The sequence below is a fragment of the Meles meles genome, chromosome 8 (assembly GCF_922984935.1).
Source record: "Meles meles chromosome 8, mMelMel3.1 paternal haplotype, whole genome shotgun sequence".
NCBI lineage: Eukaryota > Metazoa > Chordata > Mammalia > Carnivora > Mustelidae > Meles > Meles meles.
Window position 1 is genome coordinate 94,092,993 of NC_060073.1, and position 102,619 is coordinate 94,195,611.

At 38.9% G+C, this 102,619-nt stretch overlaps 1 protein-coding gene across 7 annotated transcripts; it reads left to right on the forward strand.

Annotated features, from left to right (window-relative positions):
* The first annotated feature begins 16,949 nt into the window (after nucleotides 1–16,949).
* On the forward strand, nucleotides 16,950–85,252 carry ZBTB44 (zinc finger and BTB domain containing 44). 7 transcript variants are annotated; one of them, XR_006819967.1, is made up of 7 exons: nucleotides 16,950–17,501; nucleotides 54,397–55,470; nucleotides 72,224–72,308; nucleotides 73,653–73,816; nucleotides 75,677–75,977; nucleotides 76,559–76,667; nucleotides 77,958–78,093. XR_006819967.1 is itself a non-coding variant. In XM_046015340.1 (7 exons), the coding sequence occupies exons 3-7, from the start codon at nucleotides 54,453–54,455 to the stop codon at nucleotides 78,238–78,240; spliced, it is 1,851 nt and encodes a 616-aa protein (XP_045871296.1). In that variant the 5' UTR covers nucleotides 16,950–17,501; nucleotides 18,649–18,698; nucleotides 54,397–54,452; the 3' UTR covers nucleotides 78,241–85,252. The 7 variants fall into 7 exon arrangements, 5 of the variants coding, with proteins under 5 accessions (XP_045871296.1, XP_045871299.1, XP_045871295.1 ...); XR_006819968.1 differs by having other exon boundaries at nucleotides 75,677–75,760; XM_046015340.1 differs by lacking the exon at nucleotides 76,559–76,667 and adding an exon at nucleotides 18,649–18,698 and having other exon boundaries at nucleotides 77,958–85,252.
* Nucleotides 85,253–102,619: the final 17,367 nt, after the last annotated feature.

Genomic DNA, 102,619 nt, shown 5'->3' on the forward strand with positions numbered 1-102,619 from the left:
TTTTAAAAAATTGAAATTGTGCAATACATCTTCTTATAAAAACATAATGAAACTAGAAATCAAAAACAGGAGGAAATTTTAAAAAATCAAAAATATGTGAAATTAAAGAATATACTCTTCTTTTTTAAATTTTATTTATTTGGGGGAGAGAGAGAGAGCAAGTGAGCATAAGTGAGAGGGAGAGAGATTCTCAAGCAGACCCTTCACTGAGCATGGAGCCCTACATGGGGCTTTATCTCACGACCCCGAAATCATGACCTTCACTGAGCATGGAGCCCTACATGGGGCTTGATCTCATGACCCTGAGATCACGACCTGGACTGAAACCAAGAGTCAGACACCTAACCAGCTGCGCCATCCAGGCTCTCCTAAAGAACATACTTTTTTGTTTTTTTTTTTTAAGATTTTATTTATTTATTTATTTATTTATTTGTCAGACAGAGAGAGAGTGTGTGCACACAAGCAAGGGGAACAGCAGGCAGAGGGAGAAGCAGGCTCCTTGCTCAGCGGGAATCATGACCTGAGCTGAAAGCAGATGCTTAACCAACCGAGTCACCCAGGTGTCCCAAAGAGCATACTCTGAAACAACCAATAAGTTAGAGAAGAAATCACAAGTGAAATTAGAAAGTACCTTGATGAAAAAATGAAAACACAACATATCAAAATTAATGGGATGCAGCAAAAGCAGTTCTAACAGGGAAATTTACAACCATAAAAACATATCAAAAAAAGTATCAGAATCAATAACCTAACTTTACATGTTAGGAAACTACAAAAGAGAGAAGTCCGACATTTGCAGAAGGAAGGAAATAATAGAGATTGGAGTGGGATAAATAAAACAGAGAATACAAAAGAAAAGAAAATCAGCTAAACCAAAACTGGTTCTTTGAAAAGCTCAAAAAAATTGACAACTTTTTAGCTAAATTGGCTAATGAAAAAAAGAAAACTCAAATTACTAAATTTTTAAAAAATGAGTGGGGATATTACTACTGATTTTAAAGAAATAAAAATAATTATAAGAGAATACTATGAATAATTGTATGCCAACATGCTGGATAATCTAGATGAAGTGGACAAATTCCTAGAAACATACAACCTACCAAAACTGACTCATGAGGGAAGAAAAATCTGGATAGACCTAAAACTAGTAAGTTTATTGATTCAGAAGTCAAAAACTCTCCACATCCTTGCCAACTAATAGAATGAAGAAGGGAAAACATAACTGATGTGGAGAAAAAAAGTCAATATCCTTTTGTGATAAAAAAACAATTGAAAAACTAGGAATAGAAACAAAATTTCTTCAACATGATAAAGCCCATATATGGAAAATCCACAGCTATTATATGCAAGGCTGAAAGCCTTTCCTCTAAGATCAGACGCAAGACAAGGGTGCCTACTTCTTGCCACTTCTATTCAAAATAGTATTGGAAGCTCTAGCCAGAGTAACTAGACAAAGAAGTGGTGGCAGTTGCGGGGGGAGGGGGGAGATGAAGAAGAGAAAGGAGAGGGGGAGGAAAATGAAGAAGAGGAGGATGAGGAAGATGAAGATGAAGAGAAAGGAGAAGAGGAAGAAGAAATGAAGAAAGAAAGAAGGGAGGGAGAGAGGGAGGGAGGGAGAGAGGAAATGTATCCAAATTGGGGGAAAAAAGATAAAATTATCTGTGTTCACTGTCAATACAATCTTATAAGAAGAAACGTTAAAGATTCTACACACACACACACACACACACATATACACACAAACTGTTAGAACTAATAAACAAAATCAGAAAATTTACAGAATACAAAACCAACACTCACAAAGGGTGCATTTCTATACAATAGCAACAAACAACCTAAAAAGGAAATTCCATTTACAATAGGACCAAAAAGAATAAAATGTTTTAAACTTAACCAAGGAGGCAAAAGAAGTATGCACTTACAACTATAAAATGTTGCTGAGAGAAATAAATGGAAAGACATCCCACATTTATGGACTAGAGGACTTAATTTTATTAAGATACAAAGACGACCAAAAAGGAATTTACAGATTCAATGATATTCCCATCAAAATCCCAATGACATCTTTGCAGAAATAGGAAAATCCATTCTAAAATTCACATGGACTCTCGAGGGACCCTCAAATAGCCAAACCATGTTAAAAAGAAAAAATGAAGTTGGAAGACTCACACTCCTTGATTTAAAAACTTAGTATAAAGCCATAGTAATCAAAACCATGTGGTACTGGCCTAAATACAAACGTATAGAATAGAGACACAAGAATTAAAACCTCATAATATACAGTCAAATGATTTTCAACATGGGTACAAAGACTATTTAGTGGAGAAAAGGCAGTCTTCCCACAAATGGTGCTGAGAAAGCTGGATATCCAAACGCAAAAGAATGAAGGTGGACCCTTGTCTTACATCATATGTGAAAATTAACTCAGATTAGATCAAAGAACTAAACGTAAGAGTTGAAACAAAAAAACTTAGAAGATGATATAGCAAAAAGCTCACGACATTGGATTTGGCAATGATATCTTGGCTAAGACACTAAACAGACAACAATAAAAATTAGATAAATTGGACTTCATTAAAATTAAGAACTTTTGTGAATCAAAGGATACTACTAAAAGAATGAAAGGGTAACTCACCAAAAGAGAGAAAACATTTGTCAATCATATATCTTACATCCAGAATATATAAGGAACACCTACAACTCAACAACAAAAACAAATGAACAAACCAATCTAAAAAGGGCAAAAGACATCAAAAGACATTTATCCAAAGAAGATATACAAATGGCCAACAAGCATATGTAAAGATGCTGAACGTCACTAGCCATTTGGGAAATGCAAACTGAAACCACAAGGAGATACTACTTCATACTCAAAAGGGGGACGGTTAGAAAGGAAGGAAGGAAGGAAGGAAGGAAGGAAGGATGGGAGAGAGAGATGCAGGGAGGGAAGGAAAGAAAAGGAAAAAAAAGAAAGGATAGGAAAGGAGAGGAGAGGAAAGGAGAAGAGAAGAGAAAAAGAAAAAATAAGTGTTGGTGAGGATGTGAGAAATTGAAACCCTCATTCATTGCTGGTGGGAATGCGAAGTGCAGCCACTTTGTAAAACAGTTATGGTAGTCCCTCGCAAAGGTAAACGTAAACTATACTACCATATGATTCAGCAATTCCGCCCCTAGGTATATATTCAAAGGAATTTAAACCAGGGACTCAAACCAATATTCATTGCAGCATTATTCACAATAGCCAAAACATGGACACACTTCAAGTGTCTATCTACAGATGATGGATAAACAAAATGTAGCATATACATACAATGGAATATTTTTAAGCCTTAAAAATGAAGGAAGTTCTGGTACATGCTACAACATGAAGAAACCTTGAAAACATTATGCTAAGTGAAATAAGCCAGACACAGAAGGACAAATATTACATGATTCCACTTTTATGAGTTATCAAGAATAGGCAAATCATAGAAACAGAAAGTGGAATAAAGGTTTCCAAGGACTGTGGGCAGAGTGGAATGGGGAGTTATTGTTTGATGTATACAGTTTCTCTTTGGGCTTATAAAAGAGCTCTGGAAACGGTTAGTGGTAACAGTTGCAAAACAATTTAAATGTACTTAATGTCACTGAATTGTATGCTTAAAAATGGTTAAAATGGTAATTTTTCTGTCTCATGCATTTTAACACAATAAAATTTTTTTAAACACTATTGAAGATGAAACCTGTTTTCATAGCCCTCAAGCCACGCATTGTCATTTAATTTTCTTCCACTTATTTGACCAAAATTTATTGAATACTAACCAATGGTCAGCTCTCTGGTATGGTAGGTCCTCAGCTTTCAAAGATACACAAAAAATTGTCTCTGTCTTAAAGGACGTTATAATCTGTCTGGAAAACCATTGAAATAAAATTAACGAAGCCATGTGATAAGTACCACAATACTGGTAAGTATATGGAATTTATGAAGCACATAGGTAGGAGCATTTAGCTCAAGCAGGATATCTGGGAACACCCTTTCCGAAGGATATTAGTGACTAAGCTGAGTCTCAACATACATGAGTTGGCCAGGGAAAAGGGGAAAAGAGTTTCTCAGGCAAGAGAAACAGGACGTAAAAAGAACAGACAGTAAAGAGAATATGAGCAGATTTGGAAAATATGATAACATATGAAACTGGTGATGGTTGAGTAAAAAGAGGAAGAATAGGAGAGCTGGACAAGTTCCATAAAATGGATAACTTACATGATATGGGAGTTTATACTTTACCGTAAGGGCAATGAGTAGCCGTTGTATACGATTTTAGAAATCATGGGCTGTTTTAGTCAGCTAGGTCTTCAAATCGCCCTCCCCGGCTATACTGTGGAGAATGGATAGAAGAGGGAATCAACTTCCTGGGCATTTAAGTGAGAACTGGCAAAGCACCTAAACTAAGGTGCTGGGAATGGCCAACGAGACTAGCAGACAACTAAAAAACATTCACAATAACAGCTCAGGAGACTAGTTACTGGTTAGGGATGGGTGATGGGAAGACTCAGGTTTCTACCTTAGAAAATTTGGTGAGCCGTAATATAATGGTAGAAACTCAGAGGGAAAAATAGGTCTAGAGTAAGACAGATCATTTTACTTGGAAATGTTGCATTTGAAGTGATCGAAGGGCAGGAACAGATGGCTATTTATTTACAGAGTTCAGGAAAAATGCTTGATGTATAGATCTAGATTGGTGATCCCACTAAAAAGAAGGGAGGATTTGCCTTAAATGAAAAGAATTGATGTCTAAATGTAGAATCCTATTGTAGAAGTAAGTATACTCCGTCCAACACAGGGTAATGGAAGGAACGGGGCAGCTCCTCTACACATCAAAATCAAACCATAGGAGCAGTTGCCCTTTCAACCTTGCATGTAATAAGGCTTATGAGAACAAACCAATTATTGATAAACCTGGGAGCTTTCCAAACTGGTTTTCATTTTGAAGTAAGAGGGACTTCTAATATATATCTTGCCTAGGGCGAATCAAATCCTAAATCTTTTTATATTTGAGATCAATCCTTCGGGAATTTTGTCATCAACCAGAAAAGAGTAACAAAGAAAAATAAAATAAAATAAATGTTGGTGTGGTCGATTTTTTTATAGGTATTCATCAGTTTTTCTTATTCCTGTTCATTCCTTCTAATGCTGACAGAAATTCTTCTTCCTAGCAAGTGGATTTGATCTCTAGAAGAGTCATCAAAAGTGGAAAAGGGGAATGAAATAAATACTGACACGTGCTACAACATGAATGATCTGTAAAAACATGTTAAGTGTCAGGCACAGAAGAGTACATATTGTATTACTCCATTTATACTAAAAGGTATAAAGTTTCTTTTGGGGGTGATGAAACGAGTTTCAGTGTTTTGTAATTGGTTGTGGTGAAAAATGCACAATTCCATGATTATACTAAAACTATTGAATTGTACACTTTAAATGGGTGAATTCGATCTTCAATAAAACTGTTACTAAAAGAAGTAGAAGAGAGAAACAGAAGATTGGGTCTGGGAAACAATGGGTAACAATGGGAAAAGGGTCAGAGAGTTCTTAAGTTTGCATATAGCAGAAGGAGACCAATGGCCAAGGAATGCAGGTGGCCTCTGGAAGTTAGAAAAGGCAAGGAGATAATTCTCCCCTTGACCTTCCAGAAAGGGACAACCCCTACACCTTGATTTTAGCCCAGCATGACCTGTGTCAAGGCCCATAGAAATAAAAGACACTGTTGTTTTAAGCCACTAAATTTGTGTAATTACTGTAATGGTGGTTATCAATTGTGATTTAGAGAGTAGGAAAGAAGGTAATGGGGGTTTGACAGAGAGATGTTAGGAAAGCCATCTAAGAAAATAAAAGACGAACTGAGGAACAAAATACAGTATGATTATAGGCCTGCATTAAGAAAACACTTGAGGGAATTGGGAACACATTTTCCCCCCATCCAGATGGCTACTGTGGGAATTCTATTTTTGTATTACCCACCACTGGGCTATATTTCATTGATCTAAAGATGACCATCTGTTACAGGTTTGGTAAATCATTATCTTACGCTCCTCACCATAAATGACTTCTAGATGGGGTTATTAACAAACCCACTGTTCCCCCAAAATAAAAGCAACAAACAGTTAACTAAAGTCTTAAAGAAGTACTGACCTGGGACACCTGGGTGGCTCAGTCAGTTAAGTGGCTGCCTTCAGCTCAGGTCATGATCCCAGGGTCCTGGGATCAAGTCCTACATGGGGCTCGTTGCTCAGTTGGGAGAGGGCTTCTGCCTCTGCCTCCTCTGCCTCCGCCTGCTCTGCCTACAACTCCCTCTGCTTGTGCTGTCTCTCTCTCTGACAAATAAATAAAATCTTAAAAAACAAACAAACAACAAACAAAAAAAAAACTAAAAAAAAAAAGGACTGACCAGGGGCACCTGGGTGGTTCATTTTGTTCATTGTCTGCCTTCAGCTCAGGTCATGATCTCGGGGTCCTAGGATGAAGCTCTGAGTCAGACTCCCTCCTCAAAAGGGGGTCTGCTTCTCCCTCCCTCTCCCTCTGCCCTCCCCTCTGCTTCTGCTGGCTCGCTCACGCTCTCTCTCAAATGAATAAATAAACTCTTAAAAAAAAAAAGAAGTACTAACCAAAAAACCCTCAATCCTTGCACAGTAAGTTGTTGGTTATTGCTTAACCATGAAGACAAACAGCAGTCCAAATATATTCACCAACAGAGAATACACCACTAAAACAGTCAAATCCTCTTCAGAGGAATCTCCCCAAGCTCTTTCTCAGGGATGGCCCTGCGGGATATAAACATAGGAAATTCTCCCAGAGACAGAACCTGGGGCACCCATACTGAACTTATTCCACTATCAAAGAGGTGAGTTAACAAATGACTGCCTGTGAAATCGGCTGGTCCTATGACCTACCTTACCTTATCCAGCAAGATATTCAAGAAGATCTGTACCAGTGACCACTACACATGGCTTTCTCTCCTTTCTAAAGGTTTTTAAGTTAGGGAAATCCTGTTTGTCTGTCATCACTCTGTATTTCTTGTACTCTAGAACAACATACAAACATGTAATTATGTGAATTCAAGTGAGCTTGAGAGAAAGAAGCATCATATCATTTCACTCAGAAAGTGACTGCTCAGAGGAAGCAGGAGATGGAAGACATGAATGTGTCAATTCCTCAGCCGGTCTCCGTCTCAGGCGTCTCATGGTGTGGCCATCTAGCAGTCTGAGTGCAAAGCTAGAGTCCCTAAATAGAAACCAACAACTTCCTCTGGTGCTCAGTAGAAGAATGAGCAATCTGTTCCAAGATGGGAGGGAAAAAATCCACTGTGTTGGACTTTATTGAGAAACAGCATGTCTGCCTCCAATATGGCTCGAAAACACAACACATTTTGCTTTATGGAGAGTTAAGAGATCTTCAAAGGTAATGTTAATGCTACATGGTTTTTAAATTTGTAATATGCATTTGTTGTGTTATTAAGAACTTCTGTGGCACCTGACTGGCTCATTCAGAAGAGTATGGGAGTCGACCTCAGTCATGAGTTCAAGCCCCATGTTGGGTACAGAGGTTACTTAAATAAAAAAAAACTTTTAAAAAATAGTTTTCCATTCTGCTAAAGAAAATAAGAAAAACAAAAAATAAGGAGGCCAGAGGAAATTGAGTACAGAAGCAAATGGCATGTGGGGTATGTTAGAGAAATGTAAAAGTAAACATGTTCTGAACTAGAAAGTGAAGGAAAACCCAAGATGAACCAAATATTCACAATTCACCAAATATACACGAGGTGCATTAAGTATTCAACATTTAGGACATCTGAAATCAGTCATCTGTAGATGATACCATTCTGGCCCCCTTGCACTCTGCTCCAGAAATGTAAATCAAATCCATAGCTACTCATCAGGGTAGTTGATGAAACAGATATTGACTACATATACCTGACCCTGCAATCTTTCTAATAGACAATAGTGTATGTTGGCTCCATGCAGCTTCGGGCTATCGTACCCCTTGCTTAAACTCAATTCTGAACCTCATTACCTCACCAAAGGTGAGGAAAGCTGACACAGGAGGGGAAAGAAGGAATATGAACACTGTATGACCCATATTCAGGTAGTATGGTCTGTCCACCCCGCTTGAACCTTATCCAAAACATTTACCTCTTTCCCCTTACTTCTCGCTATCGGTGCCCCAGATAATTTCTCACATGGCAGGGGCAGACTTTAGAAACGTTGCAAAGGTTGTGACTCTACCGTCTTGAGGGTCATTAAGTGTGTCATTTAGCCCATATGTGGCAAAATTGTGTACAACCATATCTAGACTTGATTTTGTTGATTCTGGGAACCAGACACAAATGTAGCAGTTGGTCATGCCTTTTGCATAGTTTCTCATGGAGGAGGGCAAGCTATCTGTTGTTCCTTGTGATACAACTGCATTATGTTGGACAAGGGAAGTTACAAAATTGGATATATGGGAAGAAATACGTGTGTACTCTACTATGAGACTGTCTGCCTGGCATGCCCCATTCTCCCAGAAACTGTTCCTCAGCATCCACATATCTGGCATGAAAGCTATATGTTCTTATAGTGCCCATTGCCTTGATTTAGGTTGATTGGTTTAAGGATAAGTACCTGATCTGATGCTGGCGAGGATGCGGAGAAAGGGGAACCCTCCTACACTGTTGTGGGAATGCAAGCTGGTGCAACCACTCTGGAAAACAGCATGGAGGTTCCTCAAAATGTTGAAAATAGAACTACCCTATGGCCCAGCAATTGCACTACTGGGCATTTACCCTAAAGAGACAAACGTAGTGATCCGAAGGGGCACGTGCACCCGTATGTTTATAGCAGCAATGTCTACAATAGCCAAACTATGGAAAGAACCTAGATGTCCATCAACAGATGAATGGATAAAGAAGAAGTGGTATATATACACAATGGAATACTATGCAGCCATCAAAAGAAATGAAATCTTGCCATTTGCGACAACATGGATGGAACTAGAGGGTATCATGCTTAGTGAAATAAGTCAATCGGAGAAAGACAACTATCATATGATCTCCCTGATATGAGGACGTGGAGATGCAACATGGGGGGTTAGGGGGATAGGAGAAGAATAAATGAAACAAGATGGGATTGGGAGGGAGACAAACCATAAGTGACTCTTTTTTTTTTTTTTTAAAGATTTATTTATTTGACAGATAGAGATTACAAGTAGGCAAGTAGGCAGAAAGGCAGGCAGAGAGAGAGAGAGAGGAGGAAGCAGGCTCCCAGCCAAGCAGAGAGCCCGATGCGGGGCTCGATCCCAGGACCCTGGGATCATGACCTGAGCTGAAGGCAGAGGCTTTAACCCGCTGAGCCACCCAGGCGCCCCCCATAAGTGACTCTTAATCTCACAAAACAAACTGGGTGTTGCGGCGGGGAGGTGGGGTTGGGAGAGGGGGAGGGGGGGGTTATGGACACTGGGGAGGATATGTGCTATGGTGAGTGCTGTGAAGTGTGTAAACCTGGCGATTCACAGACCTGTATGCCTGGGGATAAAAATACATTATATGTTTATAAAAAATAAGAAATAAATTAAAAAAATTTTTTAAAAATTTAAAAAGCCCCTTCACTGGTTTTTCTGAAATTTGGATTCAAAAATTGAGGTCAATTCCTCTCCAGTGTACACAATTGTGTGGTGCTTCCCTGCAGATTATATAGTATATTAGGATTTTAAGCTCAATCTAGGGTTTTTTTTTTCTTTTTAAAGATTTTATTTATTTATTTGACAGATAGAGATCACAAGTAGGGAGAGAGGCAGGCAGAGAGAGAGAGAGGAGGAAGCAGGCTCCCTGCCAAGCAGAGAGCCCGATGTGGGGCTCGATCCCAGGACCCTGGGATCATGACCTGAGCGAAAGGCAGAGGCTTTAACCCACTGAGCCACCCAGGCGCCCCCTCAATCTAGGGTTCTAGGGCCGGATTGCTTAGATTTGAATCCTGACTCTGACATTTACTATCTACATGAGCTTGGGCAAATGGCTTAACCTCTCTTCCGCTTCTGCATCTGTCAAATAGAGATAATTATCATGCCCACTGCACATGGTTGTGGCGCATATTAGAGGAGAATTTAGAGCGGTACTTTGCACTCAGTGAATGTTACATATATTTAGTCCTTACAAATAGATACAAAGTATTTTATTTTTCCCAAGTCTGACTTCAATCAATGTTATTAAATTCAATCTTTATTGTTTGTGTGCATACTATATTCCAAGCACTAAGTTAGGCTTAGGAAAAAAATACGGTGTCCAAAGAGATATGGTCCTTGCCTGCATGGAACTTACAGTTCAGTGGGGGAGGCAAATATTAAAGAAATAGTCACATAAATACTAACCATGAAATGTGCCATGACAGAAAAATAGAAGGTGATATGAGAGGTTATAATGGGTATATCAGTCTAAACTTCCTTAAGAAAGCAATGTGGGAGTTAGTATGGAAAGAGGAAGTTGGAGAAAGTTTTCCAGGTAGAAGAGTCATGTGCAAAGGTCCTGAAATGGGAAAGACCTTGAAGATTTAGAAAATTAAAGCAAGTCAGTGTAGCTTGGAATAGTAAGAAAAGGAAAAGAGGCATAAAATGAGGTTGCAGAAATAGGCAAGGACTAGATTATTCAAGACCTTGTAAGAGGAGTAAGATAACAAAGATTCAAGATCTTAGAGGTTAAAGATTTTTGATCAGGCTGTTAGTAGTTGAAAATGAAAGAAGTAGGCAGGGTTAAGAGATACTTCGTTAAAGGGAAAAAAGCAAGTATTTATCCTGCTTTCTCATATAAATTAAATCACTAAGTAATCAAATAATTGAAGAGCAGTACCTTCCCTCTGCAGAAACATTGCTGCTAATACAGGAAGAATGATGGAATTATATCACCATTTAAAACTCCTAATGAATGAATTGCTCCAGACATTACTCAATAGCAATTACCAAAAGAGAGAGAGAGGGAGGGAGGGAGGGAGGGAGGGGGGGGGAGAGAGAGAGAGAGAGAGAGAGAGATAGATCACATTAAAAAAAGAGAAATAGGGGCACCTGGGTGGCTCAGTGGGTTAAAGCCTCTGCCTTCAGCTCAGGTCATGATCTCAGGGTCCCAGGATCGAGACCCACTTCGGTGCTCATCAGGGAGCCTGCTTCCTCCTCTCTCTCTCTCTCTCTGCCTGCCTCTCTGCCTACTTGTGATCTCTGTCCGTCAAATAAATAAATAAATAATCTTTTTTAAAAAAAGAGAGAGAGAAATAAGCACATACTGTGTCTCCTAATGGAAGAATGCTGCCACATATGAAGATACCTTGCCAAAAAAATTAAACTTGAATCTGAGAAAACATCTAGATCTTACTACCAATTTACAAAAAGTACAGAGGACTAGAGAACATGTTAAATACACAATGGGGATGCAACTGACAAAATTCGGGTTGTGGTCAAAACTACAGGACAACCAACCTAGTTCCTTAAATAAAAATAAAATATTACTGGGAAAACAGAAACAAAAATACAGAGGATTTAAAAGATAGACCAACCAAAATCAGTATAGTTCCACTCTGAAGCAAACTGTCAATCTACATATACAGTAGCATTTATGAGTCTATTAGAAATGTAAATATTTTATATAACAATATCATTGCTATTTTTTAATTATAATAATAGCATTGTGGCATTTTTAAAGACTATCTCTTTTAAATATCTTAAGACTAAAATATTTACATAGAAAATCATACGATAACTATGCTTTGCTTCAAAATAATATGGAGAGGGAAATACGACAGAGGATATGGATGAGGCAGTATTGGTCATTGGTTGGATGTGATGGCTTGGATAATCACATATTTTTATATTTTTCAACCCTTCTTTCTTTGTTTTATATGTGTGAAATTTTCCATGGTAAAATTTTTTTCTTTAATTTGGAAAGAAAATTGACATAAATTAATAATAAATTGTTATTTGGTAAGGATGAATATGATGGAAGAGTGAGGGATTATGCTGGATTTCTGATTTTTCAGTGTAGATCTGAAGTGTTACCTTTCAGTGCCTTAGAAAACAATGAGCAGGGGCGCCTGGGTGGCTCAGTTGGCTAATCCACTGCCTTGGGCTCAGGTCATGATCCCAGAGCCCTGGGATCGAGTCCCACATGGGGCTTCTTGCTCGGCCAGGAGCCTGCTTCTCCCTTTGCCTGCTCTGCCTTACTGTCCCCCTGCATGTGCTCTCTCGCTCTCTCTCTGACAAACAAATAAATAAAAAAATCTTAAAAAAAAAAAAACAAAAAACACGTATTTGGACATGTTGAGTCTGAGGTGTCTCTGAACCAACCAAGCAAAGTAGAACTAGTAAGCAGTTAGGCAGATCGGGAACTGGGTAGAAAAATCTGGGCTAGTGGTATACATTTAAGAATTAATAGTTGAGAGTTTATGTGAGTGGAGGGGATTGCCTGGGCCTTGGTTCCCAGACTTGAGCATAGATCTGAAATACCAGGAGAGTTCACTCAAACACAGATGGCTGGGCCCTAACCCCATAGCATCTGATTCATAGGTCTAGGTATGATTTAAGAATTTGCATTTCTAACAATTTGACAGGTGATGCCAATGCTGTATGTAGGCCTGAGTACCACATTTTGGGAAACACTGGCCTAGGAAGCTAGTTCTCAACCTGGACAGACATGAGAATATCAGTGAAGACAAGGAAGAGAGTGCTTGACAAGACCAAATACTGCTCCAGCCAGTAAAATGATGGTGAAAAATACCATTTGGATTAGCAACATCAAAATAATTGGTGACTTTAAGAAACTAGTAGTGGACGAAAGGGAAAATCAAATTAGAGGTGTTGAGAAGTAATGAAGAAGATTAAAAAATGAAGAACAGTTGAGTGTAGATAATAGTTTTGAGAAGTTTGGCTGTGAATTATGTGAGGAAGAAAAAAATAGTAGTGTATCTGGTGGAGATATGGGGCTGAGAGCAGACACAAGGATTAAGATTAAATCCCTGAGATTAAATCATTACCCACTTCCTTGAATTAAAAAGAAATTAAAACACCAATTCCTCTTCTGAAAATGAGTTGTATTTCAATCTTAAAGACTTGAAGAATCTTGAAAAATCAAAAGGATGAACTCTGATCTTGGATATTCTGGCATCCTGTGGAGGAATGGGGAGTTTTTCCCCTGACATCACAGGTCATGGGAAGCTGCTGTTTCTACCAGATGATAAAATTGGCCTTTGCATTGATTTCATTATTGATTCATTTGTCCGTTAAATGTGTATCAAATACCTATTATGTGCTAGACACTCTCCTAGGCTCTAGGATTAGTGCTGAATGACAAGAGTCATTAGAATTACAGTGGTAATTAGAAGAGTGTTAGACAACAGGGCACTCTGGGAATATATACATGGGGTCTGATGTAATCTAGGGAACCAGGGGAGGTGGCCTTGAATGAGTGGTGGTCAAGAAGAGATCTGAATTCCATTTATATGGAATGTCCAGAATTGGCAAATCTGTAGAGCCAGAAAATAGACTAGTGTTTGCCTAGGGTTAACGGAGTTGTGGGAGAAAGGGGAGTTACTGCTAATAAGTACGAATTTCTTTTTGGGGTAAGGAGAATGTTAAAAAAATGATTGTGGTGATAGTTCTACAACACTGTAAATTTACTAAAACCCACTGAACTATATACTTTAGTGGGTGAATTGTATGGCATGTGAATTACATCTCAGTAAAGTTCATATATAAGTGAGATCCAATTATTGAGGGGAATTGGCTAAGGAATAAACTATTTCTACAGAGGGAAGAATGTGTGCATTGGAGGAAAGACTATGGCATTTTAGGAGATGTGAAAAAAAATTCTGTGACCGGCATGTTTCTTGATAGAGTGTAATGACAGATGAAACTGACCATCTTGAAAGAACCGAGACTGTACAGTGTTATAAAAGCCACACTAAAAGTTTGGGACTTTATCCTAAGAACAATAGGAAGCCAGTTGTTGTGCAATATGATCACTACGCATTACCATTCTGGCTACCAGGTAGAGAATGAATGGAAGAAAAGAGTGTATTTGAGAAACCAGAAGAATGATATTATAATTCTCCAGGCATGAACTATTGCTATCTTAGATTAGGATGGTGGCAACAGGATTGGACAAATTCAAGACTTGCTGACAGATCAGAACTGAGATATAATAGAGTGACATAGATAAGATGACTTGCTCAACAGAGTGGCCAGTGAGATGGAAATAGAAGAGGTGAAAATTTTGGGATGGGGGCAAGATCAGTTATTTTTCATATAGTTGGGATGGTCTAATAAGAGAGCAAAGATGATTTGTGCAGTAATGAGCTCTCCTCCACTGAGATTATTCAAGTCAGACTAGAGAAGTCGAGGACTAAACAAAAGGTCTACTATAGGAAACTGCCATTTGTGCCAGAATCTGGTCCCCAAAACACCTCCTGGCAGAAGTGAGCCATTTGCTGGAGCCTGAATTCCTCAGAACCATCTATACCCAGTTAATAATTAAAGTTCCTCAGGAGGTCTCCATTTGTTTGTTTCACCTGTGTGAAGGATTCCGGTTTCATAAAATCCCACAGCAGTATTATTTAACTTAGAGTCAAAGAAAGGCCTACTGACTCCACCAACCCTAAGGCAAGTCTCTTCTCGCCCAGAAAGAAAAAGGTGGGAGGCTGCAGTAGCCACAGAAACTGACCCTGCCCAAAGCCAAAACACAGAGAGGGCTCCTACAAATTAATCTCTGTATTTTTTTTTCTCACACACTCTCCAAATATCCAGCACTGGGCCCTAAGGGCCCAACAGCCGGCCATTTGTTGGTTAACTGATCCTCCAGGCCTGGGGTGAAGGTGGGGTGAGAGGATAATGGAGTTTTTAAATGTAAAATTGAAAAGCCAAAAGGGAGGGAAAAGGAGAGGCGAGAGGAACAAATAAGACTTTTGTGTGTGTCTCACCTCCGAAACAGCTGCTACCAGGGTACCCTTAAGAAACAGTAAAGATTTATCTAATGTCTTTTATTAACTGCCTTACCAAATGCCCTAAGAGAGGTAGATGGGGTTTGTTTGACTACTTTTTTTTTTTTAAGATTTTATTTATTCATTTGACAGAGAGAGAGAGAGAGAGATCACAAGTAGGCAGGCAGAGAGAGAGAAGTCTCCCCGCTGAGCAGAAAGCCCAATGCTGGGGTTTGATCCCAGGACCCTGAGATCATGACCTGAGCTGAAGGCAGAGGCTTAACCCACTGAGTCACCCAGGTGCCCCTTGTTTGACTACTTTATTCCCACCCTGATTCTTCTCCAGTGGTAATGTCGTGCTCATAGTCCAACACACACCCAAACCAGGTGTTCAAAACCTGCTCCTTCCAGAGCCTCGCTCTGTCACCACCATCCCTCTCCTAAGGTAAGCCTTCCACCTTCTTCTTCTTCCCCTTCTGCAAATCTCACCACAAAAGTTTCTGGGCCTAATTCACATCGTTTTGATTCTCCCCATCTCGGAAATGGGAATAATAAAAATCATGGTGGGAATAACAGAAAAACCTATACAGTATAGTTGCCGTGAGGATTAAACATTCTATATACTTGGGAATTTGTTGGAACTGCAAAGGACTATAAAATTAGACGTCGTTTTTATTGCCTTTATTTCTAAAGTCGAGTTCAGTTGTTAGAATTAGGGTACCAGGATACTTGGCTGCTCATCAAAGGGATTAGGGAAGGGGTTAATGTTAGATGTTGCCAAGTGTTTCAGGGAAAAAATCCACTCCACTTGAAGCAGGACGTCAACTCACCTTGCACAAAAAGCCCTTGGGAGAGAAGACTTTCGGTTTAAAAGCTGAAGGCGTGGGAAAACAAAGTACTCAAAGCAGACAGCCTGAGACGCTCTGGGCCTCCAGGCCGGCACCCTGGTCGCCTCCACTGGTCGCCTCCACGCACCTGGGGCGTTCTTCCGCCTGCGGTGAGCGCCCCTCCCACTGCCCGGTCTCAGTCCCGCCAGGTGTGGGGAAAAGGCTTAGGGCTCTGGGAGTTTTAACATTTTAAGAGATTCGGCAGTTGACCAAGAACTCTAAAATCCCCCAGACAGTACCTGTCACTTCGGGGTGCTCCACACATTCCCCCCGCGGTAATGCCCAGGAAAGTGATGGTGTAATAAAATGAGATTCGAGGTTGTGGAAAGAATAGGCATATATAGGTGCCCCGGTGTTGAGGGGAATGAGATAGATTTGGGTGTTGATTTCTCCAGTCATTTCAGAACTGCACTTCCTGCCAGATCGCCCAGGGTAATGCTAGAACAATCTTAGGGCACTGAAAAAAATGCCAGTTCAAAAGGCGATTCAAAATCGGGGATACCGGCTGCGGGCCGGTTCTTTACAAAAAAGCGACCGCATCCCTCACGTGTTTGGCCACACATCTTCGCAGGCCTCAGTTTCCCAGTGTGGAAAATGGGCGGACTACTGACTCACCTCCCTCACTGAGAGAAAGGGGCTGGGTGTTCCGGTTTCGTCCCGGCTAACAGAAACCACTTGAGAAACGAGGAGTTTCTTTCGTTTTCAGTTGAAAGGGAAAAAATGCAGTAAGCGCGAACCATGCTCAGAAATGTTTCTGTCAGTATAGGTGGGGAGCTGGCTGAGAAGAGGCTAGAGGAAGGCCAAACTGGTCAGTACTTCTGCCGTATATGAATGTAAATCCGCACGTGTGTACATACACAAATGCACACAGACGGTATCAAAATCCACGGGTGTTTAAGGAGACCCAACCACCCACAGTTCAAGTCCCAAGGGCCAGGAGCTGCCTCTTCTGCGCTTGCGCAGAAACCGCGTTTTCGCCACCCCACCCCCTTAACCCTGCTGGCGCCCCGCCCCCGAGCTCGTTCTGCCCCGCCCACCTTCCCTCCCCTTCCCCAGCCCGGCCGCCCGCGCAGAGCACTGTGGGACACAAACAAAGTGCCCCCAAACAGGCTGGAGTGAGCGGAGCGGCAACGGCCGCGGCGCCGGCCCGCACGCGCGCGGCGGCGGCTCCCTCCCAACCTCCCCCTCCCCTCCCCTCACTCCCCTTCCCCTTCCCCACCCCGCCCCATCGAGAAAACGCTAGCCGTCGCCGCGCTCCCCAAACCGCCGCCTACCTTCGGCCAACCGCCCCCAACGGCCGCCAGCGCGCGGCTCTACGGGCCCCCTCGCTCCTCCCCTCAGGCCCTTCCGAGAGCCGCGGGTGCTTCCCTCCCGCTGCTTCGCCCTCTCCCACCTCCCAGGCACGCTGCTGGTTGTGCCGCCATGCCCCAGCCACAGGCTGTCCACGGGCCTAGGCGCGGCGGCCCGAGATAGGGTCCCCTCAGCCTCCCCGGGGAGGAGAGAGGCAGCGAGCCGCGCGCTCCGCCCCCTCCCCCCCGGGCTGTCGCCGCCGCCGCCGCCGCCGCCGCCGCCACCTCGCCGCCTCAGCCTGGAGGGGAGGAGGAGGAGGAGGAGCACCAGGCCTCCCGGCCCCGGCACCGCCGCCCTCAGGTAATGGGGAGAGGGGGGCGAGCGGGCCGCTTGGCCCCAGCGGGGGCAATAACCAGCCACTCCTCGCCGCCAGTGCCCTCGGGGTGCGTCCGCCCAGGGGCTGCCACCACGCGTCCCCCATCTGGCGCTGGACGGAAAGGAAAGCCTGATCTTGTCACCCAATCCGCTCCGGGAGACAACCCCGTAGGGTCCCCTCAGTGGCATTTAATCCTTCAAGGAGGAGACTAGCCATCGGCCCCCCAGTTAGAAATCACCCCGATCGTCCAGGGTGCTCCCCATCATTTGCATGCCCATTTGCCCAACACCCTAACCCAAAGAAGGCAGAGGTGTTACCTCCTCTCACCTGGTCGAACCGGAGACCTGTCCCCCCACGGCCCCCCCACCCCCGTCTCCCCTGCTGCTTTTTCTCTGGTACTGGAAAGAAAAGGATGGCACTCAAAAAATAATAACAAACACCTCTTTTTCTTCGCTTCCTGAGGATCACTCTGTATCTAGTCATTTTCTGCTGGCCTAGCCAGAAAAAAAGGGGTTACCTGCAAGTGAAATGACAAGTACATTAGAACTGATGAAAGGAAATCGCATCCTTGTGAGTTCTATGAATCTTAACCAGAATTTAGAATAAAGACTAGTAATTGTGTACTTTATTGGAACTTACAGAAATGAAGACAAAAACTTAAGTTTTTTTCAACATATAAATAAATTTGTTGAGGTCAGGAAAAAATTCTCTTCCACTTATTTTCTTACAGGTTTTTTCAGATACAGATTAACACCATAAGCATGATAGGATGGCAAATAGTTTGGCTTGGTAAAATTTTTGTGATTTCCTTTTGCCTAGGCTTTCAGTTAGAATTATTGGATTAGAAAAAGTATTATATAAATCCTCATTTTCCTCATTACTTCACATTCACATTAATCCACTGCCAGTGGATTAATAATATTTAATTGTACCTAATGTAGTTTCCTTATCACGCAATGTGAAAATAATGAAAGAAATGTTTTCCTGTAGTCTTGTATTTTAGGAAGATAACATTAATTATGGAAACCAGATTTACTTATTTTGTGCACTACAGGCATTTTACGTATGTGATCTTATTTAATCCCCAGAACAACCTAATGATTTAGATATTATTACTTGAATTTTATATAGCTCAGACAACACAGCTAGAAGGGAAAATTGCACCCAGATAAAATCGCAATGTAAGTATATTTCTGCTTTGCCTCTCAGTACAGGAACACTTTTTCAACTTTATTATGAAAAATTTGTTTTAATGAAATTGAGAAAGAAATAGTGAATACTCCACTGTGTAGATTCAGTGAGTAACATTTATTGTTCCGTCCTCTCTTCTCCCTTTCAGTGTCTCTGTGTGTGTGACCATTTGAAAGTAAGTTGCATACATCAGGACCCTCAATTATTTGAGCATGCATTTCCTAAAAATAAAGGACATTCTCCTACTTATCCGTTATCAACACCTTTCTAAATTAACAATCCGTATGCAGATTTCCTCTTTATTCTAAAATCTCCTTGAGAAATTTGTCCTTTTCTGTATTTAGTCAAGATTAATGTATTGCATTTGATGATTATGCCTTTAGTCCCCTTTTAAAAAGAATAATAACCATCTCCTTTTTTTCTAACACTTAATTGACCAAACCAGTTGTCTTACAGAATGCTCCTGCATTCTAGACTTGTCTGTTTCTTCTTAGTGGCATTTAACTTATTCCCCAACCCCTTGAATTTTCTGTTACTGGAAGTTAGATCTAAAGAAAAACTCAATTAGCTAGAGGTAAAACTTCCTTTGGCAAGAATAGGGGATACTATGTACTTCATACTGCTTCATAAACTGGTATATAATGTCAGATTGCTATACTATTAGTGATGCCAAATGACCACTAAAGTGGTGACTGCCAAATCTGTTAAAAGGGTGTGGTTTGCTCTTTGTGATTTATACGTCATCTTGGGGTAATACTTGACACCAAGCAAATATCCTGTTTCTGGCCACCTTTTGCTTAGTGATTTTAACACTCCTTGGTGGCTCTTGATTAAATCAGTTTTATGGAGATTAAAATGTAAAAAAGATTTCCTTCATTAGCTAGGGGTAAACTAAAGTTCCTCCTACAAATGTGCAGTAAATGCTTAATTCCTTCCCCTTGATTATCAGTATTCAGAGAAAGGATTGGAGAAATAGTTACCCCAGTGGTTGCAAATGAGATTTCTTTCTTTCTTTCTTTCTTTTTACGGGATACGCTTTGGACTCATGGTTTTTAATGTATTTATTCATTTTTTTAATAACTGTTACAGCCATTTTTCTTTTTGATCAGATTGTCCCAGATTTGGATAGTAGGAACCTTTTCAACCTGGCTCCTGTGTCCTTTTTTTTTAAACACTCCTGATTGCCATTGGAGCATTCTTGGAGTGCTTTTGGGCACAAGATACCCAAGGCTTACCTTGTTACTTTCTTTGTTCTAGATCTGGAATGGGCTGTTTATCTAAGGAGTCTTGGTTCTGTTTGATGAGAAAGGGTATATAAAAACCAAGATCAGAATGTGGATATATTCATTGCTGCTGGAGTGTCATTGCTTCAAGACCCTTTCAGAGGAAAGAACTAAAAATGTTTTTTGTTTTTTTATTGCTTATTTGTTGAATTCTAAGTTTGTAGTGATATTTCCAGTTCAAATTTAACATAGCAGACTTTTCCTTCTTTGATTTTATATTTGTCTCTTAAATGAAAATCTTGGTGCATAATATAAAGGGTGTATAATCAGAGTATTTATGGTGTTCAGAAGTCACTTGAAATACTTTTCTGTTTATTTAAGGTACCAATTTGATACAGTTCATTTGTTTTATTTATTATTTTGGGGTTTTCTTTATTTTTTAATATATCAAATATATGGTTCAATACATAGTTCAAAAGACAACTATTTTTAAAAGTATGGTTAAAGAAGCCCCACCCAAATTAATTTTTAAGATGAAGTAGACCCTTTAGTATCTAATATATTCTCATATGTTGCAGAAGGCTTAGCAGTATGTTACTTCCTTAAAGTGAGGTAGGAATGATTTTAAATTTCGCAATTAGATTCTGATTCCTCTGGCAAAGAGAAAGAATTAAGACTAATCCTTGAAGGTGAACAGAAAAATATATTTCAAGCTTCTGCACACTACACTTGAAAATCAAGTCTTTAAAGAGGTATGGAGATGGTGGAAGTTTTATGAATCCTTCTACTTGTATGCCACAAAAAAACCTGACATGCAGTCTGTGGATATAAAAGGCTTTCGGACGTGGGATCAGTGACAACAGCATGTTTTGTTTGGATTGGACAAAAGTTGATAGAAATTATAATTATGTGTTCAGATGAGAGTTTAGGAGGGAGCAGTGGTTGTCTAAAGTGGGCAGAGGACAATTAGTCAGTTTATTTCAATCACCTACCACCCAGGTACTATGAAAAGCAAAAGATGCGCCCCGGTGTGTTTTCCTCATTGTATGCTATCACTGTTTTGGATAACAGAGTGAACATCAGTTTCCTTCAGGGAGTGGAGTGGGAAAATGGAGAATGCCTGTACTTTGGACCCATTCATTTATTCTGTCTTCAATTTCAGTAAAAAGAGGTTTCCTAATATTAGAACACATAAAGTAAGGGGGGAAATGTCACAAACAATTGCATGGGTATGTATAACCACATAACAGGTAGAACCAATTATGATAGAATGAAGGGGGAAATGCACTAACAATAATTGCTAACATTCGTTGAACCCTTTCAGAAAGTCAGCATTGTACTAAACATTTTATTTCATTTAAATTTCATTTAGCATTTCATTTAAATTTCACATTAACTCTTTGATATGGCTGCTAAGACCTGATTTTGCGAGTAAGGAAACTGTAATCCAGCTTTCACATTCAAGTCTGTCTTCAGAATTAGCATTATACTACTTTGGTATACCTCATAGCTAAATATAATCGGTAGTAAAATATATTTCATTGACCATGAATTAAAGGAAGTACGTGACTGATGTTTGTCCTGTAGCAATACTGAAGATTGTATGCCAAGAGCCCCAAGTGCCCCAAATGCCTGTCATATCTATTACACATCCTTAGTATATCAGACTTTGCTTCAGAAACTGCATTTAGATACCATTTAATAGGCATTTAAATAGCAGAGCATCAGGGCGCCTGGGTGGCTCTTGATTTCACCTCAGGTCATGATCTCGGGAGCATGCGATTGAGCCCCTCTTCTAACTTTGCGCGTGGCAGAGTCTGCGTGGGATTCTCTGTCTCCCTCTCCCCACCCCCATTCCTGCCCCCTACATGTTTCTCAATAAATGGATAAACCTTTGCATAAGTGAATAAATAAGCATCAAAAATCAAGATGAATTGGTGGATGGATAGATACGTGATAAAACAAGTATAATACCATTAATGGTAGAATCTAGGTATAGTTATGCATATATTCACCTGTAAAATTCTTTAAATTTTGATCCATCTGAGATTTTTCGTAATAAAATATCAGGAGTAATTAACAATATATTGTTATTATAAAACATTATTGATAGTTCTGTAAAAGCCAGTAACATGCTATATCCTCTATACCTACAGTGATTCTCTTAAATTTTAGTAAGTCTTCCTAGCCCTATAAAGGATAAAAATTATCACCGAAAATGATCAAGAGTCAAAGACTGTTTGTTATAAAGGGGTTTACTTCATCAGTTCAGAGGCTCTTAATTAATTAGGCTCCTTCCAGCTATAGTTTTTAGTATCTTTATAAATATTATATATATTAAATTTGTGTATATACTTTTTCCCACCTATGATGTTCTGATACTTGGTAGACTGCTGTTGAGCATACTTTTAATGTAAGCTTTTTGGGCTGTTTTTACTTTAAATGCCTTACATTGACAAAAGAAACAGTTCTCAGTGTACCTAAGAATGATTGGGAGAAACTTAGCCCCTGGTGGACTGAAAGCCACATTAGTTTTCTTTGTTCTTTATATTGGAAATGCATTGCCCCATTTTAGACAGTGAGCTGGAAATCTCTAGATTCTTAGTCACAGAATCTAAAATAATGATTGTATACGTTAGATTTATATTATACTCTGCTTGAAGGACATATTGACTTATTACATTAATTTCTTCGCTAACATTATTAGTGCCAAGGGTGACCTTAGCTAGCACATTTTTACGTAACTGATTTTGGAGTAAATCACTTGACTTGTATCATCATGGTATTTCATATTGATAACTCTGTCTAAGCATAGTGAAAACTGATGGATGAAACTTATTAATGTCTCACTCTTGGAGAACAGAATCATCCTTGTTTCCACATTGAGTGTTCCTCTATTTTAGTAATTTTTTGGTATAGCTTTAAAAACTTGAAAATGTTTTATTTTCAGTAATAAATACTGATCAATATTTATTCAGTTTGTAATGTCAGTTCTGTATTGCTATCCTACAGCAGTTAAAATGTATGTATTTCTGTATGTTGAGGGAATTTGGTATTTATTTGGTTTCAATTGTTTTTGGTGCATTCAACATAACTACAGATATCTTGGGGGTAGCATATAACCCAAGACTATGAATCTCTGGAATCAGGTTGAACTTCTACCCTTCTGACTTCTGAAACAACTTTAGATAATTATTTTTAAATTATTTCCTTTTAATTCAGATCTTAACCTAAGTGTCTGATCCTCACCTACTTTTAGCAAACAAAAGCAAGCATATTTAGTACCAGTCTCTATTAAATATTGTATTTGTGCTCTCTGATAAAATTGAGAAATCTTTGATCTAAACAAAAATAAAATAAAATGTTAGAGTTTCCAGGACTCAGGCATACTTGTTTTGCTTCCTTTGTTTTTCTCTTACTGCTGTTGTTTACTGGGGAGGGAGGGTATTGTATAGTTTCTTTCTTCTACTTTTATTTTTTTCTCCTTTTTACGTTTTGACTACCTCTTTTTCCCTCTTTTTTTTTTTGTCTCTTTGCTTCTCTTTTCTGCTTTGGATCTTCCAACACTGCTCATTTCCTTTTTTGTAGCTTTCTTTTACTTGACGAGGACAATTGCTTTATTTTTGATGCCTTTTCCATGCCTTATAAAACTATACAAACCATACCTGTATGAGAATTATTTCTATTTACAGGAATTACTGCCTCTCTTTGTTTTTTATTGTTTCTTCCTCGTTTCTTCTACTTCCTTCAGTTAGGTTTACTTAGCTTTCCTTTGAGAGCTAGCACAGCATAGTGTTAAAAGCACACACTAGGTTCAGATCTTGACTCTTAAACTTACTGTATGTGGTTTTGGGCCAGTTCCTTTAACTTCTTTGTGCTTCGTTTTCCTTACCGGTAAAATGAAGATAACCAAAGTGATACCTATCCCAAGATTGTGTGAAAATTAAATTATTTAATATGTAAAAATACTTAGAACAATGTTTGGTGTACCTTGAGTACTATATAATTATTAAGTAATGATTATTGTTCTTAAAAAAAAAAAAGACTAGTTCAAAGCCATAGATTATTTTTTGGCAGTTTATTGAGACAAAACTAAAAAGCCGTAGGTTATTGCCACTTACAAATTTGTAATCTCCCAATTTCATTTGGGTCTTCAGTACCTCCTAGCCATCATTATGGGGTTTTTTCTCTACATTTTTCTCATGTTTCATTTTCCTCAAAATTGTACTTTTATCTCCTCTTCTCAGCAGTCTTCCTCTACCTGTAGTTTCAAAGAGAAATAACATAAAAGCCAAAGCTATCAGACAAGAACTCTCACTACTTGTCACCACCCACCTATAAACTTAACTGTAACTGCACCTTTCCTTTTCTCTTTTTTCCTATCACTGGGTCTCCTTCTGTTTAAGGCTATTTTTTTTTACTCATGCACTGAATCTAGTTTCTCCCTATCCAGGGACCTTGTGCTGTCTATTATCGCTGTTTCCTCTGTCTTTAACTTTTCCTTCGTTGAGTCTTTCCAACCTCTGTCAAAACATTCTATATTTTACTATAATAAAAACAATATATTTTTCTCCCATTCTATAAAAATACCAGTATCCTCCCTTGAGCCCTTATTTCCCTCCAACTAACTCCCTTGCCCTATCTTTAGAAACAGACTTCTTCAGATTGAATTGTCTGTACTTACAGTTTTCACTTCCTCATTTCTGTATACTCTTTTTCTTTGTTGCAGTCTGACTCTACTATGTGCTATTATAAGGTCATCAGTATTCCTTGTGGCTAAATTGAGTAGACTAGTTTATATCTTATTTGACCTATCAGCATTTGACACTGACAATCACTCCTTGAAATACTCTGCACTCTTAGTTTCTGGAACATTCTACCTTCCTGGTCCTTCAGAATAACTTTTTTCCAGATTTTCTTTTTGCTGCCTCCTACTGTCTTTTTCCTCCTCTTGCTTTCTTTGATCATTTTAGCTAAAAGTTTATCAATTTTGGATCCTAGCTAATGATTCTCTTTAAAGGACCATTTGGGCTTTAATTTGTTCTGGGTCTGTTTCCTACTCACTTTATGTCTGTGCTTCATTTCCTTCTGTTTATTTTGAGCTTGCTTTGCACTCTTTCTAGCTTCTTAAAGTAGAACACTAGGCCATTGATTTTTTTTTTTATAGTGAAACACGGCTTTAAAGACTTGTTACCTTAACTATTTTAAGTGTACAGTTCAATGGCATAAAATACATTCACGCTCTTAATGCAACCATCACTGCCATTCATCTCTAGAACTCATCATCTTGCAAAACTATAACTCTGTACCCATTTAACAGTCTCCTCCCTTCCCAAGCCCCTGGCACCCACCCTTCTACTTTTTTTTCTGTGAATTTGACTGCTCTCTAAACCTCATATTGGTATTAGACAATGTCCTTTTGTGACTGGTTTATTTCATTTAGCATAGTTGTCCTTAGGATTTATTCATATTGTAGTGTGTATCAGATTTCTTTCATTTTTAAGACTAAATAATATTCCATTGTATGTGTATGCCATATTTCCTTTATCTTCCATTGATGGACACCTGGAGTACCTCTACCTTTTGGCTATTGTGAATAATGGTCCCATGGATATTTGTGCACAAATATATGTTCATGTGCCTGCTTTCATTTCTTTAGGGTATATACTCAGAAGTAGAATTGCTGGATAATGCGATATTCTATTAAGTTTTTGGGTTTTTTTTAAGATTTTATTTATTTGACAGAGAGAGACACAACCAAGGAGGGAACACATAAGCAGGGGTAGTACTTCCGGCCAAGCCAGGGAGCCTGATGCGGGCCTCCATCCCAGTACCCTGAGATCATGACCTGAGCCGAAGGCAGATGCTTAACAACTGAGCCACCCAAACGCCCCTCTATTTTTTAGTGTTTTAGGAACCCCCATACTGTGTTCCACAGTGGCTATACTTAATATTTCCACCAACAGTGCACAAGGATTTTTTTCTTCCACATCCCCACCAACACTTGCTACTTTTTGTGTGTTCTGTTGTGTTGTGTTTTATTTTATTTAATAAGAGCCATTCTGATGGGTAGGAGGTGGTAGGTGTGTGATTATAGGCCACTGATTTTTAGACATTCTTTTCTAATATATGTATTGAAAACTATAAATATTACCCCAAGCAAGGCTTTAGCAACATCCCACAAATGTTAATAATGTATTTTAATTATTACTCAGTTAAAAATACTTTCCAGTTTCCTTTGTTGATTCCTTCAGTCAACATGTGAATTATTTCAATATTTTCTTTCCAAATAATTGGGGTTTTCTTGATAACTCATTGATTTCTAATTGTATGTGTTTATGTATGGTGAAAGAACATTTTCTTTTTTTTTTTCCCTTTAAGAGAACATTGTGTGCATTCATTCATTTAAAATTTGTTAAGATTTGTCTTAATGGCCCAGCATATCTGTCTTGATGAGCATACTGTGTTGCACTTGAAAAGTGTATGTATTCTGCACTATAAATATCAGGTCAAGGTGGTTGATGGTATGATGGTATCATTCAGATCTTTTATGTCTTTAGTGACTTCGGAGTGGGAGCTAGTTTGTCAGTTATTGAGAGGGATATTAAAAGTTCCAAGTATTATTGTGTATTGTTTTTCTCAACTCTGTCAATGTTTTCTGCTTATATTTTAAAGCATTGTTATTAGGTACACACACATTTCTTACTGTTCTACACTTCTATCTCTGATAATATTTTTGTCTTGAAGTCTGATAATAGAAATAGGGAACTCAGCCTACCTATCTTCATTGTTTGCATGGTAAATCTTCTAACATACCTGTGTCCTCTTATTTATGTCTTAAAAAGAACATACAGTTGGGCTTGCTTTTTTATTCCTATTCTGCCTTTTATTTGAAATGTTGAGTCCATTAAAATTTAGTGTAGTTAAATCAAGTCCAGAATCAAATTGTTGGCAGGGTTGGTCCCTTCTGAGGGAAGGAACCTATGAGGAATATCCTATGCGGTTCTCTTTGTTTCTGTTAGTGCCATGGCTTCTGGCAGTAGGTCTCCAGGCTTTACTTGGTGTTCTCCCTGTGTGTGTCTTCATTCAAATATCCCCTTTATGTAAGGACATCATAATTATCTCATTTTTTAAAAAGATTTTATTTTATTTATTTATTTATTTAGCAGGGGAGAGGGGCAGAGGGAGAAGGAGAAGTTGAGTCCACTGTGTGGCTTGATCCCAGGATCTGGGATCAGGACAAGAGCCGAAGGCTGACGCTTAACCAACTGAGCCACCCAGGTGCCCCCCGCAATTACCTCATTTTAACTTGATTACCTTTGTAAAGAGCCTGTTTCCAAATCAGGTAATATTTTCAGGTACTGGGGATTATATTAATCATATTGGGGTGGGGGGGAAATACAGTACAATCCATAATAAGACACATTTAAAGTTGGCAGCAATGTGAAGGCCTGTTGGGTAAAGTCATTGTAGTTGTCTTTCTAAAGGAAACACATTGAAACTCTTGAGTACTTGATGTGAGTGCTTAAAAACTCTTCAGGGAAGAAAAGAAATCTCTTTAAATGCTAATTAGCTAAAACGGACTTGAATTTAACTTTCTCATGTAAGGATCCCAAAGAGCGAATAAGATCTGTCCTTTCTTTAAGCTTGCTTTCTAATAATAATGAATTGATATTAACAGCTGATATTTCTTACATACTGTGATTGAATCCTTACGAATGGCAACATGATGGGATAGTTGGAATGGACTAGGAATTTGAATTTTATAGTCAAATAGACTTCTGTTCAAATCCTGGTTTTATTATTTATTTATAGGACAAAGGGCAAGTTAATTGTACCTTTGATTTCCTCATTTATAACTGGATTTTTAAATCCCTTTCTCAGAATCATGAACCCAGAGTGAGATAAAGACACCTGGTGAATTACTCAATATATATTAACTAATCTTCCCTTAATGTAGAAATTAACAATCAGCATGACTCTGGCTATAAGCAAGGAGAGGAAATTCTAATAATTCAGTTACTGGTTTAACTGATTTATTAAATCCTGGTAAATCTCATTCTCTTTCTTAAACTCTGAAGTGATTAAAATCTTTGATTAAAAAATGGCTAGTTATAAAAGTTAAATAATTTTTTTTTATAGCTCAGATACAGTGATCCATCTGAAATTCTTCCTGAAAACGTAATAAACACTTAAGGAAGACCCGTGGGAAATAAACCATTGTCAAGTTAAAGATCACATACACTTTTATTACTGTTCAGAGAAAGTAAAAGTGTGTTCTCAAATATGAGTACTCAGTATGAATCTATTCTAAAAAGTATACGTCCTTTCATAGAAGAATACAGGTATTTGTTTTTGTTTTAGAACAAAATTTTAAATTGTGGTACTGTAATATGTGTAAAAATTTATTCTTAATGATAGTGAAAAACATGTTATTTTAACTTAATAACTTTCTAGAGAGAGAAGTAATTGAGTTGCAATTTTCACTAGTTCACTTACATACATTTTCTGTGTAGTTTTAGCATGAAATTTTTTTTTATAAACATATAATGTATTATTAGCCCCAGGGGTACAAATCTGTGAATCACCAGGTTTATACACTTCACAGCACTCACCATAGCATATACCCTCCCCCAATGTCCATAACCCCAGGACCCTCTGCCGACCCCCCTGGCGCCCCCATCCCCACCCCCGGCCACCCTCAGTTTGTTTTTATGACATTAAGAGTCTCTTACGGTTTGTCTCCCTCCCGATCCCATCTTGTTTCATTTATTCTTTTATTCTTTTATAGAATAAAATAATAGAATTTTATTATTCATTTATTCTTTTCCTACCCCCCAAACCCATCACGTTGTAGCTCCACTTCTCATATCATATCTCTCATATCAGGGAGATCATATGATAGTTGTCTTTCTCCGATTGACTTATTTTGCTAAGCATAATACCCCCTAGTTCCATCCACGTTGTTGCAAATGGCAAGATTTCATTTCTTTTGATGGCTAGCATGAAATTTTTATCTTGAGTTATGGCTCTTCTGGGTTTTTTTGTTTTATGGCTCATCTGTTCTTAAACTTTGCATGTTGTATATGTTAAACTCTAATTTATTCAGCATTTTTTAAGTGCCCTCTCTGTGTTAGGGAGAATACACACAGTTAGAATACATAGCCTCAGCCTCTTACGTATAGCATGTGGATCCATAAGACCACAAGATCTACAAACAATTGATCGCCTATTATACATAAACTACTGAGGTAGAGCAGTGGTTCTTTTGTGGCCATAAAGGGGTGCCCAGTGAGAATCACTGCACTATAATAACCAGTGTTTCTAGTAAGAATATAATAGGTAAATGGTATAGAAGCAGAAATGATTAAGAACCTCCAGGTGTATCCAAGTGAAGACTTTGCATAAATGTTCATAGCAGCTTTACTTGTAATAGCCTCAAACTGGAAATAACTCAGAGTCTGTCAACAGTTAAATGAAAAACAGATTCTGATATATCTATACAATAGAATAGTACTCAGCCATAAGAGGAATAAAAATTCTTGAGCCCACCAATGTGGATGAATCTCAAAATAATTTTATCCAATGAAAGAACCCAGATAAGTAATAAAGTCTGTATTGTATAATTCTATTATATAAAGTTCTGGAAAATGCAGCTAATTTAAAATGAAAAGCAAATAATTAGTTTCTACAGAATAGGAGGGAAAAATTGCAAAAAGACACAAAGAAACTTCCAGGGGTCACAGAAGTTTTCCTTATCTTGATTGTGGTGATGATGTATATGTCAAAACTAGTCAAACTGTACACTTTATATGCAATTATTGTACATCGGTATATCTCAAGTACTTATGTGTTTTAAAGAACACAGGTACGATCAATTTCATTAATATATTAGAATTGTCCCTGGAGAAATGGGGAATAAGCCCTGGTAAAACCTAAGTTGGTACTCTATCAAATGCCAAATTAGGGGTCAAGACAGAAAGTACTGTAGGAGTTAGGTGAAGATAGGGACAGCATTGATTAATTTAAAGTTAGGATTGGATTTAATTAAAGTCAGAGTTCCTGATTTGGAGCCCCTGTTAGGCTACTTACTTTCTCTGATACTATTTTTCTTCATCTTTAAAGGGGTTTCCTCATATATTTCACAAGGTTTTTAAAATCCAAAGAATACATATTTGAAAACACATTATAATCTGAAAAGTACCATACAAATGAGAGGTATTGCTGGCATCTAGGGTAGAAGGAAGAACAAGTATAGTATTTGACCTGTTGAGATTGATAAGGAGGGGATTCTGAGAAGGGACCAGAGGAAGGGGAAGTGGAAATGTGCGTGATATATTTGGAGAAAAATCAAAATCGGTTTGGAGCAAAGAGTTGATGTTGGAGAGTAGAGAGGGAAAGACAGCAGCCTAAAAAATGTAATAGAATGGATGGAGCACTTGGATGGCTCAGTCGTTAAGCATTTGCCGTCAGCAAAGGTCATGATCCCCCAGAGTCCTGGGATCCAGCCCCACATCTGGCTCCTTGCTCTCCAGGAAGCCTGCTTCTCCCTCTCCCACTCCCTCTGCTTGTGTTCCCTCTCTCACTGTGTCTCTCTCTGTCAAATAAATAAGATCTTAAAAGAAAAAAAGAGTGGAGAGAATATGAGACAGAAAGATTAGCATCAGGATATAAATTGTTATTTACCAGCCCTATGACTTTGGGTAAGTCACATATTCTCTCTACTTCAATTTCCTTACCAGCGTAAAGGGAGGAGGATAATCCACCTTATCTCAAGGATTTTATATATTGAAATCAATATCATATGTATATAAAAATGCTGAAAAGAACAAGGTGTACTGTATAGGGTTTGTTTCCTGAGATAAGGTGTGAAGTAGTAAGTACTGGACTCATATGATTATATTTTAGGGAATATTTGAACAATGGAGAATATCTAAATAATGGTGAAGGATTAATTCAGGATTGGTGAGACTAAAGAGAGGGAGACCAGTCAGGATATTTAAGTAGTCCAAAGCAGTGGTTAATGGAGAAAGGAAAAGATGGATATGAGATAGATCTTAGAGACCAAGGCTGTGTTAGGAGGAAAAGAGAAAGATAGAAGTTGTATTTGTTTACTGTAGCTGATATGTTATAAATGTCATGAGCTGGATGGCTTAAAACAAACGTATTCTCTCAGGGTTTTGGAGGCCAGAGGTTCAAAGTCCGTATTACTGCTTTGAAATGAAGATGTTCTGAGTGGCTTCCATGTGGCTCTGGGGGAGAATCCATTTCTTGTCTCTTCTTGCTTCTGGTGGCTGCAGGCAGTGTATGGTTTGTAGCCACATCACTTTGATTGCTGCTCCATCTTCACATCACCTTCTCTGATACGGGTGTCAGATTTCCTTTTACTTCTTAAGGGTGCTAACGTTTGTATTTAGGACCCACCTGGATATTCCAGGCAATCTCCCTATTCCAAGATACTTAATCTACCTGTAAAGTCTTCATCATAAAAGTAACATTTGCAAACTCCAGGCATTAGGACATAGACATATAGCGGAGGGTTGACCTTTTTAAGTCTGTTCCAGAAGTCATAGATGACTTATGCTTTTTTGGATTGGTGGTATCATTGGCCACAGAACTTCAAGAGGAAGAGTACATAGGTGAGGAATGATGATGAATTCATTGACCTGTTGAAGTACCTATGGGGCATCTGTATGTGAATATTCATTTTGTTTTTCAGAAAACCTTGAGTCATGTGACTTAAACATTAAAGACATTTATTATTTCACACAAAAACAACAAGAAATCCTGGAGTAAGGTAGCTTCAGAGTTGGTTATTCATAGCAATTCAGTGACATCATCTAGAATCCAAGTTCTCAACTTTTTGCTTTGCCATCTGTAGGCTGTCTCCTTATGGTTCCAAGATGGCCCACATAATTCTAGGCTTGTGTGCTTGTTTTTTGTGGTTTCTTTGCTCATTCTAATCAGCTAACCCCTGAGGCTCTCAACAAGTTCTGTTCCTTTTAGGTAAGCCTTTTTCTTGACTGTGTTTTACCTACATGGAACTATTACATCTAAATTGCACATTTGTTGAAGCAGGTCCTCCTGATCCTCCCCTCCACACACACGGCATATGACACTCCTTTATGATTATCGTAAGTGACCGTGAATTTTGCTACTTTTGATATGCAGATTTCAAGATAAGGAAGCATCTTTTTCTGGTCTGGGTCAGAAGTTTAAGCCTCCAATTCACCTCGCTTAGCCTTTAAGTTATGGTCTGCACATTCTAACCATCTCTTGATTTAACATTAAACATTAAATTCGTGGTTAATGTGGTGTGGGGACTCTTCTGGCAATCCCCAGAACCTTTCAGAGGGTTTACAAGGTCGAAACAATTTTATAACAGTATTAAGATATTGTTTGTTATTTTCATTCTTATTCTCACAGTATTCCGTGGAGTTTTCAACAGACCGAATGCAGATGCAGAAATAAGAATTCAGTTTATATTATAAGCCAGACTTTAAGCTATTTACAAAATCATTGCCACTCTTGCTTTTTCTTTTTTTGGTCTGAGAATGTAGCTTTTAGAAAAATATGTTGTGTCAACACTTAATGGGCTTATTATTTTTAAAGGAATCAGTAATTATTTTTTACATATCTGACTTCCGATTTATAATATGATAACCATGATCAAAAGCTATTTGGGATTCTCAGTGGATTTTAAGAGTATATGGGGGATCCTGAGACTAAAGAGTTTGAAACCTTGCCCTCTAGTGCTGATGGTACTTTAACCACATACTCAAAAGTTCTTCCATTTCTCCAATCACATTTTCTTGTCACTTGCTGAGTATTATCAGTTAATCACATGGATATAGCATCTTCATATGTTACAGGATTTGTTGTGGGTATTTCAGAATCATTCATACTATTCAGTGATGTATCCCATTCATGGGGGCAGCATGCTTTCTCATTCTTTATTAATATGTTTATCTCAGCATTTTATTTCCACCATAATCATATACCCCTGTTTATAATTTTTTAAAAGATTTTATTTTTTTAAGTAACCTCTACACCCAGTATAGTGGGGCTCAAACTTAAAACCCCAAGATCAAGAGTCACATGCTCTACCAACTGAGCCAGCCAGGTGCCCCACATACCTCTCTTTATTAATATACTTTCAGCATTCTTCTGCTTTTTATGCTTATTGGCCATGCCGAATTTAATAGTATCCATAATGACAAAATTAAGCACAGAGAGAGCAAACTAAAGGAAATAAGAGAGCAAAGACTTAAATGGCCATGCAGGATCTTTTTTAACATTCTGGAGTATGACTTTGATTTATCAATAAATGTTCATCAGTAGAAAGTATATGTAATTTTTCCAAATTTATCTATGAAGGGACAGTAGCTGAGAGAAGATTTCCAGGTTTTGACAGGAGGTGAGGAGGTGAATCAAAAATGAGTACTAGATTAAGCTCTGGGTGACTAGGCAATTGAAGTATCCATCATTTAAAAATTAGAAATTTTGCAGTGGGGTGTCAGTTGAGAATTTAAGTTCAGTTCTAAATGGTAAATTTGAAACAAGACAGACACATTCAGAGGGAATTGTCTAGCACTCTAGCTGGTCATTAGAAGCCCAGAATTGAAGTTTAGGAAGGATGATAGCATTAAGAGATTAAGATTAATTCAGACAGAGTTGATAGAGTCCAAGATCTATCAATAAGGATAGCTCATCGAATACTCAGTTCTGTACATGTTGTAATAATACTGTGTGCTAGGCTTTGGTTGCTTTCCATATTCTTATTTAATCTCATTTAACCGTGATTAAGATCTAGATCTGTCTGAACTACAAAGCTTCCTAGCATACATGCTGTCTCCAGGCAACATCTAATGTATTAATTGGTAACAATTAAATATAGTGAAGTAAATAAAACTTAATTATATATGAGGTGGAGAAATTTGTTTAATTATATATGAGGTGGAGAAATTTATTATTGGATTTGGGCAATGTGAAAAACTATAATTTTTTTTTTAAAGATTTATTTATTTGACAGATAGAGATTACAAGTAGGCAGAGAGGCAGGCAGAGAGAGAGAGAGGAGGAAGCAGGCTCCCAGCCAAGCAGAGAGCCTGATGCGGGGCTCGATCCCAGGATCCTGGGATCATGACCTGAGCCGAAGGCAGAGGCTTTGACCCGCTGAGCCACCCAGGCGCCCCTATAATTCTTTTAATTAACCTGTAGTACTATGTCAAAAGACATCATATATCCTTAGAGCAGTCTCTGTAATTTAATTCAAAGAGACAGAGGTACTAAGAGTATTTATTGACATATCTGTAACTAAAAACCTCAATAGCAATTGAGTTAGCAGGACTCCTGGGTGGCTTAGTTGGTTAGGCATCTGCCTTCAGCTCAGGTCATGATCCCAGAATCCTCGGATCACGTCGCACATCAGGTTCTCTGCTTAGTGGGGAGTCTTCTCCCTCCTACTCTCCCTCTGTGCTCCTCCCTACTCTCAAATAAATAAATATTTAAAAATATTTTTAAAAAATGAATTAGGATGTGAGATATATATATGGTGCTAGTAAGGTGTTTTTTTGTTTGTTTGTTTTTTAATTTGACAGACAGACATCACAAGTAGCAGAGAGGCAGGCAGAGAAGGAAGCAGGCTCCCTGCAGAGCAGAGAGCCCGATGTGGGGCTCAATCCAAGGACCCTGGGACCATGACCCGAGCCGAAGGCAGAGGCTCAACCCACAGAGCCACCTAGGCACAAGGGTGTGCTAGTAAGTTATTAAAAATTCAAATTAGTGTTTTTAAAAGGCTTTATTGTAGATTTTTATATTTATAGATTGAAAGTTGCAGCTATAGACATATTTTCCTGAGACATTCGGATCATCAGAATAGGCTAAGTTAGGTATTTTCACAGTTACTTTTTCTCTATAGGTTGTTTTATAGCAAATACTACACCTAAGACTTGGCTTTCAAAATTCTCGCTCAGTAGCAGTTTTTTTTCGGACATCATTTTGTTACAGAATTTGTCTGAGTTTGTATCAGTTGACAATTTAGAAAGGTGTTTGCTATAAGGAATCTTAACTTTTTCCCATTCTACTCTGGTTCTTTTAGTTGTATGAAAGCAGTTTGTCACTTTCAGGATAGTTGATTACTAATTTGAACAGATCGAATATGAGTTCTAGAAGTAGTAAGATAACAATTTTATTAACTGTGTTTACACTACTATTCTTACATTATTAATCAAATCAATGGAAAGAGTATTTGTCATAATTTAGTAGTTCTAGCTCCTGGTCCTGCTTTTAAATGTGATTTTTGTACAAAGCAGTGGATTCCCAAGAATCAGGTAGTCTGAGTCCTATCCCCATCTTCCATTAAGTTACTGATTTTGTTAGTCTTTCTGGACTATTTTTAAAAGAATGGTATCTGGCACCTGACAAGTATTTTGAACTTTTTTAAAAAACTTCTTAAAACTGCAAATAATCTAATATCCTTTTCATCTTCAAAATTCAAATCCCTTCATTATATTTCTGAGGGTTTTTTCTCAGCTGAGGGGGAAAAAAATGCCTCACTTCAATCTATTCCTCCATCTTTTATCTCTTTAACTTCTGCGATAACATTTGGGCCACAAATAATATTTGTTATTATAAATATTTTATATTATCATGTATGTTATAGATATTATTGTATGAAAAAAATACATGTGCAGTATCAGTCCCAGAGTCAAACCTCTGTCCGGCATATGGTTCCTCTGTAGACAGTAGTCACTATATCACAATGCAGTATTTCTCCATAGTCTATCTACAAAGACTAGTAATCTCCAGAGTTGTTATAGGAAGTCCAGTTCTTGACCAACTATAGTCAGGGTCCTCAAAGGAGCAGATCTTACCAGAGGTTTTGTGATTGTTACCTCTTTTTGTCGGTTGTGAGTTACAGCTAGAGCTTAAGGAATGGGGCTTCCATGGCTTAATTGCCCCATCTTACATAAAGAACTTTTACTAAGGTGTAGTACCACTAATAATTGTGACAATGATGAATTATCGGTTTGTGATTATTATGGTTACTTCAATTTTATTTTATCCGTGAATGTCTGCTTCAGGGGTACAGGTCTGTGAATCATCAGTCTTTTGTTTTTTTTAAAGATTTTATTTTATTTATTTGACAGAGAGAGACCACAAGTAGATAGAGAGGCAGGCAGAGAGAGAGAGAGAGAGAGGGAATCAGGCTCCCTGCTGAGCAGAGAGCCCGATGCGGGACTCGATCCCAGGACCCCGAGATCATGACCTGAGCCGAAGGCAGTGGCATAACCCACTGAGCCACCCAGGCGCCCCTGTGAATCATCAGTCTTAAACAATTCACAGCACTCACTATAGCACATACCCTCCCCAATGTCCATAACCCAGCCACCCTATCCCTCTCCTCCAACCCCCCAGCAACCCTGTTTGTTTCCTGAGATTAAGAGTCTCTTAAGGTTTGTCTCCCTCCCGATCCCATCTTGTTTCATTTTTTCCCTCCCTACCCTGCCTCTCAAATTACTAATATCAGAGAGCTCATATGATAATTGTCTCTCTCTGATTGACTTATTTCACTTAGCATAATACCCACTAGTTCTGTCCATGTCATTGCAAATGGCAAGATTTCAGTTTTTTGATGGCTGCATAGTATTCCATTACACACACACACACACACACACACACACACACACACACACCCTCATTCCCCATCTTTATCCATTCATCTGTTGATGGACATCTAGGTTCTTTCCATAGTTTGGCTACTGTGGACATTAACATTGCTGCTATAAATGTTTGGGTGTGCGTGCCCCTTCGGATCACTACATTTGTATTTTTAGGGTAAATACCCAGTAGTGTGATTGCTGGGTTATAGGGTAGCTCTATTTTCAACTTTTTAATGAACCTTCATACTGTTTTCCAGAGTGACTGTACCAGCTTGCATTCCCACCAACAGTGTAGGAGGGTTTCCCTTCCTTCACATCCTCGCCAACACCTATTGTTTCCTGACTTCTTTTTTTTTTTTTTTTTTTAACATTTATTTGACAGAGACAGATCACAAGTAGATAGAGAGGCAGGCAGAGAGAGAGAGAGAGAGAGAGGGAAACAGGCTCCCCGCTGAGCAGAGAGCCCTATGCAGGACCTGATCCCAGGACCCCGCGATCATGACCCGAGCCGAAGGCAGCGGCTTAACCCACTGAGCCACCCAGGCGCCCTGTTTCCTGACTTCTTAATTTTAGCCATTCTGACTGGTGTGAGGTGGTATCTCATTCTGGTTTTGATTTGTATTTCCCTGATGGTGAGTGATGTTGAACCCTTTGTCATGTTTCTGTTGGCCATTTGTATGTCCTCTTTGAGGAAATGTCTGTTCATGTCTTCTGCCTATTTCTTGATTGGATTATTTGTTCTTTGGGTGTTGAGTTTGATAAGTCCTTTATAGATTTTGGATATTAGTCTTTTATCTGATATGTCATTTGCGAATATCTTCTCCCATTCTGTCAGTTGTCTTTTGGTTTTGTTGACTTTCCTTTGCTGTGCAAAAGCTTTTGGCCTTGATTGAAGTCCCAGGAGTTCATTTTTGCCCTTGCTTCCCTTGCCTTGGCAGTGTTTCTAGGAAGAAGTTGCTGCGGCTGAGGTTGAAGAGATGGCTTCCTGTGTTATCCTCAAGGATTTTGATGGATTCTTGTCTCACATTGAGGTCTTTCGTGCATTTTGAATCTGTTTTTGTGTGTGGTGCAAGGAAATCTTCCAGTTTCATTCTTCTGCATGTGGCTGTCCAATTTTCCCAACACCATTTGTTGAAGAGACTTTTTTCCATTGGACATTCTTTCCTGTTTTGTCGAAGATTAGTTGACCATAGAGTTGAGGGTCCATTTCTGGACTCCGTGTTCTGTTCCATTGATCTACGTGTCTGTTTTTGTGCCAGTACTATACTGTCTTGATGATTATAGCTTTGTGATAGAGCTTGAAGTCTGGAATTGTGATGCTGCCAACTTTGGTTTTCTTTTTCAACATTTCTCTGGCTATTCGGGGTCTTTTCTGGTTCCATTTTAGGATTATTTGTTCCATTTCTTTGAAAAAAATTGAAGGTATTTTGATAGGGATTGCATTAAATTTATAGATTGCTTTAGGTAGCATAGACATTTTCACAATATTTGTTCTTCCAATCCATCAGCATTGAACGTTTTTCTGTTTCTTTGTGTCTTCAGTTTCTTTCGTGAGTATTTTATAGTTTTCTGAGTACAGATTCTTTAACTTTTTGTTAAGTTTATTGCTAGGTATCTTATGGTTTGGGGTGAATTGTAAATGGGATCGACTCCTTAATTTCTCTTTCTTTTGTCTTGCTGTTGGTGTATAGAAATGCAGCTGATTTCTGTGCATTGATTTATATCCTGACACTTTACTGAATTCCTGTTTGAGTTGTAGCAGTTTTGGAGTGGAGTCTTTTGGGTCTTCCACATAAAGTATCCATGAACAAATTAATGAGGATAAGTAAGCAAAGTATGAACTATACATCCATATTGCCTATAAGCAAGAATGATAAAATTTAAAAAATTGCAGTAACATAACATACAGTGTAATTCTATAAATTTTATCTACATATGTGCTTGCCTTTTAAGTATCTGTGGAAAGGGTCAGAAAAAAATCAAGATTTCTTAATGTCAGAGCTTAGTTTTTACAGGTGAGATTGAACGCACTCATTTTCTTTATATAAAATTTTTTAAAATATATTTAAATAGATGGACTTATTTCTTACACACTTTATAAAATCCGTTTGAGAATATCCTCCCCAAATTAAATCTGTGCTGCTATTTGCCTTTTGCCTTTGTTCCCTGCAGCTCTTTTGAGTGTCATCAAAGTCTGGCCTTGCCACAGAAGAAGTTTTGGAAATACTTATGTGGTTGCACAGTAGCACATATGTGAGGATTCCATTTGTATGTGGATTTATTTAATGCCACTGAATTGTACACTTAAAAATGATTAGAAGGGCAAATTTTCTACATTGTACACAATATTTTTTAAAAATCTGGCCTTGCCCCTGGAGGTATATCACACATGTGAACATTTGTTACATTTGTCACAGTTACATAAATTAATTAAAATACTGATGATAGGGGTGCCTGGGTGGCTCAGTCGTTAAGCATCTGCCTTCAGCTCAGGTCATGTTTCCAGAGTCTTGGGACCAAGCCCTACATCAGGCTCCTTGCTCAGTGGAAGCCTGCTTCTCCCTCTCCCACTCCCCCTGCTTGTGTTCCCTCTCTCATGGTCTCTGTCTGTCAAATGAATAAATAAAATCTTTAAAATAAATTAAATACTGATGATAATTGCCAACTTTGAAAAAGAAATATGAACAGTTTAAAGCAGTAGCCACCCTCACTCAGGATAATACAGGAGAAATACCAGAACTTCATGGTTGTGATAACTTCCATCAAATGATTTAAGTATTAGAAGGCTATGGAACTAGGTGACCTCCAGGATTCCTCTCTACCTGGAGATGTTTTGAATTTGAGAGTAAACATTAGTTTCTTTAGTTAAGTAGAGATTTAAAACCCCTGGCAACAAACCAAATGTCCATCAGTAGGTGAATAAAATGTATATACATACAATGGAATAGAACCTTTAAAAAGAAAGTAAATTGATACCTGCTACAACATGGATGAACCTTAAAGACATAATGCTAAACAAAATAAGCCAGTCACATAAGGAGAGATAGTGGATAATTCCATTTTTATGAGGTACCGAAAATAGTCAGATTCATGGAGACAGAAGGTAGAAGAGTGGCTACCAGGAGCTGGATAGAGAATGAGGAGTTATTGTTTAATGAATACTGACTTACAGTATGGGATGATATAAAAGTTCTAGAGAGGGTAGTGATGATAGTTGCACAATAGCATTAGTGTACTTAATGCCACTGAGCTATACACTTAAAAATGGCTAAAATAGTAAATTTTATGTCTATTTTGCCACAATAAAAAGAAACTTTAATTTACTGCTGTTAATTAAGTAACTTAGATGATGTAGACATTTTAGGTTATAACAGAGTTCTAGAAAACTTTCTAAATAAAGTAATATTGGGCACATTACCAGTTCAGTAAAACTGCTTTTTTATATACAGATACTACTTGAAATGTGGCAGGCAAATAAGTTTGTATTTAATTTTATTTGATTAATTTTATTTAATTCGAATCAAGATAACTGCATGTGGCTAATGACTACTTCTTAGAAGTATTTTCTCATCCTTTTTTTTTTTTTTTTAAAGATTTTATTTATTTATTTGACAGAGAGAGATCACAAGTAGGCAGAGAGGCAGGCAGAGAGAGAGGAGGAAGCAGGCTCCCCACGGAGCAGAGAGCCTGATGCGGGGCTCGATCCCAGGACCCTGAGATCATGACCTGAGCCGAAGGCAGCGGCTTAATCCACTGAGCCACCCAGGCGCCCCTTTTCTCATCCTTTTACTTTCAGCCTACCTATATCATTGTATTTGAAGTGAGTTTCTATGGATAGCATGTAGTTGACTCATTTTTTTTTTTTAATATCCACTCTGCCAAATCTTTCTCTTTTAATTGGTTTTATTTGGACTGTTTATAGTCAGTGGTTAAGTTCTGACTTAACTTTGCCATCTTATCTTTTGTTTTTGTTTGTTCCCTCTATTTTTTGTTTCCGTTTTCTTTTTTCTCCCTTCCTGTATATTACTTTTACCTTTTTTGAGAATTCCACTTTGATTTATCCAGTGTTTTGAGTATTTCTTTTTGTATAGATTATTTTGAGTTTTCCCTGGGAATTACATTAAACATGAATAAACATCTTACCGTGTACTGATGTCAACATTTTACCAGTCAGAATGAAGTACAGAAAGCTTACCTCTTTTTAAAGTCTCTTTACCCTCCCTGTTTATAGCTCTTAAATATTTTCTCTACATACTTGGAGCACCACATCAAACAGTGTTATAATTTTTGATTCAGTTATTTCAGACATATGTAGAAAAATCAGAGGAGAGGAAAGATTAGTGCCTATATTTTTTTCTGTCATTCTTCCTTCCATTTCAAGAACTATATATGCCCATTCTTTTTTAGTAGATCAGCTAGCAGAAGATTCTCCAGTTTTCATTCATGGGCAAGTGTCTTGATTTCCCCTTTATTCCTGAAGGATCTTTTCACTGGATATAAAATTCTTGATTGGCAGTTTCTTTGAATACTTACAAAGTGTTGTGCCACTTCCATCTGGGATCATGGGTTTCTATGAGAAATCCTCTGTTATTTTGTTTTCCCTTTACAAGTAAAAAGTCATTTCTCTCTTGCTGTTTTTAAGATTTTCCTTTTGTCTTTAACGTACAACAGTTTGATTGTGATGTATCTAGGCATGAATCTTTGGATATATCTTATTTGCGTTTGTTGAGCTTCTCAAATACTTAAGGTTTAGGTTTTTTCGCCAAATTTGAGAACTTTTCAGCCTGTTATTGGGGAGAGGAATAGTTTTTCAGCCCTGTCCTCTCTCTCCTCTCCTCTCAGGACTCTGAAGATATGAATATTAGATCTTTTCTATAGTTCCTAGGCCCCTGAGTTTCTCTTCATATTTTTAGTCTATTTTCTCTATTATCCAAATTGAGTAATTTTTATTTTTTCCTCAAGTTTACTGATTCTTTCCCCTGTCTTCTCCATTCTCCTGTTCAACTCTTCAACTCATCTTTTTAGTTTTTCATTTTAGTTCTATTTTGTAATGGCTTTTTTTTTTAAGATTTTATTTATTTGACAGAGATGACAGTAGGCAGAGAGAGGCAGAGCAGGCTCCCTGCTGAGCAGAGAGCCGGATGCGGGGCTTGATCCCAGGACCCTGGGATCATGACCCGAGCCAAAGGCAGAGGCTTTAACCCACCGAGCCACCCCTATTTTGAGCACCCCTATTTTGTAATGGCTTTAAAATTAGCATTTTATACAGGCTAGTCACCATAAAATAAATAAAATGTATAAATAAGTAAAATGTACATAAATAAAATGTACAGTTCAGTGACTTTTCAGTGTATTCACTAATTTATCGCCATAGTTTTAGAATATTTTCATTACTCTCAGAAAACTTGCGCCCTTAGCTGTCACCCCAAATTTCCCCCAGCCCTCAGCAGCCACTAATCTACTTTCTGTCTATAGATTTGCCTACTAGAGTTCCTGTTCCTTGTTGCTACTATATCAAAATACAGTTGACTTATTTATGATGTTGACCTTATCTCCAGTCACTTATTAGTTCTGGAAGGCTTTTTTTTTTCTCCTTAATTCCTTGGGTGTAGATAATCATGTCTGGTAGGAACAGTTTTATTTTTTGCTTATACACAACACACACACACACACACACACACACATGCCCCTTTTGGTTCTTTTTCTTGCCTTTTCTCTGATCTTAGAGGGAAAGTATCTAATCTTTATCTGATAAGTATGTTACTTACTACCTATAGGCTTTTTTTGGTAATGCTCTCTAACTGGTTAAAGAAGTTCCTTTTTATTCCTAGTTTGTTAAGAGTATCATGAAGGGATGCTGAGTTTTTTCCAAAACTTTTTCAGCATCAATCAAAATTATGTGGCATTTCTTCTTCAGACTCTGAATATGGTGGATTAAATTGACTGATTTTTTTTTTTAATGCTGAACCAGCCTTGTAATCCTAAAATAAACCCCACTTGATTATGATATTCTTTTCTTTTTATTTTTGCATTGCTAGAATTGATTTGCTAATATTTTGTTAGGGTTTACATCTGTGTTCACAAAGATGTTCTGGGTTTGTTTGTTTGTTTTTACAGACTTTGGCTTTGGTATCAGAGTAATGCTGTCCTTAAAAAATAAGAAATGTTCTCTCTCTGATTCTCTGGAAGAGAGTATACGATTGGCATTACCCCTTTAAATGTTTCATAGAATTCTCTAGTGAAACCATCTGGGACTGAAGATTTCTTTAGAATGATTTTAATTGTCAGTTCAATGTCTGTAACAGTTATAAGATTGTTCGGGTTATCTATTTCATCTCGGTTGAATTTTGTATGTAGTTTATCTCAGGAATCATTCCATTTTGTTTTTGGTATCAAATTCTGTGTATAGTTTTCCATAGTATTTATATATATATATATCTGCAGTGTGTTAAAGGAAAAATCCAACCATAAATTTTGAAAAGATCTGGTTGGCTTTATTTAACAATTCATGAAATAGGCAGCATCTATTATATAGGTAGAGTAGAACTCCAAAGAATTGTACCAAGTGAGAGGGTTTTATGGACTAAAATGTGTAGGATACATTCTCAAATAGCATCTGGAACTTTCTCCAGTGTAGACCGTATGGTAGGTCATAAACCAATTAAAAAAATTCTTTTTAACATTTATTTGAGAGAGAAAGCACAAGTGGGAGGGGCAGAGGGGGAGAGAATCTCAAGCACACTGTGCTGAGCTAAGCAACTAACACAGGGCCCCATCTCACAACCCTGAGATCATGACCTGAGCTGAAATCAAGAGTTGGACACTTAACCGACTGTGCCACCCAGAGTTCCTACCAGTAAATTTTAAAAGGTTGAAATAATACAAAGTGTGCTCTGAGAACATACAGGCATGATATTAGACATCAGTAATAGCAGGAAAAAGTTCAGGAAATTAAAAAATATGTGAAAATAAAAGAGATAAACATTGAGATAAGTGAAAATGAAGATACAATATACCAAAACTTATATGCAGCAATAGCAGTGCTTAGAAACGTGTAACTATAAATACAGTTGGTTAAGCATTGGACTCTTGGTTTCAGCTCAAGTTGTGATTTCCGGGTCATGGTATCAAGACCCGCATTAGGCTCTGCACTCAGTGTGGAATCTGTTTAAGACTCTCTCTCCCTTTGCCTCTCTCCCCATCTCTCTCTAAAATAAATCTTTAAAAAAAGAAAGAAGAGCTCTAATTAATAACCAACGTTCTACCTGAAGACACTGGAAAAAGAGCAAACTCAACCTAAAACCAAGAGAAGAAAGGAAATAATAGAAATTGTAAATACTATGGGGATGCCTAGGTGGCTTGGTCAGTTAAGCATCTGCCTTTGGTTTAAGGTCATGATCCCGGACTCCTGGGATCAAGCCCCTCACTGGGCTTCTTGCTCAGTGGGAAGTCTGTTTCTCTTTCTGTCCCTCATACTGCTCATGCTCTCTCTTTCTCTTTCTTGCTCTCTCTGAAATAAACAAAATCTTTTTAAAAGAATAAATAAAAAATACTATAAACAATGAACCATCAAAATTAAAATTGAGAATACAGTTCCATGCACAGTAGCATCAAAAAGAATAAATACTTGGAAATTTAACAAAGAAAGTGTAAGACTTAGCACTACAAAAGAAACTGAAGATGGTCTAAATAAACAGAAAAATACCCCATGTTCATGTATTGGAAGACTCAGTGTTGTAAAGATGACAGTACTCCCCAAACTGATCTACAGATGGAGCACAATCCCTCTCAGAATCCCAGCTGACTTTTTGTAGAGATTGACAGTCTCATTCTAAAATTCCTATTTTAGGGGCGCCTGGGTGGCTCAGTGGGTTAAGCCGCTGCCTTCAGCTCAGGTCATGATCTCAGGGTCCTGGGATCGAGTTCCGCATCTGGCTCTCTGCTCAGCATGGAGCCTGCTTCCCTCTCTCTCTCTCTGCCTGCCTCTCTGTCTACTTGTGATCTCTCTCTTTGTCAAATAAATAAAAAAAATAAAAAATCTTTAAAATTCAAATTTAATGTTATACAGAACCCAGAATAAGCAAAACAATACTGAAAAAGAACAAACTCAGAGAACTCATCCTTCTTGATTTCAAACTGAGTACAAAGCAGCAGTGACCAAGGTATTGTACTGTCATAAGGTAGACATATAGAACAATGGAATAGAATTGAGAATCCAGATGTAAACCCATACAAATGTGCTTACAGGTTTTTCATAAAACCCATAACTTTTCAATGAAGATGCCAAGATCATTCATTGGGGAAGAAGAATATTTTCAATAGATTGTGCTGTGACAGCTAGAGAGCCACATACAAAAGAATGAGGTTAAACTTTTACATCATACCATATATAAAAGAAAAACTAAAAATCAAAGACCTAATTGTAAGCACTAAAACTATAAAACCTGTGGAAGAGGGGTACCTGGGTGGCTCAGTCAGGTAAGCATCCAACTCTTGATTTCAGCTGGGGTCATGATCTAAGGGTCATGAAATCTAGCCCCACTCCAGGCTCACACTCAAGTGTGGAGACTCCTCCAGATTCTCCCTCTCTCTCACCCTCATCCTCTACCCCTCCCACTGCTTGCATGAACTCTCTATTTCTCTAAGAATAAATAAAAAATTTTTTAAAAACCCTGTAGAAGAAAACATAGGGGTAAATACGATGTTGAATTTGGCAAAGGATTCTCAAATATGGCAACAAAAGGGAAAAATAGGTTATACTTCATCAAAATTAAAAACTGTGCTTCAAAGGACACTATCAAGAAAGTGAAATGACAACCCACAGAATAGAAGAAAATGTTTATAAACCATATGTTTGATAAGCGACTTGTATGTAGAATATATAAGAACTTCTACAGTTTAGTAAGAAGACAACATACAAGCTAGGTAAAAAAATGGACAGAGCATCTCAATAGACATTTCTCCAAGGCTTATACAAATAGCCAGTAAGCACATGAAAAGATGTCTGACATCATTAGTTATCCAGGAAATGCAAATCAAAACCACAATGAAATACCACTTCACACCCACTAGTATGACTAGAATCAAAATGCCAGAACACTAAAAAAAAATCTTCCAATTATACACTTTTAAAGGGGTTATGTATACGGGATGTGAATTATATCTAAAACTTTTACAAAATATATAGTCATTACATATAAATTATTGATATCATATAGTAAAATTTCCAATTATCTCATAAACTTATTTTTGTGGGGGTGCCTGAGCGGCTCAGTTGTTAAGCGTCTGCCTTCGGCTTAGGTCATGGTATCAAAGGCCTGAATTGGGCTCCCTGCTCAGCAGGGAGCCTGCTTTGCCTGCTTCTCCCTCTCCCACTTCCTGTGCTTGTGTTCCTTCTCTCCCTGTGTTTCTGTCAAATAAAATCTTTTTTTAAAAAATTTATTTTTGTGTTAATTTGTTTCAAGTAAGATAACTCCTCTGCAGTGTGATTGATTCATAAATTCTTTTAATCTATAAGTTCCCTATTTTAGTTCCTCCTTCTCTTTTTTCCCCTTGCTCTTTATTTAAAAAAAAAAAAAAAAGCCTCTTGTCCCTGTAGAGTTTCTCATAGTATAGATTTTGCTGTTTGCATTGCAGTGATGTAACTTAACATGCTCCTGTCACCTTTGTATTTTCTATGAATTGATAGTGTGTTGATAGGATCTAGAATTTCGTTCAGTCTTTTTTGCAATGTCTTAATTGCCCTTTTTTCGGTCAAGTAATAAACCATTGGCGATCTGTACATCTTCATTTAGGGATGGGGACTGCAAAATGGTTATCTTCTACTTTGATACTCCTTCATTTATTTGCCAGAACATTTCTATAAAGACAAAACTTCCTTCAAGTATGTTTGATTACCAAAAAATACCATTTATATTGGAAAGCCAGGATAAATGCCTTATTCTTTCCTGTTTTTAAAACCAGCTTTCAAGATAATTATTTGTTTCAATAGCATCTCTCAAAGGTGACAAATTAGTTTTGTTTTTGCTTACAGGGTCAGATGAGCCCATGAATTTAAACATATTTCAAGTATTTCCATTTATTTTTCCCATTGGGAACCTCCTCAAATTGACTTGAGTTTTGAAGTTTTGACACATTCCTAATAATCTTTGATTAACTTCTTTGCTATCTGGTAAGATGTTCCAGGTGGACATCTTCTACAACAGAAATGCAATCAGCCATTTTTGTAAGGAGTCGTGATTCCTTTTAGTGGGAAATGGAATTTAGAAGCCAGTCTGGGTGTTAGGGATATTCATTGCTGTAGATTAATTACATTATGAGTTCCTGCTAATACTTCTAATTCAAATTTAAGAGTATAAATTCAAATTATAACTTTTTCTTTACCTTTAATCCCCGATAACGTATATATATAGGCACTTTACATATATATGTGTGTACCAGATAGAAATTTTATGAAATGTATCTATCTGTTCACATATTTCACAGCCTTTGTATATATCATGCTAGATACTGGATAGGATCAAAAGATAAATTAGGGGCACCTGGGTGGTTCAGTCAGTTGGCATCTGCCTTCAGCTCAGGTCATGATCCTGGGGCCCTGGGATCGAGCCCCACGTTGGACTTCTCTGCTCAGCAGGAGCCTGCTTCTCCCTCTCCTCCCCTCTCGCTGTCTCTGTCTCTCTCAAATAAATAAATCTTTTAAAAAAAAAATCTTTTTGCTCTGCCTGCCCTGAGCTTCTCACAACTTGCCTTCACATTTTTCCCTGTACATTCTTTGGATGTCTTTAGTTCTAACAAAATCAACAGAATGAGACTTATCAGTAACTTATGTAAGATGCAGTATTTAAATCCATGCAGACCTCTTCCTGAACTCCACATTAAATGGGCAATTTCATATATAAATTGATGCAAATATTCCTCTTTAAAGTTTTTCTAATTTAGTATGCCTGAAACCAAAATATTCTTTCTCTTCATCAGCCCCTTCCAAAACCCTTCTTTTTCATTCTCTTATTTGGTGAAAACACCATGCACTCAGTCACCCAGATTAGAAATTTAAGAGTCATGTTCTTCTCTCCTAGCTACTCCTTGACCCCATCCCTGGTAGATCATACCTACGTGGTTTTACTTCCTAAATATTTCTTAGATGTATTTCCTCTATCCTCAGTGCCACTTAGTTTGCTTTTATCAAATACTCATACTGTTGTAATAGTCACCCTCAAATCTGCCCTCTCTATTGCCTTCGGAATAACCTTTTTAAAATATAGATATGACTACTGCTCCCCAATGGCTACTCATCCCTATTGAATAAGATTTCATTAGGTCCCAGTAAAAAAAAAAAAAACAAAAAAACTCATTAGGTCCTTAGCATGGCATAAACAAACATAAGTGACCTTGAGTGAAGTAATATCCCAAGTATCAATTTCCTCTGTAAAGTCAGATTATTATCATCTTACCTCATGCGTGATAACATATCTAAAGCTCCTACTATTAGCATCTGCTACATGGTAGACAGTTAGCTAATACAGGCAACTTCATATATTTCTACCTAGATATTCCTCTTAGAGGCATCTTAAAAGCAGTATGTCCCTTTCCTTAGCCGCCTTTTCTGTCTTTGATTGGTTTAAATTAGGATATAGAGTAGAAATGAAATGATCTCAGTTCATTCTTCCCATAATTAAAACCTTATTAGATCACTGGGAAAGTTAGCATCCAGTTATAAATGTGGCTGGTTGTTTAAACATGCAAATTATTTTTAAATATCAAGTTTACCTTCAAATTAGCAGTCTTCATCACTATTTAATCATGTGAGGCAGCCATCTTTCCATGCAAAGAGCTCTACTCCATTTTAACCTCAAATCCTCTGATAATTATTATCAGCTAATCTCTATACCAAAATATATATATTCAAGATGTATTCTGTGTCATATAAGAAATAGAGTAGACATGAAATTTTATTTTCATTTCACTTTTTACTCTCACTTTTTCTAGGGTAATAGTAGCTAACATTTATTGAATGCTTACTTAATGCCTGGAACTGTGCTAATTTAATTTTCCTCACTATCTTGAAAGTGTGATTTCCATTATTCCTGTTTTACATATGAGCAAACAAGCATATAGAGGTGAAGTAACTTGACTGAGATTTGATGCCTCACTTATAAGTGGAAGAGTCAGTTTTCAAAACCCAAGATTATCTAACTTAAACCATTTTTTTAAATAACTAGGCTATATACCTTATTTGCCAAAATTTTTCAGCCCAACTGCAAAACAACAGGGGATTTAGCAATTACTGTTTTCATAACCATGTATGCTATTTCATCAGTGATTTAGAATAAAAGGGAGAGGGGTGGGCGGGAAGGAGACGATTTCTGAATTACTAGTTCAAATTGCAAACTATTACACAAATATATTTTATTACTTTTAAACACTGCATGAATTCTACATTAGTAATTGGAATGCAGTAATATTTATCTTTATTCAAGAATTTTGAATGAGCTCCAAATTAAATGTGTACATAGGTCGGGAAAATGAAATGTTTAATAGAATTATGTAATTGATAAAAATTTCAGGTTATACTTTCTGAGTATAACCTGACTTCTAAACTATATCCATATTATGTGTGACTTTTTCAAATAGAGTAATTTCATCCTGTTTTGCCACAATGTGTGATATTGCAATATCTCCAAAATATATTAGTCCATGTAATTTTTTATCATGGAGTATATCATGAGACTAAATTTCCACAGACATGTATTAGGAAATGCATATAATACATGGTATACAAGACCTTTCTCAGTCTAATCTTCAACTTCCTCTCATCCCATACCTTCAGCTATATCAGGCTTTGAAGCTTAGATTTGTAACCATTACATTAAAGAAGCAGAATTTATGGAAGGTTCTTATAATCATTTTATTTTTGTCTTCCATTATCCATTTAAATGTATACTGTGGTGTTCTTCCTCCAACTCCTTGAAAGTCAAGTCTTAGCTACTTTTCAGGTTACTTTCAGAAAATGAAAGCATTATTTTCAAGAACTAATAAACTTGGGGTGCCTAGGTGGCTCAGTCATTAAGCGTCTGCCTTCGGCTCAGGTCATGATCCCAGAGTCCTGGAATCGAGCCCTGCATGGGGCTTCCTGCTTTGTGGGAAGCCTGCTTCTCTGCCTCTCCCTCCCCTCCCCCTTGTGTTACCTCTCTTTCTCTCTCTGTCAAATAAATAAAATAAAATACTTTTTAAAAAAACTAATAAGCTTAATTCAGAGTTAAAGTTTTCCCTCCTTTCCTCCGTCAGTCATACTGCAGAGGAAATGTGAAAATGAGGTTTATATGGCTTCCCTCTTTTTTTTTTTTCTGTTTTTCTACCCTTTGGCCTTTTATTCCTCTTCATTTGCTAACTATGGCTTCTGGCCCCTCCAGGATTGAAAGAGGCAAAAGTTGAGTAAGAGGAAAAGGTCTTTGATACCAGTTAAAGCAATATCAGCTTTATATAGCATTTATTTTGTACTAAGTACAGTCTTTACGTATATTATTAGGCCAGTTAATCCTCACAAGTCTCTGAGTTAGGTTCTGTTATCCCTCTTTACTGCACAGTTTAATGACTTGCCTAAGGTCATACAGCTTAATAAGCTTAGAAGGCAGTACCACGATGCAGACCCAGCACTCTAGCTCCAGAGCCCCATCTCAACCACTCTACTCTATTGCTTTTATATTCTGTTGGGAAGTGGTAAGCATACTTCATAGTCTTTGCCAGAGTTTAAATCAGACTTGAACCCTTTCAATTTTTTCCAAGTGTGACATACATTTTCCATAGACCTAAGACAAAAAGCAAACATGTATCAACTCTTTCCCTTGCAGAAGAGTAGGAGGGAGTGGGATGGGGTTTGGAACTCAAAGCACACTGATTGCTATTGCAAAAATCCTTTTGTAATATTTAACTCTTTGAACATTGAAGGTGGGTATAACTCAAGGTTGAAAAACAGTTTTCTGGGGCACCTGGGCAGCTCAGTCGGTTAAGCTTCTGCCCTCAGCTCTGGTCATGATACTAGGGTCCTGGGATGGAGCCCTGTGTCAGGCTCCCTGCTCAGCAGGGCACCTGCTTCTCGCTCTCCCCCCTGCTTGCACTCTCTGTGTCAAATAAATATATAAAATCTTAAAAATAATAATAATAATAATTTTCTACTACCTTATTGCATAGGTGGCCTTGCATCTCACTTTTGGCCAGCAGTATCTGTTTGAGTCCTCTACCCAAGCCAAGATTGAAATGGTTTCATTTTAAGACCCTGTTGCACATGTTCTCTAAATGCTCTTTAATTCCTTGCCTTCACACCTTTGTTCCTGCAGATGGTCCCCAGATTAAGATTGTATCACTTGCTCTGAAGGCATGTGGTTTCCTCCCTGAACTACATGATCCCAATCAAACCAAGCACTCTTGATGGCCAGGCTTTTAAAGAAGCCAGTTTACTGTGGTGTAGCAAAACTTAATAACTTAAAACTTAAAGTCCTTCCATTTTCTTCCTTTTCATCTCATTCTTATGAGAAAAATCAGCAATGTTAAAACAGTGGTTTGCTTAGACCAATTTTAGCTGTCTAGTGTATTGTGGTTACTTGTCTTTGAAGAGTATATGAAGTATATTTATATTTTAACTCATCTCTGCTAACAATCAAGATAATGATTTCAGTGGCCTTACCTGGCTGTCTTGGCACAGGGCTTTATGCCTTTTATCCTTTCTGTTGTGTTATCCCAGGTTGATAATTTTGTCCTCCCATTTTAGAATATTCAGTGACCTTATATTTATTCAGCTAGAAATCTTTCGTTTTTTTTTTCCTTTTTTCCCCTTTTACATACACATTTATCTGCATAGTACATTCAAAGGGATATTTATCAAATGGATTGTTTGATGTTTAAACTGACTGCCTTCTGCATGCTCACTTTTTTTTTTTTTTTTAGAGATTTTATTTAATTATTGGGGCGGCAGGGAAGGGCAGAGGGAGAGGGAGAAGCAGATTCCCCACTGAGCATGGAGCCTGACACAGGTCTTGATCCCATGCCCCCATGATCATGACCTGAGCCGAAGGCAGGCTCCCCTTTACTTTAAAAAAAAAAAAAAAATTTAATTTCAGTATAGTTCGCATACAATGTTATATTAGTTTCAGGTGCATGCTCACATTTAGAATGTCATACAGTGCACATTAACAACTTGTTAAACAGGGAAGGTCCATCAGGATGGTGAACACTCACTGAGATGATGTGTGAACCCATGATAACCTGGAACTCCTTTCTGCCTTATCACCTGGCAGAATTCTACTTTCTTTAGGCCCCATCCTCTGTGATGCGTCCTCTCCCTTGTACATTCAAAATTAAGTATTTCATTCATTGCTTTCACATAGCACTGCTGCACACCTTTTGTAGTCTTGGTTAGGAACATGCCTTTTTATAAGGACTGTAAGCTCAGGGAGGTCGAGGACGGTGTTTTATTTGTACTTAATGTTCCTCCCTTCACATAATAGAGTACCTCACATTTGGCAAATCTGCTCTTGAGCACAATCAGTTATAATTTGACTGTTAGAATACCTGACTCAGTCTTATTAATATTTCTGCCCAAAACAAGGGAGGTAAAAATAGTAAAGTTATGCTCAGTTATAATCCTACCATACCTAACCATATTTGCATGCAGTTTAATACTGGGGACCAGTATTAAAGGAACATTGAAAAGTGGAGATGGTTCAGAACAAGGATGTTAATCAGATTTTAAGGAGCTCTTAAAGGGATTAGGGATATTTAGTTTAAAGAAGAGAAACCATAGGAAAGAGTGGAATGTGATTGCCATCTTCATTTTTTAAAGGCTTTTTTGAGGGAAAAGAAAAAGTAGACTTAGTCCATATGACTTTAGAGTTTGAACCAAGAGGACCTGAAACCCTAGTTGTGTAGCAGTATGCTAGGGTTTTTTTAAAGAAAAAAATTTGCTTAATGTGCAAAAAAAGAGAATAAATACCCATATTCCTACTAGTGATTCCCTTGAATATGATGAAAGCTGTTGTACATAGATGCAGACATTCTGTTCAGTTTCAGGATTATGGCTCCCTTAGGAAATTCATGAATCTCAGGTTAAGACATCATGTTTTCTTGCTCCATGTGTGTGATGTGGATACAAACACTCTCACCACATTTTTCACCAAATATATAGTAATATCTACTACTGTTGAGTGTCCACTGTATGTCAGTAATTAGCATTCATTTAAGAACCAAATATTTTTCCAAGTCTATTAAAGATTCATCATCTTTAGCATCTTTTAAAATTGATAGCTGCATTTTTGAAGTATTTGAAATCTTTTTTATCTAGAGATAATTTTCAGAGTGACTTTGTTTTACGCTTATTTCAGTACTAACAATAAAAAAAGTTATTTATAACAGATAAAATAATTAATGTACATAGTTGTATTTTTTTTTTTTTACACTGGAGAAGTCTGTGATCTAAGAGTCAAAAGACCCAGATTATAGCTTTGGTTGTCATTTGTTAGTCATGTAACTTTTCTGAGCATTAACTTTCTTAAATCTTTATTAAAAGGTTTCCCTGACTTCACATAAGCCTCCCTGACTTCACATAGTGTAAAGAGAAGTTAGGGGAAAGTACTAAAAAACTGAAGCATTATTAGATGTGCTATATTAAAGCTATTTGAGAATGTCAGTTTTTTATATTTTTAGTAAATGTGAAATCTGATAAAGGTGAAATCTGTCTGATAAGGGTAAACTAACTTCTTTCTTTTTTTTTTTTTTTTTAAAGATTTTATTTATTTATTTGACAGACAGAGATCACAAGTAGGTGGAGAGGCAGGCAGAGAGAGGAAGGGAAGCAGGCTCCCTGCTGAGCAGAGAGCCCGATGTGGGGCTCGATCCCAGGACCCTGGGATCATGACCTGAGCCGAAGGCAGCGGCTTAATCCACTGAGCCACCCAGGCGCCCAACTAACTTCTTTCTTAAGGGAAAAATCCAATCAACTGATGGATTACTAACCATTTTTTTATATTATTTCCAGAAAGCTTGTTTCATTGTGTTAAGAACATAAACAATATCTCTGTCAAATAAATAAATAAAATCTTTAAAAAAAAAAAAAGAACATAAACAAAAATAACTGGTTTCATTTGTTGAGCATTCACAAAGTGCCAAGTACTGTGTTAAGCATTACTTAAGCATTGTTTCATTTACAGGTAACGGGTTGTTACAGGTAACAATCATGGAGGAATTGTTGAGGAAAGAATCCAGGCCCATCACATTCTAAATCTTGAAGTCTTAACCCCTTATATTTAACCACTTTATGTCCTAAAAGAGACAATATATAGCATTAAAGTTAAGAGGGGAGCTGTGGAGCAGCCTGTCTGGATTTGAACCTTGGGTCTGCCACTCAGTAACTTTCTGACTTTAGCAAAATAGTTAACCCTTTTCTGTTAATCAGGAATAATAATGTCCTCATTGGTAGGACAGTCAACTAAGTTATCAAATGTGAAGTTAGAACAGTGTTTGGCACATAGAGAGCACTCTAAATTATAAATATATAATTGTCTTATATACAAACTATTATTATTTAAAGCTATCCTGCTCATTAAAACATTAGCTCACAGGCTCCACTGGTAAGAGTTTGAGGGAATGGTAAGGAGAGTGTATTTTAATATATTCCCTTCCTTGAACTTTCTCACTACCATCCTTCAGCTTTGTTTATTTAGCACAGTGGCCACATGAAAAATAATGTAAATCACCTTCTATTTCGACCACTATACCACCAATTAATGCTTATTTTATGTATTTTTTAGGACATTTCTGATTCATTTGCATCCTTGAAGAGCATCTGTAGAAGAGGAAGGAAAAGATGGGTGTGAAAACATTTACTCATAGCTCCTCTTCCCACAGCCAGGAAATGCTTGGAAAGCTAAATATGCTGCGAAATGATGGACATTTTTGTGATATCACTATTCGTGTCCAGGACAAAATCTTCCGGGCACATAAGGTGGTACTAGCAGCTTGCAGTGATTTCTTTCGCACCAAACTTGTAGGCCAAGCAGAGGATGAGAACAAGAATGTGTTGGATTTGCATCATGTTACAGTGACTGGCTTTATACCCCTTTTAGAATATGCTTACACAGCCACTCTGTCAATTAACACAGAAAATATCATTGATGTTCTAGCTGCAGCCAGCTATATGCAAATGTTTAGTGTTGCTAGCACCTGCTCAGAGTTCATGAAATCAAGCATTTTATGGAATACACCCAATAGCCAACCAGAAAAGGGTCTAGATGCTGGACAAGAAAATAACTCTAACTGCAATTTTACTTCTCGAGATGGAAGTATCTCGCCGGTGTCTTCAGAGTGCAGTGTGGTAGAAAGAACCATTCCTGTCTGCCGAGAGTCCCGGAGAAAGCGCAAAAGCTACATTGTTATGTCTCCTGAAAGTCCTGTAAAGTGTAGCACACAAACAAGTTCTCCCCAGGTATTGAATTCTTCAGCTTCCTATTCAGAAAATAGAAATCAACCAGTTGACTCTTCTTTAGCTTTTCCCTGGACTTTTCCTTTTGGAATTGATCGAAGGATTCAGCCTGATAAGGTTAAGCAGGCAGAAAATACCAGGACTTTAGAATTACCTGGCCCATCTGAGACGGGGAGAAGAATGACTGATTATGTGACTTGTGAGAGCACAAAAACTACCTTGCCTTTGGGTACTGAAGAAGACGTCCGGGTCAAAGTAGAAAGGTTAAGTGATGAGGAGGTCCATGAGGAAGTGTCTCAGCCTGTCAGTGCATCTCAGAGTTCACTGAGTGATCAGCAGACAGTGCCAGGAAGTGAACAAGTCCAAGAAGACCTTCTGATTAGTCCACAGTCTTCCTCTATAGGTATAATGTCTTCTGTGTTTTTCATGGTATTATAAAGTCAACTTGAGCATTTTTTTTTTCAATTTGAGCATTTTTAAGTACCTTTTTTTAAGATAGAAGTTTTGTGCCGGATCCTGTAGGAATCATGAAAAAGAATAAAACATGGTAACTGGATTTTTTTAGATACTTATTAGTACTATTTTTTACAAGTTATGCCCTGAGAAAGAAAATAGCTGAACAGTTTCTGACAGGTCAAAGACAGATTGTGTTATATATGAATTGTGAATTATCTTCAATGCAGAATATACCGGTTTTTAAAAATCCAGTTAGTGTTTTATTCTTTGTCAAAATATTTGCTGAAACCTTACCCTGTGCCAAACATTGGGGATATATGATGAAAAAGACATCGTCCCTGCATCTGAGGGTTTAACAGTCTAATTGAGGAAGCAGAGGTGTAAATCAGGGATTAGTCCTAGGCTAGAGATATGAACAAAGTGTTAAGGGTCACAAAGGACAGAGCAAGTTAGCACTATATATTTGAACTGGATTTTCGTCAGTAAATATGAGTTTGCGCACGAGAGGAAATGACTTTTCTTTGAAAATGAAGGAGAGCCCAGAGATGTGGAAAACCATTGCAAGTTTGGGAAGCAGCAAATTCAGTTTAAAATGATGTGAATAAACCCTGGAAGCCTGCAAGTATTGGAAATAATGAGAGATAAGACAAAATGAGCAGTTGAGAGCATATCATAAACAATCTTAAACACTGGTTTCAGTTAGTATTACATTTAACTACATCTAACAGATCCCATCAAAGTGGCTTAGACAAAACGGGGCTTTATTTTTATCACATAAAATGTTCAGAAGTATAAAGTCCAGGACTGGTATGGTGGCTTTACAGTGTAATCAGTGTGGCCTATGTGCCTTCTATATTTATAATCCACCATCCTTAGTTTTTCAGCTTCATTGATAGGCTTATTACTTCATAGTTAAGAAATGGCTTGCTTCATCTTCAGCTTCATATTCTAGGAAGGGGCAGTGCTTATATCAAGAAAGCACAAACATTCCCAGATAGCCTTTAAAAAACTGCCAGATTATGTCATGTGATCTTTCCTAGCTGTAAGGGAATCTAAGAAGTTATGTCTATTGGTAGGATATAGAACTACCTCAAAATTGGAGGAGGATGGATACAATGTGCAACTAGCAGTGTTTGCCACAGCTAGGCCACATAAGCTTGAAAGTTATCCTTATGGTAATAAGGAGTCTACCTTAAAGGGAATAAAAATAAGACACTTACAGATATTTAAGAAAATTAATTTGGTAATAGTTTGCAGGGGAGTTCGTCTGGGCAGAGATAGTCTCAGAAACTAGTTACAGTGGAGTTGCTTTTGTATGAATGCAGATGCTTAGAGTAAAACTATAAAGGCATAAGAGACTTTATAAAGGAAGAATCATTACTACCTGATGATATTGAATATGTGGATGGAGGGAATGGAAGGGGTTAGAGAACTTTAGATGACTAGAAAAATAGTGATCACATGTTATTATATTCACTGGTTCAAAGTCATAATTTTTCATAAGAGCTATATATATCTTACTGTTAATCTTTTACAGTTACTTTTTCTTAATGGTAAAAAAATTGGTAAGGAGTCTATGAAATTCAGTTACTGTAATATGAAAATCAGTGGAAGAAGATGGGAACCTAGTTTTAAGAGTACTAGTCAGCAAGGTCAATTCTGTGTGAATTATGCTTGGGTGGTAACCAAGTAATGTCATGCTACAAAGCAGTTGAAAAAGCAAGATTGGTGAAATCAAGACTGAAGATTACCAGTTCAGGGCTTTTCTTTAGTATGGTAACTTTTTTTCTGTATTCTGACAGATTGAACCTCAATAGGAAAAAATATATATACGCTGAAACCAAAGGACTGATCCTTGAGAAATACCTATATTCAGGGAGAGAAGAACAACCAGTAAAGAATAAGAAGGAGGATTTCTCTATAAGATTGGAGAACCAGGAATGCCATATTAACTTTGTTGATTTCTTGAATTTTGACCCACTTTGTGTTGTCTCTACAAAGTGTACTTTCAGACTGGATGATACAAAACAATAGTTTATTCTTTCATTTTTCAGAAGGCCAGAAGTCTGAAATCAAGGTGTTGGCAGGGCCATGCTCCCTTAGGTTTTAGAAAACGGTTCTTTTCTTGCCTCTTCCTAGCTTCTGGCTGTTCCTCAACTTGTAGTTGATTTCTACCTTCATCTTCATGTGGCCTTCCTGTGTTTCTGCCTACTAAATCTCCCTTATCTTATAAGGACACTGGTCTTTAGATCAGGGCCTGCCCTCTGGATAACCTCATCTAACTTGATTACATCTGCAAAGACCATATTTCCAAATAGGGTCACATTCCTACATATCAGGGGTTAGGACTTGAATATAGCTTTTTGGGAGACATAGTTCTACCCACAGCACCAACTAAAGATCATAGTCCCGAATTTGGGTCAAGGTGGGTTTTTTTTCTTTTGTCTTTTTTTTTTTTTTAATTTTAATTCCAATGATGCAACATTCTGCACATTACTCAGTGCTCATCATGATAAGTGTACTCTTATCCTCCTCACCCATTTCAGTCACCTCCCCCACAGGGGAGGTTCTCAATATTTGAGTTCTCAGTTCTCTGTATTTGAGTCTGTTTTTTGGTTTTGCCTTGTTTTTCTTTATTTGTTTTGTTTTTTAAATCCCACGTATGGGTGAAATCATATAGTATTTGTCTTTCTCTGACTGATTTCACTTAGCATTATACCTTCTGGATCCATCCATGTTATTGCAAAGGCGGGATTTCATTTTTTATGGCTTAGCGGTATTCCTGTATGTATATGTGTGTGTGTGTACACACTGCATCTTTAAACACTCATCTATTGATGGACATGGGTCAGGATACTTTTGAAGAATTCCAGTGACCACACATTCAATAAAGTATTTAACGTTAGCTATTTGTTCATATGACCAAGTTTTTTTGTTAAATTACTAGTCTTTACTCCTCAAACACCTTCTAAATAATGAACTATTTAATGGATATTATTATTTTAATCATTTTATCTGAGAACTTAGAAACCAAATATTAATCTAACTCAATATCTTGCTAACTAGGCATGAGAAATAGTCTGATTTTAACCACTCTCAGGTGTATCTAATCAGTTGAGATTTGCCTTTCTCTCTTACTAACATGACTAAATAGAGAAGTTAGACTTAAATAGAATAAACCTACCAGTTATATAACTATGATTTACTTCCAATATATACTATCAGATGTAGATTCTGTTATAAAGCTGACATGTGAATAACTATGATAGGAATATCACAGAATCAGATAATCCAAAGGAGTTGTTTTCCTTGCCTTCATAGTAAATGTACTAATCACTCTCAATTAATCTATCTTTTTTTTTTTTTAATTTTTTTTTTCTTTTTTACAGATAGAGAGAGAGATTACAAGTAGGCAGAGCAGCAGCCAGAGAGGGGAGGAAGCAGGCTCCCTGCCAAGCAGAGAGCCCGATACGGGGCTCGATCCCAGGACCCTGAGATCATGACCTGAGCTGAAGGCAGAGGCTTAACCCACTGAGCCACCCAGGCGCCCCTCAATTAATCTATCTTAACTTCAACTCTGTACAACAAAACAAAGCTTTACAGTGCAAAATTCCTAGAGTATAGTAGGCACTCAAAAAATGTGGGCAGGAAAAAGGAAAAATATGTATGGTAACTTTTTTCTGTATTCTATAAGAATACTCATAAGAGTACTTAATTTTACTACTGATTTATTAAAGAAGATATCTAAAAGGTAGTTTGTCTTTCCTAGGGACTGAGAATATGATATTTAACACATTAAATTTTTTTTAAAGGGGCACCTGAGTGGCTCAGTGGGTTAAGCCTCTGCCTTCGGCTTAGGTCATGATCTCAGGGTCTTGGGATCCAGCCCCACATCGGCCTCTCTGCTCGGCAGGGAGTCTGCTTTCCTCTCTCTCTGCCTGCCTCTCTGCCTACTTGTGATCGCTGTCTGTCAAATAAAATCTTTAAAAAAAATTTTTTTTTTAAGATTTTTATTCATTTAAGTTGAGAGAAAGAGAGCTTGAGCAGGAAGGAGGGGCAGAGGCAGAGGGAGAAGCAGACTCCCCACTGAGCTGAGAGCCTGATGTGGGGCTCCATCCCAGGACCCTGAGATCATGACCTCAGCTGAAGGGAGACACTTAACTGACTGAGCTACCCAGGCGCCCATTATTACAAAATTCTAAAATAATAATTTGATAATCCATGAAGTTAACTCAGATAGGATTTTGCCTGTTCTTTTAAGTTCCTTTTATTGCCATTTGGCCCAACACGGGTGTTGTATAATCTGACAACCCCAGTTTAGGGCAAATAGAAGCAATAAATACAGCAAATTTAAAAGAAAAAAAGTATATTGGTTTTTGGTTGGGTCTTCATACTCAAAAAGATGGTCATCAATATCTGATATAGTTTTTTAAAAATATAAGTGAGATGGCTTTATTATTTGTCTTGAAGTATTCAGTTATCTTTAGGCACTTCACAAAGACTAAATAGCTCTAGATAATCAAGTTTCCTATGTTAAAGGAATTCAGTTTTTTCTAAACTTTAAAATCTGTCATCAAAAGTAAAGTGATTGTTACAGGAGTCAATTATATTAAGAGATAACTTGACAGTCTTCTCAGTAGCAGTAGTGAATAGATAATTGGCAACTAGAATAATGGTAGGATTACAACATTGATCATATGGAGAAGTAGTATAATGATTAAAAGTTCAGGGGTTGGAGTCAGATGTAGAATCAGCTTCCAGTTTTTGCCACATAATAGGTGTATGACTTTGAGGAAATCATTTAACCTCAATGAGTTCCTATAACTATTAGGTAAGGATACTAATACCTATCTATAAAGTATGTCAGTGCCCTCCAGCAAAAGACCACCAGGAACATAGCTGTACAGTTTGGGGTAGTAGTTTTAATGTCTGAAAATCCCTAACAGGTTACTGCAACACAGGGTAAGTTAATGTGCAGCAGGCACCTGTAAACCCTGTGATCACATTTAGAAGTAGTATCCTCATGGTTGGTGTTTGGCGAATATAAGTATCATTCAAAAACCGACAGGAGTGTCGGTTTTATGTCCCTTAAAATGGACAGATTCCTTGAGGAAACTATTAATCAGTTAAAACAGTTTCTGCAGAGGCTGAAGTGTCTCTGAAGAGAATAAGCTCAGACTGTCATTTTCAGGATGGCCTGTATTAATGTCTTTCTGATTGAATAGGCCTTGATGATAGGATTGTAATGACTTCAGCAGAAGCATTTTCATGATGTCAGATCAGGGAACATTTTTTTCTCAAGGCTCAGAGCTGAAATATAATATGATACAAGGGGCCATTAAAAGGGAAGCTACCTTCTGACATGTTTAAAGGAACAGTTATTAATTTTTTGTCAGCCAGATCAGATAGAGGATAATAGATTCATTGATCTGTTACATTCAAAATAGTCTTTATAGTCTGGAGAAAACCTACAAGAGTATTATTTTTCCTTAAGTGACAAAAGGAGATCTTAGGGAGTTGAAAACATGGGATATAGATGAGAGATCACATTATTTGTTTAACAAGATTAGTAGTGATAGTAGATAAGTAGTAAAGGGATAGAAAAGATTACTGAAGAATCAAAATTAATATGATTTTGTTATCTTGGGAGGGAGTTGTCTACTTTTAAAGTCAGTATCTTCTGAAGAATCCCTCAAAAAATGTGTTGTATATATTTTGAGTTGGGAAATGTGAATCTACTGAATAGCACCTTGAGATTTTACTGCTAAATCAGTTTTAATAATACCTGATCAGGGGTGCCTGGGTGGCTCAGTGGGTTAAGCCTCTGCCTTCGGCTCAGGTCATGGTCTCAGGGTCCTGGGCTCAAGCCCAACATTGGGCTCTCTGCTCAGCGGGGAGCCTGCTCCCCCCTCTTTGCCTGCCTCTCTGCCTGCTTGTGATCTGTCTCAAATAAGTAAAATCTTAAAAAAAAAAACAAAAACAAAAAAAACTGATCAATTCCTTTCTGGATGACAGTCAATGACAAATTTTCTCTGGTGGCATCTTTTCCAGAAGAACAAAAGTCCAGATTTTAAATCATTCAGAAGCTTTGGTGAATGTTTCCAAAATGCAGCTCATATCTGTTTGTGATAAGGCTGCAAATCTCTTGTATTCAGTTATATCATCTGGTAAAAAGTTAGAACCTAAGATTTAAACTAAAATTCCCACTTGTAAAAGGTGGCTTATTATCATCTCATAAGGAGTTAACTTGTGAGTCCTAAAGAGCATTTATCTCATTGCCATCAAGACTCTTGGCAGTACTTGGGGCTATGGAAGTATGAGGGGTTTTATATGTTTTGATGACTATTGTTTTAGAATTCCATATGTTGGGGTGTCTGGATCACTCAGTCAGTTAAGCATCAGCCTTCCGCTTGGGTCATGATCCCAGGATCCTATGATCGGGCCCTGCGTCAAGCTCCTTGCTTAGGGGGTAGCCTGCTTCTCCCTCTCTGCCTGCCTGAGGCTCCCCCTGCGTGTGCACTCTCTCTGTCAAATAAATAAATTAAATCTTTTTAAAAAGGTGGGAGGGATTCTATTTGTTCTCCTCTTTGGTTTGTTTTTTCAAATATAAAAATCATAATAAATGTGGTATTCTATTTTCTATTTTTTAACATTCCATTTGTAGTTTTGGTCCCTTTTTTTGATCTCTTGAGTCTCTCCTAATTTAGACAAGTGATTTTTTTAATTATTATTATTCAGGTATAATTGACATACAGTATTATATAATGATTTGATAGCTGCATGTATTACAAAGTGATGACAGCAGTAGGTTTAGTTAACATCTGTTACCACACATAGATTTTTTTCTCTCGTGATGAGACCTTTGAAGATATACTCGCTTAGCAATGTTCCGATATGCAGCACGATATTAACTATAGTCACCATACTATATTACATCCCCATAACTTAATTGTTTCATACTGGAACTTTGTACCTTTTGACTGCCTTTACCTGTTTTTCCCATCCTCCCAACCCCCTACTTCTGGCAGCCATCCTTCTGCTGTCCTGCTCTCTGTTATCTTTGAGCGTGGTTTGTTTAGATTCCAGGTAAAAGTGAGATCATACAGTATTTGTCTTTCTCTGATTTCACATAGCATAATGCCCTTAAAGTGCATCCATGTTGTTGGCAAATGGCAAGATTTCTTTTTTCTTTTCTTTTCTTAATGGCTACATAATTTATTCCCTTTATTTTTCTTGATGTTTGTGGATGATAAGGACAGTCTAAAGTCTCAGTGAAATAGAACATTTATGGAGTTCTTAGCAATAATATCAGTGAATGTGTGGTCCTATTACTGGAGAAATAAGTTGGGATTTCCCAAGTCAGTAATACAAATCTAGTAATTTTTCCCCATCATTATAGCATAGGTCTTTAGCATGAAAAAGCTTCAAACCACCCTAAAAATAACCAATAAACCAGATAAAATAACCAATAACCAATAAAAATAACCAATAACCAGAACAAACATTGCTCTTTTGGAGGTATTTAAGTATACTTCAGTGTTTGGTCCATATCCATGTCTTACCAAGGTTTGTTTGTTTGTTTTTTAGATTTTATTTATTTATTTGACAGAGATCACAAGTAGGCAGAGAGGCAGGCAGAGAGAGAGAGGAAGGGAAGCAGGCTCCCTGCTGAGCAGAGAGCCTGATGCGGGGCTCGATCCCAGGACCCTGAGATCATGACCTGAGCGGAGGGCAGAGGCTTTAACCCACTGAGCCACCCAGGCACCCCATGTCTTACCAAGGTTTTATCAGTGACAGCAAGGCCACACATCGGAAATACCCATGGCAGTGCCTTTTAAAATCCCCACTCTAGTGTTGCACAGTGTTGATGCATCTCAAGTGAACAATCTTGTTTATGTCAGGAGCTCTCCCCCAAAATGGTCATTTGCAGTTCCAAATTTTCATTGGTGAAATCAGTTTAGAGATAAGTGTATTAGCTAGTGTTACAGAGAGGAAACATGAAGGAAGCAGGTGTTTGGCCTGAAGAGGCGGCAGTTTTAGGTTGAGACAACTCGTGAGAAATGCAGTGGTCCAAAAGAATAATGTTTGTGTAACTTTTTATTTCAGGGCTCGGCTAAAGGCCAGTTGTCACTGATCAGGGACCAGACAATACCTGATTCTGAGCATGTGAAAGTAAGCAAAGCAGTTCTTGGGGATGCAGACTATATTGAGAAAGTCCTTAAACCTATTTTTTTTTTAAGATTTTTTATTTATTTATTTGACAGAGAGAGAGAGATCACAAGTAGGCAGAGAGGCAGGCAGAGAGAGGGGGAAGCAGGCTCCCTGCAAGCAGAGAGCCTGATATACGGCTTGATCCCAGGACCCTAAGACCATGACCTGAGCCAAAGGCAGAGGCTTAACTCACTGAGCCACCCAGGTGCCCCACCTTTTTCTTTTTTTAAACATCCTCATTGAAAAAAAAAATCTTCATTGAAATATAACTCAAATATATTGAGGTGCCTGGATGGCTCAGTGGGTTAAAGCCTCTGCGTTTGGCTCAGGTCATGGTCCCAGAGTCCAGGGATCGAGCCCCACATCGGGCTCTCTGCTTAGCAGGGAGCCTGCTTCCTCCTCTCTCTCTGCCTGCCTCTCTGCCTACTTGTGATCTTTGTGTGTCAAATAAATAAATAAAATCTTTAAAAAAAAAAAAAAAAAGAAAAGAAATATAACTCACATATAAAATATGGACTTTGGGAAGGGTATGTGAAATGGTGAGTGCTGGGAAGTGTGTAAGCCTGACTATTCACAGACCTGTACCCCTGGGGCAAATAATACATTATATGTTAATAAAAATAATTAATAAAAAAAGAAGAAATTAAAAAAAAAAATTCACCCATTTAAAGTGTATACTTTAGTGGTTGTTAGTATATTCACAAAGTTGTGCAACCATCCCCACAAAAGTTTATAACATTTTCAGCACCCTAAAAAGAAACCCTATACCTTTAGCTGTGAATCCCTCCTTGTCCCACCCAAACCCTAGGCAAACACAAATATACTCTCTATAGATTTGCCTGTTCTAAATATTTCAGGTAAGTAGGATTGTGCAATATGTGGTCTTTCCTGACTGGCTGCTGTCACTTTCTGTAGTATCTTCAAGGTTCATCTGTGGCATACCTTGTAGAGTTTTGAAAAGTTTTTGCCAATCAGAGATCTTCTGAACTCAGCCTCCAGGCCCAGTTCAGATAGATCAATTGGGCCTATCTCCATCCTCATTGTAATCTATTCCTCTTTAGACAGGAGTCAACACCCTAGACATACCTATCATAGGAGCGGGTCTTAGAAGGCTAGAAAACAGTCTGACCAAGAAACAGTGACAAATCTGAGTAGATAACCAAAATATTCCCAAAAGATTTTCTAGGAAAACAAAACAAACCCACCACTGAAGACCTTTACTATGAAATATTTTAGCTCAGTTCATAATGAACTTAACCTCCCAGCCAAGGGCAGGTTGCACCTCAAATGGGATTTTAGATGTACACTCTGTTAACAAGGTGCCCAGTGCAAGAGAACAAGAATTGGCGATTGAATCTTGATGGATGCTCCATTCTTGCCAGTGTCTGGTTGCCAGAGACTACAAGGAGCACAAATAAATTGAGCAAGCTGGGGTTTTATTGCTCATTTGCAGTATAGAAAATCACACACCCTGGGGTCTTTAGGGCTTCTCAGTAAGAGGGTGTTAGAAAGAGGATTTGGCTGGGGGTAAGTGATTTTAGGGAGGATTCACGGAAGTGATGGGGTCTGCTCAGGACTAGCGATATCAGTAAGCAGGGAAAACTATGATTGTGTATCCTTTTTTTTTTTTTTAAGTAATCTCTTCACCCAGTGTGAGGCTCAGACTCACAACCCCCAAGATCAAGAATCACATGCTCTTCCATCTGAGTCGACCAGCCACCCCTGTGATTGTGTATCTAGGAAATATATCAACAAATATATAGGATTGCAGAACCTATAGCAGCAGTAACTTTTATTAGCTAGAGAGGGGGATGTTTGGTATTTTTGAAATTGCACGATGACCTTGTTTTTGGCTGTCCTTAAACAAAATTATGTGTTTTGTCTCAGACCATTGTGACCTGGCCTGATGTTGTTATTCTGTGAGATTGTCTGTGTCCAACATAAAGCACCAGGGCCTAGCTGTGAACACCAAACACCAGGCCCACTCCTTAGTGTCTGTGTTCAGGCCAGTTCCTGGATGTTAGGGGCTGCTTTTCTTTCTCAAGTGTGAAATGACGTAATGTTTTAAAAACACATGGAAGAGTGGCTGGCACATGGTAAATGTTCAGTAGTGGATGGCCACTGAAGTTATTTTTCACCACCCAGAAGAGTTTTTGTGCCTTGGGTACTTAAATAATGGTTAGTGGCAGAAAACAGGAATCCCTTTGATGCTACAGAAGCTTTTATATACTACTAATTGATGGAAGAGAGTAGACTCTCTCTTGATAAGATACCCTTACCATATGAAGCTGATTGTCTCTATAAATCTGTTTACTGTTTCATAAGGTGAGAAGGTTCTGTTCAGAATTCTTGGGTTTCATTACCACTGCAAGCAGAATCCCTATAGTATAGAAAAGAAACTCCGTTTTCATAATTCAAGAAGCATCACTGTAACTCAAGGAAAGTAATGTTGTTTGTGTATCCTGCTCTTAAACTGGTTTAATTAAATTCCAATTCATATGATTACTTGTGTTATCGTTGCCAAAACCATCACCCCAGTAAAAAGTTTAAAAGATTTTCATCTATAGTTGCATAAGTGATGTAACACTATTTGTGTGGTATAATGTCCACCATACAGATAGAATTCTTAAAGTGTGCTTTTTAACTCTTAATTTAACTTGGAGTAGTTTTTATATTTAGCTTTTGGTGCATTAATAACCATGGGCGAGAGGAGAATGTTCTTTAAGAGGGGCCATCTGCTAGATGTATCTTAGACTCCATTTTAGTTCTTTTTTGACCAGCTTTTTAAGCAGACTCTTGACAGTGCTAGAATCCGTCCAAAGCAGAGTGGTTTTTACTTCCATCTCTCCAAGACTCGACCCCTGCCCCACCTAGAAGTAGTGTGGTCTGATTGTGAGAAGCAAATGTCAGATCAGTCTTCCTGACTTGCTATAGTCACACCTCTAGTCCTTTTTTGCAAGTCTTTGCCTATAAGCTTTAATATTGTCTGCACTCTGAATAGCTGCTGCTATAAAGAAGATTTTTGTGTGTCCATGGTGACCAGGTCCAAATACTGGGATTTTTCCAGTTTTTATCCTAGGACAGATTGAAATGTTAGTGTTTAGTTCCCTTTTCTTTAAGGAAAAAAGTGAGAATGGGGAAGGAAATGTTGACAAGTGAACAGTTCTTTCTTAAATTAGCAGTATCTGGTCCCCAATCTGTATTAAAAACAAATCAGAAGGATTGGGAATAAGTTGGGTAAGTAGATATGAGGAAAAGCACACACAGATTTTGACAGTAAGGGAAAGAAAAAATGAAAAGGCACACGGAAATGCTAAACACACACCAGTGAGAGTGAGGTTGGGTGTGGGAGAGAGGTGTGCAAGAAGAATATAGATGCAGTTGGGGATGAATGTAAATGCACATAGTCCTGTGTCCTTTCAAAAATCTCTATCAGTGTATTAGAACATAATATAGTAATTGGTGTCCTTGTGATGTTTGCCATGAGTCATCAAGAAACAATTATATTTAGTGTTCTTAAGAAGTCAAGGCAGAATGTCACAAATTTTCTAGCACAAATGACTTAATAAATTAAGTTTGGATGCCTATACAGCAATTAGGTTATTTTTTTTGGAAAGTTTTACTTAAGTGGAAAATGTATTCGTTTCTTAATAATGTCAGCTAATTCAAGTGTTCCAAAGGGAAAAACTGAAGTACTGGATTCTAAGTTTTCATCAGAAGGAAATTTCACACTAACTGTCCATTAACTGTCCAGATGATATTTATTAAATATCCACATGTATATGGTATTATTCAAACTGTTAGTTAGTTCATTTTAACTTTCATTAAAATATTGCAACCAAAAGCATGCTTGCTGTTACAGTGGACTACACAACTTGAGTTCAGATTTGTTCATTTGGTAAAGCACAGCTTATTTGCATACAATAAATACATTGGCAAATTTCAGTCTTTGATGAGAACAGGATAGGTTGTGCGGATCTTCCTCCCACTAAAAACAACATGGGGCTTTTTTTAGTATTTGAAAAATAGGGAACTGCCAAGTTAAACTTGGGGTAAGGAGAGCCCAACCCAGAGAGGTAAATAGTATATCAGAGCACTAAAACCAGTTGTTTCCTAAGACATTTGCCAGAACACAAAGGGGCTTTGGTTCACTAACTCAAGAGCAAGGCAAACAGAAGTTAAGGCTCAGAGCATGTGAAAGTTATGAAATCTTAGAGACCTTGCTCTACACTGAGTAGGGACCCCAAAGGACTTCCCCACTACAACCAAATCGGCTTCCCTTCCTCCAGACTCCACAGGACTGTAGAAATAGCTGCCTTGGTAGTGGTTAAAGTAGAAAATGGGAAGGAAAAGGAGTAAAAAAAAAAAACACATCTCTGAGAAGTTGTGGCCACTGACCAGCCCTCTTGCAGATTTAGATCCTGATCTAATATTACTTGCACAAGTGGGCCAGGGAATTTCAGTGAATTTGGTATAGGTAGTGGCCTCTGAGAACCTAGCAGAAGCAAACATAAAGCTTCTGTGGAAGAGGGCATATCCATCCTAAGCTAAGCAAATCATGTCTGTACATACCATTTTTAAGGGCAGTAACCGCTATGAAAAACAACAGGCCCACAAGGAAACAGCAGGGAGAGAACCAACAGGAAAACAAAAACAGGTAGCAGAAATAAATTGGTGCATAGTTTTCACACACAGATACAAAATGCATATGCTTACCAAGTTTAATGAAATAAACCTGAACAATAATTACAGACAACAGTATACTGTGAAAAGTTGTAGCAGATTTGGCGGGGGGTCGGGGAGATAGGTAGGTCTTCTAGAAAAGAAAAAGTAACCAAAAATAAAGAACCTATTAGCATTTTGACAGCAGATTAGATTTTGCATGAGAGAATTGGTGAATCAGAAGATAAAAGAAGTCACCTGTGGGATGCCTGGGTGACTCAGTTGGTTAAGTGTCTCCCTTTGGCTCAGGTAATGATCCCAGTGATCAAGTCCTACGTCAGGCTCCTTGCTCAACAGAAAGCCTGCTTCTGCCTCTGTCTGCTGCTCCCCCTGCTTGTGTGTATGCATGTTCTTTCTCTCTCTGACAAATAAATCTTTAAAAGAAAGGAAGAAGTCACCTGAATGCTGCCTAGAAAGAGACTGTATTGTATTAGGGTATCTCCAGAACATGGGATACATATATAGGTATGTATATAGCAGATTTCTTAGAATGGATTCACTCACGTGATTATGGAGGATAAGTCCCACAGTCTACCATCTACCAGCTGGAGGCCCTGGAAAGCCCATGATGTCATTCCAGTACAAATCTGAAGGTCTAAGAACTGGAGGGTTGATGGTATAAGTCTCAAGTCCAGAGGCCCAAGAACTCGTAGTTCTGGTGTCCAAGAACAGAAGATGGATATCCCAGCTCAAGCAAAGACAGAGCAAATTTGCCCTTCTACCTTTTCTATTCTGGCCTCAACAGATTGGATGAAACACCCACACACACTCGCCATCAACCCCATTGGTGAGGACAGTCTTCTTTACTCAGTCTGCTGATTCAAATGCTCGTATTTTCCAGAAATGTTCTTACAGACACACCAGTAATAATGTTTTACCAGGTGTCCTAGCATCCTTAGCCCAGTCAAGTTGATGCACAAAATTAACTGTCATAGGGACAGTGGTGGAAACTATTACGAAGAAGAGAATAAAGGTTATGGACAATACAAATGTAGGTTTCATGAAGCCCTAAGAAGAGAAGAGAAAATGGCTGAGAATTTTCTAGAATTGATGAAAAACACCAATCCATAGATTAGAGCCCAGCAAATCCCAAATAGAAATAATAAAAATACAAATGTAGGCACATTATAGAGAAAATTCAGAAAATAAGACATTACTTTCAGAAGAATGACTTCTGAAACCAGTGGAATAATATCCTCAGTGTGCTAAAAGAAAATTATAACTGTCAATTTTCATACACAGTGAAAATACCTCTCAAGAATGAAGGTGAAATAAAGATATTTTCAAAGAAAGAAAAAATAAGTTTATCATCACAAATCCTCACTAAAGAAAATTCTTAAGAATGGACTTCAGGCAAAGGCAAAGTGAGCACTGATGGAAAGTCTAATATACAAGAAGGAATGAAGAGCAAAGGAAAAGGTAAAATAAATGGGCAAATATTGGTAAACATTGCTGGCATAAAAGTAATGATATTTTGTGGGACTTTGTCAAAACGAAGTAAAATATCACAATAATTCATAAATTGCAGAATGAAAGTGTGTAGAAAAATGGAGTTAAACTGTTCTAAGATCCTTAATGTTCAAAAGTTTTAATTTCAGAATTTGGTAATTATGTGTCTGATTTCCAAAGTAACCAGTAAAAATAGGAAAGATTATATAATTTCCAAACTAAAAGAAGAGGGGAAATAGAATGATAATTATCGTTTATGTTTAACACACTCATTTTAAAATGTATAAAGAAATGCAGAGGGCCAAGAATAGCCAAGGAGTTCAGGAAGTAAATGAACAAGGTGAGAAGACTTACTCCCCTAGCTGATCAAAAAGCTCTGGTAACTGAAGATTGGCATGGATGTAAGTTCAGACAAGCAGATGGGACTAATGGAACCTGGAAACAGACCCATACACTTAGAAGCCTGCAGAACAGAGAAGAAAAGACAGACATTTCAGGCAACGTGTTTGATTATGAAATCATCTCCAGGTGGATTAAAGAAAAGACCTAAATGTCAAGGGCAAATGTTTCATAAGATTACCTGAGATGGGGAAGGATTTTTATTTTTTTAAGATTTTATTTTTAAGTAATCTCAGCACTCAACATGGGGTTCACAACCCTGAGATCAAGAGTCATATGTTCCACCGAATGAGCCAGCCAGGCACCCAAGGATTTTTAAAAACAAGAACAAAAAGATACAGCCATGAAGGAAAATACTTAAAAATTCAGTTAAATTAAAATTTAAATTTTTGGTCATCTAAAGATAAGCCATGGAAGAGAGAAAAATATTTGTAACATGTATCACTGAAATATGAAAAAACTCACAATAAAAAGCAGACAACTCGATAACAGGACTCGAACAGGCATTTCACAAAACGGGGGGTTCAGTAAATTAATGTGCTCAACCTCATTGGCAATAAGGAAATAAAACTCAAGCCATAGTGAAATATTGCTACATACCCACCAGATTGACAGAATTTTAAAAATTCAACATTACCAAGTTTTGCTAAGGAGGTAGAATGACAGAATTCTCATACATTGCAAGTAGTGATATAAATTTAGTACCATCACTTTGGAAGAGTTTGGCATTTTCTAATAAAGATACACACATCCAATGACCTAGCAATTTTTTTTTTAAGATTTTTAAATTTATTTATTTGAGAGAAACAGCACAAGTAGGAGGAGAAGGAGAAGCAGGCTGCCTGCTGAGCCAGGAGACCAATATGAGGCTTGATCCCAGGACCCCTGAGATCATGACCTGAGCTGAAGGCAGATGTTTAACCAACTGAGCCACCCAGGTGCCCCAATCCAGCAATTTCATTCCTAAGTATAGGTACCCTAAAAAAAATGCATATGTGCATTAAGTTAACACGTACAAGAATATTCACAGCAGCATTGTTCATGGTAGCCTGAAACTGTACATTAAGAGTGAAATGGCTAGATTATGACTATAAACAGTGTAAACTTTCACCTGTAATAGCATGGATTGGTCCACAGTATTGAAGGAAAGAAGACTTAAGTGTGCATTCAGTGTAATTCAATTTATATCAAGTTTGTAAGCAGTAATACTAAACTGTACTGTTGTTGGTGAGGGCGGCCAATTTTCTGTAAAGGGCATGGTAGTATTTTAGACTTAGCTGCCATGTGGTCTCTGTCGCAACTGCAATGATTCTGCTGTGCCACTGGTGTAAAAGCAGCCCTAGATGGTTCATGGCTGTGTTCCAGCAAGAGCCAACCCATAGTTTATAAGTACACATGTTGGAAATAAATTACTTTTAAAAGGAAGAGGGACAAGGAAAAAGGGAAGGAAATGATGACCATGAAAGATAGAAAAGTGGTTACTTCTTGGAAGGAGGGGTTTGTGATCAAGGCAGGGTAAATGGGGACTTACAGGATGCTGGCAGTATTTTAGTGAGACTCATATGAAGGTTGCACAGAAACATACTCACTTTATAGCTGTCTCTTGAATTCTATGTAAAAGCTCTATGTGTATGTCACAATAAAGTCTTCAAAAGTAAAAATAGTGCTTCCTTACATGATTTAGTTTTATGCAAATATTTTTTAGTTTACATTTGAATTTGCTTATTTCTGAAATTTATTATTTATTGCTAAAAGAATTTAAGTAGTAATATAAGGCTGTTATCTTACATATGATTTCTGTTAAAGATTTCTTTATGTTCTGTGTTTTAGGGACTTGGTGATATGGATTGCAGTTAATATCTTGGCTCATTTATACTACAGTATTGACAGCTGTCCTCTTTTTGTCCTTCTGTTCACAGGCTCAGTAGATGAAGGTGTCACTGAAGGGTTACCTACACTTCAAAGCACTTCTAGCACTAATGCTCATGCAGACGATGATGATCGGTTAGTACTGACATAGTATGTTGTTTTCTTATAAAGGGGTGTGTTTGCAACTGTAAATCCAAACATTTTAACTATATAATTTAATTACGTTAGAAGTTTATTGGTACCTCATTTTGTTTTTTCAGAGTAAAGAGGTCATTACATCATGAATTAGACCACCTATACACGGTTTTTTGGCGTTTAAAACAGTCCAGGCCCATTACTTTTAAATAGTATCTGTATCAGGGATTGGTGAACTGTGAACCACAGGCCATTTCCAGTTCACCACCTTAATTTGTAAATCAAGTGTTCCAATAAAGCCACGCTCATTTGTTTATTGTCTGTGAATGCTCAGGTTGAGTGGCTGAAACAGAGATCATGTGATGTGCAAAGCCAAAAATATTTATTGTTTAACTTACTACAGAGAACGATTGCCAAATGCTCCTCTACATACCCATAATCCACAAGTCATTATCTTCAAACTGTCCCTCCCTTCGTATTTCCACATAGATGTATAAGGGGCTTTCAGACTTAACATGCCCAAGACCTCTAACTCCCCACCTAAATCCCGGTCATCATCTACCTATCTTCTTTTTTTTTTTTTTTTTTTTAAAGATTTTATTTATTTATTTGACAGAGAGAGATCACAAGTAGGCAGAGAGGCAGGCAGAGAGAGTGAGAGGGAAGCAGGCTCCCTGCCGAGCAGAGAGCCCGATGTGGGACTCGATCCCAGGACCCTGAGATCATGACCTGAGCCGAAGGCAGCGGCTCAAACCACTGAGCCACCCAGGCGCCCCATCATCTACCTATCTTCTAAACAGCATTGTCATTAGTTAAATGTACAAAAGCACAGCACTGAGAAATATTAGGAACTATTTGGCATATGGTGTATTTGGGGAATATGAGAAAAAATGAGGCTGGAAGAGTACACAGAATCCAGATCGTAAGGAGTCTCCTATGCCTCACAAAGGGTTTAGACTTTGAAGGTAGCAGTGAGCCATTGCAGGATTTTAAAGAGGGGGCTGATTTAATCAGATCACTGTGAAGCGGAAGGATAGATGGGAGGGGGTTTGGGGGCCTAAAGAGAGGGAGTGTATTGATGAAGACCTAAATTAAAGCAATATTAGGAAGGAAAGGATTAGAGAGATTAAGGGTACCTGAGGTAAAATCATTTATATGTTACTTAAGATGCTGGACATTCTGGACAATAACATTGTTTTTCATATTGCTGTAAATGAAACTTTTAATGTAACAGTTAAACTCTCAAAAAGTCATTTTTTCTTCTGTTCATTTTAAAGTTGTACAAAAATGTTTATTCAACTTAAAAATCAGAATCTGGTTGCCTTCTTTGGTCTGTTTTTTTAGATTGGAAAATGTTCAGTATCCCTACCAACTCTACATTGCTCCTTCTACCAGCAGTACAGAACGACCAAGTCCAAATGGTCCAGATAGACCTTTTCAGTGTCCAACTTGTGGGGTACGATTCACCCGTATTCAGAACTTAAAACAGCACATGCTCATCCACTCAGGTAATGTCACCTTCCCTATTGTTGCATAAATGAGTACTTGAAACATATTTAGAAATCCCAGTTAAAAATAGAAAACAGGTGTTTTTGAGTTTAAAAAATATGTGTCTAAGACATTGGGGAGGTATGTGCTATGGTGAGTGCTCTGAATTATGTAAGACTGATGAATCATAGACCTGTATCCCTGAAACAAATACTACATTCTATGTTAATAAAAAATATATATATATGTCTCCGAGAAGTCAGATAAGCCTTACTTATTCTTTTGCTTAAATGGTACAGTATCAGAAAGCTGTTTGCTTAGCACATTTGCCATAGGCATAAGTATTTAGATTAAAACTTGAAGTGCTATGTGTGTATAATACATAAATAAAAGGTATTGAATATATTAGTTGTGTGTATATGTACAATAGAGAATCACAAATACAGATGGTAGAGCAAATGAAATTAAAAGGGTATTTATTGGGGCACCTGGGTGGCTCAGTGGTAACGTTAAGCCTCTGCCTTCAGCTCAGGTCATAATCTCAGAGTTTTGGGAATCTTTGCTCAGCAGGGAACCTGCTTCCTCTCTCTCTCTCTCTCTGCCTGTCTCTCTGCATACTTGTGATCTCTTTCTCTGTGTCAAATAAATAAATAAAATCTTTTTTTTTTAAAGGGTATTTATTGATGTTCTTTGTACTTCTCTTTAAGGTTGGAATTATTTCCAAATAAGTACTTTTTTTAATCTAATAACAGTAATTTCAGTTCTGCAATCCTAAATTTCTCTGTACCCTGATTAATCAGCTTTGTATTATTTATTAGTATAAAAGAGATTTTTAATAAATGACGTGTAAAACAGATTTGAAATTTAGTTTAGTGATCACATAAAGGCAACAAAATTCTTGTGGGTAAAACACTGACCTCTGATAGAGTAAGAAATCTTTGCTACTCTTTTCACCTGTGTTTTTATCTTACTTTCCTGTGCCCTGGCTAGGTCTAATAGTCCTTGAGCTAACATCAATTTCCTATGACTATTAAATCAACAGATTGTATTTTGAAGGTCTTTAAAATTTTTGCCAAAACTGTGTTAATTGGAAGAGACAATTAATATACTTTATAATTCACATATTAGTTTCTATATATTTTTCTGTCACTTTACATTAAAGGCCCAGAAACCCAATTTGCCAAGTGATAGTTCTACCATCATTATTAATTATGTTCAGAGATGTTAGAATTTTCCTTTTTTCTTCTCATTTCTCTCCCAGGTAGGGAATGAAAAGTAGGTCCTTTTTCCGTCTTTTCAGTATAAACTATACTACTTTAATGAAATTGAAATAACAATGTTTTATGGAGATTTTAATTCTGTTTAAATACTGTGATTAAATTATGTTTTGAAGTCTATAAAATAGATGATTTAGAAGAATATTCAGGGGCACCTGGGTGGCTCAGTGGGTTAAGCTTCTGCCTTCTGCTCGGGTCATGGTCTCAGGGTCCTGGGATCGAGCCCCACATCCGGCTTTCTGCTCATGGGGAGCCTGCTTCTCCCTATCTGTCTCTGCCTGCCTTTCTGCGTACTGGTGATCTCTGTCTGTCAAATAAATAAATAAAATCTTTAAAAAAAAAAAAAAATCAAGTTCAGTGTAAACAAGTTTACCTCTCCCTCTAATGCCTATCTCTCTTTCTTTCTTTCTTTCCTTCTAAGTACTGTGACTTCAAATGTTCTTCACCTTTTCTGAGATGTTGAATTGGAATCCATTTTTGCTGGTGATTTTGTCTTTTTAAATTACCTGTTGCTACAAAATTATAATTCAGAAATTTGTGAGGTTTGTGACCTTTCATTTTATTTTGTTTTTAGATAATATTTTGTTTTGCTTGATTTTGTAGGAATTAAACCATTTCAGTGTGACCGCTGTGGGAAAAAGTTCACCAGGGCTTACTCGCTAAAGATGCATCGCCTAAAGCATGAAGGTAAACGCTGTTTCCGGTGCCAGATATGTAGTGCCACTTTCACTTCCTTCGGGGAATATAAACACCACATGAGGGTTTCCCGGCACATTATCCGCAAGCCTCGGATTTACGAGTGCAAAACATGTGGCGCCATGTTCACCAACTCTGGAAATTTAATCGTGCACCTGAGGAGTCTGAACCATGAAGCGTCAGAGCTAGCAAACTACTTCCAGAGCAGGTGAGGTGCACAACAAAAACGAACCAGGAAAACTGCTGACTAAACTCTCTTTTCCTGCTTTTAGGGCAGCCTGCTGTGTTTTTTTATCAGGTTGCCAGCTAATCAGTCACATTCCTTTAAATTCCCACTGTCCATACTCTGATCTCATGATCTGATAAAATTTTGCTGAATCTTCTAAGTTTATACAATTACAAATATTTTTCTAGTTGGTATTGGAAATTTTTCCCTACAGAAGTAGATTGCTTACCTCTTGTTTTGTCTTTTTGTTTTGTTTTTTGTGTTTTTGTTTTTTCAATAACATAAGGTTAAAGTAATATGGACCTTACTGGAAAATTTACCATGTCGGATGATCTTAGTGATACTGGATTACTTCAGACTCTTTGGATGTCAGTAAAATTTTTAACCACTTCTCATTTTTAAAAATTCTATATAAAGGAACATATATTTACCAATAAAGAAAGAAACTACAATAGCAACTATGATGGATATGATTCTTTAGATCAAATTTTCTTTTTCAATTTAGAGCTCCGTGCTTTTAATATTAATAATTTATTATAATAGAATTCCTTTCTGATTTATAGAGTATCCAAGGAAATCAGGTTCTAGTTCTGGCTCTACCACTAACTGCTGTTATGATTGAACGTGTCACTTTACAAATGAAGAAGCTTGAAACATAGAGAAAGATAAAATGTAAGCTTTAAAGATGATTTCTAAGGTCTCTAGATATAAAATTCTGTCATTTTTAAAAATATTTTATCATAAATACACATCTGTAGGAATCCTTTGTTTTTTATCAAATGAAATCTTCCTAAACCTTTACATTTTAAATCATCTTTATTTTTTAAATCTTGCTTTTCAGTAAATTCTAAATTATTGCTACATAAATTCTGTTTTTTTCACCAAACCCGACATTCATGTTGTTTAATCATGTCTGAATGTCTGGTTGTCCTATCACTAAACCTAAATTCTACATGTCATTTCAAACATTGTTTGTTCAGAACTAAAATAGTGTCTCAGTTAACCACTCCTATTGCCTATATCTTCCCTATACAGAGCCCTCTACTGTCCATTCCTCTATTTAACACCTGAAGACTTTAGAAAATAGAACATAGGACATTTTAAATTGTTTTGCAGATGAACAGATTTTAATTTTTTATTAACACTGGACAATCAAATTCTAAAATAACCTTAAATGTATTAGTTATTGACATTCCTAGTAGAATGAACTTTTTTTAGCTTAACAAAGATTTAATTAAAGCATTTAAGATTTATAATGTTTATTCTTTTACAAAAAATGCATATGGTAGAAAATTTAGTAAATGTAGGAAAGTATAAAATATAAGAAATTATAATATTTTCTGATCTCACCACTTAGGGATAATACCCACTGTTGTTAAAATTTTGGTATATTTTACTGTCCATATTCAAAAATTAAATAATTATTCTACTAATAGAATATTAAATATTTTCAATATTAACACTTCCTGAGGACTAATAAATAACCAGTCTCATGACATTTTCAAATATAATGCCATTTATGCTTAAGGACTTAGTTTCTTAACTAACTTATATCCAGGAAGTAATAAAAAGCTAAGTTTATATACCTCTTAATTAGTATATAATCCAAGAAAGGTTAAGCAGAAGTTATTCAAATGATCTTTGCTTAAGTGAGCATGCTCATTGCATTTGTTTGTATACAGAAACTCTTCTACATAGAACAAGAAAGGCTGTTTAGGTGTCTAAAATGACAGTGGAGGTGATAATCTTATCTATTGGTGGTAAAGAAAATTGATATACTTTGGTTCTTATGGATACTTTTGGTTCATATTTAGTTTAGAAATTGAATATCCTGAATTATAATCAAGAATTAGAGAAGTGAAAAATCCCAATCTTGTTTTACAAATCAGGTCTTTTTATTGTGGCTAATTTATTACTGGTTTGAAAATTAACTCCCTCTTTCATCCTTTGCCTCTTATCTAGTGATTTCCTAGTACCGGACTACTTAAACCAGGAGCAAGAAGAGACCCTTGTTCAGTATGATCTTGGAGAACACAGTTTTGAAAGCAACTCCTCTGTTCAAATGCCTGTAATTTCGCAGGTCTCCTCGACCCAGAATTGTGAAAGCACTTTCCCCTTGGGGTCTCTTGGTGGGCTGGCAGAAAAAGAGGAAGAAATGCCAGAGCAGCCAAAGACCAGTGCTTGTACTGAGGCAACCAGAGATGACCCCCCAAAATCAGAGCTGTCTTCTATAACCATTGAATAATTTCATGGTTTGGCTTCATTTTTGGTTTTTGGAAAGTGCCTGTGCTTGGTCTTGTACTTTTAATTTAATTTTTTAAACAAAAAAGAGTTTGGGAAAGAATTTCCCTTTTTACTTTGTAAGCCCCGCAACTGATGTTTTATTTTTCATGACTAAGAGATTGCTTCTGTAAGTGCACAATAACACAATGTTGAAACATAATTGAAACTGTGAGACTTAAGGAGAACTAGTAGACTTAAGGCCTCTATCAGTTTCTTCTTCCGTTATTAAAAGTAGGCTAATGAGATCACGAGGTAAAGAAGAATTCAGATGATTGTTGACCTTCCTGAGATGAAAGGGTACACCAGAAACAAATTACTGAACATAATTTGACAGGTAGCCTGAGTAGATATTTACTCTTATACACAAGATGTTGTACCATATTTTGTAAAGCCTGTTGGTTTTGGAAATATTTACGGTAAGCTTTCTTAAAAAATTATTAGGGTAAATGCTTCTGAAATCCAATGTACTCTTTTTTTAAGCTTTGTCGTTTCTATTATTTTTCACGGTAAAAATTTGGTGTTGGGAGAGGCAGTCCCTGAACTTTTTTTTAGTACCACTCCAAATAATCTTTCTTCTATGAAGTCAGAGAACCATGATTGAGAATAGTCAGGCTGTGCATGAAATGACCAGGAGTGGGAAATGAAGTACATAAATCTCAGCTTTATAGGAACTCTTCTAATACTGCTTTTCTGACTCAAATTGTTGTTTACCTGGTCTCAATGTTAGTGCCTGGCTAATTAGGTCATTGCCTAAATCATTTTCCTCTTGCCCCATGAACAGTACTTCCTCTTGCATATACTGGCATGATATCATATAAAGGAAAAATATTGGAGATACTCTATATTTTATATATAGGCTTATGTAATCTTGGGGATGTTTCTGTTGTGCTGATTTGGACAAAATAAAAGAATTCTCTGTTAAGGCTACGTTCTTAACCCAATTAAGATTGTTTACAAAATTCCTTATGTCAGTGATACTTTGTTTTTTGTTCCAAAATATTTTTAGACATTGCCAAGTTTATTAAAAGGGTTAGTGTAGGTTTTACACAATGTAAGCAATAATGTAAAAGATAAGAAGAGGCTTTAAGTTAATGATCTATGACTCATTAATCTAGGGGGGGAAAGAATCGTTAAGACTAAAAAAACTAAAAACCTTAAATTAATATTACTTCTTTTGCTGCTAAAAAAATGAAACTTCCTGTTTATAGTTGAAATTTATGTGATATTCTAGACTGGAGTATACTTTTCATCTAGTGCCATTAAAGCATCGCTGACCTTGATCCTAAATATTCATGAGTCCATGGACAATGAACTTCTGAGTAACTTTTTTCTATGTATATTACCAAACTTTAATAATTATAAGAACACCTGATTAAATTAGAAAAAGAAACTAAATTCAGTTTCTTTTTTTTAAATTCAGTTTCTTATTCAAAACACAAGATCTGAATTTTGCCCAGGTGCTAGTCCTTAATAATAAAATTAATTTTTAAGTTATAGTGATTTTACTTGTTTCATTTTTTTAATTGGCTAATTCTGTGATTGATTTTCCTCCCACAAATGTAAAGAAAGGGAAAGTAAGTTGAAGATTTTTTTTTTCAGGTAACATTCTTTTTCTTGATTCTGCTGTCTTTAACTTGTTTTTGACTCCTTAGCTCCATCTTGAACGTTTTTCCCCCTTTGCTCCCAAACACAGGTATATTACCTTCAGGAAGAACAACATATACAAATTATGATGGGCTTCCACCGTTTATGCTTCTTTACTAGTAGGGTTGAATTACTTTTTTTGCAACAGACTGAGATACTTAATTTGTAACAGTACTGCTGTGTCTCAGCTAGAAAGGTCAGGAATTTTTATTTTTAATGTCCTACATATTCTTGAAAATTGTTACGCCTACCAATGGATAAGCCTTGGAGTTAATTTTAAAATCTTATATTGGCAAAATAAAAACTAGGTAAAATTATGACCAGGAATCATTATTGCCTTCAGTTCTAAGAGTTTTTTTTAAGGGTGTGAAAAGAAGGAAGGAAGAAAAAAACAGAAAGAAATAGGGTTAAAGAAAATTGGGGATTTGTGTGGTTGAAAGTGTTAAAACACATCCCCTTTTCTGAGAACTCTACGTTAAAAGAGCCCACAATTTTGGCAGCTCAAAAGTGGTCTGTGTTCTCAGAAATGTAGGATTCCCACTACTGGTTCTTCTTTCCCAAATGGATTTTCATTGGTAATTACAGATTGCACAGCTTTTCAAGTTTAATGAAAAATTTGAATATACTATGAAAATGTGTACTTGGTTTGTTTATTCCCCAGATCTTATCAATACAGGTAGCTAACAAGTATTTAACATAAAGTGATATAAACAAAGGCCTTTTTTTTTCTTTCATTGAGGCTCTACATTTTTCTTGATAGCTTAAGGATTTTTAGCTTATGGATCTGTTTCAGGAAACTAAGCCGCAAGGTATAATTGTATATAGTGTTATTTAGGTTTATTTAAAATTTATCAAAGAGAGGGATACCCGAATATATAAGTTTTACCAGAATATATGGAAAACATTGAAAAGAGATGAAAGCCAGTTATATTATCCCATCCATTAGGAATTGCCAATGAAACTAAACAAAAAATTCCAGTTTAGAATACTTAAGCATAGCTATCTTTGTTAAGGCCCAAGAGGGTAACTTTGTGATATGTAAAGGGCTTAAATTTTAGGATGCAGGATAAATTGCCTTTTAAAAACTGAGTATTTTATACAAGAAAAGCATTTATTTTACATTTTTATGCTACCAAATAGATGAGATACACTTTAGAAGTGAGTAAAGATGCTTGCTGTGATGCTGGATGTTACAGCTCCTACAGTCGTTCTTTCCATTTTTAAGAGTCTGTTCTAACAATGGAGGCGCCTAGCATGACAGTGATTGTAATAATTCAGAAACAAAAGGATTAATACTGGGGGGGTTTATTTAAAGTTTTTATAAATGGATTACAGATGGAGATTATCATCCACAAATACATTTAAATGAATTTCTCTTACTTGGAATTTCAAATAATCATCTTAATTTGTGTTTCACATAATTAGTTGCACATTAAGTTACATTGCCAGTTTTTGAAGTTCTCAATTTCAGTGAGACAAAGTGTACTAAAATGTTTAAATAGCCTCATTCAGTCTTACATTTTAACCTTTCATTAACCATTCTGGGTTAAGTAATTTGGTTCCATGATATGACACATGCCCTTTGATTTTAAAAACAAACAGAAAAACGTGTTTTGTTAAAATATTTTATCAAATGGAATGGACTAGTCAGCATATCTAATGCAGTATAATTGGTAGCTCTGTTACTTTCTGACTACTGAGCCAGACTCTCCCCATTGTATAAATGATTCTCTGGGAACCTTTGGAAGCTGTATTAACTCTTTCAGTCTTTTATTTGATCTTTGATTTCATTTTTGTATTCAATCTAGATAGAGGCCAATTATCTTGTTTAGTAGCTTTTATTTGGAAGATTCTCAGATCAGTTTTAGTCTCTTAGTTTTGTAGTCCCTAAAAAAAAATTATAAGGTAATGACAACTCTGTACTGTACCACATGGAGAAAATCATTGTTATTACTTGATGAATCAACAGTCCTGAAATTGTAATATCTTAACGGAAAGGAGTTTGAGGTTTGTTGAATTGACGAAGAGAATTAGAAGCTTTCATGTGGCACTTATCCTATTTTCACTCATCTGTAAAATGTGAAGCTATAACTCTGAAATATACATCCAAGTGAGGGAGAACAGTTTTCTAGATATTAATATTAATGGCAAGGGGGGTGACTGGTAAAGTTTGCATTTGGAAGCAACCCAAAGTTGTTAAAAGGTAATATGATTTTCACTATAAGTTATTGACATAAGATACTTTATTTATAATATATTCAGATTTTAAAAGTAACTGGAAGAAGAATGTATAGAAACTAGATTTTTCTTAAGCAGTGGAACAAAATTGGGGAGAGTTCTATTATAGTAAACACATCTATGAGGAATATTTATAGCTAAGCATACTCCTTTAGCTTTAAGCTAAAATGTCAGAATTTAAATTTATTTTTTATTTTGCTTCTACCCACTTTTTTTTAGTGTCATTTTGCTTGACTGAATGTGGTGATATAGGCTGTTTTTATTTGGAAAGTCCTCAGCAAGCTGAATTTGCCAAAAGCAATAATGGTTAAGATTAAACAATGAAGTGGAATTGAACGAATTTCCGGGTTCAACTAAGGAACAGACATTTTGTGGATATTTTATTCTTAGATTATAAATGTTGAAATTACTGGGAGAGTTAAGCTTATATCAGATTATGGAATATAGACTCTTAGTGACATCCTAGTTGTACTTTTTTTTTTAACCTCATACTAAACTAATACAGTTAGATATATCCACTACATTGTAGTGATTATATTTTTATGATAGAAAAAAACAGTTCCAGGTCTTTACAAGTCATCTCTGCAGAGATGTCAGGCAGTGTTATGGACTCTCAGTTTGGCGGTATCCAAAATACGAAACTGCCTTGAAGTGCTCATGCTACTTTAAGCAAACTTCCTCTGTGCAGGCCCCATGCCAGTTACAACTAATAACAAGGTTCCTGTGTACATAATAGTTTACAGAGAATTTAAAAGTTGAGACCATTGACTGAAAACAAACTTTTTTTAAAAAATTTTTTTAACTTTAAAAATTTTAATTTCAGTTTGAAGTGCCTGGTTTATAAAATCTCAATTCTTTGATTATTGCCTTTCTATTTTAAATTGACTAATTTTGCTAAGTAAGCTTAAAGCCCTGGATTCAATTGTGATAATTTATTGACAAAATCGCTGCTTGATTGTTTGAGGGGCTAGTGTCATGACTTTTATTATATTATCCTTGTTTTTCCAAATGCTGGTCTAACTATATCCAGATTTCGTAATCCAGTTAAACAGGCTAAAAAATTATCCTGTAATTGAATGTTCAGGTTACCAAAGTACATCACCTTCTAAGGAAGGTTAAATCTTCCCTACTTTAAGAGGAGCCAGTCATCTCCCTTTAACACATGTTTCCAATGGCATTAGTGGAAGCTGTGTTCATTTAGAGGTGGGAAGCCTTTCATGCAGTTCCTAGAAACATCTGTTTTCTAGAGAGAACCTTTTCTATGATTAGATTATAAATGTGTTTTTCTCTAAAAGCTTTGCTTTATTTCAGTTACCAATTTAATTTTCAAGTTGATAGATGCTATGTAAGGTCTCTCATACTGAGAGTAGTCCATTAAATTACTGAAAGTTGCACTGCTTTTCATCTTTCAGGTGCCTGAAATGAATGCCACCAGGTATTTGGAAGGAGTAAGATCATAACCTGTATTCATTTTCTTCCTTATACAAAGTGATGGCTTCTAATGCATGTATTTCAAGATAAAAAGAAAAAAAAAAGCCCTTAATAGAGCAGAATTTGGTTTTGATCCAAGTCCCAGTAATATATTTGATTTTTCTGTTGTTACTGGTGCCTCCTGTTGCATCAGATAGAGATTGCCTGCCTCTTTATAGGGCACCCTTGTGGCACCTTATGTCCAATTGGAAGATAGTGTATGGCTTCTTTGTGCCTCTACTATCTTTTCAAAAGCCATTTTATAAAAATCCTAGGTAACCTATTTTAATATTTAAATATATATATTTGTGAAATACTTTTAGAACAGACTTTTTTTTTTTTACTTTGAAATTCCTGTATTCTCATTTTTAAGAGTAAATTAAAATTTTCCAGGATTAGGACTTGTCTTTTTCCACAGCAGCATAATGAGAAAGTCAGATTGAAATTGAAATTGACCATACTTCAGTGATAGAAGAAATTGATGTCTGGTTACAGGAGACAGATACGAAGGAAAAAATTGTTTTGATGTCACAGAAATGAATTTTTAAATAAAATTGTGGTTTTGTTTCTGTAATTTCATATTTGCTGCTACAGTAGCTCAATATTTTACAGAGCTAACATACAAATCTGGCTCCATTTAAAAACTGGAGTACTTTCTAGTACAACCAGCCTGGGAGGAAACTGCGCATCACAGTTTTCCAGATGGGTGACTGACTGCTTTGTTTAGCCGATGCATGCTTAATATTTTCCAATAGACCAACATCAAGAAGTCTGGGGGAAACTTTTTTTTACCTTGTAGCATTATGATTCTTTTTGGTCACTGGCGTTTTATGAAACTGTTGGGGGAGGGTAATGCTGGGGCAGAAATGTGAAAAGTATATGGATGGGTGTTTTTATGTCTTCTACCCTCTCCTAGAACCAGTACAACTCCCTTAACTGTGCCAGTCCCCAGCTCACCAGCTTTGTATCCAGTTCTCATCTCATTTAAATATGACTTTACTTGGTGTCAGTGGCCATAGCTAAGTTACTTGGCATGTTTGACTTTCAACAATAAAGAAAATGGTTTTGGATTTTGTTTTATTTCCTAAAAATGTATACAATGTCAGAACTTCACATTTTATATACTAGTATCTGGCTATTAGTATTTTACAGGAACCATAGTTCTTGGTGACTTCATATATATATATACATACATATATATATATTTTTGTGACTTTTTTGTAAACTAAGTGCCGTTTCAACGTTAACAATCATTTTTAGAGTTATTGTAATCAATGTGAATAATTGTTTTTTCAAATCTGTTCTGAGCCTATAGTGTTTGCTTTGTGAACATACGTGTATTGTATATATTCTGTATAGTTACATTGTACTGAAATATTAGCTTGTTTGATATAAGGAAAGTATGTATTGAGTACCTTTTTGCTAGCCTGGTTGTTTAATCTTTTTAAAAAAGGTTTAAACTTTTTAAAAAAAAAAATCTTTAAACTGGCCTTTATTACATGGTCACAAAGTTGCAGTTAGAAGGGATGGGCAGGGAAAAACTAGTTTTGAGTGTCTTTGAATAGAAACATAATACTAAGATTTTTTTTTCTCATTAAAATATCTTATTAATGCTTTACGGAGTAAAACTTCCTGCTGTTGTTTTTTATTGTTGGCTGGAAGGAAGAAACTGGTGGTGCTGGTTGAGAAGTGGATGAGAAAGTCATCAGAATGACACATTACTTAAATAAGCATCCACTGAGTGCACACAGACCAGAGAGTCTTACATTAGATGGCACATGCGAGGAAGAAAAGAGCTGAAAGTGCACCGATTCCACAAGCACTGTCCCTAAGATCGAAAGAGATAAAAAGGAAGCTAGTTAGAGAAGCTCCTCAGATCTTAGAGCTGTTGAAGCAGGTTCTTGTGCAAGGCTACTTCTTAAAGGGTGGGTTGCACCTTTAGAAGTGTCTCTGAATCTTTCCGAAGTTGTACTTTATTGTTGAGAGACCTGTTAGTAACATTTCAGTAATACCTTACAACCAGAAAGTAGAAAACCAGTACTTGGGTTGGGTGTGGGGGAAGACAGCTCATTGCATAGGTAGTAAACCTATGAGAGCCTAAAGGAAGGGCTTTCTAGCTTTAGATTCATCTCGATGTGGCTTTTAATGATAATTGGTCTATATAGAGTGAGTAACCAGCAAAGAAAATTGTTTCATTGATCCCAAGCTTACTAGACACTTCAGAATTAAGTTCAGAGAGGAAGAGGGTAGATTTTAAGAAGCATTGTCTTCTCCTTTGGTGAGTGGTAAATTTTAAGACGTATTGTCTTTTCATTACACCCTGGTTTTTTTGCTTTTTTTTTTTTTTAAGAGAGGGATAGAGAATTTTTTTTTAAACAAATTGTCTTCTCTCAGGTTGTTTTTTTTAAGATTTTATTTTATTTATTTGACAGAGAGATCACAAGTAGGCAGGGAAGCAGGCAGAGAGCCTGATTTAGGGCTCGATCCCAGGATCCTGGGATCATGACCTGAGCCGAAGGCAGAGGCTTTAACCCACTGAGCCACCCAGGCGCCCCAAGGATAGAGAATTTTAAGCAGACTCCATACCCACCCACCATGGAGCCCTGCACAGGGCTCCATCTCACAACCCTGAGATCATGACCTGAGGTGAAGTCCAGACTCAGGCTCTTCAACCAACTGAGCCACCCAGGAGCCCCTGGATTGGGTTCTCAGTAGTCTCAGCCACAGGTGATATATATTAGTGTAGAATGTAGAAATTAAAATAATTACAGTTGACCCTTGAACAATGTGGGGGGTTAGGGGTGCCGACCCCCACACAGTTGAAAATCCATTTATAAATTTTGAATCCCCAAAAACTTTACTAACAGTCTACGGTTGACTGAAGTCTTACTGATAACATAGTCAATTAACAAATTTTTTTTTAAGAGTTTATTTATTTGACAGATCACGACTAGGTAGAGCAGCAGGCAGAAAGAGAGGGGGAAGCAGGCTCCCTACTGAGCAGAGAGCCCAATGCAGGGCTCAATTCCAGGACCCTGAGATCATGACCTGAGCTGAAGGCACAGGCTCAACCCACTGAGCCACCCAGGCACCCCCACATTTTTTAATGTTATATGCATTATGTACTGTATTCCTACAGTAAAGTAAGCTAGAGAAAAGATGTTACTGAGAATCAAAAAGTACATTTACATTACTGTACTTTATCCAAGAAAAATCATGAGTGGACTAACGCAGTTCAACTCCATATTGTTTAAGGGTTATCCATATCCTACAGTTTGATTTGCATATGAGTTATGTACCAGAACAGTTCCTTTCAGAGAATGATACTAAATGTAATAACCAAAGATGGGTATCTCCTTACCTGACAGTTTAAGTTTAAATTAATAGTTTGGGCATTCCCGGGGCGCCTGGGTGGCTCAGTGGGTTAAGCCGCTGCCTTCGGCTCAGGTCATGATCTCAGGGTACTGGGATCGAGTCCCACATCGGGCTCTCTGCTCAGCGGGGAGCCTGCTTCCCTCTCTCTCTCTCTGCCTGCCTCTCTGCCTGCCTCTCTGCCTAGTTGTGATTTCTCTCTGTCAAATAAATAAAATATTAAAAAAAAAAAATCTTTAAAAAAAATAGTTTGGGCATTCTCTTTTGAACAAGAATGTTTGTTCTAAGTACTAAACTAACAAACAATGAGTTTAAGTGGGAAAAACTCATAAACATCAAATCCCAAAGTTTAGTGTAATTCATTTTTTTTAATATGGGTAAACTTTTTTTTTAAGATTTTTTACTTGTTGATCACAAGTAGGCAGAGAGGCAGGCAGAGAGAGAGGGGGAAGTAGGCTCCCTGCTGAGCAGAGAGCCAGATGCGGGGCTCAAACCCAGGACCCTGGGACCATGACAGCCAAAGGCAGAGGCTTAACCCACTGAGCCACCCAGGTGCCCCTATATGGGTAAACTTTTATACAGATGGAAAACTGACTAAGACAGGCATATTCAATCTAGAAAGAAATTCCTCATCAACAAACGGATTTGAACTCAGGTTTGAACACCCTTGGGGACAAAGGGAAAGCTGGTTGTTTTCTTAACCTTTGATTGGTAAGTGGATATTGCAGAGGCTCTGGGCAGAGTTGGCATTATTTTGCAGGGCTTGCACACAAAATCCCATACTCTTCTTTCTCTTCTTGCCTAATTTTTCCCACAGCTGACTGCCTTCAGCTGGAGAGATCATTTAGTGAATGAGTGGGTCTCTCTGACCAGAGATCCTGAACAGGTAGGCTTAGCAGCGCATTTGAACACGCTCTCCAATAAAAGACCAGCCTCAGATGAATTGCCTCTGATGATTCTTACTTTCTCGAGACCCTCTGTTGCAGAGGCTCTGGGCAGAGTTGGCATTATTTTGCAGGGCTTGCACACAAAATCCCATACTCTTCTTTCTCTTCTTGCCTAATTTTTCCCACAGCTGACTGCCTTCAGCTGGAGAGATCATTTAGTGAATGAGTGGGTCTCTCTGACCAGAGATCCTGAACAGGTAGGCTTAGCAGCGCATTTGAACACGCTCTCCAATAAAAGACCAGCCTCAGATGAATTGCCTCTGATGATTCTTACTTTCTCGAGACCCTCTGTTGGAAAAGTTGCTTTAGAACATTTAAAAAAAAAAAAAAAAGATCAAATGAAATTCCTGTAGATCATTTTTTTCCTCTTTTAAGTTTTTCTTTAAATTAGTTAACATACAGGGGGTGCCTGGATGGCTCAGTGGGTTAAGGCCTCTGCCTTCGGCTCGGGTCATGGTCCCAGGGTCCTGGGATCGGGCCCCGCATCGGGCTCTCTGCTCGGCATGAAGCCTGCTTCCTCTCTCTCTGCCTGCCTCTCTGCCTACTTGTGGTCTCTGTCTGTCAAATAAATAAATAAAATCTTTAAAAAAAAAAAAAAAATAAATAAATAAATAAATTAGTTAACATACAGTATATTAGTTTCAGGTGTAGAATTTAGTGGTTCATCATTTACATAAAACACTCAGTGCTCATCACAGGTGCCCTCATTAACACTCCTCACCTATTTAACCCACCTACCCCTGCCCACGTCCTTGCCAGCAGCCCTCAGTGTGTTCTCTATAGGTTTGCCTCTCTCCCCGCCACCCCCCATGTTCATCTGTTTCATTTCTTAAATTCAGTGTATGAGTTAATCATGGTATTTGTCTTTCTCTGACTGACTTATTTCATTTAGCATAATACTCTAGTTCCATCCACGTCCTTGTCCTGTAGACCATTTTAAATTAGGGGCTAAAGCAGATATGCTCTCGTTAGCCATCCAAGCAGCAATAGTTCATGATAGGACTTGTGTGCATGTAACTTTTGTCCAGGGACAGAATTTTTTATTGAATGTAAATGAGTCTACCTTACAAGGTTAGTAAAAAAAAATTCAGTATGTTTTACAGCTTATAAAATGCTAGCACTCTGGGAGCCCGGCTGGTTCAATCTATAGAGCATGTGACTCCTTAGGGTTACGAGTTTGAGTCCCACACTGGGTGTAGAATTTATTAAAAATAAAATGCCAGCACCTTTAGTGGTGTTCAGAAACCCATTGAGAAAAGCAAGGAAAGTAATAACGAATCTATGGTCCACAGAGGTGGTGTGTGTCCTGCCCACGCATTATAGAAAAAGCATTTGATGCACTCAGAAATCTCTAGGCCACTAGAAAGGGCTGGAGCCTCAAAGGCCTTCAGTTGTTAGAGTCTATATCTGTGTGGGCTTTCCCAGGCACAGCGATTGGAAGAGAAGCCAGAACTGTTCTGCCAGTTCTAGCATTGTGATTTTTTTTGAGCACTAGCATCTGGGAGACACTGGAGAGGAGGGTAGTGCTGGTGGGAAATAAGAATTCAGTTATGCAGATGGGTGTTTTTATGTCTTATGCCAGGACCTAGTGCTCTTAAAAGAGCATTAGAGGTAAACTTTTCTTACAGTGTGAAAAATTTGCATATGACCTTGTTTTAAAGATGTTGACTGGTCCATTTTTTTCTTTATGTACTCTTACCTAGTGAGTACCTCCACTGGAGTTATCTTTCCCACCTGTACTGGTAACATTTAGTTCAAGTCTTAGTGCAAGGCCTAGTTCAAGTCTTTGTTGTTTCTGGTCTCATAACACAAACAGCCTCCTAACTGCTCTTCCCTCTCTGCAGGTGGGCTGCCTCTAGTCCATCTCTGGCATCACTACTATAGTCATCTATAGACTAAAGATGACTACTATAGTCATCCTTCTAATCAGGCCACTGCCCTACTTCAAGCCTGCCTCCCTCTCCCTTGGATTCTCTTCACCCACCCCATCCCCCACCCCACCTCCACCACCCCCAGCCTGCTTTGCCTGGCTGATTACAGTCAGATTTCCAAGACACAGGTCAGGCTTCACCTCCTCTAGGAAACCACCCTTCAGTCCAAACACCCATTCCCACCCATCTCCAGTTTGGGGTTAGGGACCCTCCTGGCTGTTCCCAAGGCATATTTTGTTTAGCTCCACCAAACCATTTCTCAATCACACTATCCTGTAAATCTACCCCATCACATAGGACGAGAATTAAATGAGTTATATGTAAAATGCTTAGAACAACACTTAGTGTATTAGCAACTACTTTATAAGCCTTGCCATTATTCAGTATGTGTCTCCCTCAATCTGACTGAATTCTTGACTTCAGGGACTGTCTTATTTGTGTATTCCTAGACACATAGTAGAACTCAAAAACTCAGCTCTCATGCATAACTTATATCATGTATCCTATCTTCACCATGTATATCAGAACCTTTCTCATTTTTTAAGTACTCTCTATGTCCAATGTGGGCTTCAAACTCATGACCCCAAGATCAAGAGTTGCTTGCTCTACTGACTGAGCCAGCCAGGCACCCCATCTTACTCATTTTTAAATGAAGGTATGAAATAGAAGGCTGCATATGGTTATGAATGAATATTAACTGAGAACAACTGCCATCAATCATCAAAATTTCCCAAATTGTTCTCTAAAACACTGGCCTGTCACTTTCCTCCCTTTGTCAGTTTACAGATCCATCCGTACATACCACTTCTTAAAGAAGCTTTCCCAGAGCTTCCCACACTAGATCGGGACTAAAGCCTTACTTTAGGAGATAATGGCTTTACAAAGTAAAGAAAACTAAAACTAAAATAACTGATTGCCATTGAATGAAACACCAAATAGTGTGCTTTGCAAATTGGAAGGAGGAAGAGACCTGGCTGGAGGGATCAGGGAAGGCAACATGGAGAAGGCAACAGTTGAGCTGGATCTCCCTTGAAAAGAGGTCGAGGACTGGTACGGGCAGAAGTGAGAAGAGATGGAGGTCTCTCCAGGAAATAACATTTGAGTCTGGGAGGTAGAATGTTCAGGGAATGAAAGTAGCTGAATTTGCCAAGCATTAGAAGATCCCTGAGGGGAAAGAGTGGAAGAAAATGATATAGACTGGGCCCAGGCAAAGAAGGCCTTAAGAAGTTGAACCAAATTTGGTAGGAAATAGAGAAACATTGCACATTTTCAGGCAGAGAGACTTATTCAGGCTTGCTCTAAAAAGATTAAGAATAATCAAAGTAGTTTAGAGGGGAAGGATGCAGACTTAACTGAAATCACTTAGGAATTATTTCAGGAGTTTAGGGAGAAGCCCAAAGAAAGGTAACAGGAGTGGAGCTAGAGGGAGGGGTGTGTGTAAGGGGAAGGGATTTGGTGAGAAGTGGGCCTGTGATCTTAAGACCAGGCCTCATTTGAACAGGGGACATTGTCTGCTGTACTCCAAGGCCTAGTGTACTACACGTGACCTCATCGGATTCTTAGGCAACCTCCCTTTGTTTTTGAGGTGGGAACTCTGTGTCCTAGGGAAAAGAGTCAGGAAAAGTTTTCAGCAAGTTTCCAGAGTTGAGCTCAGATCAAGACTGAGGAGAGACGGCTCTCCTCTAGGAATAGTCCTGCAAATATATTCCTATAATCAGAGTTATTGTAGCAGCACTGTGCTTCTGCCCAACCAGGTCGGTGGGGTTGAAAGTTCAGAGACTTGCAAAGTTCATATCCTCATTCCCTCTGGTGCTTCTTCCTGCTTCTCGTGGATAAATACTGAACGGCTCCTACACCAAACCCTCTTTTTGGCACTGCAGTTGCAGCCTTGAACAGAGTAACAGCCATCATGCTCTCATGGAGCTTCTATTCTTGGTGGGGGAAGGATTGGGGAAGGGGTGGGTGGTGCCCAACAATAAACAAGGTAAGCGGAGTGTCGGTGGACAGGTGAGCGATTGGAAGTGCGATGGCATGTAAGCAAAGGCCTAAGGAGAGCAAGAGGGAGGGCGCTGAGAGTGTGTCCCCGCTTGGCATGTTGACAGCAGGGAGGCCAGGGTCCCCACCCACATGTAGTTTGTTCTGAGGCCTCTGAGGGACAAAGCCAAGGCAGAAGAGGCAATGACAGAGATTGAAATGTGGAACAGAAACCACATGAAGGAGATTCGTTTCCAGACATAAAATATGTCTTCCTGTGCAAACTCAGAGCAAGCCAAGAAGCAGGTTGCTCTGAGTTAGGAACTGAGCTTAAAGCCAGGCACTAGCAGTGATTATAGTGTTTATTTTATTTACTTTCTTTTATTTTGGTGTAGCTGAGCTCATTCTCTATATCCAAATTTGAGGATTCTTTGTGAGTTTAAGATGCCATTTAAAAGACTTCTGTGTCTGGGGCGCCTGGGTGGCTCAGTGGGTTAAAGCCTCTGCCTTCGGTTCAGGTCATGACCCTAGAGTCCTGGGATCGAGCCCGTCATCGGCTCTCTGCTTGGCAAGGAGCTTGCTTCCTCCTCTCTCTCTCTCTGCCTGCCTCTCTGCCTACTTGTGATCTCTGTCAAATTAATTAATTAATTAAAATAAAAGACCTCTGTGTCAAATAGGCGGACACATCCTTCCTGTAGGAGGACCGACTACACACACACACCTGTGTGCGCAGGTGTCCTCCACAAGTATGCGCTCTTCCTTCATCCTGCAAACATCAAGTGGCTTTTCTTAGACTCTTCCTCAAGAACTGTCTGACAGGTGAAGAGCTGGGCACCACTGCCCCGGAAGATTTTATTAGGCGCCTTTCGAAGAGCTGCAGCAGGGAAGGATCGTGAACAGGATGAGGTCGACACAGGGAAATGTGCATATGCCTGGAAAATCTAAGCGCTGATCACCCACTAGAGCCTGGTACATTTGTGCATGGTTTCTATTCAGAACCTCGGTCCCACAGCATCACAGGCCTCCCAGGTACTGTGACAGTAGGGATTCCCCTGCAGTCCCAGAAGAAAGAGAGCAGCCCAGGTTCACTCTGGGGAAGTTAGTTCCAACTTTGCCTTGCACGTTGTAAGTGCCCCCAAACACACACACACACTCACTGGGAAGGAGGAGTGAAAGAAAAGGGGGGCCTCTGTTACAGTCAGCGGGTACTACTGTAGCTCCTCTCTATGTCAGTGGAATGCCCCCTCCCAGGACGGCTACCAGACGCTCCCTCAAGGGGCCATGGGAGCCTGAGCCTCCCCGCTGGAGCACTTGGGGCCGAAAGCCCTCTCGTGTTCAGTAAAGACGAGTGTGCTCCCAACTGAGCCTGACATTCCCCTTCTCACAGGCCACCTGTCAGCAACACCACCATTCCAGAGCCAAACAAAATCTAGCCCCTTCTTGCCTCTGTTTGCAGGCACCAGGTATAGGTTTTTCCCCCAGCTGAATCCCTTCCCACCTGGACTCTCTCACTCACAGTCCCCAGTTTATCCCAGCTCTTAATGTGCGTCAGTGGGTTTTCCGCTCTTCTCCCACCATAAAGTGTAGACTGGGAGTGGGGGTGGAGAGGATGAGCAGAGCCAGGAGCAGAAGAAAACCCAGCAGCTCAGTGCTGCCCAGCAACCCCAGCCTCCAGTGGGAACCAGATGCCCCAGCCAGCAGCACAACGCTCAGCGCGGGAGTTCCTAAACCTTGGGACACTGGCTGGCGTTCTCCCTGGTTCTCCCCACACACCATTACAACAGGCCATCTTTAAGTATATTAAATAAGTTGTATAACCTGTTCTCGGTTTAGACATGACTGACTGATCCTTGCTTCCCAGAAGTTATAATGCAGTTCCATGAATAAGGACAACAGAGAAGAGGATCACTGGTCCCAAGAAGAATGTAAAGTATCTAGGGAGGTCAAGGCTGAATCCAATTCAGACTCAGTCCCAGATAATGTTAATCTAGGGTGACAGGAACATGTGATAACATAAAATATGCTTACCTTTCCAAAGCCAAAAACTTATCTGTGAGTAGCTGGGCATTGATAAAGTTTTTACAGAACATTCAGCTCTGTTCCCGCCTTTCTAAGGTTCTTTTCTTCCCTCCTGTGACAGACAAGGGCACAGACGGGACAGTGCTGTGTGCAGAGTCAGGAAATTCTGAGTACAGCATGTGAGCAAATCACTTCACTTCCCTAAGCCCTGCCTTTCTCCTGAGGTATTCAGAATCATCATGTGCACACCCGGTGCCTAGAACAGGACTGGCACAGAGGAAGAAGTCAGTAATTACACTTTGATTGAATAAATGAGGTATGACTGTACATACCATGGAAATGGGTCCATAACAATGGCATTCTGAGGGGCACCTGGGTGGCTCAGTCAGTTAAGCGGCTGCCTTCGGCTCAGGTCATGATCCCTGGGTCCTGGAATCGAGCCCCACATCAGGCTCCCGCTCCGCGGGGAGTCTGCTTCTCCCTCTGCCTCTGCCCCTCCCCAAGCTTGTGTTGCATTCTCTCTGTCAAATGAAAAAAAAAACTTTTTTAATGGCATTCTGTCAGGTTGCAGTTAATTTTTTTAAGTATATTATCAAACCTCAACACACTTCCTACCCCTGTCATTTTCACTTTCAATAATGAAGAAACACCTAATCCTAAACTATTCATCAGCTTCCCTGATGGAACATAACTGCAAAGCTAGAAAGTAGCGAAGGAAGCCTGAAGGGGTTAAAATTATTCAACCGTGGAGAAGAAAAAACTTTAGAGATGTGAAACGTTTCCAGATACATTAAATGGGATGAAATCCGTGCTCTGGAAAGGTGATCTGGGGAGCCGCTTGGAGCTCCAAGAAGAGAGAAAAGAAAATGCTCAGTTCCCCGAGCAGTGACGGTGATCCCAAATTCCTCTGGCCTCCCATAAACCTGCTCCAGCCTAGGAATCTGCCAAGGACTCCTGCATGATTCCAACACTTCACACAGTCCAAGGTCACACAAACGAGGCTTGCACCACGTACAGAGATAGGCCATCCAGTTCGGGACCTCGGGAAATACTTGTGGGACTTAAAAGTGCCTGCCAGCTCTCTCTCTGCCTGCCTCTCTGCCTACTTGTAATCTCTATCTGTCAAATAAATCTTTAAAAAAAAAAAAAAGTGCCTGCCAGCGTCTGCCAAGTACAGTGAGTTCTCCGCGGTGTGCGGGGACACAGCTGGCACTGGACCACCGCCTGCGGGTGTTCACACCTGGGGGTGAGGGGTCAGGAGGAGAAAAGGCGGCGAAGCCACTGGAAAGCGCCTTCACGGCGGTGTCCAAACCCGGTGTTTCCACACATGGGGACGCAGGAGTTCTACATCTACGCTTCGCCAGGACTCGTCATAAATTGGATGGGAGGGACGCTGTGGGGAGAGGTGAACTGCCCAAAACTTCCTTCAGGACCTCTGCTCCTGCTTCTTCCCAGACTCGTCCTAGGAAATGTGGTGTGTGAGCGCCCCCTACTGCTCTTACCAAAATAAGCCCCAGAGCCTGGGTTCAAAATCATCTCTTTGCCCTTAAGCTAAACTCAACAAAATATTTTCAAACCAAATTTAAAAAGCTCTTTGTCTAAAATAAATACCCAGTGCAACAGTCCAAACTGTCAACTATTTTTTTTCATTTCTCAAAAGCCTTTGAACTAGAACAAAACGGAATTGTCTCCACAGCTCTGCTTGCTATATTCCCTCAGGTCCCATCACTTTGGGCTTCTGCTGCCCTTCTCTTAAGCTTCCCCCAAAGGCAACCGGCATTCAGCAGAAATGCATGGCCGATGGGAGCAAGATGAGGGCCAGAGGAGGACGTTTCTGAGCCACAGGTCAGAACGCTGAGTTCTGCTGCCCAGGCCTCAAGGAGATGTTTTCTCCCTCCAGTCCACACTGGCCCCAGGCAGAATAAGAAAAAGCAGATGGTCTGGCCCCTGAGAAAGGGAAATGCCCAGGGGCTGAAGGGAAATGGGAACGGGAAAGATTTGAAATGCTGAAGGAGCCATTTCAGAGTCCAGCTAGAGAAAGTTCCTTTTAGCCTTTTCCATGTGGTTCCTAAGCCGGTGAGTTTATTACCTGGCAAGGGGTGGGGGGAGGGTCCTTGGATCCAGCATCGCAAAGCTTTGGGTGGAGAGTACCTTGCTTCTAGAAGGCAGTGCAGGATTAATTGCACAGGCTTAGGAGGCCAGCAGCTGAGTTTGCATCCTTCCTCTTCCATCACTGAGGAACCTTGAGCAGGATACAGTGTGCCTCTGGGCCTCAGTTTCCACTCGTGTAATGAGCGGAATGAGAAAATATACTTCAGAAGACAGTGATGAGGGTGCGTGAAGTCATCTATATGGACACCCAGCACACACTGCTGGTTGTTACTGACACTTCTTTTTTTTTTTTTAAGATTTTATTTATTTATTTGATAGAGACAGAGATCACAAATAGGCAGAGAGAGAGGGGGAAGAGCAGGCTCCCCGCTAAGCAGAGAGCCCGAGGCAGGGCTTGATCCCAGGACCCTGAGATCATGACCTGAGCCGAAGGCAGAGGCTTTAACCACTGAGCCACCCTGGCACCCCGTTATTGACACTTCTTATATGTTGTTGGAGCAAACAAGCTCTCACATCCAATCCAGCAGGGGGTGGGGGGGAGAAACAAACATCAGGATAGCTTGTAACACCATTTGACAGGACAGGTGCACAAAGACAGGTGGACAAGCAGGACAGTAAGTTCCTAAGCATCAGAAGCCTGTCTCTGCTCTGTTGCAGATTGGCCTAGATGACTTCTTTTTTTTAACTTATTTATTTATACTGAGAGAGAGCAAGCACCAAGCAAGTGAGGGAGGGGCAGAGGGAGAAAGAGAGTCTTCAGCGGGCTCCATGCTCAGCGTGGAGCCCGTCACGACCTGAGCCAAAATCAAGGGTTGGACGCTGACAGACTCAGGAACTTGGTGCCTCTGTCCTAGATGACCTTTAAGGTTCTTTCCAACTGTGACCCTGACTGGTGGTATTCTCCCAGTTCTGAAAGGGGACCCCCTCGGGCCCTGCTTATCCCAGGAAATAATTCCCACTGAGCAGTTGAAGGCCCTGGCACACACTGGAAAGGCCCCAGGCGTAGATGCATTTCCCCTGCCAGACCCTATGACCTCACACCTGCTAGGAATGCGAACTCCCTGCAGGCTCTGGACCGGCTTCAGGATGGGCTTCCCAAGTGTCTGCCTAGGCCAGGGCCGAGGAGCCCAAGGTGGCCCCCGCTCCTACACCAATCGCCCTTTCCCCATCACGAATGGCAGAGTGGTCCCCGGTGAAAACTTTTTGAATTAATGAATGACGTCTTTCTCCACCCTTCCCTCTGGCTGGCTTACATAAATAAGCTTGTTACCACTTTTTGCAAGTCAGAGGTTTCAAAGATAGCAAGTTTTTCTAGTCTGTTTCTGTACATTTCTGTAGTCCTCATAGGCATTTGGACAGTATATTATGAAATTCAAAGAGATACCCCATGCCATTTGTTCTGGAAACTGTTCTCTGAACATACTTCTGTGCGAAGAGAACTTCTCTACCCTCCTCTACTGGACCTTGTCCTCCTCTGCCCCCAGGCTTCCTCTCCAGTATCCCACCCCCACCACACGCACACCCACTGTGTTCTCGCAGCTCTCTGGAAAAAGAGCACAGGCTAAGAATTTCCTTTTTGAGTTAAGCAAGTCCATATGAAGTTCCAGAGGAGGGGTCTGGCACAGAGATGGAGTTATTCTTGATCACAAGGGTGTGGGCAGGGAAACAGTGATGACCTCCAAGGTGAAAGACGCGTGCAGTGGAAGGGAGGCACGGAGAGCCAAGGGGCAGGGAAAGTTAGTTTACATCCCAGGAAAATACACACATGCCTCCTCCTGTTGGAAGAGCCTGCGACCATGGAACAGACAGACCATGGAATGGACTCTGCTGACGCCTGGAAACAGCTCTGGGTAGGGACTTTTTAGGAAACAATCAGAGGTGAGGGGATACAATAAATACACGGTCTCCAAGCTACAGACCCAGGACAATGCAACTTGGGAGTATACACCCCTCTTGAGAGGAAAAGGAGGGGAACAAAAAGGAGAGCGAAACCAGTTGAAATCCTAAGAGTGAGAGGATTTCTTTCTCAAAATATGTCATCACTGGGGCCCTATCTGAGCACCGAAGCAGTTAGTGTGAGGGACAGGCACTCATCTGAGAGTCAAAGCTGCTCTTTCTTCAGGGGCTTTCCTTAGGGGGCAGGGAAGAGATAATAAATCTAGACCGAGGCCTCCCCTGTACATTCAAGCCAGTGACTGGGGCCAGCTCACTCCTGCTTTTCTGATATCCCACGGCAGCTCTCTCTCATGTCCTGTCTCTGTCACCCGCGGAGAAGGGCTCATCCCCAAGGAGAGCCAGACCAGGCCCCTGCTGGCCACGAGCTGGGTGATGGGAGCCCATGCCCACCCCCCACCACAGGCCCAGACCAATGGCCACTTACTTGCTCTAAACCTCTGCGACATCTTCCCTCCCTGTTGTCAAGGCCAGTGTTGGTCATCTTGTGGAAGAACAGTTTGAACCACTTTCTAGATCATGCCAAGAGGTAAAAGCAGATGACAAACATTCCCATCCCTGCTTTGGTCTCATCCTTCTCTGTGGTACTTGGTGGCTTTCCCAGCTTTCTTCCTGATGGTCACCCGCTGACCAGAGGCACCTGTCCTGAGACAGTGGTTATCCCCCACCTCCTTCCCTCCCTCAACCAACCACTCTCACTGGCCAACTGAGGTGGCCTGGCAGCTAGGTGGAGCCCAGGGACCCCATCAGTGGCACCATTCCACCCAGGCTGGCAAAGCCCCAGCCCAGAAAGTGGGCCGTAGGGCACAAATGCCTAAGAGCACACAAGTCCTAGATCCAATAGGCCCTAAATGCGGATCTTGGGTGGTGACTTAAACTCTTAGCGCCCCGGTTTTCTGTCTATACAATGGGAATGACCGTAGTGAGGTTTAAATTAACTAAGACAAGTAAAGCACACAGAACATTTAGAAGGCTCTCATCATTAAGTGGGAGATCTGTTGGGGCCGTGTATTTCTACAACTTCACAGTTCCAAGAAATTCAAATGTCTGAGAACCACTGACTTAAAGACCCAATTCCCCTTACGTGTGGGTGCCAGTGTACAAAGCACCCATACACATGACACGTGCACCCACACACGCACCCATGACTCTAAGCCTAGAAAAGTGAAAAGCATCATTTCATCCCCAAAAGGTAAAGACCCCCCAAGTTCAAGCCTACAGTCACCTGAGAGCCCCCTGCAGAGAGAGAGGGGGTCCTGGCGACAGGTGAATATATCGCATTCCTGTGACATATTCAATTTAGGACCTTGGTCCCTAGAACACACACCCTGCTCCTCCCCACAAGTGTGTGTGTGTGTGTGTGTGTGGGTGGGTGGGTGTGTGTGTGTGTGTGGTGTAAAAACATACCTGCCTGTGTGTGTATGTCACAGCTATCTGCCAACTGTGAGTGTTTCATGGGATGATGTTTCACATTTGTTGGCTACTCTGAGTGACGACATGTACCTCCTACCCACAGAGGTGACCTCTGTTCTCAACTCAAAACTGTCTTTGACTCTACCCTGGGAATGTATGTCCTCCAGGTCCCAGTGTCTGAGGGCCAGAGCTTCTGGCTGCAGATTAGGGGTGGGGGAATGGGGCCACAGGACTGACCAGGAAAGGCTTCATGCTGGGGCTTCTTGACCCTCACCCTACAAGAGGGCACCAACTGATTGCACTAGAAAAGCGACTGAAAAGCAGCAGAAGGCAGCCTTCTGGGAACAGGTGGACTTGGGGTCCTTCCCCATCCCACCTCACCAGCCTACTACTCACAACCCACCTCAGAGGGCAGGGAGCAGACCCCTCCCCTGTGGCTGCAACAGGTTCTATCCCCTCCAGCTGGTCCAAGGCCCAGAAGGGAATCCTGTGCTGCCCCATGATGACTGGACAACCTCCTTCCCCACTGTATGGCTTCTGGGGCTCTGGGGCTTGGAAGACTTTCCAAACTGGGCTCATTCGTTGTCTATAAACTCCATCCTAGGGGCGCCTGGGTGGCTCAGTGGGTTAAAGCCTCTGCCTTCAGCTCAAGTCATGATCCCAGGATCCTGGGATCGAGCCCCGCATCGGGCTCTCTGCTTGGCAGGGAGCCTGCTTCCTCCTCTCTCTCTGTCTGCCTCTCTGCCTGCTTGTGATCTCTCTGCCTGCTTGTGATCTCTGTCTGTCAAATAAATAAATAAAATCTTAGAAAAAGAAAACAACTCCAACCTAACTCATCCAAAACTCACTGTTATTTCTGCAGAATCGAGATCTGGATCAGACTCCCTGTCCATGCAACTGGATTGAACATTCTCTAAATTTTAAATGTTTTTGGTTGGTGGCTAAAACAACTGCGATTAAGGGTAGTTGGGAGAGAACCAGAGAAATGGATCTTTGGAGACTAAGGAACCTCAAAGGGATGAGCTTGACTTCCCATTACTTGAGGATTCTTAGGCTATTCTTTCTTTTCTTTTTTTAAGATTTTATTTATTTATTTATTTGACAGATGACAAGTAGGCAGAGAGGCAGGCAGAGAGAGAGAGAGAGGGAAGCAGGCTCTCTGCTGAGCAGGGAGCCCGATGCAGGGCTTGATTCCAGGACCCTGAGACCATGACCTGAGCCAAAGGCAGAGGCTTAATGCACTGAGCCACCCAGGCGCCCCTCTTAGGCTATCCTTATCTCCAGTCAGGAGTAAACGGATTTGGCCCCGCAGTCTTTTTAAAAGAACTGACATTTTGTTGAGCTTCCAGGCATCAAAATGTCTGAGGCTTCTAGGGCAGGGCCACGAGTGCAGGACACACCTGCACATCACTGCCCTGGGCACCCTTGAGGCTGATGCCCTTAGCCTGTGGACACACTGCTGAAATGGTGGTGGGTTAGAAGCACCCAGAACACCTGCTAATGCACAGATCAAGGGGCTCGCCCCAAAGTTTCTGAAGCAGGAGGTGTGAGTGAAGCATGAGCCTTCCCAGGTGGTGTCACAGCTCCTGGCCCAGGGGCCACACTGTGGGAGATGCTGTGCCCAGTCCCCGCCAAACTGAGTCTCCCGGAGAAATGGAAGTGACTCTGAAGAACTATCTGTATTTTTAACCCACTCCCCAGGTGGAAACCAACAGCTAAGGAATCAGAACAGGGGAATCGCCCTTAGGGGACGAAGGGACTTCCACACGGAGGTCCCCTGATGACCTTGTGTGCATTTCTGACCTGGGCAGGGAGTTCTCAAGACAGTGCTCGCCCATGGTGGGAGAATGAGGATGCAATGGGCAGGCACAGGCTGGCCTCCCAAACCCCACTGTGTGGGCGACCACCGCTACACCTGAGCCAAGGCTGGTGGCCCAGCGGGTGTGCACACTCGGGAAGCAGAGCGCACGGGGAGCCTCCCACTGAGTGTCGGCTATTTACAGCACGGCGCCCCTGCACGGGAGTCTTCTGACAACCTCTTCTTTCTTCTACTTGTCACGCCTTGGTGAAGAATGAATGCTCTTGCCATCAAAAAACATGAAATCTTGCCATTTGCAACAACGTGGATGGAACTAGCAGGTATTATGCTAAGCAGAATAAGTCAATCAGAGAAAGAATTATCATATGATCTCTCTGATATGAGGAATTTGAGAGGCAGGACGAGGGTTCATGGGGGGAAGGGAGGGAAAAAATGAAACAAGATGGGATTGGGAGGGGGACAAACCATAAGAGACTCTTAATCTCAGGAAACAAACTGAGGGTTGCTGGGGGGTGAGGGGAAGGGACAGGGTGGCTGGGTTATGGATATTGGGGAGGGTCTGTGCTATGGTGAGTGCTGTGAATTGTGTAAGACTGATGGTTCACAGACCTGTACCTCTGAATAAAATAATACATTATATGTTAATTAAAAAAAAAATCTCCGGGGAGGGGGGATGGAGAATGGGTGCTCTTTCCCTTCCCTGGAAGGAAAATCCAATGCAATGCACATGCCTGCGCAGGTGTCACGACAAAACTCCTCCCTCCCGAAAGTAAAACATTCAGGCTAAAAGCAAAGAGGCAGCTGATCTCCTCCCGGAGGTCTATCCAGGTTGCTCCAACCAAACTGTGTTTTCCTCCCTTTGGTTCCCAAAACTCATGGTGGGCAAAGACTATTCATTTAACAAATATGTATTAGCATCTTCTAGGAGCCAGGCCTGAGCCAGGGATATGGTGATGAGCAAAGACCACCCCATCTTTGTTCATGACACTGGCCATCTGATTTCTCTTTCTAAGCCCTCCTTTCCCCTAGTGCCAGCCTGTATAATGCCTTGGCATACAGAAGGCTCTCAAATGTCCCTTCAAGAACTCCCTAAGCCCTCCCTAGATCATTGATGTCATTCTGTGTCACTCCAAGCAAGGAGAGAGAATATTTGAAGTTAATAAGTAAAAAATCAAAGAAGGTACACTGGAGATTGAGAACACTTAAGCAAGGCACCATCCTTCCTGCAAGGCTCAGGGACCATCTGCTCAGCCCACACTGGACAGCCTCGACATCATGCCTACCCTCACGTCTGCGTGTACAAGCACACACACGGGTACACAGAACTCATCTCCCTGCCTAAGGGAAAGCCGTACTTCCTCCTTTCTTCCTGGGAAGCTCCTCCTTCTCCTCGGGCACCCAGGCTGGGCAGCTACTGCACACCCTTCCCACCTCATGCCTCACTGCCGG

Excerpts from the sequence above, each read along its gene's own strand:
- ZBTB44 (XM_046015340.1), top strand. The coding sequence starts at position 54,453 with ATGGGTGTGAAAACATTTACTCATAGCTCCTCTTCCCACAGCCAGGAA. Across the intron at positions 55,471-72,223 it reads TCCACAGTCTTCCTCTATAG|GCTCAGTAGATGAAGGTGTC; the intron begins GTATAATGTCTT and ends TTCTGTTCACAG. Across the intron at positions 72,309-73,652 it reads CATGCAGACGATGATGATCG|ATTGGAAAATGTTCAGTATC; the intron begins GTTAGTACTGAC and ends CTGTTTTTTTAG.